General features: G+C 35.4%; 2 protein-coding genes across 18 annotated transcripts; both read left to right on the forward strand.

Moving 5' to 3' along the window:
- The first annotated feature begins 203 nt into the window (after nucleotides 1-203).
- On the forward strand, nucleotides 204-28,874 carry LOC121418322 (exportin-1-like). Its single transcript, XM_041612118.1, has 23 exons — nucleotides 204-526; nucleotides 4,544-4,708; nucleotides 5,424-5,525; nucleotides 6,978-7,112; nucleotides 7,535-7,695; nucleotides 8,127-8,241; nucleotides 8,620-8,739; nucleotides 10,210-10,338; nucleotides 11,205-11,363; nucleotides 11,895-12,095; nucleotides 13,505-13,643; nucleotides 13,886-13,989; nucleotides 14,569-14,803; nucleotides 17,081-17,244; nucleotides 18,530-18,664; nucleotides 18,994-19,098; nucleotides 20,052-20,237; nucleotides 21,393-21,515; nucleotides 22,074-22,314; nucleotides 23,636-23,770; nucleotides 24,637-24,799; nucleotides 25,171-25,267; nucleotides 26,108-28,874. Exons 2-23 carry the CDS (start codon nucleotides 4,583-4,585, stop codon nucleotides 26,252-26,254), a joined length of 3,222 nt encoding a protein of 1,073 aa, XP_041468052.1. The 5' UTR covers nucleotides 204-526; nucleotides 4,544-4,582; the 3' UTR covers nucleotides 26,255-28,874.
- Nucleotides 28,875-37,017: 8,143 nt separating this feature from the next.
- LOC121418323 (ribosome-binding protein 1-like) lies at nucleotides 37,018-98,071 on the forward strand. Of its 17 annotated transcripts, XM_041612120.1 has the most exons (28): nucleotides 37,018-37,163; nucleotides 42,219-42,571; nucleotides 43,036-43,200; nucleotides 43,716-43,830; nucleotides 54,135-54,271; nucleotides 57,542-57,614; nucleotides 60,053-60,210; nucleotides 60,514-60,583; nucleotides 60,733-60,814; nucleotides 61,603-61,768; nucleotides 62,695-62,898; nucleotides 64,020-64,124; nucleotides 65,018-65,181; nucleotides 65,973-66,084; nucleotides 67,523-67,618; nucleotides 71,200-71,292; nucleotides 71,758-71,835; nucleotides 72,126-72,221; nucleotides 76,409-76,786; nucleotides 81,308-81,400; nucleotides 82,706-82,768; nucleotides 83,495-83,500; nucleotides 84,194-84,223; nucleotides 86,212-86,430; nucleotides 86,958-87,263; nucleotides 87,858-88,025; nucleotides 90,953-91,021; nucleotides 94,817-98,071. In XM_041612120.1, exons 2-28 carry the CDS (start codon nucleotides 42,227-42,229, stop codon nucleotides 94,844-94,846), a joined length of 3,621 nt encoding a protein of 1,206 aa, XP_041468054.1. In that variant the 5' UTR covers nucleotides 37,018-37,163; nucleotides 42,219-42,226; the 3' UTR covers nucleotides 94,847-98,071. The 17 variants fall into 17 exon arrangements, with proteins under 17 accessions (XP_041468054.1, XP_041468053.1, XP_041468055.1 ...); XM_041612119.1 differs by lacking the exon at nucleotides 60,733-60,814 and having other exon boundaries at nucleotides 60,514-60,665; XM_041612121.1 differs by lacking the exon at nucleotides 60,733-60,814 and having other exon boundaries at nucleotides 60,514-60,665; nucleotides 86,215-86,430.
- The last annotated feature ends 4,584 nt before the right edge of the window (nucleotides 98,072-102,655 follow it).

The following is a 102,655-nucleotide window of genomic DNA, read 5'->3' on the forward strand; positions in this document are numbered from 1 at the left end:
CCGCCCTTCCAAATATATAATGCGAAATTACAAACTTGACCCTTCGCTTCACATTACATCGTGTTGATTTAAAACTCATTACTGCACATAAACTTTAAACAATTTGTTTCTTCAGTTCATTATATGATTGTGAATTACTAAGTGTGATAATGTATCAATGAATATTTTGATGGATATGATTTTCGCAGTGTGCAGAGCATGTATACGACACAGCTAGCTGCTGCTGCGCCGAACTGGTTTCGACCGGTTTTTATTCGCCAAAAATTTCCATCACTCGAGACGCCGAATTCGTCGGATGAAGATCGAAGCTGGATTTACTCTGAAATAACTTAATTTTAAATGGCTGAAACATCCTCGAATCGCCAGATAAAATAGATAATTAATGAAATGAAAGCTTGATTCACGAATGTTTTAGTGTAAGCGTCGTGTAGTATCCAGGTTAGCAATTTACAGAGCAGATAGTTCACGTGGGTTCTGCACTCGTCTTCGGCGGACGACGGCCAGCAGCGGAGAGCCACCATAGCAAGTAAGTAAAGCAGGGAGGCCGCATTCTCATTGGTCCATGCATGCAAGGGTCTTGCCGAGTGTGTGTACAGCCCAGCGAGCCAGCTCCAGCTGGCATCGTTCGAATCAGCGATCAGCTGAGCTCTCACTCAGCTAAACCCAAGCCCAAGGAGCTTCGCCGCCGCCCCTTCGGCGGTGGTGCCCATGTCAAGCCTGGAACCATGCTGCTTGTTGCTACTGAAAATGCTATTGGCTATGCTAGGGACTGGTCCCTGGCTGGACCGATGAAAACTAACAGTAGGATAGCCGCCAGTAGCATGAAAAGGCCTGGGTTGATGGGTGGTTATGATTTTAATCTAGCCTAGGCTAGGTCCATACATTCCAGATCAAGACCCGAAATTCTGCATTTACATAATTTTTTTGACTTTGTTAATCAGAAAAATATGATTTAGTTTGAGTTTGACTTTAGTTTGAGATCTGAGTTTTTAAATGTGAAACTAAAGGGGGGATGTTTTCCGTGTTTTACTGTCTAGGCTAGGCCTTCAAGGTCAGGGCCAGGGGTTCTGTTTTAATTGGGGGAGGGGGGGAGGCATGTCTGCGTTTCAGCTTATTAAAGGGGAATGAAACCTTTGGAACAAGTAGTAGGCTTGTGTCGAAACAGAAAAATCAAAGAATAAGAACAAAGAAAGTTTGAGAAAAATCGGACAAATAATGAGAAAGTTATGAGCATTTGAATATTCCAATCTCTAATGCTATGGAGATCCCCCCATTGGCAACGCGACAAGGATGTGTGATGTCACTGATGATGATGTCACTGATGAACAACTTTCCCTTAGTTTGATGGACTATGAAATACCCTGAAAATGTGTCTTTGCTTTTTCGTATGGTGATACAAACTCTATCCATGATGTATTCTTTAAAAATCTGTATTACATGCCCTCCTATAGAAAGAATACATGTTCTACTGATAGATGTAATAAAAGAGGCAATTTAAGTGAAATATATACTAAAGTAATGGGGAGAGTTGTTCAAGAGTGACATCACACATGTTTGTCGCATTGCCAGTGTGAGGATCTCCATAGCATTAGTGATTGCAATATTCAAAAGCTCATAACTTTCTTATTACTTGTCCGATTTTTCTCAAACTTTCGTTGATCTGTTTCTTTGATTTTTCTGTTTTCAAACAAGCTATCTTGGTCCAAAGGTTTCATTCTCCTTTAAGATTAAACAAAGTCAGGGTACTACATGTACTAATGCAGTTTTGCACCAGCCAACTTCAAGAGAATATCCCCACCAATAATTCACAAATGTTGCAAGTCTCAATCACATTTTCAAGGCCAATATGAATATAGACTACCCACCGCTTTTCCAAACATCGCAATTAGGAACGGCTGTGTTTCGGCTTTGATCTCGACATCATTCAAGTTAGCTGATTTCAGTTTTTTTTTTCAGCTTATTTTTGGCTTTCTTCTGTACAAAAATATGGGAGCTCTTTCCATTTCAGACTTTTTCATAACTTTTCAGCTTTTTTCAGATCTTTTTATTTGTGACTACTGACTACTCACACCCCTGAATATGTGAACTGATACTCAAATGTTAACTTATTCATTAAAAAAAAATCTGACTAAAAAATGATGGGAAATTTATATCTCGGGCATTTCAGTCGAAAGCAGCCATTCTCGACAAAATCATTGAATCGTGTGAAAAGTGAATGTGTGCTTATAAAATTTGGGCACTATTTTTTTGTTCAGTTTGAACATGTTTGGCTGAGGTTTCTTTAATCAGAAAATGATTGGCTGAGGTTTTTCAAGAAAATCATATTTGAAAATTTTATGGCATTTGGGGCACACTTCTTAAAGGGGAAGTTCACCCTGAAAAAAACTTTGTTGTAAAAATAGCAGAAAAAATAGTAAAAAATATTGGTAAAGGTTTGAGGAAAATCCGTTAAAGAGTAAGAAAGTTATTAGAGTTCAAAGTTATGGATTTGTGACGTCATAAACGAGCAGCTGCCCCATGTGTTGTGTAATATAAAATGAATGAATTTCAAATTTTGTATGGTTCCTGATGACTTAATTTTGTTTTCTCTTCATGATCGGGTGTGAAGTGATTTGTCTATTGATATACAAAAGGTGCAGTGAAAACTATTTTCAATTTTCGGGGAAAATTACATTTCATTGATTTTTTACCATTCGCTATGCAGGAATGCTGCTCGCATATGACGTCACAAATCAAATAATTGAAATTCTAATAATTTTAATTATTTGATGAATTTTTCTCAAACCTTCGGCAATATTTTTTATTATTTTTTCTGCTATTTTTACAATAAACTTTTTGCCAGGGTGAACTTCCCCTTTAAAGGTCAAGTCTACCCAAGGAAAATTCTGTCTTGAATAAATAGAGAAATATCAAACTAGCATAGTGCTGAAAATTTCATCAAAATCGGATGTAAAATAAGAAAGTTATGACATTTAAAGTTTTGCTTATTTTTCACTAAAACAATGATATGTACAACTAGGTGAGTCAGTCGATGATGTCCATCACTCACTATTTCTTTTGTTTTTTATTGTTTGAATTATACAATATTTCACTTTTTATAGATTTGACAATAAGGAACAACTTGACTGAACCATATATAGTATAAACAATATGCTAATTACACATGTTCAGGGAGGAATTAATCGTATCACTTGACAATGAGGAGAAAATTATAATATTTCATATTTAATATAATAAAATACAAAAGAAATAGTGAGAGGATGAAGTCATAGTCTCCTTATTTGCATACCAGCCAGGATGTGCATATAACTGTTTTGTGAAATTAAGCGAAACTTTAAAATGTCATAACTTTCTTATTTACATCAGATTTTGATGAAATTTTCAGTGTTATGCTTGTTTGATTTTTCTCTTTTTATTCAAATCAACTTTTATTAGGGTGGATTTGTCCTTTAAGAATATATTATACAGTGCGTATCAAAAAAAGTTTACACTTTGAAAAAGCCCTGGGAATTAAAAAATATACAACATGTGGGTATTTTTTTCACATATATTCCTGGGTTTGGGTCTCATCTATCCATTGAAAGTAAAAGTTTTGACAGAATGTTACACTTGAGTGAGCACTGTCCATTTTTGTAAAGCTCGCAGAAATCTGTTTGCGCAGAAATGCCTGTTTTCACGCTGTGTCGAGGGGAAAGGGCGAAATCAAACTTATCCTGCGAAACATTTCTCATACATTTCCCTTGCACTTTTAGTCAATTGAAATAAAACGTATACATTAAAGTATTTTAGAACAATTTTGCCACCAAAATTGAAATTTCAACACTTATTAAGCACAACCTTTACCCTTTTTGTGCCAGCTTCATTTTTCATTTAATACTTGCTTCTCCAGACTTCCCAGGCTTGACAGTGATAAACAAAATGAAAATCAAGCCTACATGTAAGCCATTTCATGTGGATCACAGCTCGGTGCAAAGCAAATACCATCACGATGGTCTTGGTGTGAGGGGGAGGGGGGTGGGGTGCAATGCACTCTTCGAAGTGTTTTGTGCACTGAAACAAGTTAAAAAAGTAAAAGATATCTTCAAATCAATTTTATTAGCTAAATTCAACGTGTTTTTCATGATTAAGGTCTTCTTTTATTCGCATAACTATTTCAAAGTTCTTTGCAAATCATTTTTCATTAACTTTTCAAAAGTAAGTGGTGCTCACTCAAGCGGAAACATTTTTCGACAGTAATAGTTAATACTGTCATTTGCTTAAATGGACCTGTACCAATGTTAAAAATATGGAAAAATCTTCAGAATATTACAAATGAATACTTTTTTTGATATGCACTGTATATCACATGGAAATTCATGTTTCATCTCAAGTTGTATTTTTAGGTGCATAGACATTATGCACAGACAAGGGGGCCACTGCATAGGCAAGGATTAGTGAAATTCACTGGGGGGGGGGGTTGCCAGAACTATAAATTCTCCTTTAGAATGATAATTGCTGCATAAAAACCATGATTCAAATCTTTTCACCGTTATTTTTTTTTCAGGCATTCGCTCTAATCCAGACTTCTTGTGTAGGTGAATCAATGCCTTCACAGAGCATGGCAACGTTGGCTGAGCAGGCTGCAAAGCTGCTCGACTTTAGTCAGAAGCTTGACATCAACCTCCTGGACACAGTTGTTGGTGCCATGTATAGTGGAGAAGGCCCAGAAGTAAGTAGACAGTGTTATTATATGCCAGGGTTATACATGTACATTTAACTTTGCCTGTCTCTGGCGTTCCAAGGGAAATGCATTCTTTCAGTTGTCATTCAATTATATTTATCTTTTGCCATATGAAATAATGATAATAATGATATTACATAATAATGATATTACTTAATAATAATTAATAATAACAACAACAATTTATTATTATTTATGATGAGATGATGATGATGATGATGTGATGATGATGATGGTGATGATGATGATGATGTGATGATGATGATGATGATGATCATGATGATGATGATGATGATGATGATGATGATGATAATGGTGATGATTTATTCTAGTTACTCCCAGTTTGTCCATGAAACAATAGATGGTCTGGTGCCATAAAACATTTGGCAGTGATCCACATTAACTCAGTTCCAGGGGCCTTTTGCATAAAAGAAACACTGGCAATTATTGAGAGTCAAGGGAGAATGTAGTATTACTCATTTTATTGGTGGTGTCCATTAAATGATAGTACTGTCAAGGTAAGATGGACACGAGGATGATATGGACATGAAAATGTGATATTTAAGCAACTGGGGTAAGGGTTTATTTCCCCCTTAGTTATATTGGGTTTTTGCCAAGCTATCCCATTGAATTCCATGTTCATTATCTAACAACTATAGAAATTAAAAACTGAATATTTATTTTGCCATTCTTACCTCCACAGCAACAAATGGCCCAGCAAATATTGACAAGTTTGAAGGAGCATCCTGACGCATGGACAAGAGTCGACACCATACTTGAATTTTCCAGCAATCAACAAACCAAGGTTTGAATTGAACCCAATTTACAACATTGCTAATGAGGTGTTGCAAAAAAACTTGTGATTGATTGTAAATCAATATTAGGTACCAAAATCAATTGAAAGTCGTGCACTTCATTGCAAATTTGCAGTGGACTAGTGGTCTCTTTCTTGCATCAAGAAATAGACTTGCTTTAGTCAAAATTTTATCTATCACTTGTTAATTTGCACCTGAAATTTGCAATTGATTGCTATTATTTTCTTGCAACACCCCCTAAGTTGAATGTGAGGTTTTTATTCCTATGGAAGCCATCTTAACCCGATCGGGGGGGGGGGCTTGGAGCCCCCTCAACAAATCGTGTGATTTTTTTTACTGCGCCGCTCGCTGACTTTTTACTTTCAAGTCTTACGCAACTTTTGAGACTAATTTTGTGTCACCCGGGTACATGGTTCCAAAATTACGCAACATTATGTAAGTGCATGTCAGACCAAAAATTGCTCAAAAACGTGGTTTTGTGTACAAAGTCAACGCAAAGTGTGTTTTCAACCAAAATTCATAAATGTATGATTACTTTTAGTTTTGCTGGTCTAAATTTATTTTTTTATGCTTTTTATGATCTCAGAAGAGTCCCCAACAAATTTCATTGAAAAAACAATGAAAAACAAACTGTAAAAGAAACAAAGAAATACATAAGAAATTGCAAAAAACAATATGATACATAAGAAAATGATTTGATATCGCCATTTTTTAATGTTCGCTTGCTAAGAACACCACAGAGAGTTTCTATACCAAAAATTAGTATATTTGGAGCTTTATTTTAAGGAGTTAGAGGAAAAAGTATGATTACGCATACTAATTACGCATAAATTAGCATAATCACTTAATAGCAATTTGCATGAAATAAATTACTATACAATTTTGTAGATGATGTCCCAGGCAACCCATGTGCCAATTTTCCGCGCGATCGATGGCCGAGATCTCCCCCCCCCCCCCCCCCCCCCCCCCGGCCATAGGAACTCCCAAAATACCCCGGCCTAGATAGGGTTAATTGTGAATAACCAACTCAACAATATTCTGAATGATAAATAAAATCATAATTTATTTACCCGTTTTTATTTATCTTGGTGACTGGATGCAGTATATTTTAGATGCCCTATTCCAGGTTATGGCATTTATAGATATTCTGAGACAGCTTTTCTCATTTTCAAAGTTTATATACAGTATTACGTCTAGATGCCATGGTAGGTGCAGGTAATGGCATTTGTAAATATACACTTGTGATCATTTTTTTTTTATTTTAAAGGTTTATTAAATATAAAAGTTCTTACATTTTTTTGTAGTCTCCTAGTAAGGTAAAAGTCTGCTTGGTGTGATTTACAGTCTAACATTTTGTTTACTGTATATATGGATCGCTTGGTTTGTCTGTTTGTGTATATAGCGTATATATACGGTGTGAATATTGGTGTTTTCGTTCACAGTACTATGGATTACAGATTCTTGAGAATGTCATCAAGACTCGTTGGAAAGTTTTACCTCGCACTCAGTGCGAGGGAATCAAGAAGTACACAGTCGGACTCATCATCAAGATATCATCAGAAAAGGACCTGGCTGAGGTAATTTGGTCGTCATTTGAACCTGTAACCCCTTTACTCATATTTCAATCTAGATCAGAGTTTGAAAGCACAATAGGTTAAAGACGTGATATTATGGGCAATTGCCCCATCTATCTAGCATTTTCTTCACATGTATTTGGACTTCTGGAAATGAGTATGATTTATTACACCTCTACCAAACAAAATTTGAAGGGTGTTAGGAGTTTGTGTACAGTTTGGCGGTATGGCATCAATCTTGAAGAATTTCCTCAGTATCTGCAAATTGCTCCTGAGATTGACACATACATTGGTCATAAGAGTAAAATGTGCAAGACATTTTTTAACGTGTCAGATACAACATTGCCATGGTAATGACCTGTTGTTAGGGCTGACTTACATGTTACAAAACTTGTTATTATGCCATGTTTGATTTGATTTTACAGAAGGAAAAGGTCTATCTTGGGAAGTTGAACATCATCTTGGTCCAGATCTTAAAACACGAATGGCCAAGGAATTGGCCGGCATTCATCAGTGACATTGTCGGGGCCAGCAAAACCAATGAATCTCTGTGTCAGAACAACCTTGCCATTTTAAAGCTCCTCAGGTAAGGGGAGAAAAAATCAACATGATTTGAGGTACAATGTATTCATTCCCCTGTAAACTTAATTACTCAGTGAAGTTTGACTGACTTAACCACTCCTCTATTGCCTAATTGTGATTATAATATGTAATTGCAGCATTTCATCTCTGAATTCAGATTTTCCTGTACTGTTAATTGGGATATATATCTTTTCTCTTCCTGTTCTTCCAATCCTCTCCTCCCCCCCTCGGGATGTCGCACTCTCATCTTTTGTGATCTTTTATTTCCTTTTGTTCCTACATTCAAATGATATATTATATACATACAGTGTGAGAACCTATTATAAACCATAATGTATGGGAGCTTAGTAGGAAAGTTATTCCCCAAACTCTCAATTTAATGGTCGTAGAAGTAATAGAAAATAATTTATGTTCATTTTTTCTGGACTTTTACAGTGAAGAGGTGTTTGATTTCTCCAGTGGGCAAATGACCCAGGCCAAAGCTAAACATCTCAAGGACAGCATGTGTAATGAGTTCTCCAGTGTATTCCAATTGTGTCAATATGTTATGGTAAGAAATCAAAATTTTCTACTTTAATCTTAAAAGAAAAAACAGTTTGTATTTAGCATGCCAAATGTAAACATCTGAACTTAACACAAATGATAAATTTTTGATAAACAATGGGTTTTTTCTGAAAAGAAAATGTATGACATGAAACATACTTACTTGTCAATTGTTTTATTAAAAAGGAACATTGCTGTTTGGGGGAAAGGAAAATGCCATTTTGAATTCTGTGTTCCAGTTTAGATGATTTTTTTTTCTTAAGTATTGAATAGGAAATTTTAGTGTATTTATATTATTGAAAATTTCCCATTTCTTGATTCGTCAGGGTGGTCAGGTTTGCGTGAAGGTGTAACATGCATTTTTATGTTTCATTATGATCCGCAGGATAATTCTCAGAATGCCTCCCTCGTTGGATCATGTCTTGAAACGTTACTGCGATTTCTCAACTGGATTCCCCTGGGCTACATATATGAAACAAAGTTGATCAGCACTTTGATATACAAGGTATCGTTCAGTTCATTTATGAACTGCATTTAATTTATAGTGGTGTGGAGAGAGAGGGGGGGGGGGTGCTGAAGATTGGTTTGTCCTCCTATCCATTAGTCCTTCCTGCTTATACTCTCTTAAAGGGGAAGTTCACCCTGACAGAAAGTTTATTGTAAAAATAGCAGAAAAATAATTAAAAATATTGCCGAAGGTTTGAGAAAAATTCATCAAATAATTAAAAAGTTATTAGAATTTCAATTATTTGATTTGTGACGTCATATGCGAGCAGCATTCCTCCATAGCGAATGGTAAAAAATCAATGAAATGTCATTTTCTCAGAAAATTGAAAATGGTTTCCACTGTAACTTTTGTATATCAATAGACAAATCATTTCACACCAGATCATGAAAAGAAAACAAAATTAAGTCATCAGGAACCATACAAAATTTGAAATTCATACATTTTATATTGATAACACATGGGGCAGCTGCTCGTTTATGACATCACAAATCCAAAACTTTGAACTCTAATAACTTTCTTACTCTTTAACAGATTTTCCTCAAACCTTCACCAATATTTTTTACTATTTTTTCTGCTATTTTTGCAACAAAGTTTTCTTCAGGGTGAACTTCCCCTTTAAAATGGATGGGTCAAGTGTATCCATTTAAAAGGGACAATGATTTTAGATATGGGGGAAGGGTGTCAAGGTCAATTGTCTTATGGAGCATTGTGGCCCAGTGGAGTAGTCTCTGGACTTCTGAAACAGAGGGTCGTATATTCAAATCCCAGCCATAGCGTAGTTTCCTTCAGCAAGAAATTTATCCACATTGTGCTGCACTCAACCCAGGTGAGGTGAATGGGTACCTGGAAGGGATTATTCTTTGAAATGCACTGAGCGCTGGAGGGCTACTTGAGCTACAGCTGGGGTAATCATATCCAAGTCCTTTGGAAGTGCATAGAGATGTTATTCATAGTATGTTATACGCTATTCAAGAACGGTCTATTATTATTGATATGGAGATCATTGTAGATTTCTCATTCTTTTGAGAACCATTGAAAAATCATCTATAGACTGAGCTCTTGTATTTGTATTGCAGTAACGCTGTTCTGATTAGAATTTGGGATATAATATCAAAATTTACAGAGGTCAATAGAAACAAAGTGGTTAGTTTTTCAAAATAAATGAGATATTGTTCAACAAATCATTTGTACCTCGTATCTTTAAGGCATGATAATAAACTAGTCATATTTCAGGGTCAAAATGTCATTGTTCTTGGGTTGTAGCGGTCACTGTATACATGAAAATAGGCTATTCCATGATCAGTAGCATAGCATTTAAACACTTATATAAATCTATAGTCACCCACCCCGGTGATGTGATACATTAATGAATTAAAAGTGCTATCAAAGCTGTAGTGAAAACTTGTTTTTAAGAAATTGTTCTGATGGTGTAAAATATACTTGTACCTTCTTTCTTCCACACCACAGTTTCTCAATGTGCCAATGTTCAGAAATGTCACGCTCAAGTGCCTGACGGAGATTGCTGGTGTGAATGTCAGCCAATATGAACAGCAGTTTGTTGTGCTCTTCACTCTGACCATGACACAACTGAAACAGGTAGGCTCTCAAAACGATTGATCACTTCATAGCCAGTATACATACAATACTCTTTGATTTGATTTATTTCTGCATTCAAAATAATATATGCAACATAACATCGAGGTGATACATTTCAATTTTACAAAGTAATAAAGCAATGAAAAATAAGTATCAACAAGAAGCAATATTTCATCAAAAGAAAGTAACAGTTTAAATGAATGCAGGAGACCGCCATCTGAGCGGTTAAACTTGAAAATGATGGCGGCCTCGTAATGATGGCGGCCTTTTGGGGACTGTTAAACGAAAGTTGTCCTTGGTTTTGATTCGCTGAGAATCTCTGTTATCTGACAATTTCATTTTCATTTCTTTTTATTGTTTCTGCAACTTTTTGTATACAAAATATAAAGAAAAATACATAGTTCATAAGAAAATGTTTAACAATAATCAAAAGAATATGGACAAGACTATGTTAGCCCCAGTGAATATTATTTCATGCTTTCTGTTGTGGTTATTAATTGAATGGAATGTGTGGACAGGGAATTTACCCTTTATGTTGTGTATTAATTTACAATAGTAAAGAATGATTGATGCAAGGCTGCTGAAAATTGTTGTTACATGTAGTTATTTTAACAGCTTATAAAGAATTATCCAAAGAACAATGTGTAGTACTTCTTCTACCTTACTTGTAATGCCCCAAGAATATTACTTCTAACACCACAAAGTTCATGTACAAGCGTATACAATTGCTACCGCCGTCACTATGGCAACTGCTGCTGCTGCTAATACTTTTCCGTTAATTTACTGCTACTGCTATTATGGACTTTCGCATGCACTTTTGCCGCCGCCATCCTCTATCATAACAATATTTGTATTTGTATCTACAGATGCTCCCTCTCGATACAGACATAAGGCAAGCTTATGCTAACGGTAGGGATGAAGAGCAGAATTTCATCCAGAATCTCAGTCTCTTCCTCTGTACGTTTTTCAAGGAACATGTGGAACTTATTGAGAAGAAACCAGAGTTTCATGAAATTCTCCTTGAGGTGAGATACACAATAAATATTTGAATTATTTCTAGTACATTCACATCAAATTATTGTCAAGGCATAGAAAGATAAAAAATATATCTTATTATAACTTATATTATTACATAACTTTTATTTCTGGCTTTATATTATGGTATTGTACCTTTATTTTCTGAATTGTACCTTTTTTTCAGAATTTTTGATTTATTTATATATTTACAGTCACAAAGTGATACCAGTAATAACAATTATGATAATAAGAGCTAGATTTATTTAGCACTTTTTGCCTGAGGATACAAAGCTCTGCTATTATTACCCGGGTTAAGCTCGAGCTACCACTTTTTCAATGGCGCTCAGATCATGCAAGAAATTAATAAATAACCTCAGTCTGCCATAGTCTTAGTTCTTTCAACTTTTTAATATATTTATCCAGCTATTTTTGTTTTTGTTCTTGTTTAATGTCTTATCCTGTACCCAAATAAAGAAGAAAAAAATACATCAAAATTTGTTGTAAGTGCTGGCATTCATGCATTCATTTTTCTTGTGTAGGCACACCACTACCTCCTCCTGATTTCTGAGGTGGAAGAAACAGAAATCTTCAAAATCTGCCTGGAGTACTGGAATACCTTATCATCAGAGTTATACAGAGAGAGTCCATTCCCATCCACTCCTTCATCTCCCCTGCTACTGGGGAGTGCCAACAACAGTGTTCCGCCTCGCAGACAGCTATATCTGAAATCACTTACAAGAGTAAGTCATTATGGAGGCAATATATATATATATTTATTATCTGGGGCTTCTTTTCTCAACTTCCTGCCTATATCTGCTGCATTGGATAAGCAGGCCTGTGAAATCTCCGCTATTTAGCGGAAATCCGCTATTTTCATTTTTAAGACCGATTTCAATTTCCGCTTTTTTCCTGTGTTCCATTTCTGTTTTTTCTTAGTCAAAATTCCGCTATTTTATCCAAAACGGCTGGAAAACAAGTCTAGGTAAATGGATGCGAGCAGAATGTGTGTGTTGTGAATATACACGTTACGGGGCCTTGTATTTTGCCTTCGCGAAGTTTCGAATGAAACTGCTGCGGATCCATAGTATACATCTCTGTGTGCGGATCACACCGTGCACCGTTGCTGTTGTTGGCATACAAGCGCAAAGCAGCGGCTCAAATCGCGATATTTTGCGACTGGTAAATACGTCTGTAAGGATGATGACGTCATCCAAGATGGAAACTTACGTTGACCAACGAAAGGATCGAAGATGACGATGTTTCGATCATTATTTCAAAGGAATTAGCGGTAACTGCGGTCTAAGGTACGATATTTCTGAATTTTAAACATTTTTTCGTAAATATGGATGTGATTTCTTTTTTATAATGTGACATTTTATGTACAAAAAAAACAATCAGAAAATCGGGTTCCACTGTTAGATCTAACGTTACTGCTAAAATACGTTGTCTGTACTTACGGGCCTCCAAGCTCTTCAGTCTATGTATGGTGAGTGAGCCAACGCAGTTCAGCGGAATTTTTCCGCTATTTTTTTTAAACCCCACAGGCCTGGATAAGTTTAAAAATTGCAAGAATGGGGATTCCCACGGCTCCTCTTTTTTTTTTTTTTTTCTTTTCTTTGCAGGGCTCTTTTGAACACTTTGGGGGCTAAAGTTGCCCCCAGCCGCGGTTTCACTTTTGCCCCGTTTTCCGGTCTTTGAAATTGTCAATAGTAATATATTCTTGCACCTGTAAAACATATTTCTCTGTCTACCTCTGGATTTTCAAATAGAAAAGAACTCACTTTTTGAAGTTGACAATTTACTTAAGATTAATATTTAGTTTTGTGAAAGGAGATCAATGGATATAACAAGAATTTATTTGTGCAAGGTAATTGAGTGAATACCTTTCTGAGATGGGAAGAGATAATGTCAAAGTAGAAAAGACAAGTCTCACAGGACAATATATTTTTCAATTCATTTTGATTTTACAATTACAATACATATGTTTGATTATGAGATATGATATGTCTATGTAAAACATTTCATTTTATGTTCACTGCTAGAACCATCCTGTGAAAACTATCACTTATTTCCAAGAACATTCTGTCTAGATGTGGATTTATATCCTATGTGACATTACTATTATCTTTTTTTTTTGTTGGTTATTTAGGTGAGAAAAGTAATGATTTCTCGAATGGCCAAGCCCGAAGAAGTACTCGTGGTTGAGAATGATCAAGGAGAAGTCGTGAGGGAATTCATGAAAGACACAGATTCCATCAACATGTACAAAAATATGAGGGAAACTCTTGGTAAGTTTGAGTCAAAGTCAACGAGGATTCACCCAAGCACCCTTTTATTGCAAGATGCTTCCATTCTTTTGTGCAGAAGAAGGTTATATCTTGCATGTTTCTTTCCTGAAGGGCAAGACGTCATTATCAGCCATTGATCCATATGTGTTGTTTGATTTGAAGAAGTATCTTGTTGAATTTCATAGTCCTTGTCTCCTACTCACCTTGTATACCTTGTATGATTTCCTCTTCTCAATGTCCAGTGTACCTGACCCATTTAGATTACGCAGACACCGAAACCATCATGACAGATAAGCTTTTACTTCAAGTCAATGGGCAGGAGTGGTCGTGGAAAAACCTGAACACAGTAAGTCCATTTTGTAATCACATGTCAACTGAAAAAAGACATTTTCTTTGTAAGGAATTTGTGTACAAACAAATGAAACACTGAGTTCACGTAAATTGACACAAAAAATACTAATTGTGTATCCTAATTCATTTTTATCATACTTTCTTGTTTCTTATTGATCAAATTTATGTCTTGAACACAATTAACTTTGAACACAATAGAATGAATAGGAATATAAAGAATAGAATGCTTAATAAATTGACCAGACAATGTATAACAAATTTGATAGTTTTATGAAAAATAATGTTGGAAATGTGTTTCACAAATTTTTGCAAAGTATTTGGCAAGAAAACAACTCATTTGAGGGAGAGCATAAATGTCCAGAAAAATAAATTTGAAAAAAAACTATGTAGCAAAACCATTTTTACAAGTGTATGAAGGGCTGTGCAACATTGTGCAACAATCTGACCTTCGCAGCCAAAAGTTGAAATTGAGGGCAGTCAAATTGACGTTTCCCCACCAAGAACTTAGTCTGAAGAAGCCATGTTGAAATGAGAAGAATTGATATGATATTTCTTTTGTGGAATCATTCGATAGCTTTGCTGGGCAATAGGATCCATTAGTGGTGCCATGCATGAGGAAGACGAGAAACGATTCCTGGTTCAAGTCATCAAAGAACTCTTGGGACTGTGCGAACAGAAACGAGGAAAGGACAACAAAGCTATCATAGCATCCAACATCATGTATGTCGTTGGGCAGTATCCCAGATTCCTGAGAGCGCATTGGAAGTTCCTCAAGACTGTTGTGAACAAGCTCTTTGAGTTCATGCACGGTGAGCATTGAGCGGTTAACTTGTGTTTGTTGTGGGATGAAAGTTAGCATCGTCATTTGACGAATCAATCATATGGTTAGACCCTCAAAACAAAAGCTTTGAAAATTCATCTACAGGCATCTGGTGACTCAATGCTTGCTCCTGGGACAGTTGCACCGTACCGGTCTTAATATCTTAGAGGGCATAGTGATAGTGTTAGGATTGTAATAGAGTTGTGATTCAGAATAGTGTAAAGATAACAATAACAGAGCTGCCAAGTAGTACTGATTTTCAGTATTTAGTACTGAAAAGTGAGAAGAATACTGATAGTTTCATGTAAAATACTGATTTCTAAAGTTTCAGTTGTATGTGTGGTCCTATGGTATTTTTTTAAAATACTGATTTCCTCACCGAAATACTGATTTTCAGCTTCAAAAATACTGAAAAGTTCCTTTTCAGGTTGGCAGCTCTGCAATAAGGGTTTATTTAGTTTTGGAGGTTGGGTTTTATGTTTGGCTTAACATGCAGATTTTCCATCGGATGAATTGGCGCCAAAATCGAATGTCATTCAACCATCCATTTACATCTTATTACTTCTAAAGCTTTGACACGAGATTGATAAATACATGGCTTTTATTATTATCAACTGTGCATGAGGGGGGGGTAATAATTTTAATACTTTTTTTCTTTCAATTTTCTTTGTAGTTTTTCAAATCTTCTGATTCCAAGTTTGCGATTACCTGAAGAGGGGTTGCAAGTCATGTCTGATTACATTATAGCATGTTGGCTTAAAAACACACAGACAAAAATACCTTTGCATAGACTTATACAAATGAATGAATGAAAATAATACTTTTCATTCATAAATTTCCAATACAAATGAGACCTGCAAAAGGCTGCAATCATCACTCATTTTAGTTACGATTCTTGTTGTGTACATGAGTTAAAGTGTGTAGTATACATTCATGTATTCAATTTGTTCTATGTGTGGATGTTTGTTACTGCAAGCCGATGTTTGTGACGCTGTTTTGTTTTTGATTCATGCATGCATCACAGTTTTTGTAAAATTTGATGACACATGATTTTTGTAAGCAAACTGTCATTAATTATCCATATTTATTCACATCATCAGATTGGCATACGGTGGAAGAGAAAACAGATTGTGATAGTGAGTGAACAGACATGAGAGATTGATATGCATGCGTGAATCAAAAACAAAATCATTGCGTATGGTATGGTTCTCTTGACTGACAGTGCACGTTCTTTGTTTTCAAACCTAAAACAATTTGAATTGACTGAACAACCATGCTCATATTATTTTGAAATGATGTCAACCTTGTACATTGATGAAAAAGACTCAACAGGATTTATGCTTTTATTTTTATTTTTTTTTTACTGAAGTTGTATGAAATGAGACAGTGACATTAGAGTACCTACATGTATGAGCAGAAAACAATGCTCAGAAGAGGTCTCTATTTTAGGCATAATTAGTGCATGTCTGCGTACCATGTATGATATAATAAGGGAGCAGTGTCTTTGTGCATGCATTAAAGCCCAGTTCCAGTTTAAGTGGGCCCTGAAAATGATTTTGCGATGGTTTCTTATTTGTTTTAATGGTCAGTTGTAGGATTAAGTTGAATATGGAAGCCGATACAGTGTGAGAGATGTTTAATTTCCTTTTGCCAACTGGCAATTCAAATAGCGGACAGATATGCAGTGAGCAATTTGGAGTTTTATTCATGCCTGATTTTCGATTGGTTACAATTCCATGTACACATGATTAAACAAAAACTTTGAAAAAATCAAGTTCTGTACAAGTGTAAAACTAATCAGAAATCATTTGGTATGCCAAAGAGTATGAAACATGTGGGAGCATAAAGAGCCAAATGCAGTCCAGAAAGCAATGTTACTTGTTGCTCTGACTTTAAAACTGAAATTTATGGAGTGGTGAGTGGATTATCATTTGACACGCAGGTCTTTACAAAATGTATTACAGGAAATCGTACTGAATCTGCTTCATGCAATCATCTAATAGATAATTAATCTGGCTTTTATCCTTGAATTTGACTTTATCCTCATGGTCACTACAAAGTTCAATTTATGCAGATGATTTACTATTCCATACCATCATTCATTGGCTTTTTGTTGCCTAATTTAGTAATCAGACTTAATCAAAGAATATATCGCAGCAATGCATTCAGTCTGTATCTGGTTGCACTCTGGCCAAACCTGTATTTCGTGGCTTGTGTTGTGTTATTTTGATCAAGATATAGTGATCTGTATGAATTTCCTCTTCAGAAACCCACGATGGTGTACAGGACATGGCCTGTGATACTTTCATCAAGATTGCCCAGAAATGTCGACGTCATTTTGTGCAAGTGCAGGTCGGGGAGGTGATGCCCTTTGTGGACGAGATCCTCAATAACATCAACACAATCATCTGTGACTTACAACCACAACAGGTGAGATAAGTCTACCAGTAAAGGCCCAGTCAAATCGTTCCATGCAAGCCTTGCGTGTGACTTGCAGGTAACTGTTTTTGCTACCCGTAAGTCGGCCCCAATGACATCTCGCATGCAACTTGCATGCGGAAGCGCACGCAAGTCTGATTTGTACGCAGAAAAGTTTTGAACATGCTCAAAACATTTTTGCGGGTGAGTTGCGTGCAATTACTCGCAACACACCCGCAAGGCTTGCACAGAACATTAAACTCAATGGCCCGTATTCTGAAGTCGGGTTTAACTTGGACCATGGTCTAACTCTGTGCTAAAATTATGAGGAGCCAAAAAATTTTAAAAAATATGTATATATATTGTCTATTTCTTATATTTACTATTTTGTTTCCCTTTGCTTCCATAATGAAGAAAATATTTCTGATATCATTCTGAGACAGTTACAAATGATTTAGGTGTCAAAATGGTTAATATATTGAACATGTACTAATAAGAGATTTGTGCCCCAATTGGCTCTCCATAGTTAAACTACAACTTCAAACCAAGCTTTAATTTAAACCCGAGTTCAGAATACGGGCCAGTATCATTACATGATGTCTGCACACTGTGTGCCTTGCATCTCTGGAATATTATGAGGAAATTTGGAATAAGTGGAATTATATGCAATAAACTATAAATCACAATATTGCTTCTATCTTGAAATATGCATACATGTTCCCAAATGAAACCAATTGAAATGAAATGATTACCAATTGATTTTGTGGCCCAGAACTGCACATTGATTTTCCTGGATGAAGTAACTTATTATCTACTGCACATACAGTTTGTGCAATATCAATGTCCTATCACAGACTGCTTCTTTCAGCCCATGGCCTAATCAACTTTGACCTTCACAGGATCAAAGTAGACGAATAGGAAGAGAATGTTATTCAGATGACAATACCAGTCACATGTTTTATAGTGAATTCACTGACTAACCAATGAATGTCCATCTCTTTGTAGGTCCATGATAAAACAAAGAGTTTGATAGGTGTTTTTCAATTTTTGTAAGCTGTTCTTTAGATATCTTTGAATATGTGATAACCTTTAAAACAGATTCATGCAACTGAGCTCAACTTATAGATACGGCTCATCTTTTAATTAAGATCCAGGGGTGAAAGTATGGTATGATAAGGGATGAATAACTATGAATACAAAATCTATATGGATGTATTTGATATTTCATAGATTTGAAATAATTTAAATGACAGTGATTATTAATACCTATCATCATTGTTCTTCTTGGCCCATATAGGTTCATACATTCTATGAAGCAGTTGGCTACATGATCAGTGCACAAACTGAAAGCATCGCCCAGGAACACTTGGTTGAGAAATACATGCTATTACCAAATCAAGTGTGGGATAATGTCATCCAGGGAGCTACAAAGGTACGTCTAATACAATTGTTACACCTTGCGCTATCTCCTGGTAAAGCTGGTTCTAGGGGAAAAATCCTGAATTCAGGTGGCATATTTGTTTCTTTAAATTTTCAATTGATACCTTCATGTCATTATCCTCTTCAAACGAAATCATGTAAAATTAAAATTATTTTTGATTTGCTATAATAGATTTATTATTGTTTATAACACTAAAAACCAGTGTTCATGTAAATGTAATCTGAAATACCTTGGAAAAAACGCTTATATTGATACATTGCTGTACCATGTATTGAGTGTGTTGCCATCTTCAATATTCTTTTTCCGCAATTTTTTTCTAGAATGTTGACAAGCTTCAGGAGCATGATGTTGTCAAACAGCTGGGAAGTATTCTCAAGACCAATGTTAGGGCGTGTAAGGCAATCGGTCATCCATTTGTAATACAGGTGAGACATCTTCAAATTTCACATGTTCGGCTTCTATATCAGTCATTATTGGGCAAGTATAATGATGCACGTTATCTAGGCCTTCTCTTAACCTAACAATACATTTTGAAAAGGCCAGTCTATATAAGATGTTATGATTCTCATCAGTTTGGCGATAAGTTTCAATTGTTTGCTGTTTTTCATGAATGGCTAAGCTTATCTTGAGGAAGTTGTCGGAATTTATAGTTTGAGGATTTTCCTCCTGCTGAAGATTCATGGCTGAGGTAATTTCATTTCAGCATTTTCAAAACACCTTTCAAAATTAACTTTGTGATATTCAATATTGATTTATCTGTTTTCAAAATAATGTTAATTATCTTTATCTTTTCACAATAAGTTCTGTATATATGTATTATATTCAGTGTTTAATTAGAATAACATGCATGTGGGGACATATGCCTGTGGGTGCTAGTTTACTTTTGTGAAAATGAACAGCTTTGATTGATGTGGTTTTGGTTGTTATATTCCAATTTTAAGAGAACAGCAGGAGAATGACTTTTAAGTCCATTCATGGTTTTGAGAAAAGTACCATACCAAAGGGTCCTAGTACTTCTACAAGATTCACACAAAAATCTCACCTGGGCTCTGTACACAAAGGTTAGCAATTAATTGCTAAATGAAATGACCAATCAAGATCCTTGTTGCATGCATATTTTGCTAAGTAGACTGACTATGAACCAATCAGCATTGTTCTTTGAATTTAGCGACCAATCGCGAACCTTTGTGTCACGGGACCCAGATCATTGAACTACTGTTATATGTATCAACTAGGTTTACAAATGGCTGGACACTTTTCAGGAATTTTCAGCCACCAGGAATTGTGCAACCCTATTACCAAACATACTGCTCTTTCATTGGTTCAGTTCGAATATATGGGGGTGTTTGTGATGGAAATACTTGTTTGTTATTTGCAGCTTGGAAGGATATACCTGGACATGCTAAATGTGTACAAGTGTATGAGTGAGAACATCTCGGGGGCTATCCAGCAGAACGGAGTACAAGTGACCAAACAACCCGTCATCAGAAGTATGAGAACGGTCAAGAAGGAAACTCTCAAGCTCATCTCTGGATGGGTCAGTCGGTCCAATGACCCACAAATGGTAAGAGATGTTTGATCCCTTCCTCTCAATTCAAGAACCAAGATCAATTTTATTCAACTTGTGAATTTCCGTTCTATTTAAAATAAATAAGTACACATTCCACATGTATGAGGATGATTTTAATTACAGTAGCAATACTTTTTTCAATTTTGCAATAATAATTCAAATTTCAAATAAATTTGAATATATAGTAATGATACAGATTCAATTATTATTTTTCTTGCCCTCCAATTATGTTGTTGAAATCAACTCTTGCTTGTGTGTCACTTGTGTTTGCACTCGCCAGGAGAGGCCTTTATATTCTGATCATGTATGCACTGGTGGGCGTTTCATAAAGCTGTTCGTAAAGTTACGCACGATTTGTGACCTTTCTTGTGCCACACTATCCCTATGTAGCTCACTTAGCACCTACGATCATGTTCCAGTCGTGCGTAAAGTTGTGCGTAACTTTACGGACAGCTTTATGAAACACCCACCAGGACTGAAAACAATATTGCCATTGCCTGTTAAATTTGTATTTATTATATATCCCATGCTGATTAGGCATGGCATCTCAAAGCACTTTAGCTTTAGCTTGTTGAAAAAGGCACTAGGGTTTCAGAAAAGATACAGATAGATATTAAGTACTTGTTTTCTCAACTTCCATATTGATTTATCGTATGCTGACTCTACCTCATATGATTCCACTCAAAATACATTGTAATAGCAGGACGCGACACTGGCACCGGTCCGACGGTCCCAGACCAGTAAAAATTGCTGTTGGGCCAGTAACTTTTCATAAATAGCTAGATCTACTGGTCAGACATGACCATTAAAATATATTAAACCCTCTTTTGTAAATCATATGAATGGCTCTCACAAATTATGTTTTGTGTGTGTGTGTGTGTACTGTTTGTTTTTATGATTTTTTTGGGGGGAGGGGGCAATAAAAAACAATAAAAGAAAGCATCAAAACCGTATTCTCAATTCTTTTTTTTGGGGGGGGAGGGGGCCAGTAGATTTTAGGTTCAGACCAGTAAAAAATTGAAAAACTGGGTATCTGACAGGTTGGACCAGTAGAAAAAAAAAGGTTAGTGTGGAGCCCTGGCTAATAGTCATGTTAAGAGTAATAACTGTCGTACTTTATATACTTGTAATTGATTTTGATATTCTCAGGTCTGTGAAAACTTCATCCCTCCATTACTGGAAACGGTCTTAGTTGATTATGGAAATAATGTTCCAGACTCACGAGAACCTGAAGTACTCAGTACCATGGCAACTATTGTAAACAAGCTAGAGGTAGGTATATCGGCAAACTCTTGTAAACATGATTCGTTGCAAGTTTTTTTTTTTTTTTTTTGATGCAGAAAAAGAAATGTACCCCACAGTCTAAATTCTTTCACTGCTATTCTTGCGTAACTATATCAAAAACTCAACACAGAGGCTGTTTGATAGATCGAAGAATACTTCTTGTTGTCCTCATTAAACCTCATAAAGTTTTATTGACTTTTAGTTTGATATTCTTTTTTCTCGCCATTTACCCATCATAAAATCCTTGTTAAAAACAAAGTAATTTCTTATGGTACCAAGTACACCTTATTAAGGAACCAATAAACAAGAGTCGAGGACAAGTTTCCCTCCAATATGTCAAAAAGAACCTCTGTGAGTTGGCAAGAAAACCACCATTAATTGTCTGTGGGCTTAATACAAAATGGAATTTCGATTGAACAAATTTTTTAAGAATTAGAAGCCTGTCCAGAGATATATTTTCCCCGTTTCGATATTGAAAACAAAATGTTTTGGGGCAAATATGTCCATTTGAAGATTTATAAAGTATTATTTTTATTATATTACCAGGGAAGCATCACAGGGGAGATTCCTACAATCTTCAACGCCGTCTTTGAGTGTACATTAGAGATGATCAACAAAGATTTTGAAGAGTTTCCTGAGCACAGAACAAACTTCTTCCTTCTCCTTCAAGCCGTCAACAATCATTGTTTTACCGCTCTTCTCAAAATCTCAGCCGTCCAATTCAAGCTTGTCCTTAACTCCATCGTATGGGCTGTCAAGCACACGATGAGGAATGTCGCGGACACAGGTACTTTTCTTGGAGACTGACTTCTTCCTTTACCTATTTACATTCAATTTTTAGGTATTCATTTAGTAAAATATTATAGAAATTAAATTGAGATCCAAGAATACCGTGCTATCACAATCACATATATGTACATGAATTTTGAATATACCCTATGCAAATAATAGAGAAAATATCAAGTGAAATAAAGTGTTTTTGAATACTTTGAATAATGATAATGTCATATTTATATAGCATTCTCCCAGTAGACACTGCTTCACATCATAATGTTATTATTACCCTCACTTATCAGATGATAATTATTTGTTAAATCCTTTGAAATAGTCCAGACTTAACCCTAAAAAGACTGGGGGGGGGCTGATTCAGCCCCCCCTCTACTTTTTTCGCGATAAATCCGCCGCGCGAAATTTTTTGACCGCGTCGCTCGCTGACTTTTTACTTTCAAGTCTCGCGCAACTTTTGAGACCAAAATTGTGACCCCCGGGTACGCGGTTCCAAAATTACGCAACATTTCGTAAGTGCATGCAGACCCAAAATTACTCAAAAACATGAATTTGTGTACAAATCCAATGCAAATAGTGTTTTGAGCCAAAATTCATAAATGTATCATTATTTTTCCTTTTACTGCTTAAAATCAATTAATTTCATTTTGTTTATGGTCAAAATAAAGTCCCCGACAATTTCCATTGAAAAAACAATAAAAAACAAAAAGTCGAAAAACAAAGAAATACATAAGAAATTTCGAAAACAATAGAATACATAAGAAAATAAATGTGATTTTAAAATTTTTTTATAATCAATTTGATCAGATGCCTATCTAGAGTATGTGAAACAAAACTTAGCATTTCAGGGGCATTATTTTATTAATTAGAGCAAACTTATTATTTTATGCATAAATTAGCATAATTAATGAGACATGAGATTTTTTGCAGAATTTGATGTTATAGTTTTGTAGATAATGCCATGGGTAACGCGTGTGCCAATTTTCATCGCGATCGCGCGATCGACGGCCGAGATCATAAGGGGGGGCTGAATCAGCCCCCCCCAGTCTTCTTAGGCATCGAAATAGCCCAGTCTTAAGGCTTGAGTTGGTTGTAATTTCATGTCATTTAAGGAGAAATGCTTTCAAAAACATCACTCACTTATAAATTGTTCATAATCGCTATTCATGGTAATAATTGAGTTAGTTGAACAAACATATCTTTACTTGGTATTATCTGATATACACTGTAATTAATGATAGTTGCCAGTTTATGTTAGTTGCCAGTTTATTTTAGTTGTATGTACTAAGATAAATTGATGTCTTTCCTATTTCATCCCACAGGGTTATCAATATTGTATGGATTGCTGCAGAACGTATGGCAAGATCCGACCGTAGCACAGAGCTTCTATCAGACATACTACACAGACATCTTACAACATGTGCTCTCGGTAGTCACAGATACATCGCACACCGCAGGTAAATAATAATGATAATATTTATAGGGCACTTTGTATGGATGTTCCAAAGTGCATGGGTGGGCTTACTAATGGATATAAACAATGAATCCATTAATGGAAAAATAAATGTACAAAACAAAAGAACATGCATGGATTGGCTGACACTATAGTAATGGTTGTTAATTTCCTCCTATGTTTATTTCATCCTGTAGTAAATGAATATCGCATGGAGTTTCACACGCTGATATTAAGAAAAATCAAGTGAAAAAATGCCTACAATCATGTCTGCATTACTTATTTCACATTCTACATGAATATGATATTTTACATTGTTATAGATTTCATGCTTGTCAATCATTCAGAGAATGATGATGATTATGTCCATGTTCCTGTAAAATTTGCATTTTTATTTAGTATTGTTATATAAGTGAATCAGCTGAAGCGATATCTGTTGGACCTGATGGAATCTGTCCAACTTGGCCAAATTTTACATAGGAGAGGAAAATGATACATGATTTACAGAACTTCACTGATAAATACATACCTGCTAAACATTCCTATTATATACGAATATTCCTATTTTTTTGTGGAAAAGAACATTGACTTTCTAACCTGTGTGTTCCTGTTTCTGTAGTGTTAAATAGGAGACTATTTCTGAGAATTCCTTCATGATTTATTCTATTATCTATTTCTTAACAGTAATGTATTTCATGATGTATTGTATGCACTATGCAATGTAAAGCGCATTGAAATATCAACAGAATGCGCTATATAAATGTAACCTGTATTGTAAAGTTTGGCAGATATGTTAATATGCTTTTATTTCTGCCTTTATTTGACTGATGCTGATGTCACTGTTATTTCATATTGTATGTTTGATTGCAGGTCTAACCCAGCATGCTACCATCCTGGCATACATGTTCAGCATTGTGGAAAACTCTAAGATCACCAAACCTCTGAGTGCCACGCAAGGAGAGAGAAGCAATGAGCTCTACATCAAAGACTTCACTGCCGGCCTCCTCAAGGCTGCCTTCCCCCACTTACAAGCGTGAGTACAGTTGCTGGTTGACCTTAGGTACCTTTTCAGCAATGTCTTTAGCAGGAATCTGGCTTTAATGGCACTATGCGTCTTTCCTGCATTCCTCATTGTTTTGTCAGTGACGAAGTGTGAGAATTAGTCATGAAGGCTGTTTGCGAAATTTCCCACATGCAATTTTACATGCTTGAAGTGTTAAGGAGAGTGGTGGACTGTCCTGTGTAATACCTGTGCCTATTCTAATGATAATTTTCTTGTTTTAGATGGTAATGAAAATCGACTCGTGTATTTCGAGGGGGGGGTCATACTTCTGAGGAAAGATTATCAAAATTTGTAACTTACATTATGTTACATGTATCCTATGTTTTGATGTTTTGATGTAGGCCTCAGATCAAGTTGTTTGTGACTGGACTGTTCAGCTTGAACCAAGACATACCAGCATTCAAGGAACATCTGAGGGATTTCTTGGTACAAATCAAGGTAAAGTCAACAGTTTCATTCTTTTGAAGGATTCCATGACAAGTGCTCCTGCGACAGTTGCTCAATTCTAAGACCAAATTAATGGGAGACCAAGTGGATACATATCCCATATTCATATGATGCAGTACAACTATATTTGTTGGTGATCTTGTCAATAGCAATATTTCAGAATTTTTTTTTGAAAGTGTTAAAGCATTTATTTGTTACTGAAATGTGTGAGAGAAAGAAGATGTTGTAAGTTGATCATTTGCTGTATGTTATGGTCAATTTTTTTTTGTAATAGAATTATGTTTGAATAAATCAGCCTTTCTCATACGAGTTGAAGCCCATTTTTCAGACCAGGTTTTAACTAATCATATATCATATACCTAAGTCATCTAAGTCATACAGATTTCAGTGGTCCAAACGTGGAGTAGATTTGACAGGGCAGAATATGATCTCAATTGGAATCCATGGTTACAGTTTTAGGTATATCCAAATAAGGTATTTGCAGGAGCCACTTTCAATCTTCATACATTTCAATTTCCTGTTAATTCCTCTCCAGTAATTGAAAAAAGGGCCTGATTTTATACATCAGTGCAGTGTGTGATGATGTGAAGTGGTACTGGTTTTCAGGTATTACTGAAAAATGAGAAAGAATACTGGTGGCTTCAAGCAAATTGCTGATTTCTAAAGTTTCAGTTTATGTGTTGCCATATGATATTTTTGTGAAAATACTGATTTTCTTACCAAAATACTGATTTTCAGCCTTGAAAATACTGAAATGTTCTTGATTAGTAGGTGGGCATCTCTGGAAAATGATATGAATATTCATACCCACTTTGTTTGATATCCTTTCAGGAGGTAGCTGGGGATGATACAACTGACCTATTCTTGGAAGAGAGAGAAGCCGATCTGAGGCATGCAGAGGAAGAAAAGAGGAAGATTCAACTATCTGTACCAGGTATTATCAATCCTCATGACATGCCAGAAGAGATGCAGGACTAGATCATGGCCTCCACTCAGAGATGAATTAAGAAGTGTCCTTTGCAATCTCAATATTCACTGATCTTGATTATCAACTTTTGCTGCAATACCAAGTCGTTCAAGCCAGATGCAGTCGGTTATTACAGATTAGATTAGATGTACCCCCCAAAATGTTTTTGAACTGTGTTACGTAGTCACTATTTAATCTTTGCGTCATCAGATACAGTGAAACAGAACCAACTAAAATCCTTTAGTCCAGTCATTGAATGGCAGTTGTTGACTGTGTTACAATGTGACCTAAGACTTGAAGTAGCCATCGAGGAGGTAGCTTGGAAAAGTTGTCAACAATAAAGTCAGAATCGTCTTCAATTTTGATTTTTAATCAAGTAGATGGTTTGGTTTTGATTGATGGCTTAGACAACATTCAGGAATTTCATTGATACACATCTCCTCATTTGTAAAGGTATTAAATCCACTCTGAAAGACTTGATTGATGTTGTTAGTTACCAAGATCAAATCAAACCCATTTATTTGCATAGTTCTCTCAGACTGATCGTAAGCGATCATTGTTTTATGTTGTAGTTTACCTTTGGGCGCTTCACATATTATTCCCTTATTACACCACTTAATGAATCATGCATTTTTTGTGATTTATATTAATGAGTCGGGTCACCACAATCTGAAATAGAGTTGTGTCTGTTTAATAAAACATATAAAGAGTTGGACACTGTTTCTCTGGTCAAAGTTTATATTCTAATATTGCATATATGTGTTAAGAAATGTATTCATATGATTTCTGCTGATGGGAACTCTGCAGTTCATCAGCAGAGTTTATGTTCTTGTACCTTTTTTGAACTCTGTATAAAAAGTATTTCAAATTCTGATTGTGCCATGATAGCTAACCAATGCCATTTAGGTATGGCTTGAGTTTGTACTAAGCAGTATTGGTAATGAACTTTCCCCAAATCAAGGTTTAATTGCTCTGATTACTCTTGAGTTTAAGTACTTTGATTTCTATTTGGTATATATTTTTCCATGACAGCATAAGTAGCAAAGAAGTATTTTTGTTTCTAAATGGTAGATTCCAATATGCCTCATTTAATATCACAAGTCTTTTAGTGTAGGCTGAATTTTCTGTTTTATATAAAAATGTTTTCTTTACATTACTATATCAGAATGTGTCTTTTTTTAAAATCTAAATCTGTATTTCCATTATGTTCAGTTCATGAATTCAGATATGAACCACATCCAGATATGATTAATAATGGTTGTCTACTCTGTAATTCGTTTTGAAATGGGCATGGCCTTATCACATCTTTCCTTACGAACCTTGCGTGGGACTTGCAGGTAACTATTTTGCTACCCACAAGTCACCCGCAGGTTGCCCGTGTTGACAGTATCTCGTGCAGTAGCCAGCAGGAGTGTGCTGTATGTTTTGAACGTGTTCAATACTTGTGGGGGATGATTCCCCCCCCTCACTCACTTGCAAGGCTTGCATGGAGTGATGTGAAGAAGGCCTAAAGATGTACACTTGGAACTTTTGGGTGATTGCACCATTTTCATATAATGCAGAGAGTATGACAAAGTTTGGAAGACACTCATTATTTCATCTTGGACAATTCAATCAAACCTAGTATTGCCTGGTTAGATATTAGAAGAAATAATATCCTCTATATTCCCACAGGAACCTTTTGTAGCATTCAGCACAGGGACAAATGGAATTTCTTTCCTTGCTTCTGAAGTACTTTAGTCTTTAGTTTTCCTTTTTGTGTATTATTTTTTTACATTTTCAAGTCATTCCCATCATTGAAATTGTGCTGTGTGCTAGCTGATACTGATTTCGTTCACGTTTAAAAATATTTGTTTACAAATGTTCTTGTTTAATTCAAGCTTAATCAGTACTTTGATTTTTGGTACTTGAAGGTTCAATCTACAGTTCTCCAAACCATTTAATTACACAACAATAGCCACATTTCTCAAGATGAGCTAATTTCAGCCATGCCACTGTTTGATTACTTTACTTCAATTTGTATTGTTTTTGTATTTTTATATTAAGTTAAGTTACTGTTATTCTTTGTTCATATTTTCCACATTTATGTAGGTGTGTATGTATTGAACTGAAAATTATTGATGATTTTCTTCATCATCGTGTACATAGACCTAATGTTGTAAGATACATGTTGATTGCTAAATACTATCACCATGTGATAGCCAACTGCATTCATGAGGTGCTGCATTTGTAAAATACAGTGGTCAAGCATGCATATTTTCATCAACTTTTTTTTTCTAAATTGGAAAATTTTCCAGTCTGTATATCAGAATTATCAATGCTTCTCAGAAGATTCTGGCAATTCCTGATTTGAAGCATTGGATTGGTGTGTTGAACTGTTAAAACATTGTTAGATGAAAAAAGACAGTAAGACATTATACGTAAGTGTATGTAAATATTATATTTTGCTATCGTGTTCTTCATTTCAAACCTTATGTTTCTAAAAGAAAGAAGAAAACTGTTTTCAATATAATTAAATGTGCTCCAAATTACATGTACTGACATTCTCTAAAAATTGTGATATTCTGGGTTTATATCTTTATGTAGAGAATGCATGTAGCCGTTAGATACAGTGACTTAGGACAGAGTAGTGGGATAATGAATCTGTGTCCTTGGATAATAACACTTTTTATTTCATCAACATTGTTGTCTTCCCAAGCAGGAAGTTACCAGATGAGTTTCAAACAAAGTTAGGATTCCAGAGTACAAAACATGAGTAGTTAATTATTTTGCAATTGCAATCCCATGTATGTTTGGTCTTTTGTTGAAAACCAGGCATCAATATCAATTTATAAGCATCCGCATGTTCTACGTATTGTTATCAGTATAATATGCTGTTTTGAAAACACTAGAATAAAAAGCATCAAAGCAAGCTATAAATCATAGTCTTTGATGTGATATCTTCATGAAAAAGTTTTTCTGCTACTTGCCTATCAGCAGCTTGGTAACACAGCTGCAGGAATACCCTTCCACGAAGTTCCCCTAGATATGGTCATTATAGTTTTTCGTTTGATTTTTCAGTTCTCATAAATTAGAACACTCTCAAGAAATAAATGCTAAATACAGTAATAATAGTAACCATGCATATGAATTATGAACATAGCTTCCTAGTGTCATTAGCGATTAGGAATTAGACTGATTACCAATACACTTGTACACGTTGCCAAAGTTCTAATTTGTACATATTGTAATTTGAATATTTTGCGCATTCAAAATGCAGTATATAACCTTTTAAAGATACCCTACTGTTACTGTGTAAGGTATCATGGTACTTATAAATGATGGAGTGTGTGTGTATGTAGCAGTCATGACTTTTTTAAGTCCTCCAGTAATTGTTATCCTCACCCTCGGTATCTCATTTGTAGAAACAAACAAGAAAATATTTGTACAGACAAAAATTGTGACAAATCAGAATGTTGTGTTCTTCTCTTTAATGTTTCGAGGTGATTCAAATTATGTTTAATAAGTGTTGCGATGCCCTGTTCTAATGTTCAGATATCAGCTGATTATATATATAAAGTTCCAAGAGAATTTAATTTTCTGTTCATTAGTGAAGGCATGTTGTGATTGTTTCCTTGTAGGATGTATGATTGTAATGTACATAAAAGAACACAACCTATTTTGTTAACTTTTCTAGACTGCATAGATATGTGGTGCATTGTGATTCATCCCCGTTGAATATATAGGCAATTTTTTTTATGTTTTATTATTTTCATTGGAATGTTACAAATGTTCGAACCACACAATATATCTGATGAGCCAGGAAGCTACTGCACATTTCACACTCATTATTTGAGCAGGAAATGGTCTGTTATAAAATGAATAGGTTTTTTTTTCCTGCTTGCAAGATCCTTTGATGATTAACCTACATTGAAAAGGTGCAAATCCGGAAGATCTTTTCTCTTACCTTTTTGCAGTGGTACCTTGGGGCTCATTTTCAATGATTATGTCAATATAAGATTTTTTTTTATCTTTCATTTTGTAGATGTTTACCACGATTGCATATGTATATGAATGTTTGAGACAAAAACAATAAAATATACAAATTAAAAAATGAATGAATCCTCTTTTGTAATGTTCATTCTTTTGTGTCATTCTGTTGACCAGTTCAAGAAGTCCATAAGAGGACCATGAATTGAATGAACTAAGCTGATCATTGGATCTAGGGTATGGAATTATTAATTTAGTGGTACAAAACATGGAGTAGTGTGATTGTTCTGTGCTTTGTCATCAAAAGCATAAGGCACCTTGACTATGGAATTGGATCGGATTGTGTGTAATAATGTCCTTTATACTAGTCTGCTGCTTGCAAGTACAAGCCCTTTGAAGACGGTTCTAAGTCGCCAATCAGACATTCGATCTTGTAGTTTAATATCTTTAAATGGACTGCTGAAATCTATTCAACTTTAAATTTTTTTTATTCATACGAGGTATGATTTGCATATATATATATATATATATATAATCGTCATCTGTGTTTAAGGCAATTTTTTTTGTCTATTTTCAATGTTCGCGATGCGCCCTAATGCCCTCTACCTTCGACTTAACATCTGAATGTGTAATGTCTAAATGTGTACCTGGGCGTTGTGGTGTGCGCCTGTGATCCAAGCTGTGGGGAAGTTACAAATTGATGCAGAGGTTCGAGTCCTGGTCACGTCTTTTGGATGGTGACGTTAAAGGTCGGTCCCAGACGTAAATAATTATCTGATTGATACGCGTCTGACAAAACACACACACACAAATGTATTGTGATGGAATAAACCCATTCATAGACTTCGCCCTTTTGTAGGATTATATATATTTATATATTTGCACATTTATATATCGCACATATGTTAATTAGTGCATTAAGCTAATTACAGTGATTACATTTTTTTTATGGAAAAATAATGAATGAATTTCTCGCCATAAAAAAAACATAGGAGGGTTGCATTATCTACTTATTGGGCGTTTTCTGGATAGACATCTACAAATACGTATATGCTAATTAGCTCATTATGATAATTAGGCTGATTACGATAATTACATAGCTTGAATATTCAAATCATTGTTATGAATCGATTCCTCGTCACAGGACCTGAGCCGAAAAATGATATTATTTATGTTTTCAGTCTTTCTGATTTAAGAGAAGTAGCATATTACATAATTATTGTACATATTAGATGATTATGCTAATTAGCCTAATTGAAAAAAAAAGCTCAACGTTGCCAAGGCGGCAACCCATCTGAATATACTTAAATACCGGGGGATCATGGCCCCAAAAACCTTGTACTTCATAATTTTTCCAGGTCTTGTACACGGTCTAGGAGACCGTCTTCTGGACTATTGCAATGGGGCAAATATTCGACTTAGAGAGAAGGCTGACTTATGTAGGCTTCATTATACTTGGAAGGTTTTAAACTGGTTTGCCTTGGTCTAGTTTTCATGGAAGTTTCATTTATGATAGTCATTGATAAAAAGAATCACATCACCTGATGTCACTCTCGCATATAATTTCCTAAATGGACTCTACCTTCTAAACTGGCCATAATCCAGGAACTTTTTTTGAAATGCTTTTTAGTCTTTATTCAGATAGTATCACATTTTTCATGCATACAAGGGTGATAAATAAAATATACAAAATAAAGTGAAGTATATGTATACAGCAATATAACTAATGAAATATTATACATTATAATAAACATTTTTTTAACAAAGATCATCACAACCCATAATACAAACAGAGAAAACAATTAATTTCACATGTATTTACTGTATAATAATGCGGTATTGTATGATGAAAAAAGCAAACAAAAAGACTTTAAATTCTGAGCAAGTAATAAAATTGATATATATATAATACTTTGTTTAATAGAGTAATAAGCTATCCCATGATAAAAAAAATGTATGTATATGTATCTCTATATTTTGTAAGACAATACAAAAACGAATAAGTCTCTACCTTTATACTTGAAAAGTGTACAACGATCTGAATAAAGATTTTGTATATAAAACACAAAAACAAAACAACAACAAAACAAACAATACAAAATTGTGAAGGGAGGGCAGCCAAACTGAAATCCATCTCCTTCTTTTACCCATAATGGAATCATAATATGTTTTATGATATTGAATTACCAGGTACTATTATTCCAATACTATACTATAAATCATTTTATACAAAATGAGATTTGTTGGAAGATAATCGTATATTGATTTTTTAAAATATATTTATATAAATTGATGGGTAAGGATCAGTGGAAGACAGAGTTTGAAGAAAGAAAAAGAAATAAATAAACACGTCTAATTGACTCAAACCGACAATTGGGAAAAATTTCCCCATTTTGTGTGGTGTAGACTCAATTTATCCTTTCTTTTTTGCAACACAATACTGCCCTCTCTCGGCCACTAAAACTTCGCCATTGGAATAAGGCCCAAACGGTAAATTACCGTTAATTCCAGGAGCGGATCCAGGATTTTCCTAACGGAAAATGGAAGTATACTGTTCCAGGAAAAATTTGAAAAGAAAAAAAGAAAATGAAAAAAAATTTATAAGTACAAAATAAAGGTTATTTTGTTTCAGGGAAAAATAAAAAGGGTCCTCACTTAATTAGAAACGGCAAATTTTCATTTAAAAAATGTTTTCTATGGCTCTGAAAGAAGGAGGGGTGCCCCTGGAACCACCAGTGGTACATTCCTTAAAGTTCAGGGCAAAGTCACCCCGTCCCACATGCTGGGGGGGCATACCTTCACTATCATTGCTGAATTGAATGGTACACTATGTAAATATATGAGGGTTTTTTTTTTTTTTTACTGTTTTTACACATGAAGGTAGAATAAATGAAAAAAAATAGAACTGAAAATTTCATAAAAATTGGATGTGAAAGAAAAAAGATATAAAATTTACAATTTTTTTTTCATTTTCTCAAAGCAAATTATATGGACAATGGGCCTATATAAGCAATTTAAAGAGTTGATCGTGTGTCCCACTCACTGTCTCTTTTGTATACAATAATATTGACAATAAAGAAACATCTTCATGAACCGTTGGCAATACCCGGCGGGTTCAGCCCTTGTTTATCATCAAAATGGGGAAAATAATGATATTTCATGAATAAAATATAATAAATATATTCCATACAATAAAATACAAAAGAAATAGGGAGGGTGACGTCATGGGATTCCTTCATAACGACCTGGATGTGCCTAACATTTTGTAAAATTTAACGAAACTAGTGATAAAACGTCAACACTTTCTCAATTTACTTCCTATCATCTTTATTAAAGAAATTTCCCTCCGGTTTTGCTGTTTTTCTAAAAATTAAAATCAACTTTTTACTTGGTTGGACTTGCCCTTTTACTCATCTTTTATTTTGGTGGGAAATACATTTATCTACTGTGTATATTTAGCAATAGAGCGTGTCCGAAAAAAATGTCCCGCTCTAATAGACATTTGATGATTTAAGAAAAAAAAGTCATATGAAATGAAGTTCAAATATCTAAAAAGCTCAATATATAAATCGGGGGAGGGGCTGTATGGGCTCCCCCACTTTTTTTTTTTACTAAACCATGTTAAAACACGTAAATAAGCCGTCTTCTTTTTTTGCATGGTCAGCCACGCCCCCCACTTTTGGCTCACCCTCCCCCTCCCACTCTAAAACCGTTTCGCTACCCTTATGAGGGAATAGGCCTCTCTTGTATAAGTTTTGAATTCACAAGCTCTTAAACGGAATTAAGCCTTATAGTTCTTTGCAGACCAAGCCTATTCTAAGTTTGATAATGTCATCATCTCCACTTGCATCTCCATCTCTAATACATTATTCGAATTATGAACATATATTACCATTCTGATTAATGTATTGTTGGTTTTAAATCTGGGTTTACCATTTTACTTTCAAGCAATCTGCTGCTGATGATCCTTTTAATTCTCCTGTACATTGTGTTCGATTTAAAATTTGGAAAAAGATCAATTTTGTTATTGAAAAATATATATATGAATATATTTTCATTTTTATCATTTTTTTCTCTATGATTCATGCCAAAAACAGTTTTTAATATATCGTCGGCCTTATGCCAAAAGGGCCTTAACCCGATTTTAGGGGTTCTGAATATTTTATAATAAATTTAACACATTTCATGTAAAACTTAATAACTTAACACGTTTATCGAAATTGGCTTCAAAAGCAAAAAAACGACCACAAACTTTTGATTATTAGAGAGGCCAAAACCTGTATAAACGCCATTATCTCGGAATGGCCAAAAGCAGTTAAGGCCCTTTTGGCATAAGGCCGACGATATCATGTTTGTTATGCAGGGCCCATAAGGGTATGATTTTTTAACTGGAATGCTGCTGTAAATTGGCAAGCCAAAAAAAAAGTTTTACCCTGACTACAAAATGAAGGACATTTTGGTTACATTTCTCCACTCAGCACCCCGGCCCGCAGGCTACCGTCAGGACCAAGTTGTATGTTGTGGAAAAAAAATTATTATACGACTCGTATGAACGCAGAAGAAAAAAACACACACAATATAATCCGAGTCTAAGATCTAGAAAAGAATGGGAAAATGGCCATGTTAATTTGATTCATGCCTGATCTTATATGTTTCACGAATATTTCAATAACTGCATTCCGGCCGGCTTATATTCCTATTTTGCCGTTTTTCACTCATTTCATTTATTGGTTTTTGCAACATTTTTCATAACAAAATTCTGGACAAGAAAATACATATCTGATAATTGACATCAAGATGATGAACAATAGTTTTGTATATAAATCCTCAAACATATAGTACATAAATGAAAATCATTAAGTGGTATTTTCTAATACACAATAAATATGATGGTTTCAAGGGTCCTCATAAAAGCAAAGCTTGAAAACGGACTGTTTCCACCCGAGCGTTGTTGGAGCGGTCGTAGAGCGGAGAGAAAAATCATCACCGCTCGCTACCGTTCACCATTTTCGATTTCGATTGTTTTTTTTCCCGATTTTTTCCGCAATTTGGTGAGCGAAATTCGACCCTCTCTCCCTACCGCTCCACGACCGCTCCAACAACACTCGGGTGGTGTGACCAGGCCTTTACCGAGCCCCCCCCCCCGGGGGGGCACTTACATTGACGAGTGGATACCATGCGCGACCAAAAAAAAAACACGTAAAAAGGATGTCTTTTTTACGATAGGGCACGTTACGTACGTAACGTGATAAGGGTGTCAAAAACACAAAAATAAAAGGGTATCTATTTCGCTAGGAAAATTACGTGTTTAATGTCAAATTTGCGGGGATGATAAAACAAAATTAAAATGTTTTACAAAGGATGTCCTGTTTGCCCCAACACTACGTGTTTAGAGTCCGATTTGCACGAGGTGTAAAAGTTAAATGTAAAACCAACGACCCGAAGGACCCGTGACATAACAGTAAAATACTTATAATAAGGGGTTCATTTCAGGGAATACTTGGCAAGAGTATCATTTGTTCCCAATACTTGTTAAGGGTAGGGTTTCACATGCCAATACTTAAGGGGTGCATTTTCAGAATATGGGCCGTTTTTTGGGTGCTTTTCGAGACCCCATGGTCGCGCATGGTATCCACTCGTCAATGGAAGTGGCCCCCGGCCCCCCGGGTTACCGAGTCAAGCTCTACTGGATTAAAAAAATCCTCTAAAATAATAAATGCGAGTGCGAAGCGGGTGCTTTTTTTTTTTTTTTTTTTTACTTGACTTGCAAAGGAAAAAAAAACTTTCCGGGAATTTATGAAGAGGCCCGGAAGAGGCATACGACGCTTTCGATTTTTATAGCAACACCTGAAACTCATGGGCAGGAGTCATGGGGGACTCTTAAGCTTTATTCTGTATAAAGTAATCATGGGCAGGATGCGTATAGGCACTAAAGAAAAACCTAAATCTCCGGATCGAGCGCAAGTAGAAATCGATGGCTCTGCGGGGAGATGGAACACGGATCGGAACTTTTTTTTTCTTTTAGACTTTCTTTGGAACAAAATGACCTCGATCGATTTTGTAGTGAAAACTTTGTTTTTCGCTTATATTCATATTCACATCAGCAACCCCAGTAAAAAAGAGTTCCCTGCTTGTTTCTATAGCTGGCAGAAATCTGTTTAATTGCACTTCAAAACTGGGCTTCAAAACGATTTCTGACTTGAACAGGATTTGAGCGCGAAGCGTAAGTCTATAATACTCGTGATAGTTTATTCCAATTCTTCCCAGTCCTCTACATGAAATTCGAAATATCTGGCGAAGACACCTTCCATTCCACCGTTCCCCTGGGATCGCCGCCCCTGATCCCCCATTTCCTCTCGAATTCGGATTCGATGTGACCGAAGCAAAGATGTGCGGTTGTATGTTGGAGCCCTACTGTACTAACGTCACTTTTCATGCACCGCGCCCCCTTTCGCATAACACAGCAGTGCCACAGTCCCAACTTTGCCATGTTGGCAGTTTGGCGCTTCCATTCAGTAAACTCCTTTGCCTATATCTCTTATATGAAAAAGTTTCTTTTCAAAATTCCTAGCGCAATGAATGTTTACCTTTTTATAGAACAACTCAATCAGTTTTATTCAAATTATCAAAAACAGATAACATAATATTTTTATGTATCAATGTCTAAGAAAGTAAATTACAGAGGGAGTAACAAGAGCTTTATGGTTTTATGATATCAGACACATACTGTAATTCGTCCAAACACAGGGCAAAATGGCACATCAACCAATCAACAATGCTTTCACATGCTACGACGGACTCTGACTCGTAGTCATATGTACTGCTTCCGGGTTTCTGTGCAGTAAAGTCGGCAAGCTTGGTCCCCCCGTTTCTGGAAACCTGCTATGGAGGATTGATATTTGCTTCGTATTTTCAACGCTGGTTGTCATCGACGTCGTTTCCTAGATTTGTGTAAGTTTATTTGGGCATGCCTTTATTTGTGTGAGTACAAACATCATTGAAATATATCTCATGAAGGAACAAGTTTCTTTTTAATATCTATTCACTCAGACTCGCTGAGACTGAGTCGCTCACGTCACGTCAGCTCGGCTCACACACTGCCACAGACTCAGTGCTACATAGACCAAAAGCTTCGGTCTCTGTTATGTTGGTTGTTCAGCTGAACTCCGTTGGCTTCACTTACCAAATACAGAGACCGAAGTTCTAGCGCGATCTGTACAGGGGACACGTACGTGCACGAGCCATAGACACAACGTCAGCTTAAAGGGCGACGCCATATTGCCAGATTCTGGCCAGATTTGGCCCGCGCCCTCACCCGGCGAACGTTGAGCGCCATTCATCTATACACTAATTCCTCTTGATTACCATTGATAAAAACCTCGTTCAAATCTTTTCCAGAGTTCCTATGAATAAGCGATTGATGTTTTTCCGTTAATCAAATATCCGTTATTACACCCATATTTTTGTGATATTTGTAACATTTTTATTTTAATCACAATTTCAGTCCAAACGCGGGTCATTTTTTGATAACCCACGTTGTTTGTGCATGCCCACGTATGGCCTTACGCGTATTGAACGGAATGATGTTGGGTCGAACAGCATATGGTTGTGATTGTTTGTTCCGTGTTTGTTGGGGATGAAGCTATGATGGCGACCAGTCACGTTTGACAGTACCGCCAAATCGTTAAGATTAACTAATTAAGGTCAAGGTGAGATAAGAGAAATGAGCAAGGCGCTTTATGGGGGGGGGGGGGGAGAGAGAGAGAGAGAGGGGGGGGGGGCGGGGGGAGTTAAGAGGACCCAGTGGGGATACAGTTTCATCATGCAGTACAGGGCGTCGATGAACTTCTTCAAAATGTGGAAAGTGACAGAAAAATCAGAAAAGGGTTAATTGGTTCTGATATTGAAAAAAAAACAGAATTTATCAAGATTGCTGTTTAATATTCTGGTTTTAGAATTTAATTCAGTTTATCTGATAAGTATATATTCTTTCAAACAACTCAAATTGTGATTAATTGTATTGGATTTATTTCATTCTTTTCTTTCGCCTTGTTTTTTTTCCAATAAATCAGGGAGCTGAAAAATATGAGAGCTAGAACGTAAAGATATGGACTCCGTAACACAAAGGTTTGCGATGAATAGCAAATATGAAAGAACGCTTCTGATTGGTTCTTAGTCAGTATTTTGCGACAAATGCATGTGTAACATTGATCTTGATTGGCCAATTCAGTTAATCTTTGTGTTACGGAGCCATGGTGTAGCTATGACGTTGGAGAAGGCGCAGCCCCATGCACTTGCAGATCCAGATCGATTTTCATAGGGGACACTTAGAGTGCCCCTATATTTCTTCAGTATTATTTTTATACGCAAAAAAGTAAAAGACATCACCGACAGCTGCCTCGTCAAAGGGGAGCGGTCAATTATTTTGATTTTTTTTTTCATTTTGTCCTCGATAGGGAAGCGGGGGGGGGGGGGGGGTCAATTCATTTTATATACATTTCTATTGTGTTTATATATGGGGGGTCTGCTACTGAGCATGTTTTTACAAGGGCTTAATATAACAGAAATGGCATGATTTAACACAATAAAATGTATCATGGAGGTTAATACTAAATTAATACATATTTAATAATTGTTTTAATTGAAAATGAAAATAATAAAGGCACCCATAGATCTTAAAAACATCTCGTAAATACAGGCCTAAACCTGTATTTGAAGTTGAACAGGCATAAAGTATAAATGTTTAGCTATAACTGATGCTTTGATCCCGCAACCAAATAATGTTGGCATAAACTATAGCTCTTATATCAGTGGCGTAACGAGCGAAAAAAATTGAGGGTTAATTATACACGATATGGCGTATCGATCAGGCAAAATTTAAAAAGTATTTAGTAAGTTGCAACCGACATGAGCATAATTTTGATGTTTTTGTTACAAAAATCCAATTGAACAATTTCGCAAGATTCTCTTTCCTTTTTCTCTTTTTTTTAATTGGGCCAGGGCATGCAAGACCCCCCCCCCCATAATTATAAAGCACCACTCTTTGTTATGCCACTGTCTAAAATTGGATTTAAACTTTAAGAATTTTAATCTCTTATCTAATTAATGTAAAGGGATAAGAATAAGACAAAAAATAGTTCCAGATTACTTATTTCAAAGTATTTTTACTTAACTCCCCAACTCTGCTCTTGCTGCACTGCACGTAACGGCCTTCCACCTAAGGGCCAGGCCGACTCGCCCCGTGAGCAAGTGACCGCGTTCGCGTAAGTTCACCCGAAGCCATGACTAAATTCTGACCATAAACATCACCTAACTAATCACTCTCTGACAATATTTCAAAGAGTATTTTATTACAGTCGATCCTTTGAGCCATTAAACGATAATATTTCCAATGCTATCATGACAAATAATTTTAATGAGATAGTGGCATTGTAGAAAAAACAAATTTATAAGCACGAAATGGCACCAGATATATCATCAAACATAGAGCGCAGCGTTCGGGACTGGTGAGTGGGACGGCTCGCTTGGTGTTTTCGCCCCGACGAATTCGGCGAAAACGTTACCATTGCGCCGTGCGAATGTTCAATCTGCGGCTCTCAATCAGAGACTTGAATGTCTCTTTTTGCATTATCGACAATGAATCATAGACTTTGTTTGATTTATTTACAAGTAAGTTGCATTTCCGTCGTGATAATTAGGAAAATCCATGATGTCTTCTTCTAATTCTGTAAAAATTACGTCTTCAAAATGCCTGTGTCAGAAAATTGCCGGAAATCATAAAAACTTGCCTAAAATATCTCTTTTTGAAAGTTCATCCATGGTCTGGAAAAAAATGTTACAGCTTTTGTAGACGTATACCGTAAACAAAGACATCCTCGATCACTGAAATAAAGTGCTTGCTAAGCTTTTTTAATTCCGACCATGTTACCATGACAACTTGGGAAAACCCTTATTTTTTCGAAAAAAAACTTTGGTTTTAAGGGTCATTTTACAGACATAAAACTAACCCAATTTTGAAGAATTGTGTTTAAGTTTCACATAAAACTGAATTATCTATGTTTATACTTTCGTATTTGAATATTCATATTTCTTATAGAATCTTAGTTTTTGATTGGTCAATGTTTCAGTCATGGATAATGACTGAGCGTAAAAAAATCTGAAAATGCGCATTTTATCGGCAACCAACAAGCAAGATGGCGGAACACATTAAGTTGGCGCTTTGCACATACGTGGGGACTCAATGGCCATATGTTTATGTAATTAAGATCGGATAAAACGGGTAAGTGAATTTGCGCGACGCCGACAGCCGAGGTAAGTCACTGTTTTTGTTCCTTTTAACTTGATTTTTCTCCGTTTTTTTGGCAATTAATGTCAAGAGGGAATATTAATTTGTATTTTGGTTGTGTTAACTTTCAAATTTTTTATTCATTAAAGACAAAAATTGAAGAGCCCCGACTGGGGGATTTTGCATTGCAAGTCCCGGTGGCTGCACGATAGCGAGCCGTCTGTGTACGAGGAGAAATAAAAAAAATAAAATGTGATTGTGAAAAAACTCCTCGAAACAGACGGCTGCCAGCTGTCTAGTGCTACACAGCTAGCTCAAGCTGCAGGCGCAGCTGCTTAGGTCGTCAGGAGTAGCCTGATGTAGCCTGGAGGCGTCTGGGGAATTAAAAAAAACATTTACTTCGTGCCACGAATCGTGGGCTTCCCAATGACGCCTGGAATTGGATCCCATTTTTCTCTGTGTAGGGATGAGATTCCCGCGATTCAAGTTAGGCTAAATCAACACTTGAGTTTTGACGTCCGTTACGTTTTTGGAGCCCAAATTCACGTAAAGGGGCCCAAAACATAAGAGCACGAGCATAAGTTACCCAGTCTGTTTACATCGCCATTTTAGAATCTTTTGTTATCGATACCAAGATACCACACGCGTGTAGAGCTGCCAACTTAGATTTTAAAAAATACTTGAATCGGCCGATAAATATCATGAATAGTATGATGGGGGGACCTAAAGCTACGCACTTTGTTTTCAAACAACAAAAACTATCCTAATTTTAATATTTCAACAAATCATATTTCACTAATTTGTGGCAAACATTCTAAAGATATTAACCAAGAAGAAGAAAACATGCAAAACTCACTAACACGAAAATCCCGCCGTGTTTTCCAAACACCTTGTCGCCGCCTGATGTAGAAGGGGTCCTAATGCTACGCACTCGATTTATCATGCAAAAAAATACAACTTCCTGTGCCTCAATTTCTAAAATATATTCACATTATTATAGGATAAAATTAAATTAAAGCGAATATAACTCCAAAAAACCAAACAGTTGTTGGTTTTCTCTGCATTTAGAGATTTATTGCAGCCTATGTAATAATGTAGAAAAACTTGAATAGAATCGTTCGTCACTCTGCAGTCACAGTTCCACACACAGAATGCGCATTTGCCATAAAAACTGCATGCGCGATGAGTGGTGCGTAGCTTTAGGACCCCCGACCATAAAATATTTTTTTCGTTCAAAAAAATATAATGTGCTAAATGATATTTTTTGACTGAAACAAATATTTTACGATTCGTAATATTCCAGAAATTGATTTTTTTTAGTCAAGAAAGAAGGGAATATTCTTCATTTTCTTGGTAGTTTTCAACTAAATCAACATTTTTGAAGGAAATATCAATAGAGGGGATCTTATTGATGTATAAAAGATGAGAAATTTGAAATTTCAGCAACGTTTGGTGATGGTTTCTTTTTGTCAATATGGTCAGATGGTTGACAAAGTGGCATAACAGTTATGCTTTTAGTAGGTCGTTTGAATGGCATTTAAACTTTTTGACTCAACCTCAAACATATTGATTATTGGTACAATAGGGGGTTGCAGATACCAAGTGGATATAAAAGTGACATTTGGTTAACTATTTCATCCTTATGAACATTTTGCAATCTTTAAATAGATCGCTTTTACATGTATAAATAGTGATGATAAAAATTGTATTCTTGAAAACAGAAATCATCATGGTCGTTGATCTGTACGAACCACAGTACCTGGCCCTCATTGTGTTTGGGGGCTTTGTGGCACTCTCCTTCGTGGTCTACGCGTTCTCGGCTTTTGGAATCCAAGAGAAGTCGTACGAGCAAGCTGTTGCTGAGCAACGGGCGAGGCTGGAGAAGGAGCAGATACAGCAGAGAGAAGGCAAGCGTCAGAAGCGCAAGCAGTTCTTTGAGAAGAAGAAACGTGAGCGGGAAAAGCATGATAGCTCTCCAGGAATTCTGCGCCAGGAGGTTGCACAGGCCATTGATCCTTACGTGGAGGAGGTAGAACAGGCACCTCCAACTCCACCGCCAGTCAAAGAGGAGAAGGTGAATGCGTTAAATGTATTTAAAAAATATCAGTAATTACTCTCTAGAATTGAAATATCTCTTGTTTGTAATGTACCATATGCATGTGACATCATAATATCATGGCACCCTCCTTTAGACTTATTTTTTTTGTTTTGTGTTTTGGCCATGATGAATTTTATGTGTACCAAATTACAACGAATTCTGAGAGGGTCGGGTGCAAAATTGCACATTCATTGTGTGAATTGGCATGGAATGACCCATAACCTGATTTTTTACATCAACATTTTAAGCTGTCCTTGCTTGTCAGTATATTCACTTTTTATAGTAGGCGAAACAAACTTTTTGATGATGAATGAAAAACTTCATATAACATTTGTATATTCTGATCATGATAACTGAGCCTTGGTTTCTTCTCTTGTAAGACACATTTTATGATATTGCTTACCAAATTAAATTTGGATATTTCGTATTTCAATTTGTAGGTGAAGCCAGAGAAGGTGAAGCCATCGCCAAAGAAACCCAAGCAGCCAAAGCCCCCGAAGCAGTCGCCAGTTGAAGAGACCATCTTTGAGGCCAAACCTGCTCCAGTCCAGGAAACTCTTCCTCCTCCAAAAGAAGCTCATACAACCAAGAGCAAGCCACCAAAGGTATTGTATGATTAGTGAAGTGTTTTATTGATGTTGCAAAGGCAGTTGGAATCCTGACTTTTTCGAATATAGACATTGAACTTGTTCATTTGACACACTGATATGAGAAAGCAAAATGTCGTGGTCCTCAAAAAAAGTTCACTGAAAGTCGCTGAAATTTCACATTTTACAGTTTAATAGTCATGAAAAAGGCATCTATTTTCCATAATTCCTTGAAATTATTTGAATTAGTTGGAAACTACCGAAAAATGAAGAATATTCACCTCTTTCTGGACTCTGATTTATGGTGTTAAACTCTGTAAATATTGTAGTCCCATATGTAGATTATCATGGTGTTGACCAAGTGTAAAACGATCAAAACGATCAAATGAAGAATGATCGTTTTCAGTTTATATTGCAACACCATGGAAATCTACATGTGGGACTGCAATATTAACTGAGTTTAAAACCTCGAGATGGCTCTATCTGCTTTAAGAATAGATTCTGATTATTTTGATTTATAATTTCCCTACTAGGTTGTCGAGGAGCAGGTGCAGAAGAAGGAAGCACCGGTAGTGGCTGCTGCTGCACCACCCCTAGCTTCTCCTAGCAAAGCCAAGGCTAAGGCAAAGACTGCTGCTGGTGATGGAGGTAAGATATCACAACTTACCCTCGTCTTTATATTGTTCTTCAATGATAACAAATGGGTGTATGTGTTAAGTGTGAATGAGATTTGATGCCGATATGAACATGGTATGTAACATACAATCTGACTGATTAATACTTGGCGTGCATCTCATCATCGTGTTTTGACCATAACAGTGATAAGTTTTATATTGCATGCATCTGGGAATTCAAGTGCGACTCAAACGTCACTCTTGAAATTTACTTGATAGTTAATGTCATTATTGAAAGAGGCTGTTGCACCTGGATCATTCAGCCAATGTTCGCTGACAGAAGTAAGGCAAGTTGTTTGAAGATTTAATCCTATTTCTTGAGTTGATATCAAGAATTAAATTTTTGAAAAAGATGAATGCCTAAAAATGATTTCTCAATGTTTAGACATGAATTCTTGATAGCAAGACAATGAAATGAACCCTATAACATCAAGTTTAGCAACTGATCCTATGGCTGATTTATGATTTATCATACTTCATATTCAATGCATTCAATCATAGAAATCAGCCTTCAAATCAATCGTTGATGGGGATGTCATGAAGTCCCTTTTCTTATAAGTTTCATAAAGTAGTATTTATTGTCCAATCACAAAATTAGCATTTTTGCATGGTATTTTGAACACAAAAACATAAAAAAATGAATATATTTTACAAAAAGCTAAACACTGACGTGTGTAGACAATCGTATGAATATGCATGCATACGATTGAGATGTTTTTCTTATACTTCATGGAATTACAAATATTCAATTTTTCTGTTCAAAGTTGTGTAAAAGAATATAATCATTTAATCCAAGAGAGTTCTACTGCTCTATACAATGAAGCAAGTTATTCTTGTGTCTTTATGATGTATATCATGTTCTATCAGTGCATGTATATTCTTGTTTTTGTATATTATCGACAATATACAACTGTTAGTACTCAATGCAATAGAGAAATTAAATATTCTTTATTCTGAAAAGGAAGTAAAAGACAGTTAACATAATATAGATTTGAGAACAATTTATGATACCAAAAAGGAATATAAAGTAATGATTTAAAGGGATGGTCTGGGCTGAAAGTTTTTATAGCTTAATAAATAGAGTAGAATTCACTGAGCAAAATGCCGAAAATTTCATCAAAATCGGATAACAAATAACAAAGTTATTGAATTTTAAAGTTCAGCAATATTTTGTGAAAACAGTCGTCATGAATATTCATTAGGTGGGCTGATGATGTCACATCCCCACTTGTTCTTTTGTATTTTATTATATGAAATTAGGTTTATTCAAATTTTTTCCTCCAAGAACTAGAAAAATTAAATTGACAACTGATTTAGTGCATTAGATATTTATTGCTGCAACTTATATCATTATAAGGGAGACATATTATTCACACAAGTATGATATAATGAAAAAAATATGATTTTATGCAATAACATAAGAAAACGGAAAGTAGAGATGTGACATATTGCTTAACTTTTTAACTTCAATAACTTTATCATTTGTTATTCGATTTTGATGAAATTTCTGCATTTTGCTCAGTTAATTCTACTCTATGTATTAAGATATGAATATTTTCAGCCCGGACCATGCCTTTAAATATGGTAGCTTTGGAAGTTAAATCCTTACGAAGGTTGCATTATGTGTAATATCCTACAATGTACATGTGTACCTGCAATGATACTTTCTGAATATTGATTTCTGTGAATGCTGTGACATTTGGGTGATGATGGTGGATCTACATGGATATTTCATGTGACCCTATGCATGGACCACCTTGTGTACAACTCAAGTAGGGAGCTTTAATACTTCTCACTGTTCATAGTGTACGTAACTCCTTCTTCCTGTCTTGTAATACATCAAAGACCTTGTAACACACTACTTCAAGCCATAACAACAGTCTGTCCATTAGTCAGTCCTAGCAAACCCAGGAAATTCAAATCATCAAATACCTGTGAAGGAAACATTTTTCTGGAGGGCTTGGCACCAGTGGTCACCCGGGGTGATATGTAGATGTATTTGACCTCCGGGGGCTGTTTCATAAAGCTGTTCGTAAGTTAAGAACGACTTTAAGAACGACTGGTGATCCTCTTTTGTGATAAATATTATTCACCATTAAATGTTCATTGATGATTATGTGGCGCGTAATAAGGGATCACCAGTCGTTCTTAAAGTCGCTCTTAACTTACATGTACGAACAGCTTTATGAAACACCCACCTGGTCTCTTGAAAGATGCACATTAAATGGTGAAAATCTTACACTGGATGATTATTTTTTTTTTAAAACCCATTTTTTTATGGGGTTGAATTTCCCATCATCCATCTGGTACTTGCACTGTATTTCAAGTGCTCTGAAAATAGAATATGGGCCCAATTTAGGTGACACGACGTTTGCTCCCACGGCAATTGCTCCGGACATTATTTTGCCTAAGATGTAGGGTTAGGGTTGCAAAAACTTGCAATAAGGTTTTATGCTAGGTTTGGGGTTAGATTTAGGATATGGTATAGAACCTACATGTACCTTAGTGTTAAATCCTGGGTTGAAGTTGGTCATTCCATTATAATGTGTGCGGAATTTGCAGTGGTGCAAATGTCTTGGAACCCTAATTTACCGTAAGCTGCAATTTGTACAGGTCTGTTAATTCTGTACCGTTACATGGCTATCCTCAGTCCTGTACTCAACAACTATTCATGTGCTGCCGCTACACATGTACATGTGTTTCTTTTGTTGCTGTGTTCACACAATTGGGGAGCATGAGTTTCAATATCAACAAGATTAGTATTTATTGCCCCCTCCCCCCTAGGGAGTGCGCTTTGCACGCTCTGTAAGTGTTGGCAAGCTTTGCGTGCACTTACCGCCCCCTCTAAAATGAAATCCTGGCTACATGGTTGGATCTGAGTATACAAGATATGTATGTAAGCAGTCTGTTTATCTATAATCAAGGTATATGTACATTTGGGTAGAATATAACATGAATATGTATACCCAACTTGTGTATACGTCCCCCAACTGTGCTCCCACTGCTCTGAGAGCAAGAATGCCATTTCTCATATAAATGCATACTGTATGTGTATCTGTAGAAATCATATTATACAGTATGTAGGGGGGAAGTCTTATTTTTTGAGAGCTAAATGTACATTATTTTCTTCTCATTAGTGCCATTTGTTGATTTTTTTGCCATTTCTTGACATTGCACAATGAGCAATTATTCTGTAAATGTAAATATTGTGCCGTCCGTAGAACATTGATATTTTAAATATTATTGTGAATACATTGTTTGTTGCAGATCTTGGGGTGATTCTGGAAAATATAGCTGCCCAAAGCATTCCATTCGGGGAATTATAGGAGCGATAAGTTTGGGTTGCCATGAGGGCGAAATCTCCAGTTGCCATCATGTATTTCTTATGCTGATTGTCATTTGATTGCAGTTGGGATCCTTTGAGAGGTCCTTTTAAATCAAGTATCTTTATTTTTGAAATGCCTGCTGGAAATATTCAAAAGTTTATTAGTGTACAAGCTTAGGACAATGGGGATGAATGGAAAAAACAACAACAAAGTTTTGGTATGGAAAGGGTTTGTTTGGTTTGCATTTTGGTTAAAGGACAAGTCCACCCCAACCAAAAGTTGATTTCAATAAAAAGGAAAAAAAAAACAAGCATAACACTGGAAATTAAATTAAAAATTGGATGTAAAGTAAGAAAGTTATGACATTTTTAAGTTTTGCTTATTTTCACAAAACATTTATATTCATATTCACATCCTACATGTAGTTTGTATGCAAATGAGAGGAGGGGACTGATGACATACATGTATATATGTATATATTATATGAATTCTGATTTATTCTAGTTTTCTCCCCATCGGCATGATAAACAAGTTTTATTCCTCCCTGAACATGGATTACCAATGTGTTAAAGATTATTGTTCAGTCAACTTGGTCCTCAATGTCAAATCTGTAAAAATTTAAATGTTGTATTATCCAGGCAATAAAAAACAAAAGAAATAGTGAGTGATGGACATCATCGACTTTAATACTCACTTGCATGTAACTGAGTTGTGCATACATGTACCGTATGTATCACTGTTTTGTGAAAAATAAGCCAAAGTTTAAATGCCATAACTTTTTTATTTTACATCCGATTTTGATGAATTTTTCAGCGTTTTGTTCAATTTTTCTCTATTTATTCGAATCAACATTTTTCTGGGGTGGACTTGACTTTTAAAACTGAATGTAATGCCTCTGCTGATGCAGTTACACAAGTGGTTGTTCCAGTACAGCTTGCATGTACATGATCATGAAGGCTCTAATAATGTTTCCTTGCTCAGTGTTTCAAGTGATTACAGATAAGAGTGGGTGGCTTCATTCCAGTTTGTGAGTCATGATTGCTTTGTTTGCATTCATGATTGCAAGTAGTAAACCACACTGTTTCAAAGTTAAATTTGACGTTTTACCCATCGACATGCTTACATTGAATTAGAACACATGTAGATGTTGTAAGGCCATACCGGGGGGGGGGGGGGGGCACTTCCTTTGACATGTGGATACCATGCACGACCATGGGGTCTGGAAATGCACCCTAAACATGTATTTTCCATATAACAAGTATTGGCATGTGGAGCCCTACCCTTAAAGGTCAAGTCCACCTCAGAAAAATGTTGATTTGAATCAATAGAGAAAAATCGGACAAGCACAATGCTGAAAATTTCATCAAAATCGGATGTAAAATAAGAAAGTTATGACATTTCAAAGTTTCGCTTATTTTCAACAAAATAGTTATATGAACGAGCCAGTTACATCCAAATGAGAGAGTCGATGATGTCACTCACTATTTCTTTTGTTTTTTATTGTTTGAATTATACAATATTTCAATTTTTACGAATTTGACGATTAGGACCTCCTTGCCTGAAGCACAAAATGTTAAAATAATGGAATTCCACGTGTTTAGGGAAGAATGAAACTTCATTTTACATGACAATGATGAGAAAATCAAAATACTTCATATTTCATATAATAAAATACAAAAGAAATAGTGAGTGAGTAATGTCATCAACTCTCTCATTTGGATGTAACTGGCTCGTTCATATAACTATTTTGTTGAAAATAAGCGAAACTTTAAAATGCCATAACTTTCTTATTTTACATCCGATTTTGATGAAATTTTCAGTGTTGTGCTTGTTGAATTTTTCTCTTTTTATTCAAATCAAGTTTTTGTTGGGGTGGACTTGTCCTTTAACAAGTATTGGAAACAAGACGATGCTCTTGGCAAGTATTCCCTAAATTACCCCCTAAACAAACTTTGTACAACAATATTTTTATTGTTATGACACTCAGTTGTCAGTTTTACCTTTACCTGATTGGGTTTAGTACATCCCCATCTCCCACAAAAAGTACATCCTTTATAAAACATTTTAGTCGCAAATTTGACCATAAACACGTAGCTTTCCTAGCAAAAATAGATACCCTTTTTTCAATATTTAAGTGTTTTTGACACCCTTATTATGTTACGTACGTAACGTGCCCTGTCTTGAAAAAGACATCCTTTATGTGTTTTTTTGGGTCGCGCACGGTATCCACTCGTATACGAGAGAGCTATGGTTAAAATCTGAACCTCAACTCCATTATTATTACTTTGTTGATAAGAGGTTTGAATCTCGATATTATATTAAAGAGGTTAGAAAACCCTGATTTGGTAGGCATTAGTCACAACAAAACTTGGGATAATTTAACTCATTGAACAAGTGTACAATTCTGTGTATGTGTACATGTATTTACCACCAGGTAATATATCTCCCAACAGGTAGCCAGAGCAAAGTAAACTAAAGATATGACACTAGAGTCTGATCTAGTTCTTCCCCTCTGTTCTGTCACCTGTGTATTCACAGGAGAGCTGATCAAACAAGACAAACTGGACACGTTGTGCATGCATGTGGAAAGGACACTTTGCACACGTGGCAGAGATTTCAACTGTGATTTCAACTATAAAATCAGAATAATGGCACTTGATCTGCACTTATGCACTCAGTAATTCCCCACATGTAGTCTTTATTGATCAGACTCGAGTTTATGGATTAAAGTTTGCATGGTGTATCCTTTTTTGCCTTGGTTTGCAATGTGGACACCCATTCAGATTGGGGATGTTACTATTTTATTGTAAATATTAATTAAGGATATATAGATATTTGGAATGAAGACCATTTTCCTTCTGTTTTCTGAGGGTGGCTCGAGAGTCGAGAGAAAAGGGCGGTACCTGTGGGCGTCGCCATGTACTGTATTAGCATCAACACATGAGCAGCTTAGTCTTGCAGGCACAGACCTTTTTTTGCATTTTGCATATATTGCAATATGCAGAGTCTGAAGTAGTGAGACTAGATCTCATTTGATGCAACCAGAGACTCTTGCATCTAGTCTTCAGTCTAGACCTGGTATGATTTGTTATAATGTCTAAGATGAGTCTGTGATTGTAGAATACGAGCAGCTCATTTCAGAGTTGGCTTTTAAATATTCACAAAATGTAAATGTCAGCCTTGTCCAGAGGCATATAGGCCTATGTAGGTGGAATGAGTGAAGGCCCCTGTGGTCTATTACATGACTACATGACATGTTGTACATGGTGAGGCATGCATGTATTTGTGATGATCCATCAGAATTCATACACTCAGTGGGTCATTAACTAGGTTTAATCTGACGACTAGTCCAGCAGCCTGTTCCCCTGTGTGAGCTAGGGAGGAAACAGTGACCTTAAATGACCTTGATTAGTTCCATTACATGGAAATGGCAGATCTCCCACAGACATGGTTATATGAATGGGAGTCGTATTGAATATGCTAGGCAATGTGACATGTTTGGGTCACGTGCCTTCTATTTGAAGAATTGAACAGTAATAGGCTACATGTATTTTGGTAAATTATGTACATCTTGTTTGAGATTTTTTTAATAAAAAATAATTGAAATTTATGTAAGTTCTCATTACAAGCAAAGTTACATGTGCAAGTATGATGAAGTTAATCTGATATCCTTCCTGATCAAGTTAAATTCATATTGTGCATGGTCATGATTATGACTCAATAGGGATTATGAATGATTATTGAATTCTATATAACTTACCGATTTTACTTTATGAAAATGGTTTTGAAATATGATGAAAAGTATGAATTTGTATAGCACAGTCTTCATAAAAATATCTGCACTGGCTAAGAACTCTTTGTTAGGCCTGAATGCTGTAATTCTATATAGCAATTTGATATAAACTAAATTCATCAACTAATTAGATAGGCTTACATGTAGATATTGATTTGAATTTGAAACAATTCAGAATTTCTTATATTAAACGGCAATATATTCCACAGATTATATGTATATTTGAGAAGTTCATGGCAGGGAAAAAAATTACATTGGCGCATGCTAAAAAAAGACCAGGAAACTAAAAAAGTAAAAAATAGGAGCTATGGGAAATCCCCATTCATTGTGCAAGCTTATCCAAAGTTTGAGATTAATACCCCTTTTATAAACCCCATTAAAATGAATTAGGCGGCTAATAGCAGCATAATTTGGTCGTAAAATTAGAGGAGGACAAGAGTTACTCTGATGCTGCTATTATCCGCATAATAGCAGCATCGGGACAAGATTTTGAGTTTATGAACGCATTTCCAAATAATGCGGATAATTGCCATGGTGCGGTCACAAGGTCACCCTTTTCCAACACAACCGCATCGGAGGGGGCGTGTCCAGTTGTCATGGCGATTATCCACCTTTTTCAGGACGGGCGCTCGTAAAAATAATGCGGCTTATTTTCGGAGTTTATAAACGCAATTTTTAATGAATTATCCGCATTACTCTTAGGCGGCTAATTGGAGGATAGGTTTATGAAAAGGGTATTAGGCTGTAACTTGTGAAAAGCAGCCTCTGATTAAAAAAAAATGTTTGCCTTCTGTGGCAGGCCATTCCAGAGTTGTTTAATCTATGATATTCTGAATGAATACTTCGGAAAGTTCATGGAAAGACTTGTCTAGGTGTGGACGTTGTTGTTTGAAGGAAGGGCATAGAGAAAGGGCGAGGGTGAAGAGGAAGTTCAATGTACCATAGTACATACACTGACACGGGTAATTATGAGGTGGGACCATTGCTTATCTTTGTTGACTAGGAAGGAAATCATTACCTGAAAGATTATACTAACCTGACCAATTGTCTACATGTACATAATACATTGTACATGCACGCATTGCATAGGACTTTCCATTGTTTGCTGTGTGTCCAAGTGTCAGGATTTTAACTTTTTATATCCAGCTTCAAAAAAAAAAATCTTGTCTAGGATTTTCAGAAGGACATGAAAAAATGCCGGCCACCAAAGTTAAACTGTAGTGCACTACATGTAGATCACAGCAAAAAAAATATTTACATGTAATTTTATAAAATAGCATAAATTCCTTCAGGCTTTACAAAAATGCAAAATAGTCATTTACTTGTAGTACCTGTGTATACTAACATACAGTTAACTTTTCATTGTACCTAGCATTAGTCGAATAATCACTGAACACACAAAATTGAGACCAGATTTTATAAGACTTGACGTATTATCTTCTGTATTAGAAAGTCAATATTGCCTATCAAAGTCAAATAGATGTTTTTGGTCCAAAGAGATTTGACTTTTAATAGGCAGAGATACCTGTACATTTGTGCGTGTATACGTAAGATTAATTCAGATTTAATGTTGAGAGATAATCATACTGCTATGCTACATGTATACATCATCATTTTATAGTCTTCATCAGTGTACATAAATGTCAACGCCCATCATGTAGGCGTGTATTACATGTACACCTTCATAACCCCATCACACCTGGCAACATCTTTGATTATCTAACATACAGTGCTCCCCCAACACCAATCCATTTCTTGAAAATGTCACATAGTAGTTTGCATTATGGGGGCTGACTTACCGTTATTGTACAAAGCGTTCAGACTATAAAAAAAGAGAAAACTCATAAGGCCACCTTACGACTGGTCCACGATCCAATTTGGTAACAAATCGCATTTTGCTCCGTTTCTGAAAATGCGAATTAAAAGTATCTTTTTATTTGAGGTTCAAATTAGCTGTAAGGATAAATATAATTGTTATTGATTGCAAGCATTTATTTTGGAGTGAACGCCAAATCCATTTCAAATCGTAGCCAATTGTACAAATGTTATGACGTCATTACGACTAGATATCACATTAAATTTTATTCTAATAGGGGGGATAACATAATCTAAGATTTTATCAGATTGTATTCATAAGTTGATGTAGAACATTACACAGTAAGATATTCCATGTCTCAATATTGGGTCAACATTTATTACGTTTTATTCTTAAATCTGTTAGCAGACGAATCGAATGGTGTGCGATGGCCTTTTGGGATTTTGTATCTACATGTATGTGTACTGTAGGTCCTACAGTATTTAGCTGTACAAAATTATCTAATAATCATGAACATGTATCTCTATTTTCCAGTATGGAGTTGTTTTTGATAAAAAGCAAGATACCATTGATATATTTGTCTAGTCTAGAGGTAAACATTATGCTTGGTTGACTTCCTGTATTGTCTCTTTATTCCAGAGTAGCAATTACTATCCAACAGGTAAAACATGATGGGGAGGTTTTGAAACAGTCCAGGGCCCGTTGTAGAAAGAGTTGCAATCAATCGCAACTCTAAAAATCATGCGCAACTTGATTTTCAACCAATCAACAGCGCACATTTGGGACTTGTGATTGATTTTTTTACTTGTGTTTAAACGCAACTCTTTCTGCAACGGACCCCAGTAGGAACATTCAGATGGAAAATCTTATTGGAAATTAATTTGAATAGCACACATAGAGTACAGGTTAGGATAGATGTAATAAAAATATTAGAAATCAACTGTTTTCTATGACTAATATCAATGGTTTAAACATAGTGAACAGAAACGAAAAAAAAAATGTATTGATGTAAGAAAAAAAAAAGCATGTGGTAGAATGTTTAAATGCCACCATATATTGATTGACAGAACAAAAAAAAAATGTTTTCAGACCCAATGAAAAACCCTGAAATACCTGTACATATTTTGACCAGGAAATCTACCCCAATCTACCCTGATTAGAAATATTGGATTTTTTTTTGCCTGTATATAATGCAAATTACTTGTGATATCCCCCAAAGAAGGTACCTACCAATCTGTACTTCACAAACTTACAATAATTTTTGCATGGATTGCCCATTTGCATTGCTTATTTATTGACTGTTCTTATAAGATTTGTTGTGGTTTTCCATTTGTTTTCTGCAGACCCCTCAGCTTTAAAGGGAAAGACCCTGATTTCTGCAGTGAAAAGTGCCCCCTTGAAGGATGCAGAGATCCAACAACTGATTGAAATTCTTCTCAACCGTCAAGGAGGATCTGCATCTGCTGATGACTGGGTCAAGGTTCGTAAATTTCTTCATCTTTTTTTTTAAAACAAAAGCCCAACCCCCCCAAAAAAAATTAGAGGTTTGTAACTTCTCATTTTTCACTAATCATCCACCCCACTCTTCTTCACTTCTAACTGCCAACCTCCCATTTATCAAGTTAAGGAGTTTGTTTATGTTGCCACTTTCATTTGGGTGTGGAAACGACCCACAACGAACAACAACAACAACAACTTTTAAGGTTGGAATCAACGTTTTCACACGCATTTAGTTCAAAACGCAATTGCATCCTTCCTCAATTTCAAAACACTGTTCTTAAACTTAAAAAGTCACGTTTGTGATTGTCATTTCTCCAGAATCACCGTTCCTGGAGGAAAACATGACCATGGTGATCATGTTTCTGATGTCAATGAAAATCTGTGCATAAATGCAGGCGCATAGTTCTAATGATGGCCAACAAGTTACATCCATAGTTATTGAATAAAGTACTATTTATACTCCCGTAATTTGTCATCATAACAAATGTTAACGAATCAGACTAAGGAGAACATAAGCTATATGATGAGGTGAGATTCTAAAGCCAGTAGTACAAATGAAACCATAACTGTAACTGAGGTTTTATTATTTTATATTATATATATATATACTTTCTTAGGTCTTGATATTCATTATCCTCACCATGATGGAAACTCAAAGGCTATGCCATGTAACTAAACGAAATAGTACCTAAAATATTGTTTGAAGTTTAAATAAAATCACAATAAAGATGTCCATAAGAATACTCTGAAAAAAAAACTCTCAGAAAAAATGGCGCTCTCAATTAGTCACTTGCGAAGCCAGCTGCAGATTGTGATTTTGTCTCTGAGAAATTAAGCTCAAACAGCACTCCCCGAACCACGTTTGTGATCGGCGTTCTGAAATAGCGTTTCAAAACGTTGATTCAGTCTTCGTAATGGAAGCATTCAAACACAGCCAAATTTGCATGGAGTTACTAACAGGCCCTGATCGGCCCTTAATTTGAACATTTTGATATGCACTATCAGTGTAACATATCAGTCCCCCTTTTATAGAACTGTTATAAAAAGAAATTTTCAATAACAGTTTTAAGCTACTGAAATCATTCTATCTGATCGGCTGATTGTAGACTTGTTATAGAAATTGTGAATTTGTTATTAGGTCTTTGTGAAACAGGACCCTGATGTGTGCTACATTACAATGTTCAAGGAAAAGTGGATCATGCTTATCATCTGTGCAAATTTGAATAGAAAGGAACATGTGATTGATATTGTTATTTTGATAATTAACATTGAATAACCACGACCTTGTTACACCCACTGTCATGTTCCCAGCAATGCACACCCTCAACATAAGTTCTAAAGTACATGCTTTGTATTCGTAATTCAGTTTTGTAAACATACCCGGGATGTTGTTTTGTAAACTTAGCCCCTGGCCTGAAGGTGGGAGGACAGAATTTGTTGGGGAATTCCTGGGCCTTGTCTTCCAAAGAGTTGCGATTGATCCAATCATTCGTAACTCTATGGAAATCCATCAGTGTCATAATTTTTTCTATGAAAATTTGTCCTTTTTATGCAAAGAGAAGTGTAGTAAATTATCAAGAAAACAATGAATTCATTAATATACATTATAGCTAGAAAATATTTTGAGCAAGCATGCATACTAGATGTTGATGTTGCTGACCGTCCATAGTTGCAATTGATCGGATCAATTGTAACTCTTTGTAAGACGGGGCCCTGACTGGTCTATATACAAATAGTTGTCATTCATCCAATGAACCACAACTATGGAAAGCCAGCACGTCAACATCGAAACTGCAGGTTTGTTCAAAATGGTATACTCGTACATTCATTAACTATCTTAACGATTCAGTGTGATCCTCTTTGTTTACAAAGGGACATAGTGCAAATTTCCTGTTGGCAAAATTATGACAATTATGGATTCCCATAGTTTAGGTTAATTGGACAACTCATTGTTAGACGTTATTCTGCTGCATCTAAAGTATCTGGATATCATTTGTTTTGAAATTTGTTTGGAGGATTCCTCATAAATCGACATACATGTATACACTCTTTTATCTAAATAGGATATTAAAGTAATGAAAATTCACTGGGAATTAATTTTATATCAATTGGTATTGATTTTAAAGGAAATGAGTAAAGGCCTCATTTTTGTACACATTGAATTGAGATATCATTTCCGTAAATAGTAAACATAATCAGTATCACTTCTTAGAAAAAGTGGAGTCAAGTGCAGTATATTAATGGGATATTGGATAGCTGTGTAGAGGTAATCTGTATTTGCTGGTAGCGTAGTAAGTTAGTTAAGTGTGCTTTCCCTCTTATTCTGCTCATCCATAGAACTATATACATGTATATCATGCTTTTAGAATGATAATGGAACTCATGTAAATACTGAAAACTGTAGGGGTGATTAAGGACTCGAAATCCTTTCAAGATAAGTTTTAAGCAATGATAAAATGCACCCTGCAAAATTTGATGAAATTCTGGTTGTATGTTTACAAATGTGTATCTTTTTGTTATTTATTTTTTCATTTTTTTCTCAATTTCATTTACTTATTTATTTATTATGTATTTATTATTTTTTTATGTTTCATCCATCCATCTGTTTGTTTATTTATTTATTTATTAATTCATTTATTTGTTTATTCATGTATTTTCATTTTTTTTTCATTTCATGTAATTTATCTTTTTTTTGGGGGGGTATACAGTACTGAAATTCTCTTATGGTGGTGCAATGGTAAAAACTATAAACTTTATCTCCACTCCCCTCTGTATCTGATGAAGGGTTATATTGTTTATGATGCACTGCAGTTCAAAGATAATACAGGAGCTTACGAACACGTGCAAGCCGTGTTGTGGTCCTGCATCGATTCTTAAATATCAACTGTAGAATCGACTGTAGAATCATATATCGCTATATGGTTATGTTTTGATATTTTACTCATGATATCAATAAATTCTATAAATACAATTCTACTAATAGTTTATCAATGAATCTTTCATCTTGGTCCCATAACACAAAGGTTAGCGATTAATTGTACGCTTGATTTTCACAATTATATGGTACATTGTAGTCAATGAAATCATAAAAAATGTTCTTGAATGATTGCTAAGCTTTGTGTTACGGGCCCTTGGTCTTTCAATCACCGAAAAATAAACCACAAACTAGAGACCTTCAATTATTTCTATGAAATTTACAGTTTAGAAAGAATAGGCTTTGAATATATGTGGTATGTTCTTGTCTTTGTAGGCTAATCAGAGGAATGACCCAGTTTCTGCTCTCAAGAAACAGCTCCAGGAGAAAGAACAGGCTCTCCACAATGGTGAGAATATTGTACTTTTAAGATACGCACAACATTAAAAAAAAAAAGTTAAAGGAGAATGAAACCTCTGGAACAAGTGGGCTTGTGTGGAAAGAGAAAAATCAAAGAATAAGATATTAAAAGAATAAGATATTAAAAAAATAAAGTTTGATGAAAATCAGTCAAATAATGAGAAAGTTATGAGCATGAGAATATTGCGATCACTAATGCTTTTATCCTTCCATTGGCAATGCGACAGATGTGTAATGTCACATGTGAACAAGTCCCTGTAATGGACTATAAAATACCCCCAAAATGTCTCTTTTTGCTCTTATGGTGATACAAACTCTTTATTTATAATGTATTCTTAAAAAATCTGTATTACATGCCCTCCTAGAGAAAGAATACATGATGTACTGATAAAGTGCTAAAAAGGGCAGTTTAAGTGAAATATATACAAAAGTAGTTGGAAAGTTGTTCGCATGTGACATCACACATCTTTGTCGCATTGCCAAATAGAGGATCTACTTTGCAATAATGATCTTAACTTCAAATGCTCATAACTTATCATTTATTCAATTCTTCTCAAACTTTGTTGATCTGTTTCTTTGATTCTTCTGTTTTCAAACAAATAACTTGTTTCAAAGCTTTCATTTTCCTTTAATAAAAAACTTTTTATCGGCACCACTACACTCTGAAGTATGAGGAAAAAAATGCTCTATCACCCACCTATATCTATTAGCATCTTCTTTTTCTCTCCAATAATTATTATGATTATGTTAGGGTAGGGGAGACTAGCCTTTGAAAAGCAATTGGTCTATGCTGGCTCCCCCATTTGTATTTTCCCTTACTGTTACACCAAGGTTTTTCACCTGACTGCTATTGCTAAGAAAGCATGAATGCCTGTGAGCAAGCAACCAGGGGACCAACGGCTTGTTCTGTCTTCCTTTCTTTGTGCCTTTTCTTGTGCATTGGTATATAGATCTTCTTAGTTTGAATTGTTTATGTTTTTGATGGGAATTTGAAACAAGTGAAAAAAAATAAAAGATTGAATGAATGAATGAGTGAGTGAGTGTATGTGGGTCTTGTACTAGTTGAAAAAATGTATGGTATTGAATTTCAAATTTTATTTAGTTTTGTACCTTATTCAAATGCACAAGACGCTGTCTGGCATATTTCAAGAACTGCAAAATTATCAGCTGTATAATGCCAATAGGAGTCCCCTCTTTAAGAAGCAGCAGCGATGCATGGCAGCTTTAATCTGGCTCGTTGTTTGGAGGTCAGTCTGTTAAGCTGACATTTTTGTGGCATAAAAAAAAAATCAGGAGAATAATGCAGATGCAGTTGTTTTGCCATGCATATGGGCAATCTTTGCTGATGACCTTCGTACCCCAAGTCTTTTAATCTAGTAGCTGACCATATTAAGCTCATGAGTGTCTTGCAAGCGAATCAGCTGTCCTCTAGGAAATTGAGCAGTTCTCTTTGGTTTTCATTAATTTCAAAGAGATTTTGTGTTTACTTCTGAATATATATTATTTGTGTTTTATTTTATTTTTTAATGTATAATTCAATATGCCTTTTGTTCTTGTTGTAGTAAAGAGGATGGGCTTCAGTTACCAAATTCTGAAATTACTTCATTGTCTTTAGAGATCATGCAGTTCTGCATGTAGTCAGTTATAAAATGCTAAAAACAGGAAATAATGAACTTGAGGCATATGAAAAGAGATTAAAGCCTATTTCTATCATATGAAAAGGTAATTTTTTTTTTATTGCAAAGTTTGAAAAGTGACGAATGAAAACTTATCTCTTTTTTTTTTTTGGGGGGGGGATTACTGTTTTCAAATTTCTCTTGATAATCTTAAGCCTTTGTCAAACATAGTGCCTCAAAGTACAGCAGCATGCAATATCAGGATTACTTCACATTAAAAAAAAACAAATGTCATCAGTAGTGCAGGCAATCTCTGATGTAGTTACTTGCCTATTATGAAATAAATTTTTGCAACTTTTGAGGCAAAGAATTTTCAGAAAGAATTAAGTGGTGTACAGCTTTTCCTTCCCATGTGACACCCCCCTCCCCCAAAAAAGGGAAAACAATATTCATTTGTCATGTTTTGTTTTACTTATCCTATGTTTCACTTGGAACATTTATTGATGTATGATGATAAAAATAGTGCTAGATCAAAATATGTATTGATTGATGTAGAGGTGTTATGGCTCAGTGGATAAGTCCCCGGACTTTGAACCACAAGGTCTAGGGTTCATCCTTTGGCAAGGCGTACATTTGCCACTCTCCACCTGGATGTAGTAAATAGGTACCTAATAGGAAGGAATTCCTGAATGCTTGAGCGTCCGATCAGGGTTGCCATGCTAAAGCCAGGGTAAGAGTATGTAGCACTTAAAATCATTTGTATGAAGCACTTTATAAATGTTGCATATTATTATGATTATGTTTGTTTCAGAGATGCTTCTTGCCCAGGCTGCCTCCCAAAAGGTGAAGGAGTTACGTCATGAGTTGAACCACCAGAAGGAGCATTCAGGAAGTGTAGAGACACAGTTTAAGATGAAGCTTGATAGCCAAGCTCGTGAGATTGAAGCTTTCCATGTTCGTATGCAACAGGTAATAACACAGACTCTTGATTCTATGTTTACTATGAGGTATCAAACTCTTTTTATATACATTCAAAATCTTTGATATTTTTAACTCTGTAACCTCTTACCTGAGCATCACTTATTAGGTCTTAAAAAAATAAAGTGAGACTTGAAGGAAAAAAAAGCCATGAAAAAGTCATGATAAGTGTTCATCATGCAACAGATTTTTCACCCACAAAATGTCTTTTTAGGGTTACAGCAAAAAAAAGGAATATTATTTGGTGTAATGATGATGTTTTAATCGATGATGTTGTTGATATTCATCTTGCAGAGCCATGATTCCCACACCCATGACACCCAAGCCCTTCAAGCCCGTATCAAGCAGCTCCAGACTGTATTAGATGAATCTAAGGTAGATGTCGTGAATCAGCTTAGAGAAGAGAACAACAGACTCAAGACTGAAGCAGGACATGCTGCTCAACAGTAAGTAACTTAACTTCTTAGAGAGGTCATTACTGAAATGAGATCAAGTAGCTCCAGACTGTATTAGATGAATCTAAGGTAGATGTAGTGAATCAGCTTAGAGAAGAGAACAACAGACTCAAGACTGAAGCAGGACATGCCGCTCAACAGTAAGTATATTAACTTCTTAGAGAGGTCATCACTGAAATTTGATCAAACAGCTCCAGACTGTATTAGATGAATTTAAGGAAGATGTAAAGTCAGTCAGCTAAGAGAAGAGAACAACTGACTCAAGACCGGAGCAGGACATGCTGCTCAACAGTAAGTGTCTGAACTTCTTAGAGGTCATCACTGAAATTAGATTCAGCAGCTCCAGACTGCATTAGATGAATTTAAGGTTGGTGTAGTCCATTAGCTAAGAGGAGAGAACAATAGACTCAACAGTATCTTTATTTCTTAGAGGTCATCTTTTTTTCTGGCAGTATTGGTGCTAACTCTTGAAATATTTCGTTCTTGTATACCATTCTGAGCCTTGCGATATTACACTTGTCTTTTATCAATGGCTTTTTTTTTGTAGGAAGGAGCAGCTGATGGGTCAGGAGCTGGCCTGTCTTCAGACTGTACTTCAGAATGTACAGAATGTACACTTCTACAGTATTGCACTCATCTATGATTTGGGAAATATTGGAGCTAACTTGTGGAATATTTATGTTATCCCATTCTAAGCAATGCATGTAATGCTTACATTGTATCAAGTGCTTTTTTAGAAGGAGCAGCTAATGGGTCAGGAGCTGGCCTGTCTTCAGAAGGTCCAGAGTAAACTCACTTCTACATATGCACTCATCTATGATTTGGGAAATATTGGAGCTAACTTGTGGAATTTTTTGTTATCCCATTCTAAGCATTGCAATATAATGCTTATATCTTATCAAATGTTTTTTTTTTCTTTTTTTTGTAGGAAGGAGCAGCTAATGGGTCAGGAGCTGGCCCGTCTTCAGACGGAGCTTCAGAAGGTCCAGAGTAAACTCACATCTACAGAGGACTTGATGAGGCAGGGAGAGGAGCATCGTAGAACACTAGAAACACAGAATAACCAATTCAAACAACAGAGGAGTAGTGAACAGGTGCGTGTTTCTTCACTCTTGAGATAGTTTTGTGTGGTCAAGTGGTTAGAGCATTGGACTTATGACCGTAAGCTTGTGGGTTTGAATCCCTGCGTGGCCATTAGTTAGCCACTAACTATGACTGATTAACTTAAAATTATATACCAGCTTGACGTTGATGCTGCGGAGAGCTACCTTGCTTAGTTCTTACTCACGTTGCTTCAACAGGAAGGTTCAAGGCAATTCATGCTGAAGTATGGATTGCATTTAATGTCTTGAGATTGAGATTTTAGACCAGCTCGGTTCTGGTGCTGTGTTTCATGTTGATTTTTGTTTTGCCTGCATATCAGAGTGAAACTATAGGAGCTGCATTTCTGATGGGGGCTTCATCAACATTTAATTCTTAACCAATGTTGAATTTTTAAAAAAGTCATAGATTCATTAGTATTTGGACCTTTTTCATGAAACGTGGACGTCAGGGTAATCCAAGTATCAATGATCATCTGGCATGAGTTGCAGGGCATATGATCAAGGTCAAAGGTCATTTAGGTTCTATGAATTTTAATAGATTATGTAGTGGTACGTATTCTTCTTGAGAGGGATATTGAATTATGAAGAGCTAGAGACACATATATCACATTTTGGCTTTTGTTGAAAGAAGTTTCAGATGCAAGAAGTTATTTCAAATACTGGTAATACTTTAAACCATAAGTTCTACCGGTAATCTTTTAAGAATAGACAGAAGTTACTTGTATGAAATAGAGATATGTTTCTGGGCCCTGAAACATGAAGCTTAGCGATTGATCATTTGGCCTATTTCTACAATTGATTGCATTGATTATTGTGTATGATCAATCGTAAAATTGAACATTATGATTAATTTTTATTTTATGGGACCCTTGATATGATTCATGATGTATCGATATCATTACTTTTCATTGATCCAGCGTGAGAGTGAAGCAGCCCTCTCAAAGAGGTTGGCTGAAGTCGGTGAGGAGCTGAGGAAGGCCGAGGCTCATAACCAATCCCTTGCCCAAGCCATGGAGGCTGCTAATGGAGAGACGGAGAAGTTCAAAGGTCAAGTCACAGAGTTACGTCGTCTAGATGGAGATAGGAACAACACACTACAGGCAATACAGGCAAAATTGAAGGTAAGTCACGTCAGTCTCAGACACTGGTGCATATATGAGTATAATGTATATCGTTAAAGTTAAAAGAAAGTAGTTGCAGCAAAAAATTATTTCACTAGAAAGTCTTGTAAATCGAGGTTAGTTGTCACCATATTATCATATATATAGATCTGGTACATTAATGTAAACTTATTGTAGTGAAATCATGAAATCTGAGCTCAATGTCAGATAATTCCGATGATCACTAACACAGAAGAGCGTATGTGGGACAGTGTATTGATATTGCTAGAAAAATGCCAGTCATGTGATGGAATTCTTTGCTTATTTTACTCATTTCTCATCAATTACACATTTCCTTCCCGAGCCATTTGCCACATATTTTTTTATTTATACAAATACTTTGGTGGTAATTTTATTGGATTCTGTTTGAACTCATTGAGATCGTTACCACAACCGGTATCTATCTTCAATGTTAAATATATACAGGTAAATAAACATTTCCAAATATTAGAGCAAAAGATTGCCCTCCTCGAAGCAGCAGTGGTGTAACTGATTAATTTTTAGTAAATTAAGAGGCTTTTATAGGAGGAAATTATAATTTGTTTAACAAATTTTCGGCATTACTCCTATTTGTTTAAGATCAGTATGCTCGATCTGTAATGAAAATCAATCCTGCCGGGTACCCATTCACCTGGGTTGAGTGCAGCACAATGTGGATATATTTTTTGCTGAAGGAAATTACGCCAAATATATCAAAGCATTAATAAAAAACATTCTGGTGTTGCTAAATACTTGCAATTAAATTTGTTAATCAGTGGATGTGTCCAATTGTTTTTGCACATTTGGCATTTAAACAAGAGATTATAATATGAATAAAATAAGTATTTTTCACAAGATGAAAACAAAATCCTGTTAACTTTCAACTTGCTCGAGATGTAGTATCTAAGCACTTACAGATAATCATAACCCCAGGTTTCAGATTCACTCATTCTTGCCCACATTCTCCATTCCCTTGGGAGTATTCCAGATGGTCACTGTCTGGAATAATCACAATACTGGACTATTGATCTTTTCTCGGACAGCCACTTTAAGAGCGTTTTTAGAAAGAGAAACTCAACGTTTATATCTACGTACTCTTGTAGGAATCTGAATGCCAATGTCAGAATCTGGAAGGTAAAGTCAGGACTGTGGAGAGTCAGTTAGCAGAGAAGGAACAACAGAAAACACAGGCTGTACAAGAAGTAGAGGTAAGACAAATTATAATAATAATAATAATAATAGGCATTTATATAGCACCATCTATCTAGAAATTTTCTATTCCAAGGCGCATTGTTTATTATTATTATTACTCCGGCTTTAGCTTGAGCTGCCTTTCAGCGCTCAGTGCATTCAAGGAATCAATCCTGCCGGGTACCCATTCACCTCACCTGGGTTGAGTGCAGCACAATGTGGATATATTTTTTGCTGAAGGAAATTACGCCAAATATATCAAAGCATTAATAAAAAACATTCTGGTGTTGCTAAATACTTGCAATTGTTTATTTGATCATTGAGGGGAATGGTAATTACATCTTGAAATAGATTTACATGCTGTATGACATTGTAGTTGTGATTGTATTCATGATTTGGTTATTTGAGAATGAGAATGTGAATATGAAATTAGAATCCTTGAATAATACATTGTAACTGGGGTGTTATACCTTTTATCTCAAAATTAGAGAAAATTGAGGGCAGCTTAGAAAAAAAAACATTTATAGAGCTATGAGATTAAGGAGCAACTTTCTTTTTTTGTGAAAGAGTTGTCAATGAAAATTGGGAGACTGTATAAATAACAAGAGGTTGCCACTATTGTCATATATATTTCTAAAATGCATTTTTTTTTCTTAGCTGCCTGCCATATTTTAATTTTTTTTAGAAACACAGTTTTAGCACCCTTTTGACGATATGATGAAATTTTAAGGGCGCTTCATATAGGTTTTTACATTTCAAGCGCATCTTATGTTGAATAGATTAATGTGCTGGATTGCCATTTTTAGTGTTTAGTCATAAATGTTCATTTATTGAAGATAGTCATTGCTCCTTTTAATTGTTTATGTGGATTACGTCAGGATTGATATTTTGTTTTCCATTCCCTCATTAGAATCTGAAGAAGGAAAAAGATTCCCTCCAAGAAATGTTAAGGACCCAAGAAAAGAGGTCAGAAGCTGAAGGTCAAGAAGCTCCGCCCCCTGCCAACGGCGATGTAACTCAGACAGACTCCGCCCCCAAAGAGCCTTCGATCCTCCTCAAGGAGCACAATAATTTGTAAAGAAACATGCTTAGTTTCCTTCTTTTTTTTTTGGAAAGGGGGGGGGTTAATGGGTGTTTTATGTCGATAGATTCTTCATTTTCAAGTTTGATAGTATCTAGATCCATGCCTTAGTTTTTATCATGCTTTGTGTATATATGTTCTGCCCTGACCAGCAATTTTAATTTAAAGATATTCTTACCTCTATTTACTTGCCAATCAGCACAATCACCTTAATGTCATCATGGTCAGGTCTATAGTAATAGATAGAATCCTTGTTTTACACAAACCAGGTTCAAAACCTGGTTTGTTCAAGCATAAGTTTGGAAAGAAATTTAAATGAAAAGTGATATTTGTGTGCTTCTCTGTGGATTAATTATTTCTATCTCTGATTTTGATCAATGTATAATATTGATGGAAAGTCACTTGAATGTAGCACTGCATCATTTTTTTCTGAAGATTTCTTCCCTTTGAAAAAAAAAGCTTATTTCACACTGCATTGATGGGCATTCCTATCTGTCACAAGAATACAAGTCAGTCACAGCACTGGCAGATCCAAGGGGGGGGGGGGGGCACATCCTCCCTGTGTCCCCCCCCTTTGAGAGGCATAATAAAATTTTGTAATGTAAATTTCCCATTCTTAGACAAGTGTGCCCCCACCCCCTCTTTGAAAGCCAGGACCTTTTTTTTCCTTGTCAAATTTTCCTCTGGAAAATGTGCCCCCCCCCCTTTGGAAAATCCTGGATCCGCCCCTGATTCACAGTGATATTCATGACAGTTTTATCTTTGGTATGTTTACACCATGCAGGTTAGCAGATAAGACGAAAGCAATAGAGGGATTAGAGCAAGAGTTGAATTCAAGTAAATCCGAGCTTACACAACTGCAGTCATTGATTGAGCAGCAGAAACAGAGGAATAATGTAAGTCAACGAATGGACCTTTGCACTTACCACAACCCCCTAGCCAAGTCTTGTTTGCTTTCAACTGATATCTAATCTCCCGTCAATCCCTCTGTCAGTCCCATTGTGTCAAGGCAAGGATTTAGAATGGTCTTGTAGTGTTTGGGTATGTTTGAATATATATGATCAGAGCTGATGAGAATAGAATCTGTAAATCTGATTAACTGAAGTAGGAGGGTGGGGGTAGTTTGGGTGAACTTTCCCCGTTCATGGAATGAACTTTACAGCGGTAAAGTAGAATATGAATACAAAATTTGTAATTGGGAAATTTTTTAATAACCATTTTTGAAAATTGAAACATGCTAAATTACTAATTGCTAATACCCATTAATCAGCAAATTTATGATTTTTTTATAAAGAGAGGATTATTCACACAAAATAGGATTATGAAGATTATTAATGACAACATCTGATCTAACAGCTTTTTTGTTGACTAAAATATTAATGGCTTTATATATTAGAAATTATATATTTGATATTCATAAAGAATATACCCACACAAAATATTCATCTTTTATGGTTATTAATCTTAATTACTATTTATAGATCTCACTTTTTAAAACAGATTCTCATTTTAAAGAAGTTTTTGTAACAACCTCCTCCCCTTGTCATGTATGTTCCTGCTTTATCCCATGTTTGTTGATAGTCCAAACCAGGGCCCCCTTTCATAAACCTCGCTTTCAATATCAAATCATAGAATCCTATTACAAATCTGCTATTTAGCCAATCAAATGGCATGATTCTAGTAGCTTATAACATCTACCTATGACTTGTCATGGATTAAAGGTTTTATGAATTAGGGCCCTGTGTTTTCTTCTTGCTCAACTAAAACAAACGCTTGATTAACCTGTACGTTTTCTCAATCCTGTATGTGAACATGCTTATTCCTCCCCTTCCAAATTTCATCTAGCCCAAGTGTGCTTAGTCTCATTTTAGAAGTGTGTGTTGATGCAACAGGCCTTTGTTGTCTTTTGAAATGATTCATGTAGCCTGATTGAAGTCATCAGTTATTAATTTTTAAAGAGAGAGATAGAGAAATAAAATCTTTCAAAGTATTTTAGAAGATCTTTCCTTCTGTGATATACAGAGTTTCTGACTTATTTTATCCGTTCTGCTTAGCATATTCATATTTCATCTAATATTTTAACTCGCACCTCCATTTTACAGTGTAGTTCTGTCAAACATAACCACCGTCATCCTGACGTCAACAATTAATCGTACATTGATTTCCTTTCTGTTATTGATCATGCCCCGTCCTGTGAGTTCAAAAACAGTTTGTCTAAATATTACAGTAGCAAAACCAGATGCATTCTCGAGACAAGTTGCTTCAATTTGTTTGGGGCGGCTTCGTCCTGCTATAAAGTTACGTTGTGTTGTGAACTGTTTCTGTGTAAACCAGAACCTACGGGAGAAAAATCGGAAACTAATGGAGGTGGTGTCCGCAGCTGAGCAATCCAGGGCAGAAAATGCCGGACAGACAGCTAAGACATTAAAGGTACTGCAACAAATCTTTCAAATTCAGATATCCAAATGGTTGTCTGTTTGCCTTGATCGTTGATATGGGAGTATTACACCCTGTGAAAATTTGCATCAGTACAATATTTATGATATACCAGTGAGCTGTGGCATTTGTCTGAATGTGCCCTATTTATTTGTACTGCTGTCGGCCACGAGGTGGCGTGTAAAAAGTAATTCCGTAATGTATCAAATCCTTTGGAAATCTGATCCTCGGATTACAACCTCTTAATTCCTATTACATAATATCATTGTAACCTGGCATTTATCATGAGTTTATATGTTTCATTCTCTATGTATCTATGTCTTGTTTCTTATTATTTTCTTTGGATATATGAAATATATATCTAGCATGAAAAGAATTCTTGTTATTTATTGCAACATAGCCCCTAAAATACTAACAATTTCTATTGCTGTACTAATGCATTCATTAATATGTTTTTAATGTGTTGTTTAAATGACACGCTTTATAAACTGATCCTTTATTCTTATGCTCATTCTCTTGTCATGCCTAACATTAAAAAAAAGAAGATGAAAAATAGGTTGCTTAGAATAGTCTATTGCATCTGTATTATTTCCTGTCCAACATCACTGCTTTAGACACAGTTATATACCTAACTTAATGATACAATTAGTGGTTGTTTACGAAAGATAGAAAGAGTACATACATGTATGTACTTTGCTGTAGATACTCTTTATACATGTTTGTAATCTGAATTATTATTTTTGTTGTGCTTTATTCAAAGCTTCTTCTGTTTTGCATAGCTTCCTTTGTAAATTTATTGAGCATTCCCCTAACACTCAAAAAATTATTACAGCAAATGTCACATACCTATAGACAGACATTCATTAGATCTTATGCATTGACATTGTTGCACCGCCATTTTAGAGGCTGAAGCCATTAACTTGCATGCGTTGGTGATCTGAAGCTGGTGTATCTTTGACAACTCTGTTCATGTGTATTCCTATGTCCTCTGAGAGAGGGCGGTATGAGATAATGATGTCATATGTATAAGGTCTATATGATTTTAAGAGAGAAAAACAATTTATCAATAAGGAGTTGGTTGTGCCTATCCATATGAGGGGTGATTTTCTGAGACAATATCTACTCACATCTGGTACTACTTCATTACTAATTTTAAATAAATGTAGCACTAACACAGTGAATGTATAATATATTGTATTCACTAATATTATTTACATTTAATACATGAATAATGCATATTCTAACATTACATGCAATAATAAGAAATGAGATATGATATGAGGCACCTGTGATTAAGATTTGGCCTTGAAATCTAGTTACATAGGGATGACAATTTTGAAAAGCCTTTCTTAATGCAAAGAGAAAGTGTGCATTTTTGTATTATCTTTTTTTTAAACAAAGATATGGGAGCTTAACCCTAAATCTCCCGGGGTATTTTGATTCTTGTCATTCCCGGGGGGGGGGGGCCATTATGGCCCCCCCTTAAGATCTCGGCCGCCGATTGCGCGAGCGACGCAAAAATTCGCACGCTGGTAGTGTGCGATGTAATCTACAAGGCTGTATGGTAAAATTTTCCAAAATAATGAGATTTTATTTTATATGAATTAATTATGCTAATTTATGCATAAATCATACTTTTTGCTCTAATTCACTAAATAAAGCTCCTAGAATGCTAATTTTTGGTAAAAATTTTCTTTGTAGCATTCTTAACAATTCAAAAAAACTTTGGTTTGGAAATAAATTTCTTATGTATTTTATTGTTTTATGAATTTCTTATGTATTTCTTTGTTTTTTTTACTTTTTGTTTTTTATTGTTTTTTCAATGGAAATTGTTCCAGACATAATTCTGATCATAAACAAGGCAAAATTAATTAAGTTTAATCAGTAAAAGTAGAAATAATGATACATTTATGAATTTTGGCTAAATACGCAATTTGCATTGGATTTGTACATGAAATCACGTTTATGAGCAATTTTGGGTCTGACATGCACTTGCATAATGTTGCGTAATGTCGTAACCGCGTACCCGGGCGTCACAACTTTGGTCTCAAAATTTGCGCGAGACTTGAATGTAAAAAGTCAGTGAGCTGTGAGGTGAAAAAATTTCGCGCAGCAGATATATCGCGAAAATTGTTGAGGGGGGCCATTATGGCCCCCCCCCGGGAGAATTAGGGTTAAGAGATTATAATATATTTTGCAAGATGTCACTGCATCCATAAAAAGTTGTCAAGAAATGTCTGCTTTTAGGATTATGATGTTAATCAGATAAAGATGAATATTGCCATAGAAGTGTCACCTATTTCAAAGTTGATGAATAATTTTTTTCAGTGAAAAGCATGGATGTGTAATCATATTTGTGATGCAAGTTTGCATTGTTTTGTTAATTTTGGGGGTGTTTCTGTTTTCTGCAAAGTTCACAGGAATTTGTCTGTTGAGTGTAAATATTGTTTTTGCATTCCAAACAATCAAAAATAAATTGATCTGCATCAAAGTATGACAACAATTAATTAAGAAAGTACATAAAGTAAAAAAATCTGTTCAAAATGTATTACATGTTTGCATGCTTGTGTGAATGTATTATGATTTTCCTGTGAACAATTTCTAATATATGTTTTTGATTTTGATTTCATATACTTTAATGAGCCATTGATTCATTCGTCTGCAGAAAAATATGAATGGCAAAGCTTCAGGATAATATATTACTTCTTAAATTATGGGAGGTCATTCTCCTTTCATCTTTGCTTATATTGTTTAATCAAGGCCTTTATTCATATAAGATGTCTTATGAAAAAAAATGAATTAATCATTACTCTACATTTGAATTAGCTTACATTTGAATTTTCTTTGAACATTTAAGATAATAATGATGATAATGATAATGGTATTTGCATAGCGCATGTATCCAACCTGTTAAGTGCTCATCAAGGCGCTCCTGTATTTATTACCCTGGCTAAGCTAGGTTACTGATTTAGGTGCCTAATTAACTAATCCAACATCTTAAGAATTATTTCTAATTTTCTATTATTTCTAATTTTCAAATATTATGTTGAGAAAGATATTCAAACTTGTATGACAATATTTACATCAAGTTAGTCATATTCTCTGCACATGGTTCTCTGGTTGTATGTGTTGTAAATGGTAAATGTTAAATAGTAAATCATTACAATGCATATATCTAAGGCCCCAGTGATAATAGAAACAGTTAAGACACCCTAATTGCAATTCATTTGGGCATTTATTATTCTTTTATTTTGCTATGCTTCATTGCTATCAGTATTGCATCCAACTTCAATACTAATAATCACTTCCAATTTAAGCTGACCTAAGCCATCCGTTTTGTTTTTGTTTAAACATTTACATGACCTGCCAATCCTTTTGATTTAATTAGAATTTTGAGACTTCTTTTTCTTGAGAATGAAACATCTTTAATGAATTCCTATTTTCCCAGGAAGGTAATCAATTTTCCCTTATTGGCAAAGATGGAAGGGGGGGGGTGCATCTAATATCAGTATGGTAAGACTGTATAGGGGAAAATACTCACCGGTCCGGTTTGATCTTTTTATCATTTGGTACAGGATGAAATTCAAACTGCCATAGTGAAAGAACAGAGTTCTGTGAAGACAGTGCTAGAGAGGTTATTCCCTACTGTAACATTAGAACCTTCACAGGTAAGTTGGTATCATTTTCATGTTGCAACATCGCCCATTTAATTTGAATATCATCATCCTTTGTTTTCCATGTTCGATAAGTGTGAGAGGTCAGCTTTTTAGTTGATTTCAGCTTTTGGTGAACTTATTTCTCTAAAAAGTGTAGAAGATTTTTCAATTTCAACTATTTTCATTTGTGGTCATTGACAACCCTGATGCGAGGAAAGAAATTTCATATTTAAAATGGTACAACCAAGGAGTATTACTGAATGGATTAAAAACAAACTTGTTTCTAGTGCTGGCCCATCACTGTATGTTTTTGTAGGTCGATTCTGGGGACAGTTTCATAAAACTATTCATAAGTTAAGAATGACTGGTGAACCTTTTTCATGCACTTAACCATCGCCAATGAATATACCATTTAGCACGAAAGGATCACCTTAAGAACACCTAATGATATAAGAACTTATTTTTTTTATTTCCTAGGATAACAAGGACTGGTTGGCTAAATTTGAAGAGCAAGCAGGCCAGGTACTTAGCAGTCAATCTTCTTCAAATTCGCAGGTAAGTTATCATCTATGGTTGATTAACATATGGCATAAATCCCTTGTTACATGCATGTATAAATGAATTGCTTTTGATATATATATTCCTTTACGTCATTACTGTTTTATCGCTGTTATAAGAAAAGATCAAATGCTATCTTATGTGTGGTTATATGCAGAATGTTTATTTATCAGTATATGTTTTGGGTAGGGATTCATCGGTATATTTCATTATCCTTCAAGAAATCGAATGAAATAATCTATTTTTAAGTTGATAACTTGTAATTTTTGTATTTCGATTGCTTCTAGGTTGATGAATATGTACTAAAGGTGAATACGTTAGAAGCAGAAAAAGAGCAATTATCATCACAGTGCCAGCATTACCAATCTGTTTTAGCTGATACGGTAAGTTAGCCACACGATCCCTTCCCCCCTCCCCCCCCCCTCCCTGGAAAAGACCAGAATAAATATGCTTAACATATTACACTAGAATGCAGTCTGGCCATCATTATTCCAAACTCCTCTACAGAATGCCACTGGCTCGGTTTCTTTTCTTGGTTAATTTTTTATCACTATTGTCCAAAAGATTTAAATTAGAATTAATAACTCAACAACAACACATGCCTGAAAAAAAAAGCATCGAAAACATGAACACTTGAGCTTTTTGGCATGTACTCATCAGAGTAAAATCGCATGAAAAAAAAAACAGAAGGCTTAATAAAACATTTATAATAAAACAAAAAAAACTGACTGTGGATGCTTAATGATGAGCTGTGATTGGCTATCAAGATAAACAAAACTAGGCTTAGTAAACAGCAGTTATTAAAGCAAACGACAATTTAACGCACAAGTTCCTGTATGGGAATTGGAAAGTATGAACAGATAAAAAATAAATCATTCATATTTGAATGTTTTTTGTAGTTGTGTGCTGCCCCTTGCATGGCCCTTTAATCTGGTATCACTTTATCATTTTGAAGGTAAATGCCAGTTGTGGTAACGATATCCAAATGAGTTCGTACAGAATCCAATGAAATGACCACCAAAGTGTCTGTTTGTATATATAAAAAATATGTGCCAAAGGATTCTGGAAGAAATTGCATAATTGCTGAGAAATTAGCAAATAAGCACAGGATTCGGGTCAAGCGTCGGGCCGACATTCAGAGCAATAATGATACACTGTCCCACGTGCGCTTTTCTGTGTTGGTGATCTTCGGTGTGAACATTTTTCAGCGTAGATTTCAAGATTTCACAAAGTTCAGTTTATGTAACTGTACCAGATCTAGATCCTCGATGATATACTGACAATTAATCCTAGTTTTACAGACTCTCTCATGAAATCAGTGTTTACTGCAACTACTGCCAGTACTGGTATTTCTCTTTAAAACAAGATATGGATTAAATACAGGGGCCTAGAGGGTATATTTTGTGATTTTAGCCAAGAACAGTAATTTGTCTCCTTTGTCAGACAAGTATAGCATAGATTTTTAAAGAAAAAAAAACAAACAGATAAGTTATTCCATAAGTTATGATAGGTATTTTTTGTGTTCCATTGCATGGTTCATTTTATTCTATTTTCCCTTTCATTTAAATAAGTCAGAGCAAAAATTTTCAAGTAGCTTGATAATTCAGATCACATAACAATAATAATAATTATTTACTTATTTCAGCGTATTAAATGTCTGCAGTGATAAATTATGAAATTGGTTCAAGTATTCTATTGCCATTTATTTATATTTATAGTACTGGGATTTTCACTTAAATTCTGCTTGTTGGCAACTGTGTTAATTGATTGATAAATTTCCTATTTCATACAAGACAAACTTTCTTCTCTCAAATTGCACATTTTATTTATTCATTATGTGATATTGAAAATTAAATGCTTTTTTACTTCACTCCATGTTAAAAAGTAAAAGTCATATGTGTAGAGCACTGCCAACTCTATGCTACCCTCTAGCATATGGCAGAATGTAGCTATCCAGATACTCCAGCAAGCTGACAAAATTGCTATATTGATAAATTAGTATCCCAGTTTTTGTGAAAATCCTTGTACTCCAGTGAGAGCTTGTTTCCTTCTTTGGAAATGGTAGCTCACGATTGTTCAATTTTCAATGTCTTAATATTGATTGTTACTATATCCATTGTAGTGTTTGGCCCAAATTCTCAAAGGTGGTTTTGAAAACCCACGGTTGAGTCCATGGTTTATGCAGATTTCCTGTATAAATATACGCTTATTTTACCGCAATATTAAAAAACTGTCCAATGCTGATGCGCGCTTTTGTCACAATGCGCCATATTGACACCTGTTGCCATGGATATCCACTCTATTTTATTCGTGAGTCCACTGTTTGAAGAGTGGACTCAGGAATAAAATAGCGTATCTAACCATGGTAACAGGCGTCAATTAGGCGCACCGTGACAAAAGCGCGGATTAGAATTGGACATTTTTTATACACGCGCCAGATACGCGTTAAATGAAGTGGAATTTATACAGTAAATCTGCATGAACCATGGATTCAACCGTGGGTTTTTAAAACCACCTTTGTGAATTCGGGCCATTGTGTCTAAGATGAATTACTGAAACCAGGGTTGGCTGGAATGGGAAATACTAATGGTTACTACTGGTATACACTGACTCGATAATTTTTTAGGAAAAGGGGGAAAAAAGTTGAAAATGTAGGGAAATGCTATGAATATAATTCTTGAATCTTTTCAGGTATGCCTAGGTGTTACTTTCTAAAGCATATTCTGGCATTTTCTAGTAAATTTTAAGTACTTCCCAGCATTTTCAAGTTTTTCCCAGTATTTCCCACCTGGTTGGGAACTAGCAAGTTTTCCCGGGAAATTGCCAACCCTGGTGTGAACATTGATTCGTTGTGCACTGTCTTATTAGTATTCAGTCACTTTAAGTCTTGTATTGCATTTATTTGCTATGTTTTTTTTGTGAAGTTATGATTTTCTGTTCATGATTTTTAGTGTTGATCGGCATGAAAGTGCATTGAAATGTTGATTTTTTAATTATTTTGAGATAAATCTACTGCTTGTTATGTATTTCAGTTGCATTAACTTGTTTTATTTGTGTAAGGTGGGTTGATGGTGTTTCAACCCTTTCCAGACCAGAAATTTGCTGCTTTTATGATTTTACTTGATGCTTTATACATTCACATTGCTCTTGCCCAACTTTTTTTTTTAGCACATGTACCGGTAAATTGTGTTTTATTAAAAGAAAATCTGAAATCACAAAATTATTTTACACAACACTTAGGAAGAATAACAGTTTTTAGTTTGACTCACTTGTGTATTTAGAAGAGAGAACACTCTGAGTTTCCTTGTTACCTGCTCATTCGACAAATATGAATTTTGAAATGGTACTATCTTCCTCAGGAACAGCATTACTCATCCTGGCTGGTTTTCCAGGAAATTACAACTCAAATTGGCAACAATACCAAACTTTACAAACATTTTTCTCGATTTTGTTATGAATTCAACTTTTAATTTTTTGAAATAGTGCCTATTTCAATATACCTGCTGCATTCTTTTGTGTGAGGGATTATATTCTAAATACCCTCTGTTAATGTTCTCCACTGTAATGAGATAGACATAGTCGTAAATGAGTCAAACTTATTATGCTTTAGAATTTTTGGGCTTTCTGCATGGTGTGCACTGTATGTTGTTTTTCTTTATTTTTTATATAATGTTTACAGTGTTAATTAAATAAAGGAATTTATTGCATATTTTTTATGTTGAGTGTATTACACTTTTATTTTATTAGTGCTTGAATTTTTCATTTAAATTATACAAATTTCAATTTCAATTTTTTTTATTAATAATAACATTAATGGGACAAAGTCCATCAAATTTCAAAAGCATATTCCAAGAGTGTGTTTATCTAATGCCATTTTTAGAATGGATGTGATGTTTGAGGGTTTATTACAATTACTGAAAAGACTAACAAAACGCAATATACAAGTTCTTGATTGGTTTTAAAGACCTATATTTTCTTCACACACTGAAAAGAATGTTCTACACAAAAGGGCTTTAATGTACATATAATTGCACAATTAATCTCACACACGCACACACACACATGTGTATACATATATTTTTCTGGGGGGGGGCATAAACAGCTTCATACAACAAGGCTTCACATTAACTCTTTTTCTTGATGACCTGATCAGTCCAACAAAATCATCAATTTCATATTTTTGGTGGCCCGCAAAGCAAATTTAGTGACCCCAAAACAATGGGAAACATTGCAATTCATCAGCACTTTGGGAGCCCAACTAGGCCACCATGTGTGGGCTTTTACAGAATTTTGGTGGCGCGACTCTCATTTTTGGATGCCCCGGGCCAGCGCTATTGTTGAGCCCTGTATACAGGTTGATTTTGTACCAGGCTTGATTGCCCTAAAACTGTACAATAAGATTTACAAATTTGTACTTGTTGCATGTTGTGATTTAACCCAGTTATTGTTATCTTAACATTCCTTTGCACGTCTTTGTATACCTATCTTGTTGGTCTGTCTTGTTCTTGTCTTGCATTGTGCTTTTTGAAACAAAAACACACACAAAAAAACAAAAATATATGGAACAAAGGGCTCGTACTGGTCGAACTGGTTGATGTTGCAGGAGGGAATGGTCAACAAGCTCCAGCAAAGCGTGGAGACCGAGGAGGAGCGCTTCAAGGGTCGGATCCATACCCTGGAGGCGGAGAAGGAGCAGCTTGATAGGAAATGCAAGGAGCTCCAGGGAGCCGGCGTATCGCGAGGAGGCCAGGAGGCCTTGAAGAGGCTAGAAGATAAAAATAGGGAGCTCTCGGATCAGAACGAGGAGCTGGAGAGGAGAGTCGAGTCTGCGGAGGAGAGGTTAGATGCGGCGGAGGCGAGGTTGAGAGATCGAATCGGAGAGATGGAGAAGGAGAAGGTTCAACTCACTGCGCAGTGTCATCACTACCAAGTGGTGTTGAAAGAAACCGTAAGCTATATCATTGTCAGCTGTATGCACGCTTTGGTATCTTGATTTGTTTTTAATGTTCGTTTGTGGGAAAAATAAAAAACGTGACATCATAAAGGCTGTTATAACCTTGGTATTGTAAGATTTGAAGAAAAATATTGAGGACAGCATGGAAAAAGCTGGATTTTAGATTATGACATGAAGTAGCAAGCTTCTTTTGCTTAGAAAGAGATCTGTACAAAAATTAGGAAACTTACCAGATGATGAGTTTGCCACAATTGTCAAGTTTGAAGGGGAATTAAATCTTTGGAATAAGTAGGCTTCTGTTGAAACAAAAAAATCAAAGAAACAGATCAATGAAAGTTCGAGAAAAATCGGACAAACAATGAAAAAGTTATGAGCATTTGAATATTGCAATCACTAATGCCATGGAGATCCTCCTATTGGCAATGCAACGAGAATGTGTGATATCATATGTGAACATTTCTCCCTTAGATGGACTAGAAAATACCCCCAATATCTCTTTTTGCTTTTTTCTTATGGTGATACAAACTCTGTAACCATGAAGTATTTTTTAAAAATTTGTATTACAAGCCCTCATCTAGAAAGAACACATGATCTACTGATAGCTGTGATAAAAGAGGCAATTTTAGTAAAATATATACTAAAGTAATTGGGAGAGTTGTTCACAAGTGACATCACACATCTTTGTTGCATTGCCAATGTGAGGATTTTCATAGCATTAGTGATCGCATATTCAAATGCACATAACCCTCTCATTATTTGTCTGATTTTCTCAAACTTTCGTTGATCTGTTTTTTTTTATTTTTTTCTGTTTTTACACAAGCTATTTTGTTAAAAAAAGTTTCATTCTCCTTTAAAATACAGCATTTTCTGAGCTGCATTCATTATTTTTGCAAATTAGAGATAAAAGGTTTTTAAAAGCCCAGCAACAACGTAACTCTTGAGATATAAGATAAATGTAGTTGTTTAGGTTACTAGTGGTGGATGGTAAAGGATAATGGAGTAGAGCCTTGCATATTTCCCTCATAAACATTTATAGGTCAAATTGGAAAAAGTTAGATTTTAGAGTGGTTTTAATTTTTTATTCATTAGAAAATAAATTACTGCAAATGAGACATATCGCAAAATGGGGCATGGCCGCAGCTAATCCATTGTTCATTACCATTTCATGCACTAATTCATATATTGTGGTTGATTTTCTTTTGCATTTTTGTTGTACCGTCTTTCATTTTGGATGAGTGTAATTTTTGTCTCGCCTGCAGAGCAGAAGTGAAATAATAAGCGCCGTTTTTCCAATGGCGGTGGTGGCAGCATGTGCACCTTATTGAAAGATCTCACTTTATCAACTTCTCATCAATATCATGTGACACCAGTTTTCGGTCAATTGGATCTGATAGTGTAACAATCAAGTAATCAAGTAACACCATTCATTTGAATACAACTTTAAATCATAGGGTCAAGTCAATGGGTCAAAGGTCAATGAGCTTGGGGAAAAAGATTTGAAATCTTACCCAGCTTTTACATACATCTATATTTGATTTGAAAAACTCTCCAAAGTTGATAAAGGACATGATATTTCATACTGTAAAATAACAAATGCGACAAGAATGATTTACATGTAATGCAGGTGAGACTGTCTTGTGTGTTTATATTGATTGAATATATAGTTTTCCTTGTATGTAAATGTATTTGATTCAAGTAAGACTAATATACTTTAGTCTCATTATACGTGTAGATTTTGTAAGGGTCCTAATGCTGACATTTGCAACCGTTTGTTCAACAAGTAACATTCCTTGATTGACGAAACAGATTTTGTGTTCTTTGTACTTTCTGAATATAATGTATGTGAAGTTTTTTTTAAATAAAGTAAGAAACATGTAGTGTTGCATTTTGTTTTTCATCATTTTGATTTTTTTTTATGATTTTCCCTATCTATTATGTTTATCTTTGTATTTTGTTTTCAATTTATTTTCTGTAGTACATTTCACTTTCTGATATTTTGTTTGTCAATTTATTATTTTGTTACCATGAAACCATTAACTTCACAGATATGTCCGCAATGCATGGCATCAGTGCCATTAAAAACTGATGCTTTACAGTTTTCTTATGATATTCTCCCAAGCATTGAAGTGAAAAATATGAAGGTTTAGGTAGTCAGCACTTGCGTTGATGTTTTATTTTTACAAGAAGTTTATTTCTAGTTTAAATCAACTTTAATTTCATTACTGCACACCACTTTTTTAAAAAATGAACCTTTGTGAATCATGGTGGATATACATGTATAGGATGATTGAAATTCTTCCAATACTAATGCTCATATTGCTTCATTATTCATTCATACAGCCCTTCATTTGCAAAACATTTCATTCATTAATGGTATTGAGTAGTATGTCTTAATGTGAAAGATATAGTTTTAGTTGTGAAGGAGGGAAAGGGGTATTTTCATCTTTAAAAAATCACAATAATGGCATACAGTTTCCATTGGAATTGAATTAGTAGAATAGCTCTCAATGTAACTTCGATAACAATTTATATTCAGTTACAAATTGAATTAAGATTAAGATGTGTATGATATATGCTTATTGGACTAATCGGAATAAGAATTTTTCCCTATACAGTTCATTGTATGGAATTTGCAAGGAAAACTAAATCAGCTTTACTCGTTTAAGAAATTAAGAGTTTTCAGAATACAATCTGGGGCCTGTTACACAAAGCTTAGCAATGATCGTAGAATATATTTATGATTGATTGCATTGACTACAATGTACAATCAATCGTAAAAATCAGGCATACGATTAATCGCTAACCTTTGTGTTACAGGACCCTGTTGGGGCATTGCCAGAAACATTTCCTAATCAATCGTAAGACCTTTGATTTGTGTTCAGTTGCAACTCAACGCTCCTGCAATGCCTCATAAGACTCTCTGGCCCCCATTCTGAAGTCGCGTTTAACTTAAACTCAGGTTTAAAGTTGTTGTTTAAGTATGGATAGCCAATTGTTAGATAAATCACTAATGGTAGAGATATCCTATTTCAGCTCAATTCTTCTCAAATCAGTCATAATTGTCTAGGAAGTATAAATAGATGATTGTCTTCACCATCGATGAATCAGGAAAGACCAGAGTAAACATAAACATACAACTTAATAAAAATTTAGCCACTTTTGGCTTCCCATAATTTTAGCACAGATTTGAACCATGGTGTACCGTAAGTAACGGTGTATTAACCGCACCTTTTTCTCGGCGGGATAGTAGCAAAAGTCGGGGGTGCGGTTTATACACGGTGACGGGTCTGAGCCAGCCCGCCGTAACCCCTCCCGTACATGTACGTTGTCTGCCAGTTCACAACACATCGAGTGGCCGGGCGTAGCCGCCCAGGCAATGTCGTTTTGAGGGGTATGAGCCGCGGGTAATGGGAATCGATTAATTAAATATTGTCCATAACAAACGCACCCACCTTCATGACACTAATTTTGACTTTATTCTCGATTCAAAGTAGTGAAGTTCCCTGGCTAATTTAAAAGAGACGCCAAGCACACTCGGTAATATTTTGTCACCGCTGAGTGAGAGTTGAGTGAGCTTAGAGATTGCGTTGTAATGTGGTTATAGTGCGACTTAAGCTGGCGCTATAGCTATTCAAAGTCCCGTTTCGCGCCAGCTTGTTTTTTTTCCTTCCTGTTTGCTTTTCATAAGATACCATGTAAGCTAGCCACGCACGAGAGAGACGGCACAAAGCCGTAAAAAACAACTGGAAAAAATGTCAATTTCTTTGTTTCTTGAACCTTCCTGTAATCCCGTATCCAAACTTCATGCTAAGACATCAAATTTCTGAAATTGATTGTGAGATTTTGATGCAAGAAATGTGAATGTTTCTTCCTCCTACGCTGGGAAAGACACAGATCATGATTTGATAAAATGTACTGGCATGACCGGTACTGTATCGTAGTTTGCAATGTACATGTAATGGCAGTGCTGTGTGTGTGTACACTGTGACTGTGAGGTGAGTGTATAAGTTACCAATATTGTCGGGATTGTTCTTTCTAATATTTGTAGATGAATTGATCAAGAACAGCAGATTTCCGCATACCGGTAATCTCTTTGGATACTTTGAAATCTCAAACTTAGTTTTGTTTCTTCGTACCTCAAATAAGCATGTAAATATGAGAAGAATTTTTTTTTTTTTTTTTTTTTTTTTTTTTTTTTTTTTTTTTTTTGTCCAAAGTTGGGGGTGCGGTTTATACACGGGTGCGGTTAATACACCGTTACTTACGGTAAGTTAAACCTGACTTCAGAATACGGGCCTGTGGAACTTTTATGAGGACAAGTCATGGTTACTTCTTTTTTCCATATCGTCATGCTTGCATCATTGAAGCAGTATCAACAAAATGAAAATTCAATTTGATACGAAAAAAGTTTGAATCTCACCTCAGGTTTTGAACTAAGACATCCTTATCATGCAGCACGTGCAGAATCCTGAGAGTTGTTGAGATTACTCATGAATGGGATCTTTTCATTTACAGGAGGCGATTCTTAACAAACTTCAGAGTAGTGTAGAGACAGAAGAGGTTAAATGGGAAGAGAGGTTAAATCAAACGGAATCCAATCTAGGCCAGGTAAGTTGCATGTATGTGTGTGAGTTGCATTGCTTCTATTTTTTTTCTCTCTCTCGCTCTTGTTTTTGATGAAATATTAGACAACCATTTGACATTTCGTATCTGAATAAAACATTAGAAAAGAATAATTTAAATTATTGCAAAAAAACAAAAAATCTGATGTGCAGTCTTTACTAGAAGAACTTTAACATTTGAATCAAAGAAAACAAATTATGGGGGCATGAAAAATGGTTCAATTCTTCAATTTGGCCTAGACAATATTATTTCTTGAATTTACAGTAGTTATAGAAAAAAAGTAAATTTGAAAACTTTGGTGTGGGTTCAGGCATAATTTGTTTATTTAATCAAATGAAATTTGTTTTAACGCAAAGCCTATCACCTTTGTGAATTTGAAATTATGCTTAAATGTGCATGTTGGTCATGTTCAAATATCGTCCCTAATATCCTTGTATAATGTCTATGTGCATGCAGTAATATAGTCCCTTTTATTAATACAGTCTCTTGTAGCTGCAATGTCTTATTAATTTGCTTGTGTGCTTTGTGCAATGGTTTATATTCCTTTTCCTCTTCCTCACTTTTCCTCCTGCCTCTCCCCGGCCTGCTGCTTCCCTTCCTTTCCAATCCTCTTCCCCCATCACCTCTTCTCTTTCCTCACCCCTCTTCTTCCTCCCTCCTTCCTCCTCTCCCTCTTTCCTCTTCCTTTCTCCTCCTCTTCCTCCCTCTCTTCTCCTCTTCCTCTCTTCTCCTCTTCCTCCCTCTCTTCTCCTCTTCCTCCCTCCCTTTTCCTCCTCTTTCTCCCTCTCTTCTCTTCCTCCCTCTTTCCTCTTCCTTTCTCCTTTCTCCTCCTTTCTCCTCTTCCTCCCTCTCTTCTCTTCCTCCCTCCCTTTTCCTCCTCTTTCTCCCTCTCTTCTCTTCCTCCCTCTTTCCTCTTCCTCCCTCCCTTCTCTCCCTCTCCCTCTTCCTCCCTCCCTCCTCCGCCTCCCCGTCTCCTTTTCCACCCCTCCTTCCCTCTTCCTCCCTCCTTCCTCTTCGTCCCACTTCTCCTTCCTCTTCCTCCCTCTTCTTCCCTCCCTCCTCCTCCACCCCTCCCCCTTCTTCCTCCTTCCCCTCCCTATTCTCACCTCCCCCTTCTCCTCCCCTCCTCTCTTTCCTCCTGTCCTTCCTCCCCTCCCCCTCCTCTCTTTCCTTCTCTCCTTGCCTCGTCCTCCCCTCCCCCTCCTCTCTTTCCTTCTTTCCTTGCCTCGTCCTCCCCTCCCCCTCCTCTCTTTCCTTCTCTCCCTCTCCCCTCCTTCCTTGTTCTTAAAGGCTAAATCTGAAGTCAACTCATTACAACAAGAATTGGCTTCATTGTCTTCTTCCCAGTCACAGGTGAGATTATAGACCGACCGATAAAAGTCCAAACCAAACTCACATTGGTGTGTAACTTATTGCATCAATCTTGCCATCATTAAAGGAAACTTTCTTATTTTGGGGTTTATTTCATACAACATGTAGAACTGTGTATAGATCAAGGAAGCATTTCATGAGGTTTAGGTCAGTGAGATTGACTGACAAATGTTACAAGCCATGAAAATCCTTGCATCTGAGTGGCTGAGAGCTAATTAGTCGGTAAAAACCCTGACAAAATGCTTTGTGAAACACTCCCATGATGTCCTTGAAGTTATTGTAATAGACTGTTATTATATCATAGTTTTTCAAATTCTCATGAGTGATTTAGAAAGAGTTTGAAATTCACCACTCTTTGCCAAAGTATGTGTCATGAAATCACATTTTAATTCAGTTTCAGTGTATCTAAATGCTTTTTAAAAGGATATTTACAGAAATGTTTTAAGATTTATAGTATATATGTATTCATCAGATTTTTAAAAATTATTAAAACTTTTTTAGAATCAGTAATAAATGAATAGGGGTTACTTTTTATGATTACATAGGCCTACTCTGTATTACATTAAGATATTTTATAACAGTTTCATAAGTGTAATATCCCTTCTTTGAAAATTCAAAATGAATTTGAACATTGAATCTGTCTATCAAATACCATCTTTATTTCATTCCATGCATGTTCATTTGGATATTTAAAAAAAAACACATCAGGCCCATGTAAGTGAATGCTTTAGATTGAGTGCAAGTGTCTATTATACCCTTTTTGTGTGTAAAATGTAATCTTAATGAATGCATACTGGGTAAATTACCTACAACATTTCCCTGATATGACTAATTTTACGTATAAACATCACATGGTAATATGTATAGCGTGCCGTTTATCTATTTTTTTTTTATAGTGAATGGAATTCTGTCTAGGCATTTTATACAGTTATAAACATCAAGGGTTAATGCAAACATGACTCAGTATTGAAATATATCTATCACTTGATATTTTGGGGTTTAGAAAATTCAAATAGTTTTAAATATCATACAGGTCATGAAGTTGTGACTAAAAGACTTGTAGGAATTGAGATATGCAGTCTGTAGTGAACTAACATCTAATGCACTGGTTATGTTAGCATTTTGCACCAATAATAATTTTAGATATTACAGTAATGATATTAACATATGTATTGTGCTACATTGGTATTATGTAAGATTATAGTAATGTGTGTAATTAACCATTTTGGGAAGACTCTTTTACTCTAACTGCATTACGTAGCTAAAGGTTGTAATAATGAGATAACAGTATCTGTATGAATGCCATGTATAAGCAACCAACTGTGCATTATTTGTTATATATAAAAGGTTATGGTTCTTGGTCAATTGTTGAGCTAAATGATTCCCATCACCATGTTTCTTGTTTAGTATGCTGAACAGTATGAAATCCCCAACATGGTGAGCATTGAACCCTTACCCTAACGTATTAAGGCTTTCATCACGTTCCACTACTCTTATCATTACTTCATGCTCGAATTGCTCATCTAACACCTGATTTTGGTGGCTTTATGGATCATTAATAATAGACATTGTATCTAGTTTGCCACCTCTGTATTATACAAGCGTCCTGTCCTCGGCAAATTGGCCCTTTGTAAGAAGTGTGTGTTGTAGAACTTTTCTTGTAAGGCCTCTCTTCTGAAATGGTCAGTAGATGGATCAATGACCTTTATAAGCAGGTCACACTGTAATGAGTATAATGACTAATAATGAATGCAGTTTTACTGCCCTTTTCACACTAGAATTATGAATGCTAATCATGATCACGATTTAAAATTCTAATGCGGAGGTGAATTCCGGATCAGTTTCACTGAAATTACGGTACAAATTTTACGTGTGAAAGGCTTGACCTCCAAAACATCTTCTTTTTTTTTTTTTTGGGGGGGGGCGGAGCTTAGGTGTCCTTTCAAGCATTTCCGTAGATAATATAATTGTCATGCACTCATTGTATCGATGTAGTGCTTTGATTGAGAGTCACCAAGGACACATACCCCCGTGCTCGGGAATCCAAATTCCAATCACAGTTTTTGAGTGAGCGTGTGAAAGGTCCGATGATTCTAAAGACAAATTGCAATCATTACAATGATGATTCAAGATTCACGCATGAAAAGACCCTTAGAAATTGCAGGAAGGGTTATTACAAAACTGTCAATGAAATTTTCATAGAACATAAATGTATAATGCTACCGGTGTTTATTTTCTTCCAACATTCTTCGATTCATTATCGACAAAGAAAAAGGGAACAAAACCATCGGAGGTACAGTAATTCTTTTAAAAATGAACTTACTATAAAATCAATTATTATAGATGAGTCACCAAATCGACTGTTACAATAATAGAAACGAGCAGCGAAGTACAGTAGTATTACTATCATTAGAGTAAAGCTTTGATTGTTTGTACCCATTCAACTTACTAGAACCATTGTTCAAAGATAATGTACCCCCTTTAGAACATTAGTCATACTCAACATCAAGTTTTATCTGCATTATGAATGTAATAACTCATTAAAACCTGTGCATGGGTGCTTGTATACTAGAGGGCATATATTTCTCTCTGTTGTATTCCTATCTATGCGGGTAAACTGGTGAAGGTTTAATGCAGTATTGATTAGCTTACAGAGCTTCCCTGGCACGGTTTCAATGAGATTTGCAGCGGAAGTGTCAATACTTTGATATATATTTGATGTTTATTTGTAGGAGAAAAGCATATCCCTTTTTGACGGTTTTCATTGAAAATGTGCTTAATGAAGCGATGAAAATATTTAATTAAAACATGATTAATTAAATCAGTTTTTAAGACCATGATACAAAAGTTATGAGTCTTTACAAATAGTTATTTTTTTTTGGCTTGAGATAATCCATACTAAATGTTTAGGTATTACCCCGGATGTAATAGAATAGCATATCTCCATAGGTTATATTATAAATTTATTATACCTTTTGAAAGATTATTTTGGATTATTTGGATATTTCTTTGTGATATGGAAGCAAACTATAGGCTTGAAAAAAAATCAATATTCATTAATGTGGATTATGCATATAATTGTGCAGCCTAGAGATTTTCAAATTCAAAACAATTGGAAATTGTCAAGGAAGGATTTGGTAGATGAAATGATAGTTTACCAAAGATGGTGTTATATATTATTGAATGAGCCACATAAAATGATTTTCTACCCAAAAGTGGGTTTCTTGACTATATATTTCTCCTCTTCCTTCAGAAATATTATTCAAATAAGATATGGGGGTTTCTTTGCTATTTGCTTGTTGTTTGAGGTATCGTGTGTATTCTATTGCTATTTGGTCAATTTTTAAATTCTGCCAATCTGTTCCCTTCGGTGAAGGATTTTTAGTCAGTTGCTGAGCATTTTTGAAATATCCCATAATTTTCAGAAGACCACTGAAAATTCAAGGTTATCCTCCGAGCTCGAGGAGGCCCAGGCCACGATAGAAACACTCAGGCGGGACCAAGAGGCGGCGGCATCGAACTACGAGACGACAAGCCAGGAATTAGAAGAATTGAAAACGCAGCTTCATCAGTTGAAAGAACAGTTGGAAGCAGCCAATCAGAGGGTAGAACAGAGCCACGACAGAGAGGAAGAAAACCAGGAGGTAGCCTCAACTCGAACATCCCTAATACTAATCCATCTTTTTAAACCACTAATATCAAATCCAAAAAATTATCTTGGAATAATTCCATTAAAATGGAGCAAATTCTACAAACTCTCTTCCACTTCTCTTTAGCTATTCTTTCTGTGATCTTCCAAACTTGCTTTTGCAACCCTATCCCTTATGTACAAAGTAGTTGGCAGTGTTTGTTGCATGTGGCGCCATATTATGCATGCCTTCCAAATCTTATCGGAAGTAAACGTAATAAAGATTTCAGTAAGTGAGATCTAGTTAATTTCTAGATGTTGCTTTTAATGCATTATTACAATTGTTCTATTTGACAGGGTTATTCATTGTTATTGCATGTAACACATTCTGTTAAATGCAAATTGGCATCACAGGGTACAAATTCATTTGGGAAGTATCCGAAAGAAAAACGTGCATGGATACAATAATTTTCATATTACGGGAAGTCTACCTATGCCAGATCCTTATTTTTGTTTTACATTCATATTCCATCCTTCATCTAGACCAAGAATAGGCTATCTTCATCTGAAGCGGAAGTGAAGAGGTTATCCGCTGACCTGGAGCAAGCCAAGGCCAAGTTGTCTGACCTGCAGTCAAAGGTCACATCCGCCGATGGTCAAGGTGAAGAGGTCAAAGCTCTCCAGAAACAACTAGCTGAATCTCAGAGCAGGCTGGATGCCTCGGAGAAGGAGATCAGCTCCTTGAAAGAGGCAGCGGCTTCAGCTCCAGCTGGAGGGGATGATGGAGCAAAGGAGAAGCTCATCAAGGCTCTCATTGAGGCTGAGGAGAAGGCTTCTGCTCAACAGAAGGTCAGTTACTGTGGCAGTTTAATTTGGTCTTATGAAATCAATCTTCTTTTAGTTCTGATATTTTTCGACGAAGTTTGCTTTTCATGATTATGCTGTTTTTTGGTGTAAAATAGATTTGGTTTCATTTGAATAATTGTGCTTTCATATAAATCAAACTGAAACCATTCAGTTGTTTCGATTCAGAGTTAGCTTATGTATTGAGTACTATTGGATTTCTTGTGTATTCAATGAGGTTTTTCAATTCATGCAAAGGAAGTTGATGTTGGGAGTTTGATTAATGTCAACCTACTATTGATATTCTAGTTCATTAAAAAAAATCTTTTATAGCATGTTTTGTTTACTTCTGTGATGAGAGCGTTTATTAGTAATTCCGTAGCAGTTCCAGCTTCCCATCTCGGGCTTCTTCAGAATATTCTGTATCAAGCACAGTTTGGGCTTTAACATGTTCTGGTTTATTTTTTGACCCAGTGAGTAAAACTATCTGACATCCCAGAATTCAATCAATCAGGGATTTTTTTTTGTAGTCATGATTATGAAGCGCTTTGATTGTATTAAACAGTTTATGAATATTTTATATTATTTTCATAATTATAGGAAATCGCAACTTTGAATGATAATCTGAAGAAAGAGAAGACACTCACCCAAGACCTAGGAAAGGCAGCTGCCAAGCTTCAGGCTATGTTAAAGAAAACCCAGACAGCTCTGAACACGGAGAAAGACACAGTGGCTAAACTCAAGATGCAGAACGGGGCCAAAGAGGGGGTGAGTAGATTCCTCTCATTCAGATTCTCCAATACCAATAGGGATTGTTTAATGCAAGTTGTCAGCACTGTCAAGATGTCTTCCTCCTTCAGTTACCCATAGATGGATGTTTTTGCATAGCGACTATGGAGAATTCAAGAACATAGAAAATGTCAACTGCCCTTTGATAACAATGAGCAACCAAGACGTCCTTGTCGAAAATTGGTGAATCGAAACGGCAATATCATCTTGGACTCTAGACAAACAATATATTTGCAATTTTTCGTCGGCTCCAAAACATAGGATGAACTGTCTGCTGTTCCGGTACAACAATTTTCAACAGCAAAGACCTCCCATCTGTGCATTGTCACTTGATGTGCAATTGTGTTACATTTATTTTGTTCTTGAGTCCTCTGTATGCAGTGAAGTGAAAACTCCTGAGTAACAGTCAGAGACCAGTGCTTCTTGGCCAATCAAAACCAAGTATTTCACTGAAATCGTCAGTGCTGATAACTTTTATGAAACACTCCCTAGAGAACAGAACGGTCTTGGCAGTTAAGTTAATGATAGCTTTGAAACTGGAGGAGAATGAATATCGGGTCGGTAACACAAAGCTTTAAAATGATCGTAGAACATTTTTCTACGACTGATTCCATTGACTACAATCAATCGTGAAAAGCAACAAATGATTAATCGCTAACCTTTGTATTCCAGGACCATGATCATCTGAATCATTTTTTTTTTTTTGGGGGGGGGGGTGAAATTTATAAGAGCTTTCTTCATCACACATTCTACTCATCATAAACATCATTAAGTCACCTTGACCACTTTCATATCACTTACTGGACAAAGCAGTGCTATTTGGAAGAAGATATGATTTTATGGTTTTATTTCTGTACTTGAGTTTTATAGGGAAAAATATTTTTTTTGTGAGTAAAGTTCGCAACCTTTGCTGGGGAAGTCTGAATGATAATGTATTTCTGGCTTGCACCCAGTAAGTAAGGTTGTGTGTTTGATCTGAATGATAAGTCTAAACAGTCTTGGAACCAGGATTATTAGGTGCAAGCTAGAAACACATTAACACAAAGTTTGCCTATCTTTTTTTTTTTTTTTCAGAAAGGCAAAATTGTTATAAATGGCTTTCAGTTGATTTTTTTTATTAATTCAAAATCAACATGAGAATTATTCAATAGGATTGCATTTACAACCAAGGTATGGAAGTAGTCTTAAAAGCTGTAGTACTGCTGTAATTGGTTGTTTCTTGAGTTTTGTGGAATTCTAAAATCAACATTAAATCTGGTGAGCATGTTCATTACACCAAAACTGTAAATGACCTTTAAAAAAAAAAGTATGCATTATTTCACTTTAACTTTTAGAAACTTATCACTGGTACAATGTACTTTTAATTGAGGTTGTAATGACCTTAGCTGTAGAAAGAATTAATTAGGACAAACACATATTCTTCTCTTACCTAGTCAACTTGTTAGATTTGAAACATTACTGATTATTATTTGCATATCCCACCAAAAAATTAATAGTAGTAACAACTACAGCAATGCCAACACCGAAAATAATAATATGGATAATAATTTTATTGATAATAATAATGATAATGACAAAATGATTAAAAAATTGAAATATATTTCACAATTTTGTCAGCAGATTTTGAATTGTGATTTTTTTTGTGCTTTATTTTTCTTACACAACTTCTTTGGTTGAAACAATGTAAGTTTGTCACATTGGCAATATGCACCTGATGCAGTTGAATCTTGCACCGAATGTTTTAAATACCCATCAACCATTCATAATCATTCACTTTTAGTGAGTATGTATATAATTAAATAATGGAAAAACGGATTGCTTTGATTATTGATGAAATGGATTAAAGGAAAGATTTATTACTATTGTGTTTAAATTACTGTTAGTTTTTATTGAAAATTTTGGAACTCCCTATCAGTTTCTTGTCATGTAAACACTACTAAGTTGCATGGGTGTATCGTGTGTGTCTTTGAGTTTGTTGTAAACCATCGCAGCAACCCATGCATGAAACTATTTCCTTTTCACCCCAGTTATAACTATGTACATCTCCCAATAAACCTTTTCATTGCATTGTTTTCTGTTCATTTTATGCCTCCACCCAACATCATACCAGGGCTCCATAACACAAAGATTAGCGAACAATCGCCATTAAAATGGACTGACCAATCAAGATCAATGTTACACACACACTTAGTCCAAAATATTCATTAGGAACCAATCAGAAGTGTTCTTTCATATTTTCTATTCATCGCTAATATTTGTGTTATGATGCAATGCATTTACAGGTTGCCTCGTCTTCTGTACAAATATTTGAATGTTAAAATAATCTCTAAAGATTTCTATCGATGGATTTTCTTAGAACCTCATATTAAAGTCAGTGATGAATATTGGCATTCCGAAAGCTAAGAAGAATTTGGTGGCATGAGGTCAGAGGTTATTTTGCAAGGTCAGAGGTCATTAGAACTACAAGCTTATAATTTGTAAATGTAATATTTTAACGACTTGGGAGAGTTTTACGAGGGATCATAGCAATGTCTACTATTAGCAACATACAAACTTACAAGTTTCTGGGGTCCTGTCGAGATTGAAATGGTAAATGTAAATGTCGCATATTTTCGCATATTATCCGACTCAGGCGGAGGCATAACTTTCAAAAGCTCTGCATATTTTCCAATGCCCTTCTAGTGATTTACTGCAAGATCAGGTAGCCCGCTTTTTGATGAAACGGTGAACTTTTTGAAAGAGTAAAGGTAGTTTATGGTAGAGGAACACCTTTGAAATCTGTCCTATTCCTATTCTTGCATCAGTTTTTTGCTTTATTTCTGCTTTATTTCAAAAGCTATATTTTGGGGGATTCTATTTTCTCTTTTTTTTTCTTTATTTCTTGCCCTTACCCCCCGCCCAAACAGGCCCAAGGGAGTACGTCATTGACAGAAAGCCAAGTAGAATTGCAACTAGCAGATGCGGCCAATGAGGAGGTACACTTTCTGTACATTATTTGTTTTATTGTTTGTTGAAGCGATGTTTAAACGGGATTAATTCTTTTTTTTTTTCCAATCACCCATGTCCAAGAGGGAATTGTCATGGTTCAATAACGCTCTGCTAATTTTCTTTCTTTGGAATCCACCATCACATCATCACATTCAAATACATTTACCATCTTTCTTTAAACATCACCATCTTACCAATAGCATCAACATCAGCAACTGTTACCACTACTTTTAGCATACTTTTACGTAAGCATACATTTTCAGCAGTTTATTACAAGAGGAAATTGGAATGTAAGCACTGAATAAGCAATTGTGTACATCTTTTATAATTTGATATGTAGAATATACATCTTGTGAAAGTTTTGTTATTGCCATATTTCATAATCCAGATTTTAAAGGTATTTTTTAACTTAGTTAGCAGCCGATTTAAAAAATTCTCAAACCAAGATGAAACATGTGTACAAGTGCATGTATTAGAACTATTAAACCCTGAAAACAACCATTATTGAGAATGAAAAGCTAAAACTACAAGGCAAACCCCGATTTTGTAAATAGGCATCTTATAGACACCTGAATAGTACACAGAAGTGTATGGGATGAAATTAAGATGGAGTTTCCGGTCACTTTATATTTCAATTTTTGAAGCACTAAATAATCATTTTCGAATGCAATTTTTTCTGGGCTTCATTTTTGGAACATATCACAGACACAGGTGACAAGTGTGACCTTCTAGCTCAGATTTTTTAAAAGTCAAACCAATGTTAACCAATCACTTTAAACGCTCAATATTTTGGTTGACTTGAGGGGTCCCTTTTCAGAAGAAGTTGATAAGTGTATGAATGCTAGGCTCTCAATTCTGACGAGGTTTGATTGGTAGCGAATAAAAAAAACCTGTCTTATGATTAAGATAATTTTTTTCTTCAAGTCCTAAGAAATTATTAGTAAAAATATCCTAAAAATTTATCAATATTGATCAAATAGAGAGAAGAAAGGATTAAACTGAAACATTTATTAATTGTTAGAAATAAATGATACTAATCAATCATTAGCAATGTTCCATTTATTGAATTAAATGGTATTTAACTAAAATTGTGTCATGATCTGTCTAGGTATGGTGAAAATATTTTCAAGACTCCTGATCAGATTAGTGGCAAACATGGTACTTTATAATCCTACTTATAACATTTTCATTCTGTCTGTTGAACATTTGTTTTCTGTTTTCAAAGGAATACAATATTTTTTTTATTTTTTATTTTTTATACTTCCAGTTTGCAATTTTTCCAATTCCTCAAGCTGGGCTTGGGTTTTGATTTCTCAACAATCATTTGTGAAAAATAGATTGCTATTTTCTTTTTTGAATTGGTATATTTTATTTGCATGTCGGGTTTTCTATATTGATTTGCATTCTGATTGTACTTTTCCTTTTTTATTTTCTTTGAAAATGATTATGTAATAATTATATGAATGTATCATTCAACTAACTGCTATACATGTTTTTCAGTGTATGTTCAATATTTCTTTTTTAGATATCGCATGTTTGAGTTGTCCCCTACATATAAAGGGATCCAATGATAAGCCAGTGAACCGATTGTTTTTGTCTCACCTGCATAGCAGAGCGGGACTGCAGGCGCCGCTTTTTCGATGGCGGCGGCGTCGTTGAAATCTTAACCACGGTTAAGCTTTTGAAATGTCAGAAAGTATATGGACCTAGTTCAGGAAACTTGGACATAAGGGTAATCAAGTTTCAGGTCACATGACCAAAGTCAAAGGTCATTTAGGGTCAGTGAACTTATGATAATAATAATATAGGTATATTTACCCAGGGTAGCCACTTCAGTTTCGAAAACTGTTCTCCCAGCGGGCCCTGCTATTATTTTAACTTGGACCATGTTGGGGGAATGAATATCGAAATCTTAACCAAGGTTAAGTTTTTGAAATGTTGTCATTACTTGGAAGTTAAATGGACCTCGTTCATCAAACTTAGGCATAAGGGTAATGGTGTATCACTGAAGATACTACCTGAGTTTCAAGTCACATGATTAAAAAAAGGCCAAAGGTCTCACAGGGTCAACAAACTTTGGCCATGTTGGGGTTATTTGAGGAATCGTCATCATAACTTTAAAAGTTTATGGATCTAGTTCATGAAACTTGGACATAAGAGCAACTATGTATCCCTGAATATCATGTGCAAGTTTCATGTCACATGACCAAGGTCAAAGGTCACTTAGGGTCAACAAACTTCTGTAATGTTATGGGTATTTATGGAATTGTCATCATAAATGTAAAAGTTGATGGATCTTGTTCATGAAACTTGGACATGAGAGCAACTATGTATCCCTGAATATCATGTGTGTTTTTCAGGAACATGGTCAAGGTCAAAGGTCATTTAAAGATCAAGGTGAATAATCTAACGGGGTATTCATTAGTTTTCAAAGGCAGCACTGCTGCTATATCAAGTTGTGTAATGCAGGCGAGACTGCCAGAGGAGTTCTACCTGTTTTTTTTATAGACTTCATATGTGTGTAGTAACTTAACTATATGTTTCAGATCTGTGCTTTTAAGTTACCATAGAAGTTTTCAAAGTGAAAAGGTATAGAGACTTACAGCCGCAGTCCGCTCTCCTTCCATTAAATGAAATTTTGGCTTGTTTTATATTTGATGACTGATGCAAAGTATCTGGGATAATTGAGGATATCAATTATGTTGACAATAATGATGATAATCACAATGTTAAAAAATAATGATAATGATAATGGGGAACACTACAGAAAAAGCATCAAAGTGTTAAGTCTATTTAGTCATTTCACATTCTCTTGTTATTCATTCTCACAGATCTCACCATACTGTCTTGTCATTTCTTCCTAATTTGTGTATTATATGGTGACATGACATAAACTCCTGCGACATTTGCTCCAGCCTCCAACTCTCAAAGAGAGCATAGGGTTAGATATACAATTGTAATAGTTGTTGAAAATGAAAATGGTATGATTAGGGTTGATTTACTTCTGGAGGTTAGGTTTTATGTTTGGCTTAACACGCAGATTTTCCATCGAAGCAATTTGTCGCTGGAGTAAATGTCATGGAAACGTATTACATGGATAATGTCATTCGTAAAATAATTGATAGTTTGAGAAAATTTGTGCATGGATTCAAATCTAATTACAAATCTGAATCGCATGAAAATATGGGGCGAGTAATCCAGGTTCTTATTATAAAGTCATTTTTTGTTTTGTTTTGTTTATTTGTCTTTTGATTTTGAAGATTGATTGTTCCATTCATCGTTGTCTTTAAAGATATTCTGTTCCCTGCAGCTTTTTTTTGTTCATATCAAGTGTGGTCATGAAAAATAAGGTGATTTGCCTGAATAGTGAAAAAAAAACCAACATAATGGTCATAATCTGTATGGAAAAGTATGAAAAATTGATTACGTTGCCGGTGTTATTTTGAAGAAAAAAATTCACTCCCATTGCTTCAATAATCATATGAAGGGTCTAGTAATTATTCACCCTGAAGGTTTCTTAAAATCATTCTTTTACATATTTTTAAGGGTTTATTAAATTGTTTGCAACATAAATTGAATTATTAACCCCATTTTCATTCTTTTTCATTGTGTCACCCCTCTTCTTTTCTTTCTCTCTTCCTTCTCTGTTCTTTTTTTCCTTTTGCCCTTTGCTTCTTGTCTTTCTCCCTTTCCTTGTCCTTGCTTCATCTTGTCCGTTTTCCTCCTCTCCCTTTCTTCTCCATCTTTTCCCCTTCCATCTTCATCTCGTTAACTCTTTTCAGACGAAACAAGCCGATGGTACAGGGGTATAGCCGATGCAGTCGTCTCGTTGATACAGCAGCAGCAGTAGCATCACCAGCCCTCCTTTAACGATACAGTGCAACTCATATACACAACGGCCAATACCTTGTTCCATTGTATACACTTCTGCATGCTTGACTCATATCAGTAATAGGGTAGATTGTTATTATTATTACCGTTAGTAATTATACTGTACTTAAGCAATTCTATGTAGTGCACAGGCCAGGTCTTGGTATATCAGAATAAGAATATGGAGCATCTCTTTTCTAAAGATAATGCCCTTAAAAATATATAAGGTGGAATCTAAAGGAAAGTGGTATTATATAAAGAGGTTTTTATTTTGTTCTAGCCAGTGTATGCATTGATTCAAAGTAATACCCTAACAAAATAGTAAGTAACATTGAAAAAAAATGTTTATATTGGTTAAATAGATGAAATCTCTAGTATTTTTTCTCTCTTTTCATTTTTGTTCTTGGTTCCATGTTTGGTTTTTTTTTGTTGAATAATTTTCTTAGAGCAACAGATCTCGGTAAGTTTCTTTTCAAGATCTGGGAGATTTCATTGTGATTTATTTTTGTTTATCTTTAATAATTAAACGTATAATCATTCTTTCATTGCATCCATTGAGCTTCCACCAATGTTAAAGAAAACAAAAACAAACTGAACTGTGATGCACTTTTCAAGGATGGATCAGAACTTTAAAGATGCTCTGGGTAGATGTTAGATATTCTTTGTATTAATCTTGCAAAAAAAAAAGAAAGACAAGTAATGTATTGTAGCAAATCTAGATCAATTTGAAAAGGAAAGAATGTCCTGAAAGTGAATGTTGATTCACTGCCATTTATTTCAGCTTCTTTACATTCCTGCACATAAACAACTAGGCCCGTATTCTGAAGTCAGGTTTGACTTAAACTCAGGTTTGAAGTTGTAGTTTAAGTATGGACAGCCAATTGTTACATAATCACGAACAGTAGATTTATCATACTTTCAGCTCATTTGTCTCTCAAATCATTCATAATTGTGTAAGAAGTATAAGTAGATGATTGTCGTCACCATCGATGAATCAGGAAAGAGCACAGTAAACATAAGAAACATACAACTTAATAAAAATTTTGATATTTTTGGCTTCCCATACTTAAACCACAACTTTAAACCTGAGTTTAAGTTAAACCTGGCTTCATAATATGGGCCCTAGGGTATATATTGACATTTCATAGATCTGGCTAAGATAAAACAGTGGATGAAATTGCCTTGCTTTGTGAAGATTGCTTGATATTTCACTTTGGCATGAATCTGTTGAGGTCTTTCTAGAAGGTAGCATTATGATGGGTTTATATTTGGGACCGATACCTTTCCCCATTTAAATGAAATGGCAAGACACTGTCAAGATCAAGAAATCATAGCATAACGTTGTAATGAAATGATAACCAGACTCAGCAGTGTTGGACTTATTTAATTCATAATTAAAAATCATTTTCAAGATATGGTTTTAAGTTGGTGATGAATGAATAGATTTGAAATCTTGCCTGCTGTGAATAATGCATGTAAAGTCAAATTCTACCTCTGTATTTCACTAATATTAGGAGCCAAGTTTTTATGACGATATGGGTAGATCGCAAGATGGGAAATAGGAAGAGGATTAAAACCTACTCTTGCATACTGTAGTGCTAACATCCACTCACACTGTATGACAGTGCAGTTGTACACATCGAGGACATATTCCTCACTCACAAGATACACTTATATTTTCCAGAGAGCACTGCCCAATGCTGTTCACACAAAAAGTGCACCATTTATTGTCAATACACTAATAATGTCAAGAAAACAAGTACACCGTAATGTGATAGCATACCGTGGAAGGATTGTTGCATTTCATTTGCATTGTTCTTTAAGCTGCCATCTTCCCAACTGCCAATGTTATTAATAGTAAGGTCCCTCATAGCTCGTTCCAGAATCGAGTGGCGTGTTCCCACTGCCAAATTATTAGATGCTAAAATTGACTCAGCATGGGTGGCAAAACTTACAGTAACACCATTGTCTGTAGTAGTATTTACTGATAAAGATTGATTTGTCACAAACAATCGACCGTGAGAACAACCACTCCATGTTTGTTGAAGTCCTTGAGTTTGTTTTAATAGATCCCCTTCCCAAGTTTCCTTATTTCCTGAGTAACCTGAATGTGTAGTGCTCCCTGGTTTGAGGTAGATTTTGCAAGAGCAGGTTGAAATGACGATGGTAGTCGTACTAAGAAGATCTCGTTTAAAAGATGACTGGAAGGTATCAACAGGAAATTGGGTCAAACCATGGATCAAACCAAAGATAAGAAAGGGGATCATACAAGGCAGGGTGCTACATAAGCACTTGCCCGATTGCCCGGGGCAAAGAGTCATACAAGTATTTCGAAGTAAAGACCAAAACTACTTGCCTGAATTGGGCAAGCAATTCTCACAGTAGAATGACCAAAATTAGGGTTGATATGATATATTGACCTTAATTTTGGTCATGGCAGGCAAGATAAAATCACTTTGGAAAAGAAATGCACTAACAAAGTAGATCAGTTCATGTCAAAAGAGAGAAAAAGGTCAATGGTTTATAAAACCACAAAATTTTCTTTTGAAGAGGTAAAACATTTTTTCTTTCAATTTTTTCAGGCTATTGTAATAGATTTTTAGGCAAGTATAATTCAACGATTGAAAAATGTACATGTCCGATTGGGCAAGTGCTTCTAAAATGTTATGTAGCATCCTGTACAAGGCTTAATAGGACAGGGAAACAGGGCTTATTAAAGAGATAAATACGATAATGTGAAAATATGCTTATTTTTAAGTTGGTACTTTGGTATATTGGCAGAAAAGGGTATTCTTTAATGAGATGAGACATGAATATATTCAGATCTTTATTATTATTATCATTTTCAGATGCGGATTCACGCATAGACGTGATTATAAGATGAATTTTGAGGATTTCAGATAGTTGAAGGAAAAAAAAATCATAACTAAATTAATTTTGCTTGAATACATCGCCAACCTTCGTTTTCTTCTGTTGTCTTTTTGAAGGATTAATCTAGTGACACGTCGTCATTTTGGAATGGGAAGTTTGCATGTGAAACGGAAAAGCATTTCTGTATTCTCTAGTCGCCCACTCCCTTGTAACCTTGTATCATATTGAATGTGTACCCTAATGCAAAGATTCTTTCAAGTGTAGTGATGAAATTTGTTTGGATATGGCAGAATCTCTCTCAGTTATGATTTCATTATACAGTCAAGAACTTATGTGACCTGGGCGATCTTTCACAAAGATTTAAGTATGACCTAGAGTCGCACTTAAATGTCTAGTTGCGCGCAGTATAAAAGGCATGACAGCATTGGTCAGATCATACCAAGAGCACGCGCACTACTGCGTATTGATCAATAAGATTGCGCGTTGCATATCATGTACGCGTCAACATTTAAGTGCGACCTAAGTCATACTTAAATCTTTGTGAAACACCCCCCAGGGTCGCCTTTCACAAACACTTGCTGTGATAACAAGTTTGCCATTAGCCAATCAGATTGAAAGATTTTAGGAGCTTTTCTGTGTTATCGTAAATTTGTTATAAAAACAAGTTTTATGAAATGGGGACCTGAGATGATGTTTCTCTTGGTTTCATATACTATCCACATGTTTTGATGGTAGATTTAGCTCAAGTACATTGAACTCCTAATTTGAAGAGGTGCTGTCTCCCAGACCGCTTGATCCAGTGTATGCTGGCGTATGTGTTTTTATCCCATTTTTAGATATGAAAATTTGCCTTATGCTAACAATTCAAATGATTCTTCATATAAAGAATTTTCAATTCTTAATAATTTGTGTTAACAAGATGATTCTTGGTATCAATTAAAGAATTCTTGATATAAAGGAATGGGATTTTAAAAATTGGGATCAATGTCAAGGCTGGCCAGACATACAGTACGTCAGCTTACGCTGGCTAAAATGTGCAGACGGGTGTTCCATAAAGTAATAAGTTACAAGTGACTTTAAGAACGAGTGGTAATCCTTTCTTGTGGTAAATGATGTACACACCAAATTTTCTTGGATGTTGATTCAGCACTTAAGAAAGGATCACCAGTCGTTCGCAAAGTCACTCGTAACTTACGAACAGCTTTATGAAAGACCTCCCCGATCTGACGCCCCCTTAGATACTTACACTCCGTGCAAGAGCAAAGATTTTTTCACATTCTCCCATAATCAAAAGACTTAGAGTTTATGTCATCAGAGGCAGTATTTGTTGAGTAGACTGGCTCCATAACTTAATAACCAAGTAGGCAAACATTCCATATTCTATGTAACGAGTGACTTACATTACCAATGGTTATCTTCTCTTTTTGTAGAAATTTGTACTTAAAAAAAAATGATAATCACAGCTTCACAAAATTGTGTTTTGTGGTCAAGTGTATGATTTAATGTCATGGTAATACAGGGTTCACGCAGTTTAACCCAGTGTTTTATTAGCCTTTGCTATCTGCGTTTGGAAACGGGAATATTTTTATGATTCATTTCTCCTGATTGACATGTTTACAAGTTTGTGTTCAAAACAAATCAGGAAATTTTCAGGTAATTGATTGTTTTTTTTCAGTGGATATACGATTTCTGTATTGAAGAGCACATTTTTTTTTTGATACACAAAAAAGATAACATTTCAGAAATAACAAAGACAATTATACATTTGTTTATAATGCTAAATGTAATTCATTTGGCTTTATAGCCATAGGTTTCTTTTATTTGAAATTTTTCTACCTATAGAGTCAGTTTCTGAGGGAGGATGACATGTGATTTGATGCTGTAATGAACAGATCATTGATTTACAAATTCATTCAGTATTTGCATGAATATATTTCCTCTCTATTGCCTCTTCTCTTGCTCTTTTTTTAATATTGATACATTGCTATATTACGTGGTGAAGGATGGCTATCTACTTATAGTCGCAATTTATGAGTTTTAATCTTTGATTTCTTACGTCTTTATTTAGTATGAACATAGGTCTAGATTTATTTAGTAAGAGAGATTAAAATAATTGAATTTGAACTGTTTGTGTACAGGATAACAACACTCGGTGACAGTAATTGATTTGGATTTTAGATATTTTATCAGAGTTGGAGAAGCAGAGATTTTTGAATGGAATGAATTGGAGAAGAGCATAATTTTATTTATCTTGGAATTATTTCATGTTTTAGAGTAGTCAATATTGATATGTAGGAGGGAGATAGTATGTGTATTGAAAAGTAAAACAGAGTTAAACTTGCTCAAATGGAACCATTCCAGTGTATATTGAAACTTTACCTACCTAAATTCTATCTATATGTGTCTACTAACATTTCTATCTGCCGACGGGCTGTACAAAGTTTGGTTTCCACAAACACATACCCACCTCGTTTTCAGCATGCAATTTGAAGGAATTGCTCTGGAAATTAGTTTGGATGAATGCTCTTTTTTTTTTGCTTTCTTCAGCAGGAATGCCACTTTTTTCAACATATTTTTGGCCACAAAGAACACATTTTTAGAGTAGAAAAGGGGCCGTTCCAGATGAATTTCAGACTTTGATCAATCCTTTAATATTTAGTTGCATCCCTGCTTCTGAGAATATGTAATCGCAAGGTATCTGGAGGTTGTATTCTGGTCAAGTAAGCGTAAAACGTAATTGACTGAATTGGTCATGAATCACCACTTCAATAATTTAATAATAATAGGCATTTATATAGCGCCATCTATCTAGAAATATTCTATTCCGAGGCGCGTTGTTATTATTACCCCTGCTTTAGCTCGAGCTGCCTTTCAGCGCTCATGCATTCAAGGAATTAATCCTGCCGGGTACCCATTCACCTCATCTGGGTCGAGTGCAGCACAATGTGGATGAATTTCTTGCTGAAGGAAATTACGCCATGGCTGGGATTCGAACCCATTTGTTGAATTGATATTTCCATAGTGAAGACAATGACCTATTGTTTTCCTTTTGAAAGGTTCATGCTGTGGTTACAAGGGTCCCATCACAGAGACTGGCATTCAATCGCAACTCAGAAAATCATACGCAACTCCTGAATGCTGGCTTCTGATTGGTTAAGACTCTAGTTGCATTTGATTTTGTGGAGTTGCATTTGATTGCAACTCTCTTTGCAATGGACAATGCACAATTTTTCTCTCACAAATATACTATTAGCCAAACAGATGGAAGGATTTCAGTAGCTTTTAATTGATTTACCCCGACTTTGCTCATACAAGTTTAATGAAAGGGGCCCTCAGAAGGAATAAGTGTTGTTACTTCTTACGTTATTTTTAATGTTTATTTTCATTATGTCGTTTTTACTTTGTGATTATAGATTCCAGATAATAAGAGCCTCTACCATGCTATGAATGAATTTACAACAAATATGTTTTAATCCTGTGTTAATCTGGAATTGAGTGCCTTTGTGTCCATTTAAGATTTTACAATAGAGATGGAGTCACGAGGCCATGGGACTACAATCCCTGGTTTCTACTATGTCAGTGGCCCCTAAAATGAAACCGATATCACTACCAAGAAAGACATATACCTTATTTCTTCTCAATTTTAATACATTAGAGAGGTCATGACGGAAGGGTAAAAAACTTTTAGGAACAGTGACATATTTATGAGTTTCATAATGTAATTGTCAATATTTGTTTTCATGCTGGTATTGGATTCATACGAATTACTTGGACGAAGGAAATCAGTTTTCCGTTACTGATTTTATTGCTCCCACTCTGAACTCCATTTAGAACTTTGATTTATCAATTAATTAGTAGGAATTGGAATGGCATCGGTTTAAATTCTAATTTTCCAAGAGTAATCGTTCATGTAGAAACATTGATATAGTGAAAGATGTGTATGTTATGACTGAACATATATATGTTTGTATGTAGAATTGCAAATATGAATGTGCATGGATCATATATGTGCTAGTATGGTAAATGTAGTCTCGTGCTGCCAAAATATTGTATTGTAGCAGTTTAACAAAGAGGAAAATTAAAAGAGAAATATGGCTGTATCAAAGTAAAATGATCTTGTTGTGATTTGTTCTTTTTGCGTGAATTATATTGGGCAGTGTGATTAGATTTGCTGTATATGCTGTGATGAATTCAAAGGAATAGTTAAATTAAAATGCAAACTTTTCTCTATTCTAGAATGAAGTACTGGGACCAGTAATTACATTGTTATCCAAGACCATCTTTAAATTGACAATTCTGAGAATCGTGTTGTGTATGAACATGGAGTTGTATTCATACGCATGGTAGAATTACATATTTTAGTTTCCAAATCCCAAAGGTTGCTGAAATTCTCAAGAGGTAGTGGGGTGATTTTTCTTTTCTCATTTTAGATGATTTACATGTACCAAGTTTAATGGTTAAATTGATGAACCTTATATATGAAGCGGATTCAAAGGGGCTGTGCGTGTGTGGCGGGGGCCTTTAGAATGAACTTCTGGCAAAAGTAGTGACAATATTGGTGACAAATGGGATGAGAATGATGATGGTTATAATGACAAAGTGGTAATGGTGATGATGGTGGTGGTGGTAGTGATGATTATGATAATGATGAATCAGTGGTCATTGTGATGATGGTTGTGATGATGATTGTGATGATGATGAATCGATGGTCATGATGATGATAGTGGTCGGGTAATTCCAGGATTTTCCAAGGGGGGGGAATTTTTTTGAGGAAATAAACTGGATATTTCATCCCCGAAAAAAAAAGCTTCAAAATCAAAAGAGGGGGCACACCTCTGTTTTCATGGCATTTTTACATTAAAATTTTAAAATTTTGCTTC

The sequence above is a fragment of the Lytechinus variegatus genome, chromosome 7 (genome assembly GCF_018143015.1).
Source record: "Lytechinus variegatus isolate NC3 chromosome 7, Lvar_3.0, whole genome shotgun sequence".
Lineage (NCBI taxonomy): Eukaryota > Metazoa > Echinodermata > Echinoidea > Temnopleuroida > Toxopneustidae > Lytechinus > Lytechinus variegatus.

Coding starts and splice junctions, on each gene's coding strand:
- LOC121418322 (XM_041612118.1), top strand. CDS start 4,583: ATGCCTTCACAGAGCATGGCAACGTTGGCTGAGCAGGCTGCAAAGCTG. Junction 22,315..23,635: donor GAGGAATGTCGCGGACACAG/GTACTTTTCTTG, acceptor TTCATCCCACAG/GGTTATCAATATTGTATGGA. Junction 23,771..24,636: donor AGATACATCGCACACCGCAG/GTAAATAATAAT, acceptor GTTTGATTGCAG/GTCTAACCCAGCATGCTACC.
- LOC121418323 (XM_041612119.1), top strand. CDS start 42,227: ATGGTCGTTGATCTGTACGAACCACAGTACCTGGCCCTCATTGTGTTT. Junction 76,787..81,307: donor AAGTGGTGTTGAAAGAAACC/GTAAGCTATATC, acceptor TTTCATTTACAG/GAGGCGATTCTTAACAAACT. Junction 91,022..94,816: donor CAGATGCGGCCAATGAGGAG/GTACACTTTCTG, acceptor AACTCTTTTCAG/ACGAAACAAGCCGATGGTAC.